The following is a 143,500-nucleotide window of genomic DNA, read 5'->3' on the forward strand; positions in this document are numbered from 1 at the left end:
CAGGCTACTTTCAGATTCTTCCCATGCAGATTTGTTTCTAACTCAGAAACTTTGTTCTTTCCTAGAGTGTGAAAACTCTTAGCTCCTGGTATGTCTGCATTTTGTGTTTCTGTCAGTGAGGAGGGCTCTCTGAAAAGACCCATTCTCTTGTTGTTACCAAAGTTAGGAGAGGAGAGACATTTCCAGCTTGTGACAAGCCTGGCTGAACTCCAGTAGAGGCACAGAGAATGTAACAAGTGAGGATCTCACTGGATCCTTGCATTTGGGTCCATGAAATTCTCCAAACTCCAGCTTTCAACAGAAAGAGCATTTGAAGCAAACACAGTTCTGGTGCTCCTACAGAGGGTCAAAGCCCCTCTTCTGCTGGCAAAGGCTTGTGTGTCCATGTCTGATAGATCTCCCTGCAGGGACAGAAGTTTCTAAACTCAGGTATTTGTTATGGTCTCTGCTTTGGCCTGGTGGAGCCCTAACTTGCACAGCATTTTCAAACACACAAAGATTAAAGAGAAGGCCAAAGTGAACGGCTGGCATCCCTTCAACATACTTCCTAGCTAGAATTTTTCTTATTTCTTGCAACAAGTTTCAGAGGGATGCACTCTTCTCTGTGGAACAAAGAGGGCACTGTGTACCCAGCTTTTGCTGTACAAAATCAGTTCAGTGAAATTGCCATTTGCTGTTTGCCTGCTCCTAAGCTGCTCAAAAGGCCTGCTGTTTCCACTACTACCACTATTTTTTTGATCCGACAACTATAACAATAAAAGACGTCAACGAGTTGTCCATAGAACACAATTCACATCTGTTTCTGAACACAGTACCTGAGAGAGAGAATTTTGCATCCACTACAGGTCTTTTCTAGTCATAACCTTGCAAAGAAAAAATCCTTATAAAATATGATTTTAAGAAGAACTTTAAGAAGCATTTCCTAAACAAACAAACAAACAAACAAACAAACAAACCAACAAAAGCTTCCCTTGCTACCTTCAGGTTGTATTAGCATTAAATTTTCTGCTTAAAAACAGTGGAGGGGAAGAGAAATAATAGTATTGCTTACTATTCATGAGTTGTTCAAGTACCCAAGGAAGTGTTGTTTAAACTAAACAAAAAGAGATTTCTTTCATTCTGTCTTCCCCCAAGCCACTACCCACAGGATAGGAATGACTGCTTGATGTTCCTACTACTGAGGAAGCAGGGGGCTGCTCTGGTGGGTGCAAGGCCTGTGAACCAGGTAGGATTTCATCAACATACAAGGGAGCTCGTCATCAGCCAAGGTTACTTCTGGCTTAAGCAGTCAGCTCAATGGACCTTCGTATTGTTAAATAATTGTAACCATAAATCCTCTGGGAGTTTGAACCATGTTGTTGTGCTCTCAGAAATGTTTTGTGAGGAATCTTTCCCCTTAGGAGTCTGCTTTAGCCAGTAATGTGAGACAGCTGTGAGTTTTCTTTGGGAGAGAGGAACTCCCAGTGGCCAGAGCCCAGGCTGTGCTCTAATCATCTCCCATGATGTTACCTTACAGCTTCTCTTCAGAACAGGTAGACAACTAAAAACCACTTTTAACTTTCTCATCAAGTTCATACTGTAGGTTTGTAATTTTGTTTCCCCATATGAAACATTGACCACAGCTGCTTTATTGCTGTTTCTGCAACTGCAGTTCCATTGGCTCCTCATTTGCATTCTCCAGATGAGATTCTGATCCAGAAAAATCAATGAAAGCTTTGACACTGACTTCTGTTGGACCTAGGCTTCAAACAGTAGCCTCTGGCTGTTGTTAAACCTGTATTTTAACCTATTCCTGATTTCAGTTTTTTTTCACAGCACTGTTCTTCCAACCACTCAGCAAGGCACATGTCTAACAGTACACCTTAGTTCCTATTTCTCTTTATATCAAGTAGATGATGTTTAGAAAATGGCTGCAGCATTCACCTTCCCTCAGCCAACTTCATACAGCTGTGGCCCATAATTTCTAAGACAAATTATCTCAAGCTGAAAGGATGTGGTTTTGTGTTAACAGGGGCAAAAATAAAGCTGTGGTTAAATGAAAAGGAAACTTTTGTGTGTTTTTTTATATTTTGGGTGCTTTTTTGTATTTTAAAATTGATTAAGCATTTGCACACAGACAACCACTGAAGTCCTAGAACTAGGCAGATTGGTCAGTATTGACCCTAACAGCCCTCTCCCAAAACAATTATACCTTAGCTCATCCCTGCTGGTAATGGTAGCTGTAAAACAAAGAATGCTCGAGGACACCTCATGGTGGTTCTCTGGGAAAGGATGTTTGGCTTAAAAGCACTACCACTGTCCCAGTCTGCATGTCTTAGGTGCTCAGAAGCTGGCAACAGTCCATCCCGCAGTGATTCTCCTGTGCCAGGTCAAGCTTTGCAATGTGTTGTTACTAGTCAGAGGTGAAGTGTATGAAATTCTGAGGCAGTCTGAACCAGTACACCACATCATCCACTCTCCTGCCCTCAATCAGTTTTCTTTCCAATGGAAAGCTGGAAGCATGGTAAGGAGGAGAGAGAAGAGAGGGCAGACAATTACACACCCAGGCTGCCTCCTGACAAACAAGCAACATGTGACTGCAGTGCACATCTGGGCCTCCAAGCTGGAAAACAGCCCCAGGCCTCACAGTTCAGATGCACCTCTATGCCTCACAAGTTGTTTTAAGCAGGAAATTGCCCTGTGGCTGGCTATGAAGCCCAAATAAACTGGCTGTGAGAGACCCACAGCATCCTTCATGGGCATACCGCTGTGCTGCACTGACAAACTCACAGGGGGGACTTGGGCATGTGGTTTCTCTTACTGTCATAAGGGAACTTTCCTTGGCTCAGATCTGCAATGACCTCCAGACCTTGCTGGACAAGGTCACTCTGCTGCAGGAAATTCTGAGGTAGAGGCGGCTAGAAGCAAAGGCAAATGTAACAGTGCAGGAAAGCAAGCTGGTACTTGTTATTGTGACACCATTTGTAATCCCATATAGGCTAAAAGCTGGGAGGAGCATTCATTCTGCAAGGTGCCTAACAAACCCAGAGTGACCCTCCACCCCTGCAGTTGTAAGCTGGCCTCAGGTAAAGGAAAACCTCCAAAGCTGCAGCATTTACTTGTTCACTTTTTGTTTTTTGTGATGAATTGTTTAAAGATCAAAGAACTGGAAAATACATGAAACCAAGAAAGATGGGAGTCTGAAAAAAATGTGGCTGAGGTCTACAAATTATGATTTTATAGAGTAGATCAGATTTTGGCAGAGATGGAGACAATGACAAACAAATCAAGACAAGAAGGAGAGAGGTAGGAAATACATTTTAGGGATCAGGACTCTGGATCAGGTTATTAAGAAGAGTCTTCATGCATACCCATGAAACCAAAGATTGCATTCTCTCTCTTTAGACTAAATAGAAGTCTCTATGCAGACAAGATGGAAAATTTACTCCTACCAGAGCTCTCTCAATAAATAAATGTCAATAAAGGTTCAGTTGTTAAAATGATTTTCCAATGCAGAGGACAAAATACTTTTTGCACGGTGGTCTGTTACTTCTTTCAGTGACAACCCTATCATCCCAGTTGCAAATTATTACTTATCTTTTCAATGATAGCTGTGTTAGAAGCACATATCCATTTAATATTTGGAATTCTTCATATAAAATTCCTTTATGAATGGGAAATGTGTATTTAAGATTACTAAACTAATAGAGACAAATTCTGCCCTTTGCAAATTTGATGTAAAGTCCTAATATAGATTTACACTTGTAGTTAAATCAGAGTAAATGAGAACAAACTTTGGCCTCATGATATCCAGCACAGTGGTAGAAACATAACACAAGAAAGGGTTCCTTTCTAACTGCTTGCAGGATTTAAGACAGATAAATAATAATAAGCCTCTGTTTCTGAAAGGAGGTATTCAGTCTACCCAAAGCACCATCCAAGTCATTAAAGGATTCCCAGGTGCCAGCATTTGGAAAGGGTATTATCTATTCAAACAGTTTAGGCAGAGGTCTCTGCTGCTCTGTCTCCTGGGTCTTCTCAGATTTCCTCAATCTCACCCCAGAGCTGGGTTGAGGCAGGAAAGAAAAGCTGGAAATTTCAGAGAAGTAACATTTTCTTCTGAATTAAGACAGAATATATTTTCCAGTCTTGCAGTAAAAATGAGGAAATCCCTCATTTGTTAGTGCAGCTGCAAGGCTGCCTGGGTGAGGGCCACATACTGCATGTGGATGAACAGGTTCTGCAGCAGATGCTGTGCAAAGAACCCTCTTTTCCTCCCCTTTTTTGACATAATTTACCTGGCTCACCTCTATTACTGGGAATAGAAACCACATACAAATGTCAGCACAATGCAGCTAGGTTTTTAAAACAAAGTAATTCAGCAGCAGGTGGAAGAGTGAATTCACTCAAAGGCAAAAGGCTTGCTGAGGAGATGGCTAAGATTTGCTGACAAGAGTCAGTGCCCCAAAGATGGGGATGCAAACACCTCTCTGGATGTTTGATGCTTGGAGGCCACAGACAATTATCTGAAGCTGCACACGCTGCCTGAGCTGCTCTCTGGCTCCTGAACATTTTTAAAGGTTAAAAGACCTAAGGAGCTGCCTTAGACTGAGTAGAATTTTCATACTGGGAGGTATTTTCCGAGGGAAAAAAACAAAACAAAACCTGTTGAGAATAGCCATCACTATAGAAACTCACACTGAGAAAAGTCCAGTGGTCTCTGACTATCTGGCAAAGAGAGACACACAGATGTCTCCAACAGAAATAAGCTCTGCCTGGATAAAAACCAAGCTTACTACAAGAAGAATATTTTCTGGAAACCTTATCTTTAATTAATGAGATCTGCCCTGTCAGTTGTTCTGGTCTCAGAGCTCCTCTGCATGTACTGTCTTACTTTTGGTCTGGGCACTCAGGTGCTAGGCCAGAAACACCTGTCCCATCATCAGCTTGCCACATGCATCAGGCATCACCCAGTCTGTGCTGCTTTTTTGTTTAAACATTTTAGAGAGATTCTGCTTGGAGCCACATGAAAGCTTCAGACTTGTTGAGCTCTCTTCCAAGGACAAGTTGATTAAACCTTGTTACACCGAGACTGTGATTACTGCTGGCTGCTGATTCATTCCACTCTGTGATATGTAGTCTTGGTCAGAACTCTGAAAAGCCTAAATCATTCAGGTCCCTGCATTATAAAGCATGCTCTTCTACCATTTTGCTGTAGCAACTGCAGCCTGTAGAGGTGATTGTCAGTCCTAAAAATTGAATTTATAAAGACCAGGGACTGTTCTCAGAAAGTTCCTTCTAGGGAATCGTTAAAACAATTTAAAAATCTTTCATGCACTGCCCATCCTTGTAGGGTGTCTGAAAAACCCTGTATTATTTATTTGTGAATATGTTAAATCCTAATGCGAAGACACTAAAATGACGGGCTGGATGACACCCATACCAATGTGGGTAACACCTATACCAATGCCTGGAGCCTAACCACAGTCAGAACTACACTGACATAGCAACTTCTCCCTGTGCTGTTTTGTCTTTCCCAGGATTCCTCAACAGCATCTTCCTCCTCAGGCTGTCAGCAGTCCAACTGGCAGCATGGTGTGTGCAAAGTCACAGTGCTATAACTCACCCCTCCGGGTACCTGAAAAACAACCCAGACAGACATGTGTGTTCAGCTGTCAGCTAGAAGTATCACAGCAACTCGATGATGCCCAGGCAGGATGATGTAATCAGCACATTGGTATTTCTTACCCCAGTAAACTCTACCTGCGCCCTCTGCCAAGAGCAGTCAGTATGATAGATGCTATTAGGGGAGTGATGAAAAGCATGAAAGAAACCTTAAAGACATAGAAAATTTCATGTCACAAAATGACAAAGCTCCTTGGCTCTTATTCTTGTCTTTTCCTGAGTAAGGCAGGATAACCACTTTTTTTGGGCATATTGCCTGCACAGGATTATGCCAAAGAGAATCTCCAGAGAAGGCTTGTGACAGTCATCCTGCAGATCTTCTCTGTATCTCAGCACAGCTGTTCCCATCCTGACCTACTAGCCCAATTTCTTGCTGAGTTGTTACCGAGAGTGCTACTGCAGGCATTTCAGAAATGGAGGAGTCCAGCTCCAGTTTGGAGTGCAAACGCTGCACTTTCACCCCTTCCTCTCTGTGTCTCCCCATGACTGCACACAGCTAGCTCAGGTCCCACTAATGGAGAAAATGGCATTGGTCCTGGACAAGCCAAAAGACCCACAACCTTTTCCTTTGAACAGTGTGTAGTCAAGGTATTTCCAGCAGTTTTCCATAGTTAGTACAATCTCCAAGACAGAGGAAAGTATCTGTACTATATCAGGTAGGGACACTCCTGATCCCTTCTCTTTCTGTTAAACTATCACTTGGCTCTAGTTCCTTACTTTTTAAGCTCAGCATAGCTCAAGGCTTCACTCTGCAGTTCTTGAAGTTTGTTCAGCTGTTTGTCATCCAGAGTCTCCTCCCCTTCTGACAAGCAGCCATCTATCTTTACTTCCTTATTGAGAAAAACCCCATACTTTCCTCTCTTGCTTACTATCTTTTACTATCCTTAGCAGTAATGACTTACAAGCAGGATAATTATTCAAGGCTGCAATGTTTATGAAGTCACAGACAGTCTGAACTTTTGAGATTATTTGAAAGAAAACCCGATTTTATATTCAACACACCTGGGAGGAATAACCCTTATCCATTTTTTGCTGCATAGAACCAACTGCAGCTTTGTCCCCACTACACAAAAAAAGTGGGTGATGGATAGCACTATAACCTGTGATCAGAGTCTGCCCAGTGGATGCCCAGACAGTGCAATAGTTGTTCTGCAAGAATATTTTGAGGACAGCCTCATTAATTTGTACCAGCAGAAATGGAAGTGTTGTGGAATGATAGCTGTTTATCTTTCCTTGGAGATGAAGTAGGAAAAAACTTTCCTACTAAAAAACGTAGGAAGAAGAGGTCACTTCACTACATCACTAAAACTGTTTTCAAATGTTTTATGAAGGTGTGCAAGCATCCAGGAACCATTCTGCACACAGCAGCAACTCACAGATGCTCAGTTCTGTAAGCTTTGCTACCTTACCTGAGGTGAGTGGAAGGGAGCCTGAGACAGATTTCTCCCCCAACAGGACGCCAGCTCTAAAGGGTGGAACTGGGAGAAGCTGAAGCTGTTTGGCACACAGGTATGTGCATATTCTGTGCAAAGGTAGGAGAACTCAGACCGCTGCTGGGAGCTGCTGGACTGTGGCACCTTTCCTTGCTGAAGCAGGTGTCTCAGAAATCCACCTAGCCAGCTGCCTGGTGCCTCTCTTCCCTCCTGTCTGCCCACTGCTGAGCAGCTCCTTGTTTGAGCCTGGGATGGCAAGGAATGGGAGAAACTGCTTTCGAACAGTTTAATAACAGTGATGGTAACCTTTGACCTTACTGAATAGCAGCGCTTTTGACCTTTCATTTGTTAAATAATGTAACCACTTACTTCCCGATCCTTATCAGTGCGTAGTAATTGGGGTCAAGACAAAGGGGAGCAGAGTTATCCACAAGACTTTACTGAACCAGGAAGAATTTCCTTAAGCTATAGATATTCCTTTCGATAATCTTCAGTCAGGGCAGGCAAAGACTAGAGACTAGGTGGCTTAGAAGATCCCTAACAGGCTAAAGAGCCTCTCAGCTGTTAGCATCTGGTTTGAATCCAGCTGTGGTTTACAGTGTAAGGAATTCATTATGATCTTGGGTTGTCTCTCTGGCTCATGTGAAATGAGTTTGGCTTGCAGTTCTGCTATTTACTGGTCCATCGTAGCCCTAACATAAAATACTAACACACACTTCTAAAAGAAATCAGCGATTAAATGAGTCTACAAAGCCTGAAAACTCCTATTCCATTGAGCAAATCAGGCACAGGTAGGAGGCAGCGGTCTGTGGTTACTCCTGTGTGTCCTGCCTGATTCGTGCCTATGAGAAGGTGGTTAATCTTCAGGAATCTGAGTTGCCTTTTGTACAGGGTAAGTAAAGCTAATGGGTCAGCTTGTGTGCTGTACAGCCCATTAAACATCTCACCTGACAAAAAATCAGGTGACAACTGTTACAGGCAGCAGTCCCAGGATCAGTGTTTTCCTTAGAAGTGAACAGGAAATGGATGAAAAAGAAAGAATATATGACTTTAAAATGGATTTAAATGTAAGTGCATGCACATATATATTTATATAACACACACATATAAAAGCTTAAATTTCCTGAAGACGTCAAATAGAAATTCTGTTTGTCTAAGCAGCTGCACAATCTCATTACTTATTTATTGTAGTTTGTATTAAGCCAGATAGTAAGATTTTTAGGACAGGAGCTGTTTTCCGGATTTTTGTCTGTGATTCAGCAAAATGAGCTGCCAAAGAGCAATACAAATGCTGTAATTTATAAATAAGCCATTTATTTATATAGGTACATGAGCTAGATAAGATTGCATAATCATGGAATGTTAAGGGATTGGAATGGACCTTAAAGATCATCTAATCCCAATACCTCCCACTAAACCACGCTGCTCAAGGCCTTACCCAGCCTGGCTTTGAACACTGCCAGGGCTGGGGCTTCCAAAGCTCCCCCTGTTCCAGTGTCTCACCATGCTCACGGCAAAGAATTTTTTCCTAATATCTAACCTAAATTTCCTCTCTTTCAGTTTCTACCCATCACTCCTTGTCCTATCACTATGGTTCTGGATTAAGAGTTCCTTTCTGGCTTCCCTGCCGGTATTGGAAGGTCGCTATGAGGTCTCCATAAAACCTTCTCCAAGCTGAGGAGTCCCAACTTTCTCAGCCTGCGTGCCTGACTTTCTCAGAAGTCCCCCTTTCTTCATCGGGGAGCTGCTTCAGTCCTCTAACTAATTTCATGGCCCTCCTCAGGATCTGCAAGAGTGACATTGTAAGAAGTGAGCTTCAAGAGGGTTTTCCCCCCCCCCCACTTTTATCCATATAAGAAACAAAGCAAACCAAGCCCGTTGTGGTATCCCGCTGAAGGACCAACGCGATCGTACGCCCGCCTGCGTTTTGGACTTGGCTTTGGATTTAGGCCCCTTGAAACTGAGGAGCGCAGGCAGACACCCATAACCACATCCTCCTAGGGCTGCCGCTCTCCGTGTCAGGCTGTCTGTGTCCCGGGCGGGGTGAGCCGAGCCTGGCACGGCCGGCACCGCCCGCCCCGTCCCTCGCTGCAGCGGCGGAAGCGCGGGGGGACCCCGGGCGGGCGGGCCGCGGTCTCCCGGCAACAGCGGGGACGCCGAGCGCCATGGAGGCGCAGTCGCTGCCCGCGGCCCTGGCGCTGGTGGCCGGCGGCGGCGCGGGGCTCAGCCCGGAGCGGCGGGCGGCTCTGGGCGCCTCGCTGCCGCTGGTGCAGCGCGACTACCGCTTCGAGCGGGTCTGGTTCTGGGGCTGCATCCAGGGCGTGCGCGGCGCCTACTACATCGCCGAGGGGCTGGGCCCCGACCGCGCCGCGGCCCGCAGCCGCCTGTACAGGTGCGGGGGCTTCCCGGGGAGCAGGGAGCGGCCGGGCCGCTCTGCGGCTGTGGGATCGGGGGGTGCTGTCCGGCTGTCGGGGGGAGCCTCGCTGTGCCCTCAGGGGCTTGGCGAAGCTGCTTCGAGCCCTGCTCTTTAACGGGCTCGGGCCTGAGTCGTGCATGTCGTTGGCAGCTTGAACTGCTTGGACTGGAGCCTCCTGACGCCAGCCACCAAGGAGATGCTTGCGCTGGCTGAGCAGGTGAAGGGCCGCTTTCAGGGGGATCCTTCTTTTGAGTACAGCTTGTCTGAGATAAACGCAGAAGCTGCTGCAAGACTGATGGAAAGTGGTAAGGAGGTAAATACAGCAAAACGCTTTCGAACTCTGTTCACTACATTTGCGCCCGTCACACTGGACAGGTAGTGGCTTCTCCTCTTTGGGAAGGAGCGGCATGAGCATGTGGTCAGGCAAAAGATACATAATTTCTTCTTGGTTAGAGCACGGTGCTTATAACACCAAGGTTGCTGTTTCAAGCACTCTATGGGCTGTTTACCTAAGAGTTGGATTTGATGATCCTTATGGGTCCCTTCCAGCTCAGAATGTTCTGTAACTCTGTCTGTAATCCTCACTGTCGTTGCAACAATAGCTTCTTGACTGGACTCTTACTTCATTTTTTGCTGTCAGGCCTCAGAAATATTAAATATTCCTTCTGTTTTATTATGCACAGCTGGTACAGATCCTCACTGTGGTTTCTGGAGCTTTAATAGTAAGTGCAGGTAGCGTTCTTTATAAATGAACAGACAAGGGGAATTGAGAGGAAGGAAAGAATAGATGAAGGGATAGATACTTAGATATCTGGTGGGTCTAAACTGTCTGCTCCTAGCCATGTTTTTTGTCATTTTTTAGGAGAGAAATGTCTTTTGAGGTCCTCTTAGTGCCATTGGACTCCAAGATGATAAGTCCCTTGTGTCACCTCAAGTTTATTGTCAGAAATGAAAACAAGGAAAGCCTTGCATTTAAAGTATCCCTATTTTTCTTTAAAGCCTGTGATGAAGGAGGAGGCCCGCCTCATAGCTACAGTTGAACAGATAGACAGAGAAGTTGGTATCGTTCCCCGAGGGGCATTTGTGAAGACTCCTCTTGGGTCTGTGCATGAAAACAGACACTTTGAAGGTAAATTCTAATTGTCTTTATCAGGATCAACTGTACTTTGATCATAAAGGCTGTAAATTAAGATTACTTTCTCTAACTGATGTTTTGTTTTCAGCTGTTCTTTTTTTCCCCTGGATAAGATGAATAGGGAAGAGAGAATCCACTGCCACTGATGTTCAGGTGCATTATTCAACTGTGAAAGGTGGTAAAAGAGTCAGTAATAGTTCTGAGTCATTAAGCTGAGTCATTCGTCTGTATAAAATGTAGTTTATGTCTGTGTTTAGCAATCATGGATGTAGTGAATTGTCCATTTAGATATAGGATATGACCAAATGGGCACAGAAAGTTGCCCTCAAGTGGGTACCCACTGGTCATCTGGGACTGCAGTCAGAATGGTCTGCAATGCACAGCACTGGGGAGTGCTGACACCTGTTTCTGACAAGCCTTCTGTCGAGTCTACTGGAGAAAGATTGTGGTTCTGTCCTAGATTGTGTTTCTAGGCTGTGGGCAATAGAGAAGCGAGGTTATACTCAACAGTATAACTCGAATGTTACCCTAGTTCATTCGTGTATGTATTAATGTTCACCAATGGCTTCTTGCAGGTCTGTCTTTGGTGGAGGCAAAAAAGTTAAGTTCCTATTTCCATTTCACCGAGCCTGTTAGCCTGAAGAATAAAACCCTGCTGGAAAAGGCTGACCTGGACCCATCAACGGACTTTCTAGATTCTCTGGAGCATGATATCCCACGAGGTAAGGATATAAGGCAGCAAGATCAACAGATGCAATTAAAGGGAAGGCAATAGGGAAGTTTGAGTAGCCTTGGAAACACTGAGAGGATTGGTGTGGGTTACTGTAGAGGTGGTGTGAGAAGCTTCGGTGAATCTGTAAAGGAACTTTATCCTTTACTAAATATTGTAGTTACTTCCTGTTTTATGCAATTCTAAATTGATGCTTACAGTGGAAAGATGTAAGTGTACCACCGTTGTCACATCCTCACTACAGGTCTGACTACACTCTGCCTCAGTGCCATGTTCCCTCCTGACTTCTGTAAAGCCTGTGACAACTGGTGACCCTATTGGGAGAGATAACTCCACCAGTGATAGAGGGAATTTATGTGGTTTGAAGTATTTCACACCTCTTGTTCCACTCAGTGTTTCTCTTCTTTATCTAAATGGGCTGTCATTAACACCAAGCTGATATCTAGGAGAGGCTGAATTCAAATGTTCCTTTGATAAACTGTGTTGGAATAGTCTGTTCTCTGGCAGGATTATACACCATGAAAGGAGAAAAAAAATACAGGCATACCAGATTGTATCTTCAGTTTACATCTCTGCTGTTCTGCTGGACAACTGCAAATATATTTAAAGTTTCTTCCAGGGATCCCTCTGGCAGGATGTTTCTCTGAAGAGATGGGAGTGACTTGTTACTTGTTTCTATCTGGGTTTTTTTTGTGGTTTTTTTTTTTCTGATTTGCTGCAATTTTTTCGATTGAACCAAGTGTTTTCATGTCCTCTGTCTAGGGATAGTCTAGGGAAACAATTCAAACTCAGATTTGTTATTTTAGTCCAGTCCAGGAGTAGTAGGATAGGATACTAGGTGACCTGTGCCAGATGGAATTGAGGGGATGGACAGTGATTTGCCAGTGTTGTAAACAGCCTTAAAGATTCTCTCTCTCTCCCTTCCTCTCTCTTCTTACCCCTTCCTTCCAGTCTTCCATCTGGCAAAAAAAAAAAAAACCAAAAAAAAACCAAAAAAACTGAGAATGTGAGCTCCTGCCTGAATTCTCAACATTTTTGACAGAACATAAACCACTAAAATCTAAACCACTCTTCAACTTACTGGGAGTGTCCTTATGCAGTCATTTTCCAGAGGTGAGTCTGGAGAGACTGCACATTTTTACATACACACTCATTGACATGGCCCTTTTGACTTAAAGCAGAATTGCAAGAGGGATTAGATCCTAGATATCTCCTAAGAAAATTTTAGCTGCAGTTTTGTATGGTAGTTTGGGTTTTGCTACTGTTTGTCTTCCCGCTGTTCTCCCCCTTTATTCCTCCCTCCCTCGTGGTAGGGAGACACACCATGTGTTAGACATGAAGATGGTGGTTTTGTTAAAAGTCTTCAAATCAAATTTGACTTGTAGTTGCATTTTACCTGTTGGCAGATAGAAAGGGGGGCTCAGGTTTGCCACTCAACTGTGTCATGATTGTATTCCTCTGGCAGCCTGATGTCTTTGTAAGCATGAACCTTTACCCCTTTCCCAGGTGGATGTTGCTGTTAGTGTAGATGTCAGTGTCCTTTAAAAAGTTGCCTCTGAAAGACTACCTGAGCTAAAATGCAGCTGAGTGCTTCTTAATGGAAGAGAAGATTCATCATGGTGCCTATGCAGCTCTGCTTGCTCTGTCCTGAATTTGGGGATGAGGTGGAGGAGGTAAGACAATAATTGGGTACAGGATCAGCAAGGTGTGTAGCCTCTCTAATTGCATTCTATCACATGCAGATAGTAGTTCTGACATTAAAGGAAGATCAACCCAGCCTCCTTTAACAAGCACTCAGGTTGCCTAAAAGTACTCGTTGCTTGTGAAAATATGGGGGAAAAAAGCCAGGACAGACTCAGGCTTTCTGCTGATTTTATCAGCATGGCTTTGCCAGAGTCACTCCTGATTGTGAGATACTCAAGCTCTGGTTCTCAGATTACCTTCCTGGAACTCTAACATGTTGGTCCTGACAGAGCAGAAGTAGACAGTGCTTTTTTTCTATTTACTGACATGTTGTTCATAGCTCTGGCAAATTCCCTCATTTTGACCTGAAGTTTTTCTTGCCTTTCCTGGTTAGATCCTGTCTTGAACAGTTATTGTCAGAGCAGAAGTAGGAATTCTTAAATTTATTGCATCTGTAATTGTGACTGAAGCTAGAATTCTCTCTTTTCTCAATAAATACATAAGAAGTGATGTAGGGGTAAGTGACACTGGAGTGAAGCTCCCAGCCTGCATTGGCTAAATTCCCCTAGCATCTTAAAAGACCTAAAGAACAGAACTGAGAGATTAAGGACTGGTTTTAACCTGTCTAAAAGTAACAACTCTATTGGAATAGTTTTCTCTATTAATTGGAGACTTAGCATCTGTGATGGCTGTCAAGGGGGTAACTGTCATAAGATATATGGTGTGTCATTATAGGAGAGCAGAGGTGTCTTAGAGAATGGAAAGTTGGAGGCAGAGAGAACATTTTATATGACAGCTGAGAGGTGGGAAGAAAGGAAGTTAAAACTGGGTTGAATAAAGGCAACAATGGTAAAAGCAGAGTTTAGTGCAAAATTGGAAAACCTGGAGTTTTGTAACAAAACTGACTGCCATTCTTATCTCTACCAGTGATATCTGTGCTGTTTGCAGGTTCCAGATTCTGTGTGTCTATCAGGTTATCTGTGCACTTTGAAAGTTCAGAACATGTTTCTGCTCCTCCTTTAATCATTCTGTCTGTTTTTTTCTTGGTGTCTCAGCTCCCACAGACAAATGGCTGACTTAGCTTTTTTTTAAAAAAATGCATTTTTTAAAATGATTCTAGAGAAAAATGGGAAATGAGAACTTTGTCTCGACAGCATGAACATGGAGGGGTTGTGATAGAGATCTTCTGTCACCAAAGTATCAGATCATGTAATGCTTCATCATAATCCAAATGGCCAGCTGGCCAGAACATTGCATGCTGGGATCTGTAGGTTTTGCTGGCCATATGTCTGCATTAAAGATAAGCTTGTTTGCTCTAGTCTAAGCAGACAATCTGCTCAACTTTATGCACAATTAGATGTGGCCTTTCAGCTGCTGGCACATCGCCAGCGTTGTCCTTTCTGCTGCATGGAGTTTGGAACCCTGGACATAGTATTTCAGGAACTAGGGCTGTGGCAGTTTTACATCTGCTTGTAGATAATGGAATGGCAAAGCAAATAGTAATAATTCCTAGCATGCCTACAGCATTTTCACTTGATGACTTAATGTTGAGAAGATATGAAATAAAACAGATACTTTTCAGGCATTGATAATGATGGGGGAAAGTGAAAATGGAGGGAGAAGGTTGATTTTACTGTGACCCTGGTATCAGATCAGACTATGCCCTGTTCTGCAAGGATAAAGAAAGGGGATGAGTGAAAGCCTGAGATACTAGTGTATAATGGAAAGCTTGGAAGGAAGTGAGACAAGGGATAGAGAATTCAGTTCCTTGGCACTTTCAAACTGTAATTCAGAAAAGCAATAACTTGACTCTGAGGGTTTGTTACAGATTACTGACTCAGATCACTTTGATATGGAGATAAGGGACACCGACAGAGCACTGCTAAAAACTGATGTAGGCAGGAAGGTATGTCTAGATAGGAAAAGATATGAGTGGAATTAGGATTTATATGAGAAGACTTTCTTCAAAGTCATGACCCCAAATTAGTAAATAGCTGCCTTTGACTGAAAACCTACCACAGTTCAGTAGATTAAGAGTAGAAATTAGAATAAAAAAAGACATATAAATAGAAATGCAGAAGGTTTGGAATGATTGATATAAATTGGAATTTATAATTAGTAGAGAATGACAAAGGGAGCTAGAATCACTGGCTGTCATGGAGTAGTCCGTGACAATGGTGAGGCAGATTTTTTTAAACTAGATTGAGAAGAAAAGAAAGCACAGTAAAGGTACTGGAAACTGTCACTAAATGGTGATGGTAAAAAGGCTGATAAGCATGTGGAAGACCTCAATTTTTTTCCTGGTTTCTTTTTGGAAAGAGTATGGACTTGCATCAAGCAAAGACAATAAAATACTGTTTCAGACAGTTTTCAGACTATTTGCTAAGGGAGGGTAGAAGTTAAACAATACTTACTGTCAATCAAAAACATTAAAATGGCAGAGTCAGATAAGTTACTTCTAAAATCATTATCTCAGGAGACTTGTGGCATAATAATCTTTAATAAATCCCAGCATTGCAGAATTATTCCCCTAAATTTTATCCTCCTTAGCAGTTGTGATTGAGAATTCACTGAATGGGTGTGTTTCTGGCAGAGGTCAGAAAGGGACCAGTACCAATATTGATATTCTTCAATTTATTTACAAATTATCTAAAAGTAAAGGGCTGGTGGAGAAGCAAATAATGACAAGGGCAGGACAGATACAGAGATCTGGAAAACTGGGCTTACTTAAATACAGTCCATTTTGATGTACCTACCTGCAAAGTAACATGAGGAAAGTAAGGACTCTAAGTCAGACTTTGAGAATTGTATTCTAGAAACTGTGGCTCTGAAAGGAAATCCAGGCACAACCCACTGAAAATCAGCTCCCAGGCTGATCCTGAGACTTAAAAGGATAACTTGATCTGCAGATACATAAACAAGGGTATAGAAGCTAGGAACAGGGGGGTGATTTTACTTTTGCACATACTGTTAGTGGAATCATAACTGGATTACTGCACATTGCAAATCTGGAGAATTGCAGGAAAAAAGTCACAAAATGATTCAAGAGCTGGTGAGAGACATAAACAGTTTGATCTGTTTATCTTAAGGAAAACCCGTGAGAATGGCTGTATTACACTGTGTAAATACTCCGTGGAATTTAAGTATTAGGTACTGAAGATCTATTTATTGTAGCAGAGAAAGTCATAACAGGAATCAGCAGCTAAAACTTATAGCCAGAACTAAAATGAACAATGCAATACAATTTCTAAGAGTGAAAAGATTACCAGTTAGCAATGGACGATCCTATGTCTCCTGGTATCTTAGCATCATGCTGGATGTCTTCCTGGGAACTGTGTTTCAGTCAAACGTAAATACACGTTGATAGTCCCTGACATCTGTAAGTGACTTCAGTTTCATGGGCAGTGGTATGTAGGAGTCCAGACCCGTGGTCTGCCTGGCCATAAACTTGATGACAGCCATGGAGAGTGATGTTCAGCTTGGACTTGTTCATTGTCAGTGACACAAAGGTGACAATGGGTTCCAAGTGCAAGTCAGCTCATTTCAGCTGGCATTGCTTTCTGAACTATGATATGTGAGGACCCAAAAGAGGACTGAGGAGATTCCTGACTGATTGCCATTGTGGATCATTATTACTGGGAGAGATTTTATAGCATCAGTCCAGATGGGTATACAGCGGCAGGGTAAATCAGTGAGTCTTGTCTACTTGCATTTTCAGGATGAAGGTATGGTAGAGGAAGTGCCTAGACAGAAGATCGTTTTACCAGAAGCTCCTTTACCTGTGGAGGAGGTGACAGCCATTTGGATTGTAACTCTACTTCTTCACCCGAAAGTGCAGTGGTTTTGGAGTACTCCTTACACAGCATTACAAAGGGATTTGTGGCCATTTCTTTGGCTGAAAACTTTGAGCACGAGCTATTCTGTAAGCTTGTTGAACAGTAGCCTCGGTTAGAGCACTAACCTCCTGTCATCTGAGGTTCATTAGCACGGTCTTTATCGGTTTAGCAGAAGCTGTTGCTTAATGGGTCTGTGAAGCTGGAGGGGCTGCATTTCTAAGTGGGAGATAGTTTCCGCGGCTGCTCTCGAGGGCCATTTTGGTAGCCCCATCATGGCTGTCGCAAAAGTCAGGGTGCAGGAAGGAAGAAGGCCAGGAGGCACGACCCTGCTTTATTTCCATACATTAACACAGCTAATTAACTTGGTTTCGATCCCACTCCCCCCTCCCTCCAAGGCGATTAATCCCCTATCAGCCTCGGTCTCCAGCCATTTGAAGAGTCTGCGGAGGTATTTACAGCCCCCAGCCAGCCACCAGAGGCGAAGGCCCTTTATCAGGGCTCTAAGACAAATGGCTGCCTATCTCCCTAGTGGCCTTGCAAAATCCAGCAAAGTGCTATGCTGTGCTGGCCACCTACTTTCATCCAGCCTCCCTTCTCCACTAACATTTCACAGATGTGACCTGAGCCCTCCCCTTTCATTGCTTAACAATAAGCAGCACCTCCCCAGCTCTGTGAAAGCGGAGAGCAAGAGCACTTTACTCCTTAGCCTGCCAAGAGCCACGCGGGGACAAGGCTTTTCAAGCTGTCTCACTGAAATCCAAACTAAAAGACTCATAATAAATGAGAGGGCAGTACTCCATGTTCACAAGGACAGAAAGAGGTAGCGAAAATGAAGACTGAAATACCTAGCATGGCTCACAGCTATCCTCATTCCTCGTTAGGAGATGTGATCCTAGGCTTGGTGAATGTGTGAAACTGAGCTACAGAATCCCACAGTTACCTGACATTAATACAAGTAGTTTTGACAAACAAGCTTTAGAATACAGTGTTAGCAAGTGAGAAAACCAGATGAGTGTGCATCAGAACAGGAGGATTTCTGACCTGAAAATCGAACCCAGTAGCTGGCTTAATGGGCTGTTAGTAAAAGCATTGGTACCTGAATTTCTCTGTTCAAACTGAAGTCAGCCATCCCCAGAAATAATTCCAGGATGACTCTAGCTGCTGCTTTCCAGCAGGGTGCACTATGGCGCCAGCATTTTCATTGCTGAGCATAGAAAAAGAAACCATGGAAAAGTAAAATGAGAAAGAAAATCACCAAGAGCAGCATCAAATCAAGGAAAAGGTATGTCCTGAGTTTCCAGACTGTGTCTGGAACTGGCCTCCTGAACTGTAGGTATAGAGGATGTATTCTCTCCCTTTCAAACTTAGCCAGTTTCTGGAATGGTCACTAGGCTTTCCAATGGCTTTCTCAGCATCCGTAGAGATCACATGCATATGAATGGACATACACAATATATAAGCATGTCCCCTACAGTCTTCAAAATTAGGGTCACTCTTAATTTTTGGCAGTGGTGTTTAGAGGCTGTTAAGGCCATTCCTGCAGTGACCCAAGAAAGTTGCCTGGAAGCAAGACAAGATGCTGTCTCTCCTACAAGCTGGGATGCTGCCAGCTTAGGAGTTCAAGATCAGACTGGAACCTCTCATGTGGCAGCATGGTAGGAGGACTCCCAAGCCAGCTAGTATTAGACCTTCTGACTGGCTGATCATGGTCTGCTTTGATTACTGGAAAGGAACCTGTTTTCCTTGGGCTTTGTGTCTATGGGTAATAAAGCAGTGTATTCACTGCTTTTGGGTCCTGGGTCTGTATCACCTCAGGGTATTGTTTAGTTAGACCTTGGATGAGTTTATACTGGAACAGGGCTGCTCAGCAACTGAGAGCTGTGGTGGAGTCCTTCATCCTACACACTGCTGTAGGGAAAGAATGAGGACAGCAGCAGAGTCTTCATAACAATTTTCCAGGGTTGAAAAGGATTTTATTTAAAGGATTTTTTCCCCCTCAGTGAAAGAAATAATGACCCAGCCTGTCTCCATTTAAGCTCCTGGTTCCTTGGACATAAAGAGTTGATGAACTTCTTGCTGAAATGATGAGAAATGCTGGTAAAGCCTTATAGAACCAGAAGCTGCAGGTTTGTCTTCACATCAGTCAGCCTTGGCCTTTTTCTCTAGGGAATGATGAAAAATTGCTTGTGGGGAAATCCTAGGACAGTTTGTATGTCACTGAAGTCAGAACGAGGTCAGCATTTGCTGGAGTGTTCTATTTCTGAAGGGGCTCCAAGGAGCAGCAGCTCCTGCCTGTGCAGTCATTGGCATTGATGCCAGCCCTGCATATAGCTTTGTTTTGCTGTTTGCTGCCCATTTGGCCACAGAGCTTTTGAAAGGAGGAAGCCAATTGCATTATTTTATTTTATTGTACAAAAATACCATATGGATTGAAATTCTGCATGCTGAAGGGGTGTGTGGCAGTGTGTAAAGGGAAGAGGACAAGGGACAATTCATCTTTGCGTATATTTGTACAGCAGTTACACTGAGCAGAAGTAGCTAGGCTATCTCAGGCATTAAAAGATGCTTAGCCTTGAGTGTTCGGAATTAGCACTGCACTGTGCTGTGTGGAAATGCTCAGTGTGACACTATTCTCAGAAACTGGTAAAACTCTTTGGGTAATTTGGTCCAGAATTCATATCTAGTTTAGTACGAAAACATCAACAGTTTATAATCCGTGCCATCTGTTCCTCATTCCAAGGTCCTTTAACTAGCCTTGCTAATTTGATGATGAGGTAAGAACTACAACTCGGGGACTGACAGGGCTTGTGGACTTGCCCCTCCTGCAGGAGAGCAAACTGGATGTGCTCTAAGCATTTGGTGGGTTTTGAATCCCAGCATCAACTCCTTTGTGTTTTCTCAGAATTCAGAGATCAATGTGAGGTTCTTTGCCCCTAATCCAGCCCCTGTTCATCATTATCACCTCCTCAAAGTGGCCAGTGCTTTGTTACCAGGAGAGGAAAAATCTTACAAGGTGGCCATAATCTCCTCTGAGAGTCAGACAGATATTCTCCCGTGGGTAAGAAAGTGACAGTGACCAAAAGCTCTAGGGGAAGCAGGCTAGAACAAAGCTGCCCATTGCATCCTTTCATCAAACTGTTAATCTTTCTTTCAAAGACATCACATTTGTTTTGTGACAAAAGCCCCAAAGAAGCTGAATTGAGCCTGAAATCCTGTAGCAAGATTTAGAGGAAGCGTCTTTCATTCAGAGCAGGGAGGGGCAAAAGACTCCTTTTTCTTCCTACCAACCAATGGGCTCAGAGAAACCCACGAAGGTGACGGATTAATGCAGGGGCTCCCCAGGTAGATGCTACGTGACTCCTGGCACGCTCCAAAAACGTTTCCACAGCGACCAGCTGAACAAGAAATATGGAGTGTGATGAGATCCAGCATAAACTTGTGCTTTGGAAGGAGGTGATTTGCCAGTCTGATAGATTTCTAAATTTACTACAGAAAACCCAAGATTCAGTGACCCGTACTGTAGTTGTCAGAATACAAATAGCATGGATTTTAATCAGTTTTTCCTACTCTGTACAAGTTTTGATTGCATATGGTCTTGCTGTTTCTTCTAGTGCACAGCCCTACTCCAGGTTTTTATTCTAATGCTTTCTGTGCAGTCTGTATCTTTGTCTTAATTAGAATATCTTTGTTTTGTTTTGTTTTGTTTTATCAGGTGGATTTAGGACTAAAGGGCAAACTAACAGGGCTCGAAGGGAGGCTCTAATTTGATGTGTATTACTTCAGTGCTAGCTTTTTCAGTTCTTCCCATCCTCTGGTGTTCATTTATTTCTGTGTATTGTCCCTTCTTTTGTGTTGGCATTGCTGGCTGTTCAGATTCCAGCTGGAAAAATAATGTTATTTCTGTCTAGCATATTTTTCAGTTCAACCCCAACCTGACTCACTAAGCAGTAAATAAACACTTTTGTGGTCTCTGTGATGGAAGAATGATGAGGGCAGGAATAAGGGTTTGAGGGCAGAGGCTGCTTCAGTTCGATTAAGCAGTAGAGTTGTCAGATGTCTAAGTATGGCCCGAATTTAATTTTTATTTGGAGGTACCTGAATACCATATATCTGGGACAGCACTGCAATCCCTGAGTCTTCCTTGTCAGCAGGACCAGGTTCTTCATGTGTAAATAAAAGACCTGGGCCTGTCAAAATAATTTCAACTGCAGAGGCATCCCCAGTGGGAGAGGATGATGGAGAGGAAAAACATCTAAAGTATGACCATTTTACTTTGGGGTTTGGGCATGGTGGTATTTGTGCGTCAAGGACATGGCAGGCATTAGGACCATGCAAGAGCTGCTTGGCAGCATCTGACTGTAAGCTGTGCTTTCCTGGCTCTGGAGGCTTTTAAAAATAGTACTCAACCTGCAACCAGTCTGTGTTTTTATTTAATTATTATTAAATAGTTATATGGGGAATTGGAAATATTGACAACAGTGTTAACATATGGGGTGCAGGTGGTGTGTCAAGCAAATGGAAGAGATTTAGTTTGCAGCCAGTAAGTGGCACGAAGGAGTTTGGGCTCCACATAGGACTGTTTGGATGTGTCCTTATGGCTGGTAGGCTGTGTGTGAAATGTCTGTGTGGCACAATTTATTGAGAGCCAAAGCACGGTGACCTTTCCTTACAGCTGCTCTGGTTTGCAATTTGTCTTTGTTCCCTACAGACAACAAATTAGAAGTAGGAAGCTCTTCCCAGTGTAGGATTTTCTGTTGGAGGGAAATGGAAGCCAAATCCCAGGGGTGTAGTGAAGCTTTGTCAGCTCTAAGTGCTTGGGGTCATGCAGCCAAGCAGCGGCTGCTTTTGCAGAGGAAGATGGTTATGTTGCCCCTCTCTGGGTGTTAATATTTGTCCTGTAACTCCATACTTGACTCTCACTCAGGGCTAACTGCAGCATAGATGTTGTAACCTGCTCTTATGGCAGCATAATGTGTTAATGGTAAGTGCAACCACACTGTGGCTGCTTTTCCCTTGAGACATTTCCTCCTTTGAAGAGGAATTGATAATGTCACTTTTATGACCCTCTGTGAGCTTTTGCGATGTGGAGCCTCTCTATCAGGCTGTCTAGCTCTTAAAGCTGTTTCTTCTCAAGCTTGCACTGAAATGAGGCATTGCTGAATCCCCTCCAAAGCAGCAGTGTTATGAGAGGTCATACTGCAAGTGGACCAGTTACAGCAGGAAAGTTCTTCTGCAAACAGCCCTCTTAAAAGGGTTTTGTTTAAAAGCTCATGTCTCACGCACCCTATTGCTTCTGTGGATTACAAGATTCAGCCCATAGCTGAGGCAGACATGAGGGATGAGACAGGGATTTCTATTGGCGACTGCAAAGGAAGAAGAAGCTGAGAAGGAGGTTGACTTTTGAAATTCAGCCCTGGTGTTCTGGCAGCTGTTGAAGGGCCATAAAAAAGGCAGTGGTTTAACACTGGGTGAGCATCAGGATCTTCAAAGCACTTTCTTGTTTGGGAAAGATGTAAGGAACTCCTCAGAATTCCTGCCTGTGTTTGGAGGGGTGGAGGCTGCAGCCTGATCCAAAGAGGGAATAGGAAGCTCCAGATCTTCATCCAGCGGATACTTTTCCCATGCTCTTTCCTCCCACACAGCAGCTCCCTCCCTTCCCTTCTGGAGCAGCAACAGGCAATAGTTTCAGCACAGACAGTGCTTTGCTTTCTTAGATTTGCTGGGTACAGCTTAAATATTAGCTTGCTCTTTTAAGAAATGTATTTTGAACTTTGGGAACCTCAACAGAACAGTGTTACTGGTAGGGATCTCTTGTGGGAGAGCACTGACCAGCTTCTCAGTGAGCTTTCCATGATGAGTGAAGTTAACTCTGCTGCCTTATGTAGAGACAGCACACACCGAGATGCAAGTTAAAATCAGTATTTAAGTCCAGGAAATCCAACCTTAACTTGCTGTCTCCTGGTTCTAGTTGTATTCCCTCCAATGCAAATAATAGGATTTTAAAATATTTTTTCTTGACAACTTTTATCTAGGAATCTTGGTGTACCTTACAGACTGATGCTTCGAGCTTCCCAGTCTCTCAGTAAAGAGACATTGTCTGGCACAGGGACTGCCATGGAATATTCTCATGGAATATTGTGATGGAAAGGATTTGGACCCAGCAACTCACTTCTACATTTTTATAGTAATACAGACCTGAAGCTATCTATGCAATGGTTTTACCCCAAAAGCCATCTATAATAGCACAGAAGTTTAAAAAACAAAAGAGAGAAAAAGAAAAAAAAACAGATGAAAGCAGCATTTCATTTTCATAGTTGTCATTCCTTTTTATATTGCATTATTAAATGCATTTCTAAGATTTTTCTCTTAAGGAAGCAAAGGTGGCATATTAATTTTAAGCTATTATTGCATAATGTTCATTAGTTACTGTTTAAAGTACTTCTAGTGCAATTTGCAACACCAATATTTCAAAATCCTACAAGAAAAGTGAGCCTTCCAAAAAAAAAAGCATATTTTTTGAATATTGTGAGATTTGAGCTGTGATAGAACACAAGCATCCTGTATCTTTCAGAGAGAGCAACTTTCTCCATGTCTCACAAGTTCAAATTTTGTTTTATGTACCATTTCCTCAAATACTGCTGATGTGGTGAGGTATGGGGAAAAGAAGAAGTAATGAGATAACAGGTTCTATTTTTTTCACTTTATGAAAAAGTCCAAAGAACCCAGAGAGGTTCCAGAACTTTAAGGTAATCTCTTCTTAGAAGAGACACCAGCACTGTGCATCAAATGCAGTTTGTGAATGGGCTTTGTGTGTTGCAAAAGTCCAGTCTGGAAAAGTATATTGAAAAAATCACCTTTGATGATTAGGTTAGAAAAATGTCTCTAGTGATACAGTTAGTAGAAGGTGGAAGGTGGCAGTGCTGCTACTCTTTGGCTCTGCAGAATAAAGAGCAGCTCTAGGATTAATCATCATTCTGGCTGAAAACAGGATGCCAGTGAAAATGACATTACAGTTCCAGACAGCTTCTTGTAATTTTTTCCTGTTCTCAACCTGTGTTGTGCTGGTCCAGATGGGATTGCCCTTATGTAGCCTGCTTTTTTTTGTTCAGGCCCTCATTTCACACGAAGGCTTATGCAGCATCAGCAAAACTTTACTGTTCATATTTGTATAGAACTACATGCAGAATGAAGGGCCAGAGAATAGCTGGAAATTGTAACAATAATTAATATTCACCAAAGGTCTCACATATATGAAATGACAAATTCAAGCCCTTTGAGAGTTGGCAGCTTGGACAGATGATAGGGAAATGTAGAAACTGCACATCACAGCCTTCAGTGATGTAGCATGAAAGTGATTGGGGCCATCGTCAGTTATATCTGTCCATTTCTGTCAGGTGTGCAGGTGCATGGGAAGTTCTTTTCTTCAGTGGAGTTAACTGCTGGTGAATACTCTGCTGATATTGATAAGCTTGTGTGTTGCTGGGCAAATGTTCTGAGGAGATCATGGATCCATGTACTCTGTTGTCCCAGAGCACAGATATGGGGATTTAATTATCTTGAACTTGATTTACTCTGCCTCCTCTGTGAATTTATCCAACAAATAGTTCCTAAGAGCATTAAAAACTCTGTTTCCCCTCTTACATTTCTCAGTTGTCATGATCCAGGCATTTCTTTTTGTTCTGTGTAAATGGTTTGAGGCAGAGGGTTCATCTGTGTAGGTGAACATATATAAACAAGCTGTCACATGTACCCTGGTTGTTAGATGCTTCCAGTATGTTGGGAGGCATTAACTAATTAGATAATCCCTAAAGGTTTTCACCACCCAGCAAGGCAAGGCATAGTCCTACACTTGACACACTTGCGTCTCAGAGGACTGGTCCTAAATCAAAGACAAGAGAGTTCCTCATTATCTTTTTGTCAGAGAAACTTTACAAGAAGTTTATGGCGTGTAGTCATCCCCTTCCCCACAGACTAGTGTGTAAAGCTGCAGCAAATACCACCAGTATTTGGAGGAAAGACTTGTAGATCGTTTCTACAAATTCAAGCTGAAGAGCCATATGCTGGGAGCAGTCATTCAAAGGAGAAGTTGAGATTTACTTGTCACTATTACATTCAGACCTGTTTGCCTGCCCTTGTTGATCAACACTCCTATGCATGGTCATGCTACTGTCCTTAGCAAATGCTGAAAACTTTTAGAGACAAAGTTCAAGAAACTGAAAGCTTGTTCTTTGGCAGCAAGTGGCTGTAGTGCTTCAGTCATTGGATGATTTACCTTGTAGTGGTGTTCCTCATCTGGGTTTCCATGAGATCCAAGTGGTGAAATTTCTTAAGAACACGCAGATTTGTAATCCCAGTGGGTGAACCATAATATAGGCATTTTTACTCTAGTTATGAAAGATCCAGTCCAGTTTGTGTCCATGAGTGGCACTGAAGAGACCGGATGAGAGATTGGGATTGCCTTGTATGTGAAACCACTGCTTGTGAAGATATTAGCTCATGTTGTACCTAGGACTTGTGTAAAAAATGTCACAGTGCAAGGGAAGGTGAAAAGATGGCACACAACTGTATTGACTGTCCAATATTAAGTAGTGCTCTGCTTTACTGCAACCAGAGTTACTTGTCTTTAGTGGAAATGTGGAGGAGAATGAGTCAAAAGGAAGTTCTCCAAAGCCGAAATCTCCTGAAAAGGACAGTGAATGTCTGTTTTGTATTTCTGTCCAGCAGCTCACCAGCCTGTCAGAAAGAAGGTAGGTATTCTTGCTGTTCACTGAGTTACACATTTGCACATGAGTGAAGAGGGTACTTTGAAAGGTAACAGATCAGAGATGACACAAGACTTCCATATAATAAACATACGGAACTTGCAACTGAAGGAGACAGAGGAAAGAGTGGTATCCAAGAAACTTCTGAGAAGTACAAAAATACAAAGTGAAGAGTTAGGTAACAGGTGAGCAGCACAACTCACAACACCTGGTTTTACAGGATTTTGAATTGTACTGTTCCTTTCTTATTCTGCAGCCACCACACAAACATTTCCCCTCAACTTCCCTCCTTTCCTCAGCTATTGTAGTTTGCCATGAACTGCACACGAGAGAATATTGTGAGGGAGCATGCAAGAGCCCAAGGCTGAACAAACACGCATAGCCCAGCTAGCTGCTGCCTGGTGGCTGCCAGGCAGGCCTGACAGCCTGTGCTTCCTTGCAGCTGCTGGCAGACCAAAGCTCCAGGAGCTGAAGTCAGCCCTTGGGCCACATCCCAGGGAGACCTGCTGTAGGAACCTGGGGTGTTAAAGCCCTTCAGCCCTTTGTGGGATGTGACTAAAATTGGCCAAGAGTCACAAGTGAGTGGGAGCAGGAGGACAGGCAGCTGACAGCAATCACAGAAGCCCTTCCCCAGGCTAACCGTGACATGAGTAAGCATGAATCATAGCATAAATTGATGAGCTTAAAGTTAATGAGCCTAAAATTATCTACAAAGATGAATACTGCCTAAATGGCCCAACACATTATGAGCTTTCTGCTTATTCTGGAATTGGCAGTTTTTGGCTTTGGATACAGATAGGCTGACTGCTTGACTCTAGGCCAGTGGTAGCCTGACAGTTCCAATCAATTTTTTTTTAGATTTGGGCCTGCTCCTTTTTTTTTTAGATGGAGATTGAACAGGAACCTTCTTCCCTACATTGTAGTTTATAGGCATTACTGACTTGGTGCTGAAGATGGTATTTTCTTCTCCTGGCAGCTCCTTGCCCTCTGGCACTGAATCCAAGCTGATACTTCAGCCCCCTCCCTCTGGCACAATTCCCAAGCTGTCATGTCAGATGCAAAATAAATACTCAGAGGCTCTGAGCTCCTTGCATCCAGACGAAACTGCATTTTCACACTGGCTCTGAACCTCTTCTGTGGAGCCAAAACAAAATTAATGTGGAAACTAATCCCTTTGCCCCTACCACGCATATCCTCTTCAATGGTGGAGCCAAGAAAGACTGAAGAGAATTAACCTTTTCCATAAATTTCTCAGATAGGAAATACCCTACTTTCAATTTTCTTTTTTTTTTCCCCAGTTGCTCCATCAGAGAAACCAGTCTTCCCTGAAGGAGGAAAGCACCTTCTTTCTATTCCCACTACTAATGCTAGTTTATTTTAAGGACAAATTTCATACCTATGCAGGATTGCTACAGCTCATCTTGGCTCTCTGTAGCTATTAGCTACATCAAGTAGGTGGCAGAGCTTGTTGGAGTAACTGCTGCCCACTCAGAAACAGCCAAGAATAGCTGCAGCCTCTCCTGGGGATCAGCTATACCAGTCTGTAGCTTGAGGGTCCCTTCCTGTGACGCATAGGACATTACCACCATAGCCATGGGAATATGCTGCTATGTGAACTCAGACAGATATCTGGAAACAAGGGCAGCCTGCAGTGCTGAACTGACAAAAGGAAAACAGGGCATCGAGGTTTATGTTCTCCCCGACTTGCCTCCTTTTAGGTGTCACGAACTCCAGCACAGCCTTGCACCCTGTTAATTGGTCAGGCAGAACCCATGGCATCCCTTCTCTCAGCTTAGGATAATTTGCTGCAGGAACACTGCCTCTTTCTCTTTTCCAGTGATTCATTTGCACATCTTCTCACACAGGCTCCTGGAGTATCCAGCTGGAGAAGGGAGGCACTGTGGTGGTGCTGCGGAGCCTGCTGTGGCTGGGACTGACATTCTACCATGTCCCAATGACCAAGCAGTTCGGCTACGTCTACTTTGGCACTGGTGAGAAGAATCTTGATCTGCCTTTCATGCTGTGACTCTTCTGTCTGTTCTTTTCAAGAACTAGAAAAGGTCTAGATTTTATATTTAGGAAATTTTGTTTACTGCTTGTTCTAATAAAAATGTGAAACCTCTGCAATTTGAGCAGGATTCTTTTGTGCTTGGATGCTGGCCCTGATTCTTCTCCTAGGACTTCATTGTATGCAATCCTCCCCCAACTCCAGACTGAATTCAGAGAATCACAGAATACTCTGATTTGGAAGGGACCCACAAGGCTTGTCGAGTCCAGCTCTTAAATGAGTGGGGATTGAACACAACCTTGGCATTATTAGCACCAAGTTCTCCCTGTAATGTGTCACTGTGGGTCCTTTAGATAGTAATAAATGGCATTTTATTCCGTGATGCGCAAGCTCTAGGTCAGAAATCAAACCTAGGCCATCTGTCTGATTACAAAAGCACCTTGCTTACACAAGAACTAATTTGGAAACATGAATGATACCTGCTGTCACCTATGAATGACAAAAGCAGAGGGAGTCAGAGTAAAAAGCTGATGTATGTACTGCAAGAGATCTGTACTAAACTCTGAACTCTAGAAAGGCATATTGAAGAGAGTATTTTGCATTTCGGATGTTAAGATTTCACCAAAATTAAAGGGGTCTTTCCATCTTATGTCATGAAACTGTAAGGAAAAAATAGCTGTGCGCATCACCTGGTCTTGAAAAGTGTGCTTATTTAGGTTCATCTCAAGACAATGGTTTAATCCAGTGACTTTTCCATTAGCAAAGCTCACTGAGAAGAGCTACCTGGGCTAGAAGACAGAGTAATTTCTGTATGTATAAGAATAAAGGAAAATATTTTCCTTTCTGAAGGGCTGTAGCTTTCAAAGCTTTATAAAACAAACAGTCAGCCAGAGATTTTATCTCAGTATGGTAATGAAGTCTTGGCTCTGTCTCCCAAAGCAAAAGGTCTTGGCCAGCTCAAGGGGCTGAATCTGGGTCTTTCATTTCACAACATAAGACTAAAAAGAACCATTTACATCTAATGTAATTTCCTGGATAACACAGATTTATCCTTACCTTTTTTTTCCTGTCCATGCTGATGGTATTAGCAGATGATTCCAATAAAAGCAATACAAGGTTAAGTGGCATGGTATTCCTTAAAAATTCTGTATTGATTTGCAGCCCACAGACAAATACCAAAGAAATGAAGCCAAAACAGTAATGACCATGATAAATTTAATGAACCTTTCATACCAGGCCCATAATTAGCAGTGGTCAGTAGGTGGAAGATCTGTATGTGTATTACACAAGGGAGAGAAACGGTGGGACATTTTAGTTCCAAGTTAGACAATCAGTTCCAAACTATCACAGTAAGCAACCATATGATTGACAAGGAAGATTTATGAAAAATTTATTTGCCAGGGGAAAAAAAAAAGAAACAGGCAGTCATCAAGGATGTCCACATTGTGTATTTGCCAGATTCAGGAGTGAAGCATAAGCCAAGAATTCTTAAGGGGACATTAAGACACACACCTGTTTGCCAATGCCACAGGTGTTCTGCTGAAAATTAGGGGTAGTACAGATGATAATAAAAAATCATTTCAGGAGTCATTAACAATTTCTGTTACTGCTGAGAAAATACAGTGCTGCAGAGAAATTCTTCTTCCACCTGTGTCACAGGTACAAAAGCCCAAATGAGGCAAATCTGAGTTGAAACACACGTTAATGGGGAAACACCACTCACTGCTGGGAAGAGAAGGAAGCATCCTTTTCCAAACCCTTTTGTGGAACATAAAGAAACAAAAGCCTACAGATCCTTTCTGGCTTTGAGGTAGAAGTCACTGCCCCTTGCTTTTGTCAAATTATCCAGCACACTGAACTTTGCTTTGATGGCTTTTGTATTTTCCTAGAGGAAAAGATCACAGATGGACACAATATAGAGTACTAAAGGCAATTCTGGAGTAAGAAACTTGGGAGATACTGACAAACTTGGAAAAAAAACCCAGCAGAACAGTGGAAAATGTGCTTACTGACTATGCTAGTTCTGGCCACTAGTGGTTTAAACAGAGAGGCTTTTGTGTATATTTGACGTTATCCTTCAGCAAAGGGTGTCCAACTGCATAGGGCTTTTTGCACCACTTAGGGCCCCTCTTCCAAATGGGCTTTGCAGATCTGATAGGCCAGCGGGTCAGGTACCTGTCAAAAAAACACAAACACATTTCAGTTTGAGACTGATCCCTGAGAAACTTCCAACTGAAGCAGAAGCAAGGCACTATAGCCTTTACTTCCCTAACATGCCTCTTTATAAAAGGAATAACTGTGAGTAGAGCTCCCTCAATTCAGAAGGGATCACTAGAAAGGAGTTTTAGTTTGTTTTTGAATTTCTAAGCTCATGTCTCTACCGAACACTGGCACCTGCTTGACTTCCAGTTTCACAAAACAAATCAGGTGTAGTCTCTAGGCTGCTGGCAAGTTGTCCACCTGCAGCTAAACTGGAGTGCCAAATCCGTTCATTGCAGCTAAGTCCAAGAATGAATGCATCCAGCCTCTAGGGGAAGTGTTATTTCAACAGCTGGTCTCAATAAGGTAAACTAATTACAAAGGCTAAATTCTGTGAGAAAGCTTCTAAAAATGAATACATTTACTTTGGGGGAATAATTAGTTATTACTTCTGCACGCAATGGGTTTCTAACTCAGTCTTGTATTTCTATATGTCCAAATTTGCTCTAGTGTTCTCTAGAACACTGTACAATACTGTTGCAGCTTGCTAGTGCAGGAAGTCAGCACCTACAGTGTAAGAGGTATTAAAATGGAATTATCATCACAACTGCAATCCTCTGTGATGAGCAGTGTCTGGCAAATATTCTTTGCTTTTTACCATTTGAAGTTTTAGACTTGGCTTTGCAAACAGGCAGGGGATTTCAGATCCAGAATCAGTTACTGGAAATCTTACCCTGTGGCTGGGTGGCCTGGAGTTTTGTTAGGATTTAAATCTTTTGCTACCAGTAGAGAGGGAATAGAGGTCCTTAGAGAAAGAGGAGTCTTTTCAGACAATAAAGATCCAAAGTAAAACCTTAGCATAATCTGCACAAACAATGCTCCAACAAATTAGAATTTGGAAGAGACTGATAAACTTTGTCCAGTGATGTTTGCATGCCTCTGTTGAGTAATCCCATGATCTTAATGTAACCTCAATCACTCATCCTCCCCACAAAGAGCTTTGTTACCTTTTATTTGCATCGTGCAAATTTGAGATATTAAGAACTTTGGACAGAGATGATGTAATACATTTGTTTGAAGGCATTTGGCACATTTCTGAGAACTACAAAAGAAACCTGCTATGCCAGGCAGCTACAGACTGCATAACAGCAGTTTAGCACTTTTCTTCCTCAGTATGCCCTAACAGCACAAACTGAAAAATGAATCACATGTGGAGCTTTCCACCTCTGAAACCAAGCCACTTTCAAAATACTTTGCTTTCAGGAGTTTGTGACATAAAACACCTACGAGCACCAGCAGGAGGGGTCTGGGTGACAACATAGCAAGATCCAGCCACTTGTTTTCCTACACATTTATTAAACTCATCCCTTGTGACCTGTAATGCTATGCTAGTGCATTAGTGGATTCCCTTACATAACAGCATGGGGCAGGAAGTAAGAGAGACTTTCCTGTCTCTAATCTCACATGCAAGGGGAGTTCAGAGAGACCAAATGCCGGCCTCCAGTTTGGAATCTGGCAAAGGACCATTGCAAGGCAGCTCTTTTGGGAGAAGCTGTAAGGGTATGAGATGAGCACATGGGCTAGGTCTTCCTTTTCATATTTCACTCACTGCAAGGGGGGGTGCCATAGCAAAAATTTTGGTATTGCAAGACTACACTTACAGAAAAGGAGGGGAAAAAAAATCCCAAACTGTTTTAATGCATCAACATGCCAAGTGCAATTCTGGTCACGTGTCCACACAATTACGGGAAAGTGCTCCTGTGATAATAAATGATCTCACTGGGAGAGAAGTGAATGTGTGAATGTCAGATACACATCAATGTTGTATGCAGGTTTAGACAGACAGTGGCTTTTTAAGAAATCCCTCTGTTTCTGTGTGGGGGCTGGAAGTGCACACCCCAATTCTGCATAGGAAGGAGGATTTAGTAATGGCCTGATTTTAAAGCTTTTGTTATTTCTCTTTTGAGCAGGTCTAATCCAGCCCTCTGGTCCAGGCTTTTGGCTTCCTTTGGGGACTGCAGGCTGGGGCTTTTCATTGTTAGCTGAAACAGACATTTGGACGCTTTCCCTTCCTGGAGCACATTTGCTTTTAGGGCTTTTAATACTTGCTTTGTCCCAAACTCAAACTTGTCCTATTTTGTTTGCTGCCTCTTTTTTTTTTTTTTTTTTTTTTTTTTTTTACCTTGATTCAGCAGTGCAAAAGCCTGATTCCTGGGAGCAGTCAGTCTACAGAGTTCCTTCTCCTCTCTGACTAAACTCAATTTCCTACAGATTTCACAGATCTGGGCTTGTTTTTTTTTTTTTTTTCCTGTGAGTAAAAACAATCCACAAAACTCACACAGGACACAGGAGAACTTCAAAGCCCAGCACACAGGACTTTCCTGCAAACTCTGCCATCCATGTAAGGTAGGGTACATGCTTTTCTAGCCAAGTCTCCCTACTTATCATTGTATCTAACAAGGCTTTCCTTGGGGAGTTTTTATAATCATCTACAAACACACACTGGCAGAGTGTTTGAATTTTCTCAAGTAGTTGAAGGTTGTCAAGACAGACCCTTCAGGTGGAAGCGAAATGCGGCTGGTCTGCAGTGTCCTACCCTGACACTTCAGAGCTCCCACTCTTGTCAAGGGGGACAGAACTGCCAGTCTTGGGAACTGTGACTCCCCTAGGGGCTCTGCCTGCTCCCTTGAGTATGGTGGGGTCCTGAGCAAGAACAAGAATTCCTAGACTCCAAGTGCACAAATGAGTAGTTTGGATAAAGTGTGATGGGAACCCTGGTGGGATTTCCCTGATGGGAAAAGGCAAGATACAATCAGGATGGAAACAACTGAGGTTGATTCACCTGCAGCCATTGTAATAGCCTAAAATCTCTGTAGCATGTGGAAGTCAGCTTTCATAGATTCTATTCAGTGGGCAGACCTTCCCACTTGGAGGCTGCCACTTTAGACCTAAGAGTAGGCACAAGGCTTCCAGGTGCAGGGTAAGGGAAATGGGAAAACCACATACACAGCTCAAGCAAAGACCATATTGGTACAGTTCAAGCCTGAACTTCTGAACCCTCACTGAATTTTTTCAATATGGCTTTTGTCTGGATTAAGAGCAGAAGGCAGAGGACTACAGACTGCAGGAAGCACTCGATCAAAGTGCTGGCAAGACTGCCTCCTCCCTGCCACATCCCTTCCCAGGACACCTCTTGGCTTTGCTCACCTGCAGCCGCTCTGGCTCTTGACTTTTGAATACACATGCTATGCACAGCACAGTTTCCATGCAGATGAGAGGAACCACATGCTGCTGGAGAGAAATCCTGATGTCAGGGAAACCAGATTCTGCTCCCAGGGACAAGAGATGTCCACAGAGCCTGAGAACTTTGTAATTCATGAGGAATTTGTAGGGAGCCTGTCTCCTGCTTAACACAGAGAAACTCCTCCAGTTCAGGTGATGGAGGAAGGATTGACTTGGGTACTATCTGTGCCAAGTTATGCTCTTCCAGTAGGAAGCTGGAAATGGAGTGGAAACTGAGGACTCAAAATCAAGTACTCCATAATCTTACAGCACCTCTTGCTGACAGACCCCAGAGCCAGGGAACCTGTGATATCGCCTAGTCCTTTTGGATAGGGAACAACTTCCCAGAGTTGTGTTTTAACCAATACTTTGGACCTGCCAGAAGAACATGAGTGCTATATTCATATTAAAAGAGCATCTAGATGCTGTCTTGAATTCAGTGACTGTTCTGGATAGACTGTTAGTCCACATTTTCCATGAGAAACCTCCATCCTGAAAAGAAAACTGCTGAGCTATTCAGGTTTCCATTACTGAAAGGAAGAAGTCTGACCTACAGCTGAGCTTGACTGTTTCCCAAGTGGTTCTGGTGTGTGGTAGCCTGCACACACATGAGTCTGGAGTATGGGAACAGTTTGTCACCCTACACAATGTTGGTGAAATCGCTTAGAACCTCAGCCTCATAGGCTAGTGAAAATATTTTGTTGCTGCAGCACTTAACTGGAACATGCCAGGCTGGAGCATGAACAAATGGAGAAATAACAGCAGGAAGTTTCGAAAGGGAGAATACAGGCTGAGTATGAAGGAACAATCCTTGGCTGCAAGACAAATTTACTTGTGAAATGGTCCCCTGTATAGAGTGAAAGCCCCAGACTGGGCCAGACATGAGGAAAATGAACTGAAGGGAGTAATTCTGCATTGACAGGGTAAACTTCATTTGTTTTCAATGTCCAGCTTCTGCAGAAAAATGATACATAAGAGAAGGTGAGGACATGAGACTCAAGAGTTCATGGATGACATATGTTACTCCTATGGCCATTCCTTCAAAAGAAGCATAGCTAGTAAAGCAGTTAATTGGTAACATTCATGAGCTATCACTATCAAAAACAAATCAGGCAGAAAGAAAAAAGGCAAAGAACTGAAGTCCAAGAAATGAGAAATACCACGGCAAGTCTCACCTGGACAGTGTCCCAACTGCAGGGGAGAGAAGAGGGAGATATGGAATGCTCCCCAGTTGAATTCTGACCACAACATGTTCTTATACATCTCCTCAGGACTACAAAGCTTAGCATTTCACTTCCATGTTATGCCTTCTTTTGCAGTTCCCAATCTCCTCCTCTGTGTTACATTACATCATAGATGAATGTTCCATACTATGCTAGAAAGCTGTATAATCAAGTACAAGGCAGGATTTGCAGGTCAGATGTTCTCAAAGCGTTCTGCTCTTCTTGAATTCCAGTACTGGAAACAGGAAAAGGAGATGGAGTAGGTAGAGGAAAGCCAGCTGCCAAATGACCCAGTGCAAAGCAAGGAAATCCTCTCCTTGCAGAGAAATTTGGGGCATGTAGAAGGGAATGTCCAAAGTTTGTACAATTGAGATAGTACAACCAGTTCAGAAAACAGAGCAGGAATTCTGGTTTTTGGAAAACATCATTGAGTAAGTACCAGAAGAGCACCTTCTTGAGAGGCAGAGGGGTTCTGCATGATAAATCCACACTTCATAGCACTAAATCAGTGGCATGTCAGCACCCCTGACCCTTGTTAAAACAAGGCAGTTTGCTGATAGTTCCATATGGTGGCATGATACCTTTTAATCCCAGCTAGGTGCTAGCCAGTGCATGCCAGACTCTTTGGATTCGAAGCAGGCTCACTTTAATCACGGTGACAGTGACATGGGCCAAACATTCTGGCCAAGACAGCCACAACTGCAGTAAAAAAAATAGCTGAGGAACAGCTTTTTTTTTAGTGCTTTGAAAAATATACATTAATGCAGCTCCTTTATATACTTCCTTAGTACCTTTGCCCAGGATCTGTAGCATTCCTCCCGTGCAGCTGGCCTGTACATTGTCTAAGGGACAATCCATTTTTCATCAGGCTCATTTGTCCCTCTTTCGGCAACCAATGAAGCTGCCCTCAAAAATACTGACACAGCCTTGGAGGAAGAAGCCTGGCCACACAGAGCAACAACCAGAACTTTGCCACAGAGGAAAAAAATGAAAGGGATCGCTCATCCAAATGAAGTAATCTGCCAGATTTCAGCCAGGCTGGGGTTGCTGCTCTGAGTCTATACACAGTAATTCAACGCTCAGGTCAGTATCATGGTAGAGGCACTGGGCTGTGACTCCCACTTCACAATGAGGTGATGAATTCTCTTCAGTCTCAGGTAGTGTGTGTGGAATCAGTCCCTAAGGCTATCTTAGGCTTTTGTCCTGTCATTCTACAGCTGATGGTGTAGTATGTCAAGAGCTCTACCATGAGTAAAACATTCTTCAGCTCAGTGTAAGATGGCAGGCAGTTCCCAGACACTACAAATTCCCACAGAAGTGTGTGAGGTAACATCTGGAGTAGACAATCACTTCTCAGAAGCCCTTCCTTTACAAAACTGAAAACTTTCTCCATTCAGAGTATAGAGACATACAACAGATTGCTTACCTTAACTGTGTTTCTGTCTAGGAAAAGCTTTAACAAGGGGCCCAAACATATTATGAGGCATCTCATTTTCTCACTGTTGATATTGCCAGGGATGTAGCAGCAGTGCAGAAAGGCACAGCTACCTCTCATCTGAGCAGAGTGGTAAAGATGGCTAGAACAGCCAATACAGTGATCTCAAAAAGAGATGAAGCACGAAGATTTGGAAAATACATCACTTAACTGTGTAATGCACTGCCTGCTATAATAGGCTCTCTTTAGGTCCTGTTGATCCCTTCTTGAACTGTCACTTAAAAATCCAGTATACATAAGCACAGTGAAGGAACAAGCTAGGTCAGGTGAATAGCCCTGATATTACACGTTTAGAGGATGACCCAGACACGTTCTGATGGCATTGAACAAGGCAGCTTGTTCCACTCCAAAGTTCAAGCCCACTTCTGCCCCTTTTCTCCCGTCAGCTTACTTGCATTTGGCAGCACCACAGGTTGAGTGCTTCCCAAGTTACTGCAGACTTACAGGAAGCTTTGGAAACAAGTACAGAGGCAAAGTCAAGGTAAGCTTGGACAAGTCATTTATGTGGGAAACTTCTGATAAGACCTCTGGCTTTATTCCCAAAATAAGTACCGGCTAAATCACTCCAGTCATTCAGCATGTGGGTGCACTTCAGGGTAGAGGAAGGAAGCAATTTGTAACTCCTGCCTTATGTCATGCTAGCTACTGCTCCAGAGAGCAACGAGGGAAGTACAGGTTGGGGTCCACACAGTCAAAATTCATACAGAATGGCCAATATTTTGCAAGGCTTCAACACACAGTTTTCCCTTTCCAGCAGGCTGAGAAGACAGTATCATGAGGGACCAGGAGAACACTCCTGAACTACTCTTACACTTTGTCCTAGCTCTTGGGACTCATTTGTACAGTGTCAGCCCCACCACCAAAACTTTCAATCCCATTTCTTGATCCTATTCTCTTGTCTCCACTCAGAACCCAAAGTTTGCCTGCTTCAATGCTAGTCCATATGTTCTGAAAACAGCTCTGCTGTCTTTTTCTAAATTGCTTCCACTGGGCCTACTATATTCCCTCTTTGGGAAGAGAAAAACAAGGGTAGTGTAGGGAGGGGCAAGCAATGCAGTAGTCTCCCATTTAATTAATTTAGAGGCGTAGCACCCCATACTTGCATGTGGAATGTATCCGGAGGTAGGCATCCTTTGTTCTTACTAAAGGTCTATAGAACAATTTGTAAGAGTCAGGGCATCAGATCTGGAGTTCTGGTGTGATTCCAGCAAGATACTGCATTTACCATTTCCAGTCTCAACCTGCTACTCAGGGTCACAATGCGAATCCTGACAAGATAATGTGCTCCACCCCACAGCTGCCAGATAAGACACATACTAAAGAATCCTCAAGACTTGTAAGACACAAGGAAGAAGTTATTACAGTTGAAGTATCTCATGACTACAGGGCTGCATGAAATGTAGAGTTGTCTGATTTGACCCTCACTGATACCCATTATGCAGCCTGCCAGCATTTCCAAGAGCTTCTCTCAAATCTCCAAATCAAGCCTCAAATCTGACTGTAGAGCCAGACCTGAAATGCAGGAGTCTCCAGCCATCCTCAGCCTTGCAGCCTAAGCTCTCCCAGCAACAGCCCCATGGCCTTTGGTAACCCCACGGTTTGCTAATGCGAGGTTCATACACTGCTCTGACATCCCCATGGAAACAGAGTGTGAGGTTATAAACAGGGGATTAGCACCTCCAAGTGCCCAGCACAGAGCAGGAGGTGGCTGCAGGCTTTCCCTTCGCCCATCAAAGGCTGGGGAGGGGGAAGAGACTCAAGTTGCATAGGAAGGGCAGGCAGAGGGCAAATCGCTGACTGGAGGAAAATGGGATGGGGCAGAAGGTAAGGGCCTGTGATGGGCCCCTGCTGGCTGCTCAGCACCCCCCACCCTCACTGCTGGTATCACTGCCAGGGCACCCTCCTGCTGTTGGGGGCTAAAAAGGCTAAGACAGAATGCACTGCTCAGCCTGGAGAAAAGATGGTTCAGTAAGGTCTTACCAATGTTCCTAAGTACCTGAAGGGAGAGTGTAAAGAAGGAGGGGTGGGCTGTCCCCAGTCACTGGTGCCCAGTGACAGGACAAGAGGCAATGGGCACAAATTAAAAAAGAAATTCTGTCTGAATATAAGAGAACGCTGTCTTGTATGAGGCTGGTTCTCTGGAACAAGCTGCCCTCAGAAGAATCTGGGGAAGGTCTATCCTTGGATATACTCAAAACCTGGCTGGACATAGTTCTGAGTAAGTGGCTCTAGGTGACTCTACTTAAGTGGGGAGCTTGAACTAGATAATCTTCAGAGACCTCTTCCAACCTCAGCTACTCTGTGGTGCTGTGATTCCCATCTGTGGCATTCTCCTGTGACTGCCCTACTGATTCTAAGTGATGAGGAGGTGAGCACAGCTGAGAAAGGGCAGGCAGACTCTAACATGTGTGGCAGTTTTAATCTTGTTTGAATAAATGGTTTATATGAGATACGACTTGTCCTTAAAAGACTGCCAAGAGAATATCATGACAGATCTTCTCCAAAATGCTGAGTACTCTTTATGAATCCTGCTGCCTAAGTCATTTCTCACCCAGTAGCACTTCACTACTTTTCACTTTCCAATTTATTCCTGAAAAAGAGAAACTTGGAAAGACAAGACTGTTCACCTGTTCAGCTTGGGTTTCTTGGGAATATGCCCTTCAGGAAGTGGAGGCCTGTGGTTTGGCAACAAACCTGAAACAGAAAAAGATGTGAGATATTTTGCAGTGTCTCTTTGCTTCTATTGCATTCACAAGTCACATTACACCTCATAAGCCAAGCAAACTGGGTCACTACTGGGACAGCACAACAAAACCTCAAGTGCAGTAGAAATGGGATTTTATCTTCAGTCACTGCTGAACCTGCATCCCAGCCAGAGAAGCTGGGAAGTTGTGCTGGATATAGGGAGGAAATACGCACCAAAGACACTGTCACTGGGGCTCATCACAAAGGCTTTTGAAGAGGACAGGGGGACCTGTGTCCAATCAGATTCCATCTCCAGGATGGAAAATCTGACTATTAAAATTCTCAGTCCATGTAACATGGATACAACTCAGGTACCAGACATAAAGACCAGCACAATATTCTTGACTGCGTCAACCTGGGTCCCACTCCCAGGGAAAAGTAAAAAAGTCATCATATGGCAGATGGTAGAGCTGCATGTTACTAATGGATTAGGTCAAGCTTAGATAAATCAAGTAATTTCAGAAGTAGGTGTTTAATCATTATTTACTGGAGACTGAGCCGCTTCCCAGATCTTTCTGCAATGACAGTCTCATCTATGGGGATAAATGCTGTCAAGGACACAGAGAAAGCAGAACAAGTGGACTCTGTTCCATCACCCTGTCCCAGCATTTGGACTGTAATGAGTTTGCTGGGTGACTGGACAATGACATCTCACTGAACTACACCAATTGGGCAGGAGACCCCTCTCAAGGGGTTCAATAGGTACCCTACAGTCAGGGGTTGTCTCTGGCAGAGCTATGTACCTGCACGGTGAGCCATCTGCACACAGACAGCAACCTTCTTGTGCTCCTCCAAGCAGAGGCCTGTGACTCTTCGTGGCAGCATCCCTCCATCTGAACGGATAAACTGACTCAGCAGCAAGACATCCTGAGGAAGAGAGAAGAGCAAAACCATCAGTACCCCAGCTACCTCCACTGCTGTGACTGCAGGTGTTGTGCTGAGCCTTGCGTTGTGTACAGAACTCAAAACAATGTAAAACAAAACAATTATTCCTTCCTACGCATTTTGTCTGCAGCTTGACAACAAGTGGGTTTTTCTTGTTGTCACTGCCTGCCAGTTTAGCTCAGTAAGGTCACTCAGATGGTTTGAGTCTTCCCCTGACTTCACTAGTGTAAACACATGATGTCAGCTGCAATCCCCGCTCCTTCACTGTTTCACTACTTGCTCCAAGATTCTTGCTAAGATAATGTGTCTTAGGTACTCAGGCAGAGTTACACAAGACCTACAGATGGATATTGTTTACACAACTTGAAATGCCATCACAGCTGCTGTCCTGAAGTTCACAGATATGTTAGATCACCTCTGACCCCCTCCTTGTTCCTCAGAGGAGGACTGTTCTCTGCTATCTACTCCTCAAACTTTTATCTAGTTTCCCATGGTGGAGCTTCCCTCAGGTCTCTCTGGAAGGGTGGAGAGCAGGGAAATGGTCCAAGATCTTGCATGAGGAAGCTTTACGTAAGAAAAGAATATGTGCTGATGAGTAAGGACTAATAGGATAAATTGCTGCACTCAGTCCTTCCTGTGTGTGCATTAGATAGGGCTGTGACAGTCATGGTGGATGAAAGGAGCACTTGAAGCATGCTGAGGACTTGTCTGTGATTCAAGAATCATTTAGACTACACTGCTGTTGACCTTTACAATTAAAAACTCTAGAAATGTAAAGCAGGCCTCTTAATAAAAACAAAATTAAAGGGATCTCTAGGATCAGATAGTATCACAGGGCTGGAATGACAAATTTTTAAACACAGCAGCAACAGCTGTTGCACCAGTGTCTCATTAACTGTACACAGTACAACAGCCCAGGACTAAGATCCATGCTCTCCATTTCCACACAAAACACCAGTGCAAAGGTACCCCTCAGGCCAATATAAGCAGGCACCCTTGACATTCTGACATCAGCATAAGTTGGCCCAAAGAGCCTCTAGAGACTTGGCACTTATCTTTTCCCCTTCTGCTGAAAGACTTGTTGCTGGTTTAGAGTTTACTTCTCCATTACTCTTCTAAGTATGTTCCTAGCTGAGGCAGCAGGACCATGCAGAGGCTGCCTGCAGGCTGCAGGGACGAGCATTTGGACAGAGCAGGTTCAAACGAGGCATGGCAGAATTTTGCACCCCCCGGCCAGGGCAAAAGCAAGAACAAAGAGTATTTGTTGCTTTTCATGTTGGGTGACCCTGACTGCCTGTTCACAGACCTGCTCCTAACCCCCATCCTTGCTGTTTTACAAAGAGCTCCCTGGAGCATTCCTACCTTCATTTACTGGTCCTGCAAAAGTAAATAATCATGCATGAATATAAAGTGAGTATTCAGAAATCTAGCTAACTAGGAATTATTCACCCACCCCCACTGCACAAGACCAGTTCAAGCTGTCTAGGGGACTGCTGGAATTTAGGACACCCTTCTGGTAATGACAGATTCTGGCAGATGCTGTCATAGAATTGTAGAATGGTTTGGGTCGGAAGGGACCTTAAAGACCATTGAGTGCATCCTTTCCCTTGCCCTGCTGGCCACCCTCTGTTTGATGCAGCTCAGATAGAATTGGGTTTCTGGCCTGTGCATGCACATTGCCGGGTCATGTCCAGCCTCTCATCCACCAGCAAGTCCTTCTCCTCAGGGCTGCTCTCCATCTGTTAATCCCCAGCCTGTCTTGATACCGGGGGCTGCGCTGACCCAGGTGCAGAACCTTGCACTTGCTGTTGTTAAACTGCATGGAATTCCCACAGCCCCACTTCTTGAACTTGTCCAGGTTCACTCGGATGGCATCCTGCCCTTAAGGTGTGTCATCTGCAAACCTGACAAAGGTGCACTCAATCCCTTTGCCTATGTCATTAACGAAGGTACTAAATAGAACTGGTCCCCAGTAAGGACCCCTGAGGTACACCACTTCTCACTGATGTCTATCAGACTCTGAGCAGTTGACTGCTACTCTCTGGATGTGACTATCCAAACCAACTCCTCATGCATCTAACAGTCCAGCCGTTGAGTCTATCTCTCTCCAATTTAGAAAGAAAGATATTGTGGGGACCATGTCAAAGGCTTTACAGAAGTCCAGATAAATGACATCTGAAGCCTTCCCTTGTCCACTGATAGAGTCACTCCATCACCAAAGGCTACTGGGTTGGTCAGGCAGGACTTGCCCTTGGTGAATCTTCTCTGTCATCCATGTGCTGTAGCACAGCTTCTAGGAGGATGTTCCATCATCTTCCTAGGCACAGAGGTGAGGCTGATAGGTCAGCAGTTCACAGGTTCCTACTTTCTAACCTTTTTAAAAATTGATTCCATTTTAAAAAATTGTGGTTACAAGTGTTATGGACAAAATGTTGAGGGGTTTTATTTGTTTGGGGGTTTTGTAGTTTGTCTTTGCCCTTCCCACTCTCCAACCCCACCCCAATCAATACCATCCTCACTAATATCATCACGACATGCAACTTCTCTCTTCCCATAACTGGCTTTCTTTCTACATTCACTTGTCTATAGTCAACATGTTCAGACTGATTTTCATATCCAGCTCCTTTGAAAACATGGCATGTCATGTAGGCCCACTGACATTTAGACACTGACTTTAATGTCTCACTGATACGAAATGACTTATGAGGCACCCTACAGATGCTGCATCCAAAGAAGGAGAAAATCCCAGCTGAGCAACTAGCAGCACATTCTTGGGAGGCCATCGATGGTTAAAAGAGAAGCAGAGTGTCCTTTAGCCAAGCTAAAACATGGCCCTGCCAAGGAGAACAGCAACCAAGGGACCAGATGGTGCCAGCTGCACTGGGTAGAAACTGATGGAGGCCAGCCAGACAGTCCAAAGGCACTGACTTTTTACCACTCCTGAAATACACTGGATTGGATTCAGGAAACCAGAGCAAGGCTCCATCCCCCTTTTTCCTCTTCTTTACTTGCCTGGATCTTCAAATCACCCACAGCTCCCTTTGCCATTTAGCACATACCACTTCCCTCAGTGAAAAAAGGGCTGTTCAACTCCAAGTGACTAGAAAGATAAAAACGTGCATGACTTTGCTACTAGCCTGCCGCATTACTCTGTGGAGGCGAGGACAAAGAGAGCTGATGGCAAGTTTGAGGTGGTTTCAGCCTCTACAGCCATGAAAGCCTAAGTAGGCCACACACTCCTGTGAAGGGTGTGTGTGTGGTCCAAGTGATTTCTCATATTACCACCACACCTCATGGAGTTACAGGCTTGTTATCAAATGTTTCCATGCAAAGGGGGGTGGTGGGAAGCAAACGGAGATAATATTTTGTTTTCTCCTGTGGGGGAAAAAAAACACAAAACAACAAAATCTGTCCTCTGTTATCATCTCTGACCAACAGTGTCACCAACTGACCAACACCCTGGTGTGGCAGTCATTTTTTGACTGAAATCATCAGTCATGTCCCAGCTGCTACAGCTCCAAATTACACTCATGCTGCTTGGCTTAAAATGCTGCACACTTGACCAAAGGTTTGTCCATTTCTGAAGATTCCCCACAGTTTACAGGCCAGGTGCCTCTCCCAGAGTATTCACACAGATGTATCTTACCACTGGGAGAAAGCAGACAGGTACAGCCAACTTCATGGGGCAGCTGTGGAGGGAAGTGAACAAGTACGTGGAGCAGTCAAATTAAAAAATATGTCTGGCAAGTTCTCATGGTGCCGTCATGTTCTATGAAATTCACATTTTGTGCTAGTGGACAGCCAAGCCTGTAACTGTGGATTTGCTTTAATCACTGGACAGCTCCCATGAGGCTGGACCCAGATTCCCACCCCTGTAATCTGCAGCATTTGATGAAAACAACTTGGAGTGAATTAATCTAGGGCTAATAGGCAAAGCTTGCAGCTCGGTTTCCCCTAACTGTTGCCAAAGCAAGATGACATATTTACTGCCTACTCAAACTAATGATGTTTGAAGTGGATAAGGGGGGGAAACGAAAAACAAGTTTAGCCTCCACTACTAAAAGGGCTGGACAAATTTGCTAGATGGAGCACTATACACCACACATTCTTGTGAATAGATGGTAACCAAAATGTAGAGGCACCTGCATTTTAATATCTGCAGACACTTTGAAAAGCAGGATTCTTGACTGAGACGTGATTCATTAAAACTTTCATTTACCACAGGAACGGTTCTCTCTGTGCAGCCAAATTACTACTGGGCTGTATCAGACAAGTCTGCCAGTCATTATTTCCTGTTTTACAAGAATCTAGTTTTTCTTTTCTCCCTTACTCCTAGGGAGCTGTACACCATTCTCCACACATTTTGCAAACATAGTTGCAGATTTCAATCCAGTTGCATCCATACAATGACCAAAATAATTTTTTTATCTCCAATGGATACGAAAAAAAATTAACTGAGATCTCAGTTTCACAGACAGACAGACACATGGAGACCACAAACTGTGGGAATTTATATCTTAAGCTCTGTTACCCTGAGCCACAGCAGAGGATCAGGATTGAACTGGCAAAGACAACTGCAGCCCTCTGCACCACAGCTGAGGCAGGTTGGAATCATGACCTGCTAGTGTTCACAATGCCTGTTCAGTTGATTAATGACTCTGGAGACACTGGTCCCCCAGTTCTCTGACAGCCAGAGTAACTCATTATGCCACTACTTTAGACTGTGCTAGTTGCACATGACAAAAGGAAAGTCCTGTGAGGTCATATTACTCAACTCCCTCAGGGGCTAATTCAACACTTCCCTTTTCATAGTGCCTCATTCAGCCCAATTACAAGCGTCCCAAGCAAAAAAGCTCACACTTTCCCTTCTGTGCAACCGACTGATCTCAGCTTATCAATCTCAAAGGAACCACCATCTATTCCAACCTCTCACCAAACTTAGTTTATAGGTTATGCTGTATGAACTAGGCTGTATCTTCAACAAAAATAGCTGCTCCCAATTTACACAATTTAGGACAATTAACCATCAGTAAGAAAACTGTCCCACTGTTTTAACTGACCACAGAGTTAAATGCCTGCACTTTGGTACTTAAGCATCTCAAGATTCTGCTACTCATCATGGCTACAGCAAAGAATTAAATAGCAGAGAGAGCTTTAGTGTAGAAAATGGAGATTTTTATTCACCTTAACATTCAAAATCCTGAAAATTTGTAGCTGATACAAAGCATTCAAAAAACATAAAGGACTTACACAACCAGAGAAGTGGTCTACTCCAGAACTTGAACTTCTCCTAGTTCTCATTGGCCCAACAGAGGGAAACTTCTTAATATGAGGTAAGAAACTTCTACAATTCCAAAATACCGGTTCACACTGCTCTCTTTAGCTTTTTGTCCAGAGGGAGTATTGGATATATCCACATCAGATGCATATGCATTCAAAATCTATGGGACAGCTGAAATGGACATGTTCCTAGATTGTCTCTCAGCACCACAATTTCTTAGAAATTATCTCAGCAATGATTCTCAAGACTGGCTGCAGAATCTCTCTTCACATTTAGTTTTCTCTTGCCTCCTTACTGAACAGCAGAAATCAAGATCTAAGAATCAAAGTGAAGCGTAGAAGAAAACTCGCAACTTAGTTCATTCTACAAACACATGTAAAACTCATGTTTCACACTGTCTGTTGTGACCAATTTCAAATTCTAGAACTAAGACTCTACAGAACCACACTAAAACTTCTTTGGTTCTTGATGGATTATCTCTCCAGATACTCAGTGGAGTTTTCTGCCATACACGGCAGCAGGAACTGAGTCTATGTAAGTCTATATATAAATTTCCAAGATGTAATCTAGTGCCATAACTTATTTCATCCCTGAACATCAGTTTATAGTTTCTCAAGGGTTGTTAATGTGTGACTCATGGAATGCTTTCTGTAAATCTCTAGAATTACCGAGTTTAATGATGCTGTTTACTTCTTGCATTTAGAAGTCACATAAAGTGATACAAACCCTTAAAAAGTATTTTCCAAAGTAAGTAACTAGTTGGTTTTGATCACTACACAATTCAGCAATCATGAAAAAGAAATGCAAAGAGGCAACACAAAACAGACATGATCTGGGTTTGTAGTACTTTACAAACCTTAATGGTATTTGTCATTTCACCTAATTTACCATAATCTGCAAATTCATTGTATTTCCAGGTTTCCCATGTTGTTGAGAAATCCCGACAGAAAACACTAAGTATTCCCCTGCTCCCAACTTATTTCACTGCTTAATATTGCACCCAGCCTGAGCAAGGATCACTGACAAGACTAGATTCTAGATGCCTCCATTTCTGCAATACAGGCTTTGAAAGACATTAAACATTATTTTATTTACACCTCACATCTGTTGTTTCACCTGCCTGGAGTAGCTGCAAGTATTTTGTCTGGTACTATAGACATACTCATATTCTCCAAAATTAATGAGTCTTAATTATTCCTATCCAACAGGTTATTTGCTGTTACTCCTAGCTGATACCTTTTCTTTGGAATTTGCAATGTTTTATTTACCAGCATCATTCTCCTTCCTCTCTTATCTACTTAGTATGTCACTTGCAGTTTTCAAACCATTTGGAGATGCCTTAGGATTTTTTTTTTTCATGCTTTAAAAAATCCTGTGAGTGAAGCAATGTATTTATTAGCTAATTCCTTCAAGACCTTGAGGTAACATGCAATCCAGGCCTGCTGGTCTGTACCTAATTCAATGCTTAAGTTATTTCTGTATTTTTTTCCCGTCTTATTTTACATTTGCAGATTGCCATCAATATACAGATATTAAAACTTAATTTTTCCTTTGCATGTGTGCACTAGGACTACACACGAGCAGCTCGGTCATTTTGCAACCAATGTGGCTTTCAGTCCCCTTCTCTTCTCATTAATGGACTTTCTCACAAACATTTCTTTTTCTCCAATGTATTTGTATTGCCCTCTCTAATCCTATTGACATTAGCTTATTCTGAGTTTTCTGTTGCCTTATCTTAGTAACAGCATGTTCCTGTCTGGTTTTCTTCTTTTCTAATTCCAGTGCTGGGTTTTGAGCATGCTATGGGGATCAGTCCTTTTGTAAACTCTGTGTTTGAATGACCTCTTGTAAAGTTACATCCTGCATCTGCCATATCACGCTTCTTATTCTGAAGTGTTCGTGACTGTCATGCTTTTGTTTTAAAGCACTACAGGATTTCCTTCCCATATTCTAGGTTTAGCGTCAGTTATCCCCACATTAGTTAATAAACATCTCATTAGCATTTCCTGCAAAATGCTTGAATAAAACCTGTTTTCTCTCTTGCAAGTTAAGTAAACATGTATGCTCTCCTTCATACTCATGAAGAGTTTTAAAAGCTGTATGAAACAGTTCTTAGCTTAGTGGACAATGACAAATGAAAAATCATAGTGCTTGAAGTCATATAATTGACCTAGTCAAGTCTTCTGGACTCTCTGGAGTTAGGCCTGTATCCACTGACCAAATGCTACATTCCAGTTTTATTCTCTGGGAAGTGCAATGGTGAAAGGTAGCTGGGCACAGAAGAACTATACGGCCTTTTCACATCAGGTGGCCATGGGAGTAATTCCAAATCTCCCATTTAATAAAAGCTCATCCTTTTTCCCAGGAACACCATCAGCCAAGGCAAACAACTACTGTATAGGAGGCTCTTGCTGCACCCAAAAGAAGCAGAGCTGGAGTCAAGTACCTTTACTACACCCAGGAAAAGATGAGGGGGCAGGTAGTAGGGTAGGTAGGTAGGAGAGCAATTCTTGTCTAGGGATGAGGACTGGGGGAACTTCTTCGTTAAACTTACCACATAATCGTACTTATGCTTCAGGTTCCAGCGACAGATGGGACACTGGCCAGAGGGGTTTGGAGGAGGTGGTGCTTCAGCCTCCTCTATAATTCTCCCTTCAATCTAGGAAATAATTCAAAGCATGTAATGATCAGGCACACCTTACAGTTCTACCCACACCTGTGACTTGAGGAATACTTTTCATCAAGTCCATAGTACATTGACCAGTTCTGTGTGGATGTAAGAGGAAGAGTATCTGCATCATTCAACTCACTTTTATATAGATACAACAAGCCCTTTGGCATGCTTATGCCACAGACTGTGGGGAGAAGGACAAATTCAAACGGCGCAGAAAACCCCTTGGCAAATTATTGTGCATGTTTTTTTAAATGTAAACTAGTTAACAGTCAGTATGAAGTTCTCATTTTCACCTGAATTCCATTTATTGCAGTACTCTTTTGAAACACCGTGCCTTGAAAGCGTAGAGGCCCTTTAGCCAAAAGCTTTAAAGTAACTTTCTTTATTTTTCTGGGAATACGAGAATGTCACAGAATAGCAGATGCATGTTATAGTTGAAAACATGCAGGGGGCTTGCTGGATTATAAATCACCAGCAGGGAAAACTCTGAGCAAAATTTAAATAGAAGAAAGGATAGTTGGGAAATGTTTATGTGATTTATTTTATAATACCTATATTTTATCCAGTTTAATTCTCTGAACAATTCTTTTACGAGATTATAAAATTATCTTTTCTACATCACTATAAAGTGGTGAGATCTAATAATCAAATTTCTCACAAGCAACATGTGTAAAGGAAAAACTTGACAAATTTGTTTCCTAATCACAGATGTGTTAGAAATGCAAAGTATCTATATCTGCATTTGTCATTTTTTTTCTTTTTTGAGGACTTACTAATAGAAGCAAGAGCTATCTCAAATTGTACCTGAATAAGCAGAAGGGACAATAAAACTAAGCTATTTTTTTCTCCAAGATATTTTGGAGTTTCTTCTGCTCAAATTAAGATTAAAAGAAGATTATGAACACCAACTGTCAGCCTCAAAGAGTGCAAGCACCAGAGTTTGAAATGAAAACCTGGGTGGAATGCAAGGTTACTTTTAAGAAACCATCAGGTTCTTTGCCTGAAAGCCTGGGAAGAGAAAAGCATGACCTTTCCTATAAGTGAGCATAGGAAGCTGGAATCCAGCTGAACTCACAGAACTATTTCATATGCCAGATTTCTGCCTTTCTGATAATAAAATGGAAACAGGTACATTTCCTGTAGTTTAAGCATCTCAGTACCTCAGACAGAATTGTCAATTTTTAAGTAAGATTCCTCTCCCCAGAAGTACAACAGCCAGTTTGACAAAAACAAATACTTAACTATGAATATAAGATGTAGGCCTGTATCTCATTTTCTACTAATCAGTAAAGTTATTTTCAGGGAAGCTGGTATATCTGGTTTTGATTCTTGCCAGTCTGGCTTCAGACTGTACTGTGACTGTAATTCCATCTTAGAAATAAATATTCAGAATGCTGTCAACATCAATTTTTCTTGAGATAAATTTCAGTGTACAAGTTTTGTCAATTATTTTCCAGCTGCTGAAGATTTCTCTACTGTCAATCCACTCAGTCGTTATTTTTCCGTTAAACAACTAAGAGGGAGTGTAGGGGCTCCACATTCTCAGTATGCTGATGAAATCTGTATTTTTCTGGGATTTATTAATTGGTCCACATCAAACACTTCCTTCAATACTGATTAAAAACGAGGACACAGAAAGATGAGCAGAGAAAGATGGATTCAGGGAAGACCAACGTAAAATTGGCAGGATAAATGCAGTGATATGCAAAGGATACACTGAGAAACATATCAGCCCTTTGTTTTGTCAATTTACACCATTTTTGACAAAATTTTCCTCATCTAGGGGCATTGATGGATTCCCCACTGATGCTAGGATATTACACAGCAAATATATCTAGATCTCTGGGAAAAGTTATTTTCATAAAGGGCTTTGCTAATTTTACACTTACTTTTTCTACTTCAAGCTTCAGTTAATGTTTTGGACTTTTGAGAATATAATTTACATCCCTTTTGAAATTGACTGAGTGGAAAATACAGCAATCCACTGAGTGTGTTTTATTGGTGTGCACTTTCCCCTCTTATTTTGGTTAAACCAACTTCAGGTCACACTTGCAAGCTCTTCTCTTCAGGTTTCTGGGCAAAGATTAGTAGTTTGGCACTTGGAGGCAAGAAATAGATGCTTTCCATCATACCTACTGTCACACCTTAAACTTATTTTTTATTGACAGTCTTATGACATAAAATACATGGCAGTTTGCAAGATATTTATAGATAGGTAATTTCAAATAGAGTATAAGTTATCTGCTTCACACAGGTTTGTTTCAGACATGACAATGCCCACTAACACAAATACAACAAAATGCATATTTCTGACAAAAATAGTTAAGAGTTTCAAAGGTATGAGCAAGCAGGTTTTTGTCTCTTTCATCAGCAAGCAAAACAGTCCATCTCCTTATTATTTACGTATATACAGATTAACATTTAAGTGCACTCTCTTCTAGCTATTCCCAAATTCCTCCTTCATTCTCCTCATCATATATATATATACATACATCTGTGTTATCTCTCTGTCTCTCTCTGACCAAGGCATACAGTGCTACTGCTATATGCAATGTGAGCAGAATAATGCAATCTCCTTTCCCCTTCAGTAATTTCAGCACATCTAATAAATGACAATTGTCTTGATAAAAGTACAACAGGTTAGATGGTGCTAACTAGGCAAAATTCTATTCCTTCCTGTCTTAAACTGCAGCTAAGAAGATGCTCTTCTTTATCAGTTACTTCAAAACTTCTGTTTCCTTTCCAGGAGCAGTTTTCCTTTAGTACTTAAGGTCTTCCTTTAAGAAAACCCTTTTTACTTAAAATTATATTTAACCACATGTGTTACAAGATGGAAGCTTTGTATCACCTGAAGTCAGTATGGCACCCACTGTGGTTAACAAACATAACACAGTTCAAAGGCATGACACGTGTGTGGCATGCAGACCGTATGGACACGTCCTGCAATGCCGCACGGCACTGCCAGTAACAAAGCCACTGGCAATTCCCCCTTGTGCCTGTCCACACTCAAGAAGATGCCAGATGGCTCCAGTTTAGGAAACGAAGCTGTCTTAAGAACGGCCTCTAGAGTTTTAGATCCTGAACCCCCTGGTCAGGGTTTCCGACTTTCCCGGGGCTGCGGCGAGGGCTTTGTTGCTCATGAGTGGCTCTGACTGGAGACACTTGTCACCAGCAACAGGGTGACGATCCTATCCTTCAGCAGCCAAACCCTCCACTGCTTACCTGCACTCTCAACAAACTCCTACCTTGGCTCTGCCTTCACACCCTGAGGGGTCTTTCAAGTAGACAAGCGCCCCCTTTTTCCCTTTACTTGTTGGGGAGTAGGGCACGGACACACACATAGCTGAAGGAGGGAGAAGCTACGGCGAAGGCAACTACCAAGGAAAAGGGGTGCAGGGACTTACTGTGGTCGTGTTGCCTTCAGTCACCTCCACGACTGCAAAAGAAAAACGAGACGGGAAGCCAAAATGAGACCCGTGCAGCCTGAAAGAAGTAGCATTTTGGGGGAGGGGGGCAGTGGACGAATTACAGTGACCGCAACCATCTCTCCGAGACAGCGGAGAGGCAACGGGGCGCGGGGCCGTGCGGAGCCCCCTCCGGACTCACCCTGGCGGAGGGCTCGGGCCGGCGGCGCGGCCCAGCTGTTCCCCAGGATCCCGGAGAAGATCCGCCGCAGCGTCCCGCGCAGCAGGCTGGGCGCCGCCATCTTGCCGGGGCCGGCGCTGCCGTCCCGCCTCTTCCGCCGGCGGGGAACGGGGGGGTGGGGGGGGGCGGTGCTGCCGCCGCCATTTCGGGGCGCGTCCTCCCCTGCCCCTCGCCCGAGGGCCAGAGCGGGGGGGAGGCGGCTCTTCTCCGCGGGGTGGTGGTTCTCACTGTTTTCGTTTAAGTTTATTGTGGTTAGTACTTGGCTTGGGTTTTCCTAGTTTTTTTTTGTTGGTTGGTTGGTTTATTTGGGGGTTTGGGATTTTTGGCGGTCGTTATCATCTTGGGATCACAGCATCACCAGTTCATCTCGGTTGGAAAAGACCTCTGAGGTCATCGAGTCCAACCCGTGACTGAACACCACCACCATGGGAACTGGACAGTGGCGCTGAGTGCCACATGCAGTCTTTCCTTCAACACCTCCAGGGATGGTGACTCCAGCACTGCTCCGGTGGTACATTCCAGTGTCGAATCACTCTTTTTCTAGAGGAATTCCTCCAGCTGTCCAACCTGAGCCTCCCCTGCCCCAGCCTGAGACTGTGTCCTCTTGTCCCAGCACTGGTTGCAGGGAGAAGAGGCTAATCCTGGCCTGCTCCTTTGGGGAGTTGTAGAGTGATAAGGTCTCCCCTGAGCCTCGTCCAGCCTAAGCACCCTCGGCCTCCGTCAGCCGTTCCTTATAGGACTTGTGCTCCAGACCCTTCCCCAGCTCTGTGTCCCTTCTCTGGGCACTCCAGCACCTCCATGTCCTCGCAGTGTGGGGACATTGACACAGCACTCAAGGTGTGGTGGCTTCACCTGTGCTGAGTACAGGGGGACAATCCCTGCCCTGGTCCTGCTGGCCACACTATTGCTGATCCAGGCCAGGATGCCGTCGGCCTCCTTGGCCACCTGGGCACAGGCTGGCTCATGTTTAGGAGGATGGAGGTAAACCTAGAGGTAGTGATGCCTTTATGCTGTGGAAGCCCGAGCTACACTCCTGCCACAGCTCCTAAATCTAGCTCTCCAGTGAGGGAAGGCTGAGATGTGGTTTTGCTTCAACTATATGGATCCTCTGTTTGGATGGGCTCTGGAGTGCCTCCCACATCAAGAGAGGTTTCAGGCCAGCTGTGGTATTCAGGGAAGGGATTTGTTTCAAATCACTATTATCAAATCCGTACGTTCCAGGGATCCTGAGTTTCCTGCCTGTTCCTGCAGCACTTTGTGCCTTTCAGCCGGTGACAGTTTGAAGCAGTGTGTTGCCAGGCTGTAACTCTTGCAAACAGTGTAGTTTAAACACTTTCCATTTTTTTTTAATATCACATCCCCTCAACAGTTTAAAGGCTGCTGAGAGATTACTTTTCCCATCATCTTTCTTAGCATAGCTCATTGCTTGACTTCTTACACCTGCCTTTAGTGGAAGGTAGCCTAGAGATGCGTGCTCAGACCCGCATAGTCCCCTGGGGTTTCAGATACCAACAATTTGTCTTAGATGGTAATGCTGCATCTTTGTGAGTTGAACTTTGAGTTGAACTGTACTTGAGAGCAAAGGTCATTCATGGAGTTTCTCCAAGTGCTTGTTTGTTTTCTGTCATTTCAACTCTTTAAAAAAAATTCAGAAAGTGAAAACTAACAGAGTAAATTAAAATCACTTGTGAATCATGGACACTGATGGGCATTCATGTTATTCTGTTCCATCACTGGTCAACGGTGCTCATCCAAGACATTCTGTATGTTTTTATGAGTTTGTATCTAAAATGTGGTGCAAAATGTAAACTGCAACATAAATGTAAAATTTATTTAAAACATAATTTGATCTCCCTGTCCCAGGAGGTCCCTCCACTGCCTTCCTCTTGTGTGTTACACTTGCTTCATGTTACAGTCTACTTTGCAAATCTCTGTGGCAGATCTAAGCCCTCAACTCTGGGACTTTCCGAAGAAGTGGGAATGAAGGCAGGGCTTCTGTCCAGACTCTTGTGCTTTATGCCGAGCAGTGAAAGCAGGGCCATCCTATTTATTCAGAGAACAAATTGAGTAAGAATGCTTGCCGGAAGAGACCTCCTCCTCCTCTCTCACCGCTTTATGCTATATAATGATTTCTAGAAGCAGGGTGATTTTCAACTTGTCCAAAAGCTTAATCATAAGAGCCAAACAAAATATTTACTGCCATCCAGTCTGGGAATTATTTCTTTATGAGGAGAAAGAACATTACTGGGCACAGTGGTGAAGTCACAATATTATGAGTTGGTTGTTGTTTTTTTTTTCTTTATAAAGTGAGTTTTATCCTGGGGGAAGAAACAGCCTTACAGAAGAGTTTATTCAATGACTTAAATGCAATTTATTCTGCTGGCTTTGTTGCCTCTTGTGATTGGGAAAACTTAAGGGATGGCTTTCTTTATGGGATGGAACTCAACGGTTGATAAGTGCGGTGCTTGCTCACCATAGTAAAGTTGTGTAGACAGAGGATTAGTGGCTGTTCAAAAATTTCTACATGTCATGGGACTTTTGAAGCAGATGCTTAAACAGCAGTGTGGCTTTTGTCAGACAGAAAGAGACCAGTGACATGGTGATAGTTCAAATGCACTAAGTACTCCACTTGCTTGCCTCACCTTCAAACAAATGCTGTCTCTAAAGTTAAGTGACAAATAATTTAATGCAAAGAAGAAAGACTGTTGCATTCTTAAAAACTTGCATGCTTGGGTTGAGCCATTTGTCTTTTCTCCTGAGTTTTTTTTTGTCTTGTGAGTATTTCTGCAACTTTAGCAGTGCACACCATCAAGTCCCAAGGAGAAAAACAAAGCATTTGCCAATTTGAGTTGAAGCCCATAATTTACTTCCAAATTTGGAAATTTGACATATTTCTGATTTCTTGCAGATAATTTTTGAATGTGTTTATTTCATCAAGCACTTGTGTTCAGGGAGGAAGAAATATAGCCCTGAATATTATGTCCCTGTACATGAGAGAGAAGAAAGTGATTTTCTTTCTGTAAGCTGGTTCAGCTGTGGTCTGTGATTTGTCAGCACTGTGGTGGGTCATCCAGTTTAGAGAGAACTGGATGTTTCCAAGGAGCAGAACAGGATGTCACTGGCCATTGAAGAATTAGTCCTTCTCCTTTTGAGTAAAAATTAAACCTGTGCTCCCAAATGTGGATCTGGTCAGGAGCAAGGAAGTACCATATTTTAGTTGAGAAACTTAGGCCCTAACTGCTCATGGCCTCCAGAGATTTTATGGGACTGTTCTCAAAGAAATTGTATTCTCTTGTTTGAACTGCTTTGGGATTACACATTGTAGATGTTCTGTAAGGCTTCATTTTTCTTTTCATACTAATTTGTGTTATAATCTCATCTGAAAATGGACTGTGTTTTGCTGTTTTTCTTGTAATGTATTAGTGTATCTGTTTCCATCTACAAAGAAACTTCTCTGGTCCTGTGAGCCTTTTCTGGTCTGCTGGATGTTAATGGATGACTTGTATATTTGCTCCAGAGCTTACCCATGCAAATAGCTTCTGAAGGCTGAAGTTGTTCCAACCAAACATGATTAAAAGTCATAGGAATCAAGATGGAAAAAGCTATTAGGTCAAGTAGTTCCCACACGCACCCCCAGGACCAGAGCAGGTTTGTTTCCAATGGTACATTCTTGGTGCTTTCCAGAAGGGGTCAGTGCAGGTCAGCGCTCACTTTGCATCCAACAGCCCTTCCCCCTGCTAGAAAAAATAGGAAACCTGAATCTGGTTACAAGTAGGTTGCAAAATGTCTAGAATTTATGTTAAAGTCTATCATTTGATGCTGGGTGATCAGAAGCAGAAGGAATGTGTTCAAATCCAACAACTGATCATCCAAGATTTCAAATGAGGTAACTAAGTAAACTCTTCAAAACTACTTTTTAGATATGTGCATACATTAGATGTTACGGATCCTAAGAACTGTTCTGGGGATGCTAGGCTGTAATGAGAGGGACACAGATTCACAGGTTTATCCTGTTGGGTCGTCCATACTTAGAAAGCCCGTATTACTGTAATATTTCATAGTTACATAAAAAAAAGCTTGGATAATTCAAAATTCTGATCGTAAAAGACAAATGTAACAAAAACTCCCTTAAGCCTAAAAAAGGGAAGAGAATAACAATCATCCTGCACCACATTACAGTTCATCCTACTCAACCACTGAGATACAGGAATGTCCTTGAAGATTGTCCAGTGTCACGAGTCCTTTAGGGCATGGAGGCTCCTGCAGGGTTCATCACATGTGAATCAGCTGTCTGGTCAAGTGTGGCTACGTCTTGTCAGCAGGAAAGGCTGGCCCTTTCCACACCACAGTACTTGTACCCCAAATGCCTGTGTCTGTAAAGAAGTGACAGCTAGCTTCTCAAAGTGGAGGAGAATGACATTGGGACAAAATTAATAGCTGGAAGTGTGAAGGGAGATGAAGAGGTGGCTGGAGATGGTAAGAAGGAAATGCTGCAAAGAGAGCAGAGAGAGATGGCACTGAGATAGAAGAACGAATGACTCACTTGAATATAACTTGTTTATATTTTTAAGGTTTTCTTATTTTCCCAGTGGATATGGCTATTTTTCAAAGTAAAATAACCAAGGAATAATTTCATTACATTTCCATCCAAGATTTTACACTAAGTGTAAACAAGAAAAATCCAGTGGGAAAATTAATCCAACTTCCTTTTGCGAGAGCATTTCAGTTCTGTTTTTCCCCCCACCACACTCCTTATACATTTTCGCTGCTACTGTTCTTGTACTCAGTATCTGTGACACTGCTGACACCAGCTAAAATACCTTAGTGATGGCATTTATTAGAGGGACAAGGCTTTAGGATCACTCAAAATCACTTCTGATATAGAAGTGGTAAGTTTTGAGCTTCTCAGTGTTTAAAAAATGGTGATGACTTTTGATGCTTTGGAAGTGTTCCATATGGGCAAGTCAAAATGATGGAAAACAACTGAACCACTTGCACTGGATTTGATCTCTGGCAATTAATATTTGGGCTGCATGGGAGAATCATAAGGAACAAAAGCTCTGTAACAACACCATAGCAATCAGACCGGCAAGCTTCCAAAGCTTTAATTTTTCCAGATGTTAAGTGCCTTGATTTTCCAACCCAGGTGAAGGAGGGACTTCAGAAAAACAGGCAATAAAAAACCATTACATTTGTAAGGGTTGGCTGGCATAAGGACCACAGCATTGCTGAGCATTCAGATACCAGTGTTCTGAAACACAAGCAGTCTTAATTTGCATTAAATGAAATCAGAGGCTTTATCTGAGACATTAATCAAGATACGTTTTATAAGTTTTAAAATACATTCATATGGTTTTATAATAAAAATATTGCTTCTTCAGATGTTTCCAGGCTGCACTGTAACAAATGCTGCATCTGCCTTCTACAACAGACATGCCTGTAAATGGCCAGGGTGAGCAGGAAAAGACCGGAGTCCTCTGGTTCATTCACATCAGGAGAGCCCTGGGGTGATCTTTCACTGGGGGGTCATGGAAGCCTGAAGCCAGTTGTTGGTGTCAGTGTTATGTGCTGTTGGCTGCAGTATGTAGAGCCTTGACTCAGTTTCTCCCTTGTTGCCACCAAAGCTTGAGATTTATTGGAGAGGCCTTGGGACAACATACTTTGTGAAAAGAGTGGGGACTGTGTCACAAGGATGAACTTTTCAATCCTATTCTTGCTCATCTTCCCATATTTCACTCCATGAGACTGGAATCGGGGAAGCCCGTGCTGTGCTCTGATGTTGGACCATGATGGGACGTGATGGGGAGATCTCCAGCAGGGTTTTACTCTTATGGCTCCTCCAGCCAGATGGCTTCAATCTACTGACCAATTCTCTGTGCTTTGTGTGAGGTCTGTATGCAATTTAAATGGAGCCTGTTCTCAGCTAGTTTTGCCTTTTCTTTGCCCCCCTCCCCCACATGCACGTATATTCCCAACTGACCCCTTTCATGCTTCCCTTTTTCTTTAGCCATTCGGGGAAATTATGCTGGCACCATATTACAAATATATCATCTGGATTTGTCTCAAAGTCCTTTACTTTCAGAGACTTTCAGTCATCTAACTCCTCCAAATATTTCTGAGAAGAGTGCTCACTTAGCCAACTGTGCTGTTGATGTAGTTCTCAGAGTGGTATTTCTTTGTGATGCTGTTGCTTTCCAGCTGAATAGAAATTTTAAAACATGGCACTTCTTGTACAGACCTATATGTGGTACCACTCTGAGTCTCAGCCAATTTGTCTAATCCACAGAGAACTGTTATCTGAGCATTGATTTATCTTTGCATTCTACAAATCTGGAAAGAATGTATTTGCTTTCTAGGTTTTTATCTTTTTTTTTTTTTCATTTTTAAAAAATTTTCCAGTGTTGTTCAGCATAAAAAGCCTCAAATATCATAACAAATCAAAGCAGGGAATGCTCTTCTCAATGCGTTTTTATCACTTAGCATCAAAATTGCACTTAGTAAACAATAGGAGACCATCTTATTAGACAGTCTTCTTAAGAGAAGACAATAGAAGAGTGATAACAGTGCAAGACACTAGGACATCTCTGTTTGTTTTGTTTCACTCATCACCAAGCTTGCTTCCTGGACTAGCATGCTGGAAAAAAGGTTAGATGATCTGAAGTGATTATTAGTGGTCCATTAAAATCAGTTTTACTTCATCCCTAACTGTATGTGCTTTTGGCTTTGCAATCTGTAGCATTACATTTTTGGTGAATTCTTTACTTTTATTAATCATCAACCTGGAAGAGACCTGGAGGCTGCTGGAAAACTGCAGTGATGTTCTCCTTGCCACCAGGTGAAAACACTGTATGATCTTGCATTTCACTTTGTCATCCAGGGTGGATGCCTGACCTGTTTAGAGACAGATAAGGGAAAAGAGAATTTCCAAAAGAGTACTTCTATGACACTTTCCAAATCTCCTGGTACATTGGACTGTAGGATCTACATAGGTCATGTTGTGCAGCTCAAAGAGCTGTTCCAGTGATAAGGATTCCCAAAGTGTATTGCAGTGTGATGCTTTTCATTTAATGTCTGTCTGTTTTTAGGAAGGATATTCTGTGCCTGTTTGTGTAAGTGATAATGACAACCAATTCCCATTTTGACATCCAATACATAGAAATAAAATCTCCTCCTGGCCCCAAAGATACTTGTTTCTGGTACCCTGCAGATCTAGTATGTAAACAAGGACTCTGTGTGTGTGTGTGTGTGTCTATTTTTCCCCAAACAACAAAACAAAACTATTAACTGTAATCTCACTGAGTGCATCAGAGAAGAATATGAGTTTGGCATGCAAGAAGAAAGCTGAGGCAGTACTCAGCAAAGATGAAAGTGAGACACTGATGGCCATAGTTTAATTGGGTTTTCATGAAACATGATGTTCTTCACAATTTGGCTAGCGCTTGATAGTTTCTTTTTATGAGTCTGGCAAGAAAATCAAACTTCAAACCATTTCCTTTGCAATTGAATAAACGAACCAGAGAGATATTCAGAAGAGCACTAGGACTCTTTGTCTCTTGTATTAAGAAGAAGCAATTCAGCAGCAAGGAAACAAGAGCCTCCTGCAAACATACAAGCACAGTTTAGCAGTAAATCAGTTCAGCTGCAGTCCTTACCACGTGATATTCTGTAGCTGCCACTGAGGGCAATTCTGCTCATCTCCAGACAAGATAGTGATTTGAGTTAGTATTTATTTCCGTTTTTGCAGATGTGCTGTCCAGTGATGGATGGGGTGTATTAACCTTCTACTTTTTCACACCTGGTCCACACCTGTTTGGGATCTCATTCTCTGTCCTACTGGACAGCAGCTCTTGAACTTTGTTGGATCCTGGATCTCAGGCCAGCTGAGGGTGGTGAACAGCTTTTAAACTCTTGGCCAGAGGCATTTTTGTTTTTAGAGTCAGAGAGGTTGGTAGGTTTTGTTTTGTTCTTGACTGAATATTCATTCTCATGACAAAAACATTTCACAATAAGCTGTTTCCATTTGACAGCTCTTTGGCAGTACATGTGTGAAATAAGTTGGGTTTCTTGTAGTCCAAAGTCCTAGTGAGCAAGAATATCCTTTTCTCTAAAAGACCTTGGACTTTCATTGCACTCATTTACTGTTTAATCAAAAAAGTTGTGAACTAAATGTTACTCAGAGTCTAAACTCACCAGGGAGCGTAGAAGTCAATTCTCCAGCACACTGTGAAGAATCTTGCCTTGCCTGTGCAGCTCCTTTTGAGTTAAGAAGGGGACTTTGGTCTCCAGGGCTGTGGATTCAATAGCATGAAATTCAATACCAAAATTTTCAAACAAAAAACAAATGGTATTGTTTTGAATCCTTTTATAGCATGTTTTTTTCATTTGCACTGCGTGAGCTTTAAATATTACTATGTGAGCACTAGCCAAATTTAGGTTGATCAAGACTGGAGAGGAGTTCAGCAAGACCCAGCTAAATTTACTGAAGAGGAGGCTCCATGGCAAATGAAGTTCCCTGTAAAATGCCAGGAGACAGCGCATGATTTGAGGGAAAACTCATTTATTCAAACATCTTGAATTGTTCTAATTTAATTCTATTAGTTTAGAAGAAGACCTGAGTAGCACTACTCAGTGCACTTATAGTATTACTGTTTACTTGGTTGGGCAGTGTGTGAATGGCAAGTATGTGGAGAATCATTGTAGTTATTGACAACATAATTGAAAGCCAGAAAAAATACAATGTTTCAGGCTTTTAAGCTAATGTCAGTTCAGATTTAGATTGTAGACAGTCTACTAAGTGGATTTTAAACCCTCCCCTCTCTATTCTGGTAGCTTTCTCAGCAGGTAAAATACTGAACTATGGAGACCTTGGGATTGATACAGCAAAGCGACTCACATGTTCCATATCTGCTGATTTCTATCTGTATGGGCTGAAGAAGGTGGTGAATTGGGACTGAGGTGCATGGAAGGAGCTGTGCTGTGAATGAGGGGACAGGAACAGTTGGGATGTCATGAGCGAAGGCCAAGGCATGCAGCAGAGATGGGTTGTGGGATCATAGAGCTGAGCTGTGATTAATTTCTGAGTAGACCACCATGTCACTGTCACACTGGCTGTTGATCTAGACTCAAAGACAGCTACTGGGAAATATGTCATGGTCCCAGGGCTGGAACAGTAGAGTGAGCTGTAGGTCAGCAGAGCTTCTTGTGGTGACACCAAGGAAGAACAGAGAGAAGAGGGGAGTTGCCAATCAGGATAATATATCAGGTTAATATAGCTCAGTATTTGGACTAACTGGTTAGTGCTGAGGTGCTTTCTTCTTTCTTGGATACCATTATGTGTCGGTTTTTCCAGTTTTTTTTTTTTTTTCCTTTAAGAATCTGAATCCCCTTGAGCAGCAGGTGATCTTCACTATAATGTAGAGGAATAAGCTTGGGAAAGTTTTGTTAAAAGAGAGTGGGTTATAAAAACAAGCATCTCTGCATGGCTTGAACCTGTCAGCGTGACACTGCCAACACTGCAGCTGGAGGGGAACACGACAGGCTCCACAGCCCTGAAACAGAGCAGCCCACACAGCCTGCAAATGTTATGGGCCCGATGTGGGTGTGGGGGAGGTGTGCCTGCTTTGCCAGGTGGGCTGTGCATGGAAGTCAGATGCTTAAGTAGGTGTAGCCTCTAATTAAAGCAATAATTTTGAATCACAATTCTGCCAAGAGTTTGAGAGGGGTGAGATAAGTGCCTGAAAGTCCTGTTGGGCTCATCTCCAAAGAACAGGGTGCTTTTGAGTGTCTGTTTTTGGCCTAATCTTTTGGCCCCTTGCTAGATGAAAGAACTGTTCATAATGATAGTTCTTGCTGCAAGTAGCTGCCGAATGCAGTTGTGCTGGTGTCCAGGCCTGGGACAATCAAATAAAGCTAGAAAGAAAGTGGCCAGGGGCTGGGAACATCTGTGGCACGGGTTGCTGGTCTGCCCAGGATGTCTTGGTGTCCAGCTCAGAGACAGTAGACTTAGAACAGGGGTTGCTGTAAACATTTTCATCCAGACAAATTGACTCTGTTTGTTCCTGTTGGCTTTGCTCTTTCCTCCTCTGTGTTCCAGAAAGGGAGAATTTACCCTCTTCAAATGCAAGGCTTACACACAATTTTCCTGGAGCTCAGTCAGTCAGCCAAATCAGCAGGAGCTTTTTGGAAATTACAGGAGCCAACTGAGGTCAGTTTTGATCTGGTGGAAGCTTTACTAAACCAGTATTGGTTAGGAGTCACTTTCATGAGACCAAATCAGCAGGAACTGCAGAAACTGGCCAAAAAGGTGTAATTCCTGGTGAGGAGCTCTTGGATGAAAATCACCTCCTAGATGAAGGAGTCAGGGCTGTGCTGAGTTATTTGCTGCTAGGAGGGTCTTTGTTCTTGACCAGCTGAGCTAGACTAGTCTCTTCAAGATTTTTTTTTCAAATTTCCTCGTTGTATACTAAGACCCTTTCCAAACAGGCAGCCTTGGCCCTACAACTGTTGTGTAAGGAGCATCAGCAGTTACTATTGCTTTGTGGGTGCCCAGAGGCCATGCTCTGCATTCTCTGCTCCCAGCTGCTGTCTCAATCCCACTGTGTGGTCCTCACTCCAGCTGTGTGGAGGCTTCTCTAATCTTCAGAGATACTGCAGGAAACTATTTGCTCTGACTGTCCTCAGAGCTGTCCATTTGGAGAAGAGGTGTCATAGCCTAGCAGGACATGCCAATGTAGGTAGTGCTATCCTGTGGAATATTCAGCAAGCCATGTCTCTAGCCTTGCAGCGCCATGTGTGAGCATGCCCTGGGGTCTGTTGGTTGAAGTAGCTCATCCTTTCTCCCAGGATTATTTTGTCTTCTGTTTTCTGGATTGTTACATTCTGACCATGGTGCAAATTTTCTGGGGGTGCTCCAAATTTTGTGTCCTGCTTCTCATGTCTCATCTAATCCATGTTCTTAGGTGACTAGCTGAGCACACAGACCACCTGGCCTCTGCTTTGCTACAGACTTTCTATGTGACCTTGAAAAGTCATGAGGTGATTTTTCCAACATGTTTTTCTTGTGAGCAATTAAGGGACACATTTTTAGATGCCGAAGTCAAACTCCAAGAAAACAGCAAGAGTAAACTTTTGCATGCTGGCCATTCATGAAGTAGGGAGTACCTTCAAAAGTGTGTTTTTAGTGGAGGAATAATAAGCTAATTACTGTATGATCAGGAGCATAACAACATTGGCGGAGCCCCCTAGGGGGAATATTGTCTGCGTGTCTAGAAGCTGGACTGGGCATTATTTACTGCCTTATTTTCCCAGCCTTGGGCCATTTTCTTGTTTATTCAGTGACAAAAATGAGGGCAGTATAGGGTTGCATCAGTTTGAAGACATGTACATGAGAGGTTTTGCTGGCAGAGTTACATCAGCAGCCCTCTTTGGCTAAATGAGCTTTGCAGTGTGGGACAAGCCTTAGTCTTTTGAGTTCCTCAGGGATTTAAATGTAATTGGGACATAATTGTGCCTCTCTCCTGTAGGTCTGTGAAGATGAACACATTAAAATTAAAAGTTACACAAGCTGTAGCTGAAGGGACCACTGAAAAACTTTGATAGATATAGTATCATTCAACCAAGACTTCATAAAATGTACAATTCATAAGATGACTTGAAACATGTGCAGTTATAAGCAGAAGTCCAAACAGGCAGAAGGTAGAAAGGTAGATCAGTTCAAACATTTCCCTAATTATAAATATCCTTTGCAATTCTACTAAGACATTTGTGTTTATATACAAGGAAGGAAAATGTAAAACGGAAGAGCATGAAGGCAATCTGTTTACTTCTAGCTACTCACCTGGTTTACACAGTGTTTTGGTTGTTGGTGCTCAGTCTTGTCTTTCAAACAGTAAAATCATTGAATTGGGGATTATCAAGGGGCAAGTGTGGATAATGCCACTTTACTGCAAATTTGAGGCTTTTCATCTAATCTTTATTAGTCTCTGCTCCAGGGCTAGTAGTTCTGAGACTTAGTAAGCAATTATGTTTCTTCCAAAATAACTTTGTGAAATGGATCCAGCTTTATGCTTGAAAGCTACTGCTGGGGGAAGTTCTGTGACCTGATCCATTCCTCCATGGACTAGACTCTTATAGGAGCTTTTTCCAGCATGGCCTGAAAAAGCAGCTCTTTCTCTTGGCCTGAAAACTGATGGTCCAATTGGGTTACCACTTTGGGCTTCAGGGAAAGGCCCTGATCCCACTGGTTAAAAAAAACCAAAAAACCAAACAACCATTCCTTGTGGCTGCTTCCTAAAATCAACATTTCACATCAGTGCATTCTTGGCCTTTATATTTTCAAAGCTTTTTTTTTTTTCCCCCAGATACTTGGGAACAGGAGGTTCAGAATGTTTGGTGATGCAAGAGCAGGGTGATGCCAGGGACTTTATTGCTGTCAGCATAAACATCCTTGATGTATAAGCTGCTGCCAAATTAAGTTCTTAGAAAGCCATGCAAAGAGCATCTAGAAAATCAACGAAGGTGTAACATGCAAATGAGCCACCTTCCTTTTTGTAGCTCACAAAACAAAACCTTCTGCAAGGTGGTTTGGGTATTTTAGGGAGTGGTAAGTGAACCACACCTCTTCTTGCAAATTCTTCTCACTGACCCACTACTAGGCCTTAATTCTGCCAAGCAAAAGTCTTTTATAGTTCAAAGTCAACAGGCAAGTGTTGTCTGTTCTCTGTAGGGACAACATGTATCTGAGCGATCTAAAAATATCATTCAGTGTTGAGAACAAGAAAATCTGTGTTCGTTATAGGGACCTAAGTTACACAGAGTAAGTGAAATACAAAAAATTAATTTGGCACAATAATTAATTGCTGATAGTATGTGAGGACAATTTTCAGGAAAGACCAGTTTTCATTCTTGGTTTCCTGAACTGATACAGTGGAACTGTCTGTCCACTTACCTGCCTACCTCTGCTGGACATGTGTGAGATTATGGTGAAGAATACAGACCTGGGTTAGATTCTGAGTTAGATTCTTTGCATATCAGCTATGCCATGCACAGACAGCTTGGGGAGATCAGGAAGCCAAATGCAACTTTCTTGTCATGGGGGGCAATCAGTGACTGAGTATGCTATGGGAAGTTCTCTCTTATACTACTGATGGTTAAACTCCATGGACTCTTATTCTGATGAAGAATCATGTAATAAAACATTACCTGTGAAGACTTCTTCCCTGTTAAAGCATCTCTTCATTGTCCCTTTACACTCAGAGTGTAAATACACATTGAATTATGCAGAATGGCAGGGATGAAAAAGTCTGATGTGTGGTATGTGGTTTCCAGGCCATTTATCCCAACCCACAAGTCCTTCCATCCCACCTCACTCCCTATGTTTTATAAATGGCAGGGAGGAACTGGACTGTAGCTTACCAGTCATGTTACTTTTTGTTGTTTTTTATTATTAGTATACATTGTACACTGAATTGTGACATAAACTGCAAATGCTCTGTAAAGGGCTTTTTTGCCCTTCAATACAAAGATTTCAGTCTGTGCCCCAGTACAGCTCTGCTTCTCTCTTTTAATGGGAGGCCTCAACACGGGGAAACACATCCTAAGAAAGCAGAACAACAGGGTGGGAATTAGTCAGATGCAGTGGAGAGTGGCTCGATACTAATGGCCAAATAGGCTCTGACAGCCTCACACCAATGAGCCACTCTCTTCTATGGGGAGTTTACGAGGCCTTGGCTTGTGTGGCCACCTCCACTTATGAATTAAAATCAAAACCAGATTGATGCCCCCCTCCCAACAGCAGCTGCCTGGTTTTTTGCATAAATCATGCTCCCCAGCCCCTCTCCAGGGGAGCTCCATAAAATAAATGGATTCATTACATGCGGATTTCCTTTTCCTTCTTCTCTGGAGAAACAAAGAGCCTATTAGACACAATATGGAAATGCACATATGCATGCACACACGTGCAGACAACATGAAAATGTGCACGTGCACATGCAGTGTAGAAGCTCCCTTCCATCTCCCTACACGGGCAGTGCCATAAAATACATGGACAAAACCCCTTCTCCTTTATGTGCACAGCTCTGCCGAACACACAAGCCTGTATTCATTCATTCAGATCTGCAACTTAAATTCTAAACTAACAAGGACAGGAAAGCCCAGGGCAAGTTGCCTCCTCCCAAAAGGTGAAGGACTGCAAGTAAGCTGAGTGGGGGTTGCTTCCTTTTGCCAAAGCCTCTCCCAGTGCCCAGAGCTGTGTTTTTACCAAGAGCATAAGGGCCCCGTCCTTTGCAGAACAAGGCTTGCAACAGGCTGCACTCATTGGATTTTGTAACCACAGAAGCTGGGAGGCTGCCAGCTCTCTCTCCAGCTGAAATAGAGGAGGATGCTTTGTGGCTGAGAAAGGGAGAGGGATGAAGGTAAGGAAATGGCTGGGAGTCCTTCATTCCTCTCTTCTCCAGGTGGCGGCAATACTGGCACAGAAAAGAGCTGGAAAACACACCTTTCCTGGAAAGCTGTGCCTGTGTGCAGCAGCCACAGATGCAAATCTCGCACACCTGCATACCGGGCTGAGGCAGGCACTGGAAACCCCTTGCTGAGCAGGTTACACGAAGTTAGGAGATGCGTACATACATCTTCAAGATGCCTCTGTAAGATGCTGGCCCCAGGACAAGACTGTAGTATGTGGGCATGTTCACACTGTATGCTAAACCTAGGTCAGAGCCTGAGCTTGATCATTTATTTGTTTCCCATGCAAATTGTGAATGCCCTAACCCTCAGGTCCAACTCAATCTTCAGTCAGAAAGCCTTTGGGGTTCCAAAAGCCCATCCCCAAAAGCATGCTGTGCTGTAGAAACAAGAACCAAATTACAACAGCAGTGGAAAACTGGTCATAACCTTTACCAGCTCATGGCTACCTCTGCTAACCTGACAGGGAAGCCAGGAATGGAGAAGAGGAGGAACAGGAGAGCTGCTTTTGCTGCCTGGCCAGGGAATGCTGTACCCTGAGACGAGGGAGAGGGACACAGCTTAGTTGGAGGCAGACACAACAGTAACGTTTGCTGGGACAAAGCTCAGGGCCATACTAAGGACATCCTACTAGTGCCTGAGCTGGACTGAGTTTTGATGTTCAAGGGAACATCAGTCTCCTCCTTTAATCCAGTATCCATACTGCTGTGGAGCACTTTTTAGCCTTTTAGCCTTTTTAGGAAGTAGCGGTGTAAATTTAGAATGGCAAATGGCATAGCAGCAGGCTGGAGGCAAGAGAGACCCATTCAAAATCCAGGGCTGGGGAGAGCAATGTTGCCAGCAGAAGGAGTTCAGATACACGATTCAAGGCATGAATCTCTCAAATCATAAATGTCTCAGTAATGTAAGGAGATACTGGTGTTTTTCTCAGGCCTTCAGTATTGTGCTTTTGGGTTACTGTAGGGCTCCATTGCTAGCTTTTCCTGGCAGCTATGAGGAGTGGGAACTTTTCCTCATATGATGCAAGTTTTTACATTTTTGAGTGAGTCTGAGAGCTGGAGTTTTAAGAAAAAGAGTGACTTCAACAAGATGTCTGATGAAATCTAGAAAGTCAGCAGCATGGGGGGAGACAGACCCTGAAGAGAAGGGCTTCTGAAGAGTTGCTGAGCTGCCCTGCAACTGAGAAAAGCTGGAAAGAACTGAGATATGAGGGAGCTTACAGCAGTTTACATTGCCTTAAGTTCAGTATTCTAAGCCCCAAGGGTTCAGATATTTTAAGCTGGACCACAAAAATTTGTGATAACTGTAAAATCATGAGCTTTTGTAAAAGAAGAAACAACATGTTATCTCTTTGTCTCAGTTTCTGAGCCTTAGAGTTGCCTTTAAGTAGCATTTTTCAGTTTTTACCCTCAATGAAGACTACGAGAAACTTCTCTTGTGTAGAAAACATGTTGCATTAGTATCACAATTTTTGGTTTTCCCCACATACAAGCAGATTAGAAACTTGTCTTATGCAGATAATGTGTTTCTCACCTTATCATCTATCATCAGGTTCTGGAGCTCTAAGGAAAAACAGGAACAGTATAATGAGATCCACAATCCATCACAGACACTGGCAGTGCTACTTCAAATGGCTTCACTTCCCTGGTATCTGCAAGGATTTTGTATATGCAAATATGGAGATTGCAATCTTGACCCTGGAAGCACTGGAACCTTGAAATGGTCAACTGAGTGAGCCCCTAAATCCATTTATTCCCAGATCCTGTCACTGATTATCTGATGCTTTCTCTGATGCCTTTTCCAGATGCTTCAGGGGAAAGTGCAAGAACTTTGCAGTAGGCAGATGTAGCAGTAGGCAGATGTAACATAATCTGTTCAACACTTAACATCACTTTCTGGTTACTCTCAGTTAGAGATGGGACTGGGACCAGGAGGATAAATTTTAACATATTCTACAAAAGTGTTGCTAGCTATCATTATTGTGTTGGGTTTTTTTTTCTCACTCACATCTTTGTCCAATCTTTTTGTAAGATTTGCTAAATTCTTGTCTTCCACATCTCCTTGTGTTTGGGATGGATTAATCCAGATGAGTGAAGGAAATTAGTTGCTTTGATGAAGTTTAGACTGGCCCCTTCATCTAACTGAATATCTGTTTGCCTTTGTGTGTCCAAAGACAGCAGCAACACCCAGCTGCCTTTCTCTGCAAGTATTTTGTATACTTTCATCAGGATGCCTTCTGGTTGCAAGAATAAATGGTGCTGGGGATTTGTGCCAGGGAATCTCTTTGCTCAAGTGTCTTATCTGCTTTCTTTTACAGACCCTGCTTTTCCTCAGTTTTTCTCTCTTTACATGCATTACCCTAAAACTGAGCACTCGGGTTGGACTGAGACAGCCTCTGATGTTTCCTGCTGGGACCTTTTGCATCAGCATCTGTTCCTTCTTAGTCTGTAAACTCTGAGGCAGGGATGAGCTGTGTATGTGTCACTGCCTGCAAAACCACGATTTTCACTGGAGCCACTCTGTTCTACTGCAGTGTGACAGCAATTAGTAACAATTCATACCGAAATAAACCCTGCTCTGCTGTTCACAGGGTTCAGCTGGGAGTTCCTTCTTCCATACCTGGTGTCCAGCCTTGGTGGTGAGGCTCATCCCTGGAGTACAAGGAAGCTAGTCTCTTGGAAGGGATGCAGGATGCTCCTGATTCTTCTTGGGAAAGCAGAGGGCATGCTATTCTCTCTAGAAACTATCCTTCCTCTCGTCTCCCTTCTTGGCCCTTTATCTCTGAGATTTGTCAAATAGGGTCAAAGGCTCAGAGATGTGACACAGACTGAATATTCAAGTGAGTGAAGAGAGAGAATAGAGGCAGGGGATCAATCCATGACCCTTCTCTGACAGTCACCCTTCTTTCTTACACTTGGGAGGCACTTGCTGCTGTTTCTGGAACCAATACCTCCCTTGTGAATGGAAAATCCAGCTGGAGATGTGCCTGTGATATCTGACACTTGTAATTCATGGTATGTTGGTCGGTTCTGCAAATTGGATTGGGAGCACAAACATCCCCTCATGACTTGCCAGCCACGTGTGGAATTCAGCAGTCACACCGTGTGTGGGCTCCTTGGAGAGGAGAAAGCTTTCCAAGCACCAGTGGACTGTGATGAGGGTGCTAGGTGGGAGGGGTGATGACTTCCCAGTTTGCGTCTGAGCAAAAAGGCAGGTAAGGATTGATACCTGCAGATTTACTCAGGCCCAGGAACTGGTGAGGGTTTTGAGGTGAGGGGCTGAGCAGCTAGCAAGGGAGACAATCTGATGGAAGGAGTGAAGATTTTGTCTGTGCTTATGTGGGCTTTTTTTTCTTCCTTCTCCCTGCAGTCTGCCTCCAGGATCTGGAACTGCAACTGCCACCACAGAGTTCAACCTGGGCTTCTTCTAGGAGAATAACCTGTGGCTTTGATCAACCATAGCCATGTGTCTCCACTCCTGCCTGCTCCCTGAGCATGGAATTCAGCTGTTCAGACAAGTGGCAGCTTGGCTGGAGGGGGACATGGGCCCTGCTACTGTGACAGCCCTGCCAGAGCCAGCACTTGCTCTCAGGGCAAAGAGAAAGATGCTGGCCAGCCCAATTGCCTCTGGTGCAATGGGTGTTCAGCTTCAGTATATAAACTCTGCTGCCCACAAGTCCTCACATAGGAGGAAAGGGCCAAAGTAGCCTTGGAGACATCAATGGCCTGGTTCTTAAGGGAGACTGGGATGGTTTGTAGGGGTGGGACAGATTACCAAGGCAGCTGAAGGGGACCGTGCTGCTTCTGCCAGCCTCTGTCTTCTATCCTTAGCCTACTGAAGGCAGCAGAAAGCTCTTCTTGTGTGTATGCCATGTCCTGGCAAATTCCCCGTGTGTAGTCACTCCTCCCTTAGCAGCTGGGGCGTACAGCAATAAAATCTGTCTGCGTTTCAGGCAGTGCTGTTTTCAGCTTCATCTATTCCCTGTCCCAGCTGGTGATCCCTGGAGAAGAAGGATATAGTAATGATGGGAGGATAATAAATATTCAGGCTGTTTACAGTCTATGAAGATCTTTCCCGCCCTTCACATCCATCATGTACACTATGCCATGGGTTAGCCGATCTCAGGAATGCACATTGGAAACCACCCTGGGTTGTGTTCTTTGGGCTGCAGTGATACTCGGGTGTTACTCAAATTGTTGAAGGCCTGAAACCTCAAAGTTTAGAGCTCTTGCTGGCTTCTGGATGGGCTCACTGGCCCTGCCCACATCCAGACACAAAGCCACGTCTATCCTCTGGTTTGCAGACAGGATGTTTTTCTCCTAGTAGTTTGAAGGTAGACTCAGGTCTGGCAGCCTACACAGCCTGTTAAAAAGCAGCCTTATAAAATATGAGCTAGGAAGCAAAACTCAGTGCCGTAAGAGAAAGAGGAGGAAACCACCAATTAGGAACAGCTCCCAAGGGGATGTTTGCTTAGGAGCCAAGAGGCACTCTGCCAACAGGGCTTTTGGAACGGCATGGGGCTAGCTGGGGAGGGCAGAGCCAGGGGTACCTGCCTTGCACAAAGCTGTACTGCACTCAGGAGAGCTGGTCCTGCAGCCCAGGAGCTACTGCCCCTGAAGCAAAGCAGCAGGCAAGGACTAGCACCCAGGAGTGGGGAGGAAGAGCAGGAGGAACACCAGGAAGGTACAACCCTCCTTAGCCTATGGCAACCAGCTAGCAATGAGGAATTCCTCCTGGCAGAAAGCAGCTTTGCCAAGGTGCATCTGGGAGCAGCTTTCAAAGCTCTCCTGATAGCCAAGCTTCCCACACAATGGCAAACACATGCCTGACCACAGGGTGCCTGCAGGCAGGCAGAGGCTCTGTGGCACTGCAGAGAGGTCCCTTCATGAAAAATAAACACACAGCTGATGTCCTGCTCCAGCGGTGGCCTCTTATACCACCAGGTATAGGTTTGTAGAGAAAAAGGACATGAGGTCTAAGCTTTGTCATCAGTGCATCCTTCTGGTGGTTTGGTAGATGCCGAGCAATTATTGTTTATATCTTGGCCCCCGGGGCTGTGGTGGCTGTGGGAGTCAGGGTTATTGTCTGTTGGTGGTGTCAGGGCATGGTTGGCACTGGGGGCTGCACTCGTGTTGAGACACCAAGGGCTGAACAACCAGGATGTGGCTTGTGGACCATGTGCTTTCTGATGGAGAGGAGTGGGTGTGCAGTGTGGCTTTATTTAGTCCAGTCTACCTTGTTCTTCAGTTTTTGTGGAGATGACAGCTGATTACCAGCTTAGGAGCCTAGGGCAATCGGGTCTGGCAGATAATGAAGTAAACTACTTGTTTGGGGTTGCTCAGTACTGCCTACAGGGCCTGTCCATGGCCCATGAGGAGAAGGACCTCCAGTGGGAAGTTTGAAACACCTGAAATCCTATCTGATTTGTGGGGTGCCAGTGGAAGCCTTTTAGAAGATCTAGGTCCTATTGTTTTCCCAGCAATGAAGTGGGTCATTAACTGGCTTCCCAACAGTTTTTAGTATCTCTGGTCACCACTTGCTACCCTGTAGGTGTTCAGCACTTTGCTTCAACTTTTTCACAACTGGTTATGTGCTTTGGGAGCAGCTCAGCTGCCCTTACCAATCTGCTGAGTGAAAGGATACATGAGCTGGGCTTCAGGTCAGACCTGCCAGGCACAGGTCACTGCAGTGGCCACCCAGAGCACTGTGGACAACATGGCACAAAGTATTTTGACGATGCTGTATAAGAGCTGCTTAAATATTTGCTTGTACTGAAGCAGGGACTGAGATCTCAGTCTTTAGCATCCCAGACATTTTTACCATCCTGCAAGTTTCTGTGTAGAAGTGGTCTCCCTCCTCCCAAGGTGCTGTTTCATGTTATGTAAGGGATTCACTATTCATTAGGTTAGGGATTTGAGTACAAGCCTCATCCTGGCAGAGGAACCACAGAAGTGTAATCAATCAGTCTCTGGTCCATTTGATGCAGACTGTGAATCTGGGTCTCCTGCATCCTTCTTGCAGACCTAACCTTGACCCATGTGATCTGTCAGCCTTGATACATTTCCACAAAGCTGTTTATTTCCAGTAAATTGATATTTTTTTCAATTAAAAAACTGGCAAGAAAACTTGCTGAGAAATATCAGGTAAGATCCAGTCCAGACTTGTCAGTCTCCCACACAGAAAAAAAATCTGTACCAGAAATCATCTTGGACCAGATGAATCTCATAGAGCAAAAATGCACTGCAAAGTTACTTAGTAAGCCTTTTTGCCTACTAGTACGTGCAAGTGAAATAAAAAAATCCAACAAAATGGATCTTTAGTTTGACACATCAGGCAACAGAAATCAGGCTGTGTAAGATTTTCTGCCTGACTACCCTTATCTAATATAAATAGCACTGTGAAAAGGGAAACGAGAAGTGAATATAATTTAGAAATATGTCTTCTGAGTCACTGCAGAGTGAACAGGAAGTCCCAATGATTCAAGATTTGGCACTTTCCCTTGCTGAACCCAATGGCACATCCTAGTACTAGGAGAAACTAGGGTGTAGGAAGTGCAATCTTTTGGCTGAGATAAGAGGTCTGTGATCTTCCTCTTCATCAGTAATGAATCCAGTGGTATTTTTCATAAGAAAATAAAGCCCTGGTTATAGTATCCTGACTGACACTGTGTGTGTAAATCTTCTTCATCATCTCACTTTCCAAAATGTCATGAAATCTCTCCTCATTTCAAGCATATCTTGCTCTGTGATAATGTGCACATACATCAGTTTGTTAGTCTATTGAAGGAGCTAGTTATTTTGCTATTTTGCATCATTAGAACAAATTTTGTTTATCTTCTTTATTTTGTTGCTTATAGCTTTCATTTTTCTTTGTTTTTGAAGTGTTGAGATGCAGAGCCACTCTCACTGGCTATTTGTGGACAGCACCATTGTTTGGTATGTGCATTTTGCTCCAGATAAAGCCAAATCTGCACTCATTTTAACTTGCTTTTGGAAAGCAGAATTACTGGGAGAAAGATTCTTGTGGCCTCTTGTCTGCTTAATGGATTCTGTGGACCAATGTGGGATGTGACAATGTTAATTTATAATGGTAACCCTTATTCTTTCTCTGCTTTTCATTTTTTTTTGAGCAGTGCTCTGCTATTGTGCTTATCCAGCTGTCTCTCCTCCTGTCTCTTTTGCCTTCTCCTCCTTTCTCTTTCTTCTCTGCCCATCCCACTTGCCCACTGTCCAGGTACCTTTGGGGAAGCACAGATGTGTGTACATCTAAAATCCTGCTGTGAGTTGTTGGTAGTGTTCCAGCAGTGCTGAAAACCTTATATTTCATAGCCAACTTAACAAAAAGGATAGGCTCTGCATGGATGGCTCATTTCACTTCCCTTTGCCTATAGCAGAAACAGCTGAAGAATTTCCAGTCAGTTGCTCCTTTAGCCAGGATGTCTTGCTGTAAGTGTGTTGAAATTTCATATGTAGCAGTAGTCACAGTTATTGCACTGGTGAGCTAAAGAGGGCACTTGAGGCTTTTGACCAGCAAAGATGGACTCCTGAGGAAGGACTAACATGTGGAAACCATGCTGACCATCCCCAGGCTGCTGGCTGGTCTGGGCCTCATCCCCACTGCCTCTGCCAAGCCCGCCCATAGCAATGATGTCAGTGAGTCGCTCTGTGGGATTCTGGAGAGCAGTGAAATGCACCCAGTGAAGTCAGTGATGACATTTCCAGTCCTGGGGGTTACACGACCATGGGTTGCCCCTGTGCATGTTCTGTTGGATGCAGATCTGGCAGCAGGATCCCTCAGGTCCTTGAATACAGCTCGTTATATTTGGGAACAGAGCCAAGGGGGAATGAAGGAGACTTCAACTGGTGTCAATCCCAGCTGCATCTCTGCTTAGCAACACAGGTTTTTGTAAATACATTGTCTGTGGCTTTGCAACCTCTGTTTGTTTTTTTGCTGCGAGAACAGACCCATGTGGGAGCTGAGGTCACCCCTAGGACCACTGGCACCCTGTGGCCAAGAAAGTTTTGGAAATACTAAATCTATCAGCCAGTGAGCACTAGCAGCCTTCTCCCAGGTGCTGCTTCTCATGACCAAAGAGCAGTGATTGCCATGGGTCCTGCAGCAAGAAGGGCAGCAAGGCTCTGCTTATCTTCCTAAGCGGCCACCCAGTGTCTGGCTGAATCTGCTGCAATGTGTAAATGCCAAATGGAGGAGAATTTAAGATCAGACAAATATTTGAGGAGAAAAAACCTGCATATTAGAGGCAATGTTACTGTACTTTCAGCTTGAACCAAAGACTCTTCCTCCATCCTTCTGAGGTGCTCAGCCTCAAATCCTACTGGCATCAAGCTGGCATATCTCCATGTTTTGAAGGGGTCATGTGTATGGACAAAGTTAGTGCCGCTTTTTTATTTATCCCTAGAAGCCTCCACAGCCCCTGCTGCATTCAGTGGGTGGAACAAAAACTCTTCCAAACACTAATGCCAAACAACCAGAGCAGGACTCCAGAGCTTCCCTTCCAGAAATTAGGATATAAATTGGCCTAATAGATGAAGCAGGCCCCTGGAAGGCAGGACTGCTCAAATCATGTTCTAGCAGCAGGAGAGGTTGAGGTTAGGTGGCCAGGAGAGGGGATGAGAAGCCAGGATTCCGAGGCTGTAGCTTTACCCTCAATGGAGAGTCTTTTTCTGATTGTGGTGGCAGAGAGCTTGGGTTGGGACTGATCAGTATTATGGACAAGCCACCCAAAATCTTTGTTTGCCTTTGATTCTTGTCTGGGTTCATTCAACTTTCGTCTGATGCCAGATCCGGTCCTACTCCTTTTCCTTTGAAATGGTTTTCCGTTACTGGTATAAAGGAGAAAAAAATGACTCAATCGTCTCGCTGAATAAACAGTTCCCACTCCATCCTCTGAAAACAAAAGCTGAAGATTGATTTTCCTCAGGACCCACAGCAGATGAATCAGAAGGCTGGGCTTTTCGTGTGTATGTCTGAGTGGGCTGACAAGAACAAGAGCCAAATAGGTACAGCAGAAATGGCATCAGAAGGTGGCACCTCTGTGCACTGGGAAAGCTCTGTATGCTCAATGTGAACACAGCTGAGGAGGAGGGACACTTCCAGCTCCTGGCCTCCAGATAGTTCAGCTGTTGAGTCAGATGAGTCTGGGGCTTTACAAAACAGCGAGGGGGTAAGAGTGAGCAAAAATCCAAGAGCATGAGTGTGCAAGAAAGATGTTTCACCTCTGGCAGCAGGCCAAAGGAGCGGTCACTGCAGCCCTTGGAGACACGCTTGCACTCACAGATGCTGGCTTGTACACATGTGTTCTCACTCACACACACTGCCACTAACAGCACAGGGAGGCTGCTCCTATAGCCAGCCCTGCTTCACACTGGTCCCTGTTAATGACCAACATCTGGTGAGGTAGCTGAGAGACAGCTGGGGCCTGGCGAGCCCTCTGGCTGGGAGGGGTGAAGGGGAGGGCTGAAGGCTAGGCTTGGGTAGGCTTCACTCCTGTGAAAGCAGCCTGCAAACACTCACTTTTGCTTCTTCTGTGGAGAGCAGAGGTTGAGCAGCTCTCTACTTTTGTGTTTTGTGTGTTCAAGAGCTGCTGAAAGACAGTAATGTGAAAATCCCAAACCAAAGGTCCCTAGCTGTGCCAAGCCATAATAGCCAGGGCAAGTTTTGCCAGCCCAGCCTTATTTTGCCTTGTTTTAGCTTTGATGCACAGCATAGGAGCACAGATATCCTCAAAATATCCTGTTAGCAAGGATGAAAGGATTTTTCAAAATGAATGTGGTCTGTTTATAGATTTGGGTTTCTCTGACCTTACTGTTGGCAAAACTGGAAGGAGGCAGCATCCATCCCATTTCCCTGCAGCAGCCCTCCGCACCAAAAAAAAGTGTTGTTTTGGCAGCCAGGGAGGATCATTCACTGGTGGGTGATGGTGATACGTAAAGGGTGTGTGGGTTTGCCCTGCTGCTGCCTGTCCTATGCCTTGTGTGCTTCCCAAGGTCTGACATTAACTGAGGTGGAGTAGACAATGCGCTGGTAGGGAAATATGGGAAAACTTTGCATTTTTTAAACTACAGCCATTCTTCATCTAGAAGGATTCCCCTTGCCAAACTGGGCGGTAGCCCCTCCCTGCTCCTTAACAGCTGCACCCCATCTCACCCTGGGAATTTATCTGCAGGGGCCCAGTCTGCTCATACCTTGTCCAGTCTGGAGAATCCCAATCCTCCCCACCAGAACTCCTGGCAGCAGAAACCCTCCCCCGTGTGTCAGCCTGCCTGAGCATGGACTGCAGCTACCCTGAGACAGCACTTAGCAAACATACCAAAGACTTTCTGGGCATCAGAGAGGTGATATTATCCAGCTCTGCTGTTATCATTGCCTCCTCCTTGGGAGTACAGGAGGGCTGTCAGAGGTAGGGAAGAGAAAGATGGAGGGTATGGAAAGGAAAAGGAAAGAGAAAAGGTCTTTTATGAGCAAATTTTGGAGGATTTCATATCTGCCTGTTCAGCATGGGACTCCTGAGGAATGAGGCCTCATTTCCTGTAGCTGAGCATGAGCTGGATGCACCCACTGGAAAATGCCCTGCCTGACATGCCACTGAGCTGAGGATCTGGGGAGAATGATGGGGGCAGTCAGAGCTGGGAGTGGTGCACCATGGGGACATGCACCACAGGGTGTGCTGCTGGGCCTTGGGAGCTGAGCCTCACCTGCATCCTTCCCCCTCTCATCATCTCACCAACATCCATGCTGCCTGTAAGTCACTGGTTGGTAAGGACTACAATGAACATCAGAGTATCTTTTGTCCCAGGAATGTCCTTGAACTGGAGGTCTCCCCAGCCTGGGGTCAGCAAGGCCAAATTATGCCCTCAATCTCTGGCTTCCAGGTTGTGTGTGGGACCACAGAGGAAGGCTGAGGTTAGAGTTTGGCCACAGATCTAATTACTCCCCCAGATGTGTGTACACATGTCACAACATCACCAGACACAATCTGCACGTCCCCAGTTGCTCACCAGTGAGTCACGACAGACTGGAAAAATACAATCCCACTCTGATGCTGTGACAGATCTGTGAGTGCTCTCTAGTAATACGTGAGGAGTGTATGTGAGCAGCCAGTCAAGACAGTCAGCATCTGACGTAGCTGGCTTGAAGAGTGGGATGTTTACTGTACGGCTGTGTTGAGTTCAACGGGGAATGACTCAGGGCAGACCTCCAAGATATGCTTGAGGCTTTTTGGGGATGATGGTCATCAAGTTCTGAGGACACTGGCTTGACCTCCCTCCTCTTCCCTTCAAGCCCATCACACAAATGTTGGGCAATCAAAGCCCTAAATCACAGGTATTGAGGAAACAAGGGATGTCCTGTTTTATCATGAGACATTTCTGCTAAGAGGGAAGGAATTCATCCTGGTGCGTGTTTGGGGAGAAGGACTTTCTGGAGTTTGACCTGTCTGGGGCACCATGATGGGCTCATGAGTGAGTTGATGATCAGGGAAAAAGCAATGTCTCTCCCTCCTCACTGGGTACTCCTATGTAGTGGCATCCAGACACAAAGTCCTGCCATGGGAATGGGATTCTCCACAGAGGACCAGCCAGCTCCTGTCTCAAAGGCTGAGAGGGGGCAGCAGCTCCTTGCTCAGAGTTGGAGGAACAGCCCATACAGCACACATAGACTGGCAATTCCTCTCACCTCAAGTGGCCCTGGATGCTGCCAGTGCTGCCAGTTGTGCACAGCTGGGTTGCAGATATGCTGCTGTAGGACACACCTACAACATGTCCCTGTCTTTGCTGGTGGGATCAGAAGAGAGCCCACAGTGATCTGAAGTGCAGGTGAGAAACTGAATATTCCTAGGCTCTGTGGCCTTTCCTTCAAAGGCCCATCTGTGGAAGGCACCAGTGCTGACCCAGACATGGGATCAGCAGGAGTGTTCTTTAAGACTTTACATGTTACCCCTTTGTACTTGCATGTTTAAGAGCTTAAGACTTGGACAGGAAGGGGAAGATGGTCTGGTCTCCTGATATGTTGAACTTGGAGAACTAGAGAGGCAGAGCCTCTACGTGGTGAAGGGATGGATCCCAGCCATGATCAGCTGGTGGGAAGCCCCTTCTGTAGCCTGTGGCATGTATATGGAGTAGTTAGGAGGTTGCAGGGTGTTGCTGGGCTGTAGTGCTGTGACTGAGGTTGCTGTACCACTGTTCTCTCCCCTTGACCTTCCCAGGCAGAGGAGACAAGCTAACACTTGAGTGAACAGAAAGGGAAGGGAGCTAGGTGGACATTCTGACAAATGCTTGGTGGCACTGAGCTGCCACGCAGTTGGAGCAATGAAGAGGAGTTTGGTGCTGCTCTGTGTCCCATTGAGATGGACCATTGTAAATGGACCATGTAAAATGCCTCTCTTCCTCAAGATCATGACACCTCATCTTGAGGGGCTGCGGAGTTTGGTGGCTGTATAAGCCACCAGCAAGAATAAGCTCCTGAATGAGACCCAGATAGCTGCTGATAGGTATCCAGGGACTGACCTGACTAGTGTGCTTTGTCCTGTGATATCCAGGTCTGTCCCAAGCATCTGGACTCTGACAGTGCTAAGGGAGAAAAGAAGAACCTGGGAAATGGGGGAGAGGGGAAAAAAGGTGGCAGGAGGCAGGGAGGTCTTAGCTAATGTGGCATGGGGGTGAACTGATAGCATCATGGATTATCCCTTAGCAAAAGGGATAGCTTGCAATGCTGAAATGTCTTCCACCCACCATGTGCTTCAGGCTCAGAGCCAGAGGATGTGCTAGGACTGTTGCCTGCACCATGGATGAGTGTCCAGGTGTGTGACTGGGTAGGGTTGGATCAAGTTGCTGTGACAGAGCAGTTAGTTTAATGCTCTCTCCACTGGTGACTGCAGAGTCAAGGTGGCGTGTCAGGCTCTGGCAGCTTTGGTGAGACCACTTGTGAGGGCAGGGGGCTGTGTTTAACCCTGAACGCGGCCAAGCGTGCTAGGAGGTTGAAGTCTGTGGAGACCGCCCCATTTCCAACTCTGAATCTGACTGCGGTTTTCTGCCAGCATGAATAGGTCTGTGTCCGCACGGGGAGGAAGGAGGAGGGAGCTACATGATGTTATTCCTTACTCCTCCTAAGCGAAGGACGAGACAGGCAGAGGTTTCCCCCGCGTCTGTGACGCTGGCTCGTTCCCCAGCCCGGGGCTGACGCCGGGCTGGCCAGGCTGCCCTGGGTCGCAGGGTGTCCGCACGCTGCTCCCGAGGCACGCAGCGGACTCAGCTGTGAGCCCGCACGCCTCCACCAGCGCTCGCACGCCCGCTGTCCCCGCGGCCACCTGCCTCTGAATCACAGCGCTCGGGTCCCGGCCCGGAGAGAGGGACGGAGCAGGGGGAGTTCCCAGCGCCCGGCTCGAGGGTTTGCGTGCGGAGAAGCCTCCCTGCAGGCAGCTGGAAATCGTCTCCAAAGACGCATTCCTGGACAAGCCAGGGCTGAGAATGTCGCTGAGTGGGTGGAAGTCCCTGAGGACTTTGTTGTGTTTTGTCGGTTCCGTCCCTGCAGTGAGCGCAAGGGACAGAAGGCGCTGGCCTTGCTGCACCCCGTGGTGCGGCGTGTTTTTGTCCAGCGCATCCCTACATTTCCTGCCGTTCACGGTTATCTCCAAAGCCATCTCCCTCCACAGAATGGACAGGTCCTGACACAGTTACCTGGCTGAGTGGGGGCATTAAAAAACCCTGGGTTACTGGGGGTGTGTGGGGCTGTGACACCCTGGCAGGGACGAGTGGAACCCTTCTGATGGGGGGGTCTGCTTGTCTGGTTGCTCTCGATGTGGGCTGCAGGATAGCAGAGTGAGTGCAGGATGGCTTTGCTTGCTGTTCCTGCACAAGGATGATCCTTCCTCGGCCTCCTGCCACTCCTTCCAGTGCTGCGCACTCTTTTCCTGAGTTTCCTGAGGGAGAAACTGCTTTCACGTTTCCTGTGCTTCCATAGCATGTGGGAGATACTAGCTTGCAGATAAGATATCGTGTCAGCAGGGACCTGAGAATCTGAATGTGATTCTCTGATTTGAGTGGAGGGTGCCCACTACATCCCCTGAGCTGCTTCTCACTAACTGGCTGTAGGAGGAAAGAATATTTTAGCATTAGCCAGGCAGGGATGCCAAACAAGCAGCCAGCAAAAGCACAAATATTTGGCTACCCCAACACATCTGTTTAGAAGCAGCTCAACCCCAATGTTAAACAAAATGGGGAAGAAAATACATTAATTGAAGCCATGTCCTTAGGAACACAATCCCTTGGTGGGGGCCCAGCAATGGCAGCCTCGTTGGGAGAGCACATGTCATACAGCCAAGACAATCAGCCTGGCTCTGTTGTGAGCCCCTTGTGCTGCTTTTGGGCACCCTACAGAAGCTGAGGGAAGCTGTACCTGGCTGTGTGAACCCTGAACTGTGTGAACTCATGGCACTCTTGCAGGAGTACATTCTCTGGCAGCATCACACCTCCTCATTGCCCTCCCCACAGCAGCATCCTATTTCTTGGGAAGGACTCAATGTCAGGGGTTAGCTGCTCCTGTTCTGCTTCATCGTTTGAGGGAAAGAGCCAACCCTGGGAGATCCTAAAAAAAGATCAGCTGTTTTCCCAGCAGCCCCTCACTTCGTGTGTGGGACTTGGATTTTTAGATTGGGAACAGCTGATCCAAAGTCTGTTGACAAATCCATGAAGAGTCAGTGAAGCTTAGACACTACTCTCCTGATAACCTCCTTTGGTTGACCTCAGACCTTGTTAATCTCCCAGAGACAAGCCTACAAAAAGAGTTTAAGATGGGAAATTGGTGTGTGGAATGAACAAGGGAGATTCCCAAGTTTCTCGTCTGCTTCTCCAGTGAGCTCTGCAGCCCTTCCTGAGCTCAGTGGTGTTGCAAGTACCCAGGATGTTTAGACTGAACTCACAGGTGAGGAATGCCTGCACTGTTGCTGTGGACAACCCCACTGATAGACCACTGCCAGCATGGTGTCTGCTATGTTACCCCAGTGCCTTACGTGTCCCACAGCACTGGTGTCCTTCTCCCCACCTCCTTCTTTACAGCGGAGGCAGCGCAACCCATTCCAGTTTGGCATACGCAGGTCTGTGGGAACTGCTGGAGGGAGGCCAGCACCCCCAGACTACTGCAGTAGGGGGCTCTCCTCCCTCTCACAGCAGAACAAAACTCATGAGCTCAGGGATCACTGGGGTCTGGAAAGGAGGCTGGAGAAGCCCAACATACAGAAATAGGGATAGGGAAGGAATGAGTTGCCCCATAGGCCATGGGATGCCCATACTGCAGCACTCAGCATTGGGTGAAGTCCTGAGGGACAGGCCCTGGCTTCCCAGCTGGACTGTCCTAAAGATCCATTGTGAATCCCCTTAGGTGGTGATGCTTGGTGGTGTCATTAGGTCTGTCCAATTGTCAGATAGGGTTGACATTCCCATGGACTCCCTTTCCATTCTGGAATTGGCTATGCTCTGACATGGAGAAAGGCAATGGTTAACAGCTGTACCATCATTATTCTTACACAACCTCCTCCGTAGTATGCAGCCAGCCTCTGGGATGTAATAAGTACTAATGTCGTCCTGGGCAGAGGCATTGGGGGCAGGGAGTGCCTCAGAGGAAACCCTTGGCTCGTGTCAATCAGCACAACTTTTTATTTTACAGATCACGCTGCAGAGCACTTCCAAGTATGAACAAACCTAAATGAAGACAGCTGGCAGAGGCTCTTGTCATCTAATTCCTTCCAGATGTGTGGTCATATGCTGCAGTTTCTGACTAATGACATCCCAGAGGAAAGCCCTGGGGATGCGGCAGCAATGGGGCGGGCGAGGGGCATGCCAGGAACCTGTTGGTGGGCCGGCAGCACTGACTCCCCAGGAGCTGCTGCCTGGAGACTCTGGGGAGGGGAGGGGCCCTCTGCTCTTCTTCCCCTTGAGATCAGCAGGGCTCAATGGGTAGCACAGCGCTGCCTCTGCCATGCTTGAGCACCCAGGCAGCTCTCCAAAGGTGGGTAAAGCTACATAATCCAAGAGCTGTATCCAGCAGAGGTAGCCACTTTATGGTATGGAAGCAAAAAAGCCCTCACTTGGTAAGGTTGTGCTGGAGCAAATTAGTGATGTTTTCTGATAATGAGTTGAGGTTGAAACATTTATGCTTCTTCCTGCTTGCAAGCCCATTCAGATCTCCCTGCGGGATGCCTCTGTCTGCCATAGAGATGTCTGAGAAATCAGTCTGGGTGGGAAGATTTGTAAATCCTGCCACGTCCCTCTGAAATAGCTGCCCTTCACATTCCCATTTTATGTTCATGCACAGCCTGGATTATATTAAAGCTGTGCACAGTCTCCAGTGGGTTTAGTTTCCTCATCCCCCTGCGGGGGAGACAGTGCTACTTTGATGGTCTGGGGTTTAGGAGATGCTCAGTGGTTTGGAGATGGGTCAGGAACTGTGGGGGATGAACTCTTCTGACCACAGGTGGGAGATCACGTCCTCCTAGACTACTGCCTCCTTCACACTGTCTTTCAGAAACTGCAGCCCACCTGGGGTCAGGCTTGCTGCTCAGGAAGAGGAGTAATTTTGTGTCTACCCATGGTCCTTGTTCTCCCCTCTTCCTCTCCGCACCTTTGCAATTAACCTCTGAACTCCAGCTAATCCCAGGATTAGCACGTCATGGGCTATTGGTTGTGTCTTCTCCCACCCTTTCTGTGTCCCGACATCCCTGACAAACTTGCAGGGGGGTCCGGAAAGCCAGGTTGCCCCTGAGAACGGAGGAGGTTTATAATGAATGCATGATGTCAGGAGCCTGAAGGGTGGTGAGAGATAATCCGGGAGTCACCTGTGACTGATAATGATCTCCTGAAGCCTGGGACCTGGGTGGAGGGGCACAAAGAGCCTGAGGGGCTGTGGCAGCCTCTTCAGACTCCCTTCTTTGGCCTCTGCTGCCAGGCAGAGTAGTCTGCAGAGGAAAGGAACATCCTGATGGGCTTTCAGTGAAGGTGTAAACATCTCCTCTGGCTGCAGGCAGAGGAATAGCTTGTGGCTTTTGGTGTAGCATCTCTTCCAGGACTTACTTTTGCATGTGTTTTCCCTTGTGAGGGTGTCCTTGGACAAAGGAGAATTTGCTACTGGGTTTTATTCAATATCAGTGCTTCAGATGCACTCCAGGTCTGTGGGTGAGCTTTCTTGTCCCTTCTCAGCTCTCCCCTTCCTTGCCTATGCCTCCCCGGGGGCCCTTCACAGTTCCCAGATGACTGATTTTCAAGGAGAGCCCCAGAGAGATTCTCATTTTACCTAACAGAGGCACTAAAGTGTTCTCTAATACTTCTCCCTCAAGATGAAAACTCCCAGCCGTGATGAAGGATTAGGCAGTACAGTCAATTTAGCCATGAGAACTGCTTTTTATGTCCAAGACATCCAGCTGTGTAATGGACCACACAGTGGAAATAACAGAAGTAGAAATGGACTCATGCTGGGGTTGGCCCAAAGGAAAACAGAGACTTCAGGGGAAAGCCTCATAGATACAGTGGTCAAAACATACTGAAGGGACCTTTGTACCTGTTTCCCTTATCTGAGGAGTTTGTCTCAGGTTTTTAGTGCCTGTTAACTCCCTTGCCCCAAGTGCCTATGCTGTCTCCTTCTCCTGAATTCCATGAGTTTCTCCAGGACCCTGGGCCAGGGGAGAAGGGTGAGCCCAGTTGCTGGAGCAATTCCTTGCCACACTGGCAAGGTGCTGGGGGCTGAGTCTGGTGGATGCTGCCTGGAGGGGAGAAAACTTCTGGAAAGGCACCCGGATTTGCATCAGTGTGAGCTGCAGGCTTCCTTTCTCCCTGGAGCAGAGGTGCAGCACTACTCCTGCTTAGTCCTCTCCTGCTTCCACTGTGCCCCAAGGCCAAAAGGGAGGGGATCTTCTCCCTGTAGGCTGCCTGGGGAACAAAGAGGTCGGCATGAGCTGGCAGTTTGTTTGCACCTCTTGTTTCATGCTGGGACTGAGGGCAGGTGTAGACATGCTCAAGAGGAAATGGGCAATAAGCTCATGTCCCTGTTGTACCATATGCTATGTGTGTACAAAATGTTTGGTTTCCTATTGAGGCCATCCAGAGATAGTTGGGACAGGAGATTCTTAGTCCATGGGACCTTATACCCAGGAAGGGCCTTCCTGTTTGAATGGGTTTCAGTCATGCTTTGACTCCCAGTTGGAGAATGGACTAGGGGGAAATCGGTGGTACTTTCCCATCTTCTCACTCTTCTTAGCAGTGGTGATGGTGGAATACCAAGGAGGGAATTTAGGAAATACAAATAGAAAGTGCAAGTACCTCTGAAGACAGCCAACCCTGCCCCATCTGATTTCTGTGATATCAAGGAGAGTGCACCCCAGGTGTGCACCCTAAGCCTCTGAGCAATACTTTGTTTGTAAACACTTGTTAAAACAAACATTTAAAAATGAAAGACTTTTGAGATGATCTTGGTCTTGCCACATCACCAGGTTCTGGAAGAGCTCTGGCTGCCACAGAGAAGGACTTGGGTAAGCCTCAGGCATGCCACCAGGGATTCCCTGGCTTCAGAGGGGAAAACTTCTGGGAAGAAGCACCACCAGCTTCTGTGAAATGCTTTCATTCATTGCTGTCCAGGCGGGAACTGATCTTGGCAGAAAGTGGCGAGGGGATGTGTTTCATTCCCAGCAGGGGTTGGTTTTGATCAGGAATGATCAGGCGCTGGACCTCAGCACAACTGATAACTGAGACCTGCTGTCCTGGGTGCAGCTTGGCCCTGAGGAGGCTTGCCTGTGTTTGCATTGGGAAAGGCTTCCCATGTTTCCAGCAACTCACAGTTGAACAGTTTCCAAGGCAGCTTACTTTTTTCTCTCTTTATCGCCATTATTATTTTTTAATAAAGTTCTCTGATTAGCTTCTGAGGCTTCGTGGTAAAGAGGCCTCAGGATTAATTTCCTCTCCTTGGCTACTCACAGTGGTTTCCAAGCCAGCTCAGCACTGCTGCGAAGTGAGACTAAGCATGGTGGCTCCCAGTAGGCTGAGAGGAAGCCTGGGGTATTGACTCTGTCCTGATGCCACACTGCTCTTTGGGAAGTACCAGATGGACCATGGGGTGAGGGAGAGCAACAACACAGGAGTGGAGTGTGGTGTGGGCAGTGCTGGTGTGGGATATCCACCCAAGTTCATCTCCTTGACTTCATTCTCCTCTGCATCTGCTGTAGGGCATTTCTCCACTCCCCAGAAAGCACTGTTTATTAATATAAATTGTGCTATTAGTAGCAATAATTAAAACATCAGCAGTAATACCAATGCACAGTGTTTGTTGCTATTTGCAGAACTGAGGGCAGAAGGAACCAAGTCTGCATAGAGAGAAGACACTTCAGGTACCATCAGCTTCTCTCTTTTTACCAACTTCTCTGTCTTTTCCCCCTCTCCAAAGCCAAGAAAAAGCCTTTCCTGCTCTCCTTTAAATGCTGGGGCTCCAGAAGGCCAGAGGTGTGGGGCCCCACAGGGAAGGCAGGTGGATTGTGGAAGCCCAAGCTGTGTTGCACTTGAATCCTGGCTTGGAAAACACCACAGTTTCAAACAGAGCTGATCTGGGAGAGCACTTCTAGCATATCCCTGGGATAGGAGGACACTGCAGGACGACAGGACAAGTTCAAGGCTCATTTCCCCAGAGTGCAAACTGAGCGTGGTGGAAGCAGTGGCATGAATGGATCAGAGAAGTGGAGAGGCATGAGGAGAAGAAGTTTTGGGTTCCTTACTGAGAAGTCTGAGCCAACCTCACCCATAGCCACTGGCAGACAGAGAGGACATCCTGGTTTAGGGTGAGCAACAGACAAGGAATGGAAAGGTCAGGCTTGCCCGTGGCCTCACTGCCCTATTGGAGCAAGCAGAGCATCCCTGCTGACATTTTCCTCTGCAGAGTGGTGAGGCAGAGGCACAGACAGGAAGGGAACATACCTTTACTGGAAAATATCATGTATTAGGGTCAAGTGCTGTAGTGACTGGGCTTCCCAGAGAGAAGGCCACCGGTACCTGGAAGCACCAGAGGGCTCTTGTGTTTATGAATTTAAGTGATCAGCAAGCTCTTTGCAAGCCTGAACTGTACGCAAGCTGCTCTGGCCACCTGTTCTCTACTGGCTGTTAATTATCACTAGTTCACTTGTCTGCAGCCTGAAGGCTCCTACATACTCCTGATGACTGGGAGTGTGTGTGTGGAGGATGGAGATGCTTACATCCTCATTCACCTTTTTCCTCTCTTCCTCTTCCTTCCCTACTGGGGTCCTTTACTCTTTGGCTGTGTTTCTTGCTTACTGCAGCACCTCACCTCCCTGCCCAGCTTTGGTCTTAGGGTGGCCTGAGGGAAAGTCCATCCATTGCCAGCATATACTGCTCTGCTTGCCTTTATTTCCTTCAGACCTTCTCTCCCAAGCTGACATGCTGAAGATAATATATCTCTCCCTCACTTTGCCTCGCTTGCCTTTCCCCTTTACTACATGTGTTTCTCTGTCTCTCCATCCCTGTGATTGAAACTTGGCAGGAAATTCAGATATGTTCAGTCATTAAAGTGACTAAGGAAAGGCCAGATCACAGCCTGAAGCAACAGAGGGAGTGAAAATGGGCTCTCAGCTGATCCCCAGCGTTTCCACATCAGCTGGGAATGAGCTCCCTCCTCCCTGTGCTAGCAACAGCCCCTGGCTGACCCCAGGAAACTGGCAATGCTTGCCTACCTGAGTAGGAAGTGGAATCTGCTGGGGCAACTTCCTTGATCCTCCTTGCCCTGACTTTTGGGTTGGAAGATGAACAAGTGCTTTGGGCAGTGTCTGGGAAAGGGGATAAATGGGAATCTGCATCTGGGAGTTCAGGGGTAAATCCCTTGAGCTGTGCTCTGGAACCAGTGTGCTGGTGTTGGACAGCAGTGCTTGAGTCTGTGTGTGCGTTGCTGCTGTGTTTGTGTGTGCCTGTTCACACAGTGGGATGCTGCTGAGGCCAAGCTGTGTGTACTCATTGGGTGTGCTTTCCGTGTGCAGAGGTTTTGTCTTTTTTTGCTGCTCCGTCATTCTCCATCTCTGTGCTGTATGGCCATATCTGACCTCCAAAATGACAGGACAAGAGGTAAAACAGGGAGTAATTTGTTGTAACAAGTGCATGGCCTCAAAGAAGGGAGCACTGTGGCCTTCCTAGTAGCTTGAAAAGCAAATAAGGGTAGTGCAATACTGGAATAAATGTTGCAGGGAGAAGTAGAGAGGCTCTGGTGTGTAACAGCTTTCAGTTTCAGGTGAATGGGGCACAGGCTGAAATTCAGAGGCCAAACTCCAGGAATATAAAAGGGGTGATTGTGCAACCCTTGAAACCAGCGAATAATTAAATGCAGAACACAAGAAATATTTTTAATGACCAAGAAGAGCATTAGCCAACTGCTTTATGAAGTGCCCCAGGTGGTGCTCTTTAGCCACTGGAGCCAGGATCTGGAGAGGCTTTGGCCAGGATCAGGTTCTCAGGACTGAGTGCCCAGCTGTGGCAATGGTAGATAGCTGGACGCATGGAGTCAGGAGAAACCCCAGAGAGAGCAAGGGGTGCTGTGGGGAGCAGAGGTTATATTTTTCTGGATTTGGTGGTCTGTGACCCTGCTACTGTTTTCCACTTGGGCTGGGAGGCAGGACACCATGATAGATGAGAGCTCCTGTTTCCGTTTGGCAAGAAGCAGGATAACAATCAGTGATGACGTCCAGCATGGCAAAAGAGCGGTTTGTGGTAGCTGGCTGGACCATGCCTTCTTCAGATTCACTTCACTTGGTGCAGCTCTGGTGGCATTCTTATGGCATGGAGTCACTGGATCTGGATGCAAAACAGCTCTGGGCAAGGCTGGGCTTTGATGTATTGTGGCTTTGTTCTTGCAGTTTCCCCAAGAGACCTCTTTCAGGCAGCATCCCAGCATCTCCATGGAACAGTGCGAATGCCAGACATCATTAGGTCTAGAGCAGATGTAAGGAGAAGCCACAGCTCTTCCCAGCTAAAACTGTCTTGTTGTGGGCTTGGTGGGAGTGAGGTGATATGAGCAACCTGTCTAGAGGTCTTTGGGAGCTCCTGCCTGGATAAGGCAGATCTTGGGAATGACAGGAACTGGCAATCTTCATAAGCCATCCTGCTCCCTTTTTGTCTAAACACATGGACACTGGCCAGACCATATGAGGTTGGCTTGTCAATACTCATGGTGTAAAAGTGCCTTGTGGGCTCTGTTAAGAGATCTCTCATGTCCCTCACGTGGGATCTTGGTCAGCTTCAGCTTGCTCATGGAGTTCAGCTTACCACCAGCACACATTAAGGGAAACCAAACTGGAGCACTAGCTGAGATGGCCCTTGGAAGTCACTGTCTGCCGAGCGGAAAGGAGCTTTATGAGCATTACTGGAAGCTGCTGTGGCTGAGTTACCAGAAATAAACCACTTCATTTTGGGGCCAAGTGCTCTCAGACCTCTGCATTTCCCATTCTGGTAGCTGGGCCACCTTCCTAGTGCTTTTGCTCCTCAGCAGGGACATCTTCTGTAAATGCCACCCACTACTCTTGCTGATTTGGGTGGGTGGCAGTGAGGCAGTGAGGAAGGAAGACAAAGGTGGGTGCCTTGCCGAAGGCTCCTGTTAACATGGATTTTTTTCTTTTTTTTCCCGTCTTTTCTGGGAAATGGGTTTTAAAAGAAGTAGCAATAATAGCTCTGTTTCATTCACAGGCAATTGCAGGCCTGGGGGGCAGGAGGCAGCTGGAAAGAGATGCTCTACCCACAGTCCAGGGGCAGAGGATGTGCCCTTGCAGAGGCACAGATGCCTCAAGAGACTTTGCATACATGGGGGTGGCAGGATAAGTGGCCCTTAGCCAACGCATCCCTGATATTCTCCTGCCTGTCTTTGATTTTAAATAAACTTCAAACATGACGCACAAGCTACGTGTTAACCTGCTCCCTATCAGGAAGCATGGGGGCTGATGCCTACACAGCCCTCAGCAGATGAGATCTTTTTCCCATCACCCCAGGAAAAGGGGGCAGGGACCTATCAGCCTTGAGTCCTGGAGGGGAGACTGAGACAAGGAGGGATTTGTCTGCTGCATGCAGAGGACGCAGACCTGAGCCCAGTGCTTTAATCCCAAATTCATGTTTTCTCTTCTCTGGGAATACCCGGTGAAAAGGCAAAAGCTGAGAACAACAGGGATGTGCAAAGACTCTGTGTGGCTCAGGGCTAAAGTTGTAACTGGTACCACCTCTGTGTTAGGATGGAGCATCATCTGGCGATTCAGGTCTCCTGATAATTTCCTTTGCTGAGTCTTTGAGCTTTGCAAAGACAAAGAGCCTGCCAGCAGATCTTCTTGACCAGTGCTGGGAGTTGCCTTCTCCACCAGGATCCTTCTACAAGAATTTTTTTGGTTTAAAGAGTGTGGCAAGAGCCCTCTGTGGCTGAGGCTGTTGCCATTTTAGCAGCATGTACTCCCTGCTGCACTGTGAACAGCCAGCCCTGTCTGCAGCATGGCCAGTTCACCAAATCCACCAACTTGGCCAATATCCTAAAACCAGATAACACAGGTGATTTCCAGGCAGTGCCTGGTTTTCTGCCCTGGAGCCAGGGAAAAAGAATGTGGGTGGCTCTGCATGCTGAGACTATCTATGCCATGGTTGTAGTTATCCCTTCTCAGTCGATTTCCACCCTTGCTGGTGGTTGGGAACCAGCAGACACCCTTCCCTGTGGTCCCATGTGGCCTGATCTAATGGATGCATGGGGCAATAATCCTACATTGAGGCAGTGTCCAGCTCTGGAGTGGGTGATGTTGGAGGGTATTACTATGACCTGTTGTGTCTCATGCTTGGCATAACGTCTGGTACACAATGGTACTGCTTTACACATGGTACTGCCTTTTCCCATCATGTCACCCTGTGGAGCTGGGATTGCAGGCCGCAGCCCGAAGTCTGCCAGACCACATTCTCTGGCACAGGACCTGCTTCTTCTTATATCCCCTCTATCCCAAAGCCCTCAGAGGCATCTGAGGAGCATGTAACTTTGTAAACTGTTCCTGCTCTTTGCTATCCCCTAGCTTTTTCCTTATGATATGACTAGCAGTATCTTCAGTGCACGATCAAAACACTGGTTTTCTCCATTGCCTGGAAAAGGCAGTCCTTGCCACATGGTGGGAATGTTTATGGATGTCAGGATGGAGGTGGACTTATTCCCATAGAGCAAGAGAATTGCCCTGCAAAGAGGAATTTCCCTACCCTTGATCCGGTAGAAGGCGTCAGATGTTTTACCTACAACCCAAAATACCCTGAGACAGACCCAGTTCACTCAGAAGAGGACGTAGCAACTTGTTGAAGGGGCACAATCCACTTAAAAATATACTTCTCTCACACAGTTATTTCCATCCCCTTGCTGAGCTGTGAAGTTCCCAAGAGCAGAGGAAAACGCTCACGCTCGGCTTCTGGCTGGGTCGTGTGGTGTGTGTCAGCACTTTGGGTGCAATCAGTTTTCCTTTGGTCAGTGAGTTTCTTCCGTTGTTTGGGTGGGCCTTGCACAAGCTTTGGGGAGAGCAAAAGCTTTTTTAGAAAGTGGAATATATGACTGTGAAACCACAAGAGTGTTGGAGGGTCTCAGGCGTGGGTAGGAGAGCCTAAATGACTCCTGGATTTCAGGATGTTAGTCACCGTCACTATCACTTTCCTGGCCTACTACTCTCAGCTACCCACCTTTTGTCAGCATCCTAATTCTTCATGAATCATGTAGGATTTTGGGAAGACCATTCTTTCCTCACCATCTGTACAATTCATAGTGCCTCATGGTTGCTACTGTGACATAAAAAAATTGTTAGTAAAATAACCGCAACACACTCATTTTGGAAACATACGAGAATTCAAATTGACAGTTTCCCTCTATACTTAGGAGTAAAACCGCAGGTCCTGGAAAAGCTCCAGCTAGTATGAGGCTTAGCACGCAGAAGTATCCAGGAATATTTGAGATATGATACAGGGAAAAATTTTCCTACTGTCAGGCTGGTTAATGAAGGGGCAAACAATCTAAGGGTACAATGGGAGATCCTTCCTGTGATGTTTTCAGAGGGGCTTAGACAAGTATCTCTCAGATAGTGCTGGTAATATCTGAGGGTCCCTTTCATGCCTATACTTTTAGAGTCTCTTCTCCTTTCTCTCCTGGAAGACAAAGTCCTGTTCAGTATCTCTGGTTTTAGACTTGGGAGCTCTGTGGTGGCTTTGGAGCTCTCTGATGAGTTAAGCTGAGTCTAAGGAAGGGATTGCATTTATCCATGGCCATCCTCTGTGAGGGGTGTACCATGTCAGTGACTGAAGGGGCTCCTGGGGGAGGGCTGCAGAACATGAAACAGCAGAGCAAGGTAAAAGTGAGAAAAATATTGCTGGATTTGTGGTGCCATTGTATGCTCCAGGAGTTCTTGGAAGAGCTCCCTGGCAGAGGCAGGAGCTGTCCCAAATAGCTAAGGACAATATCAGTCCCAAGAGCCGTGTCTCTGGCATGGAAAGGCAACAAGCCCCATTACACCTGGTTATGATGGAAAAGACACTGGACTGATTTCACATGCTTGTGCATCCCATTACTTGGGTGGGTGTATCCAACATCTTACCAGGAATCTGGGGTGAAAGAATCTGTTCTGGCATCCCAGACACCACCATGCTTCCAGAAGAAAAATCACCTACTTAATGTTATTTCTTTTTGTTAATTTAAGATGTTTGGGGAAGGCAGTATCATGTACAGTACAAAAGCAAAGAGGGTTAGTCCTTCACAGAATGCCTGGGTAAGCATCAGGATACAGTGAGTGCTAAAAACCTGTGATTCCTGTGACAATGATTAATCAGACACAAGGAATAACAGTCCCTCAAGGATTCCTAGTTATGAAAGCAGTCTTTATCTCAAGAAGTCCTGAGCTACAATCAGCCTGGAAGAGCATACAGAGGCAATATCATCGTTGGCCTGCTCTTCTCTTCTTCTCCCTCAGGCATCTATCAGCCAACATTGGAGACAGAGCACTTGGCTATATTGATGCTCACTTTGACTCAGCACAGCTGTGCTCATTCCTTATGTGTGGAGCCATAGGGAGGCTGCTGTTGGATATAGAGTTTTGACCATGACTCTCCCTGTCACATCAGATCATAAATATTTTGCAAGGGAAAGCTTTACAGAGCCAAAATGTCACCCTCTTCCCTTTTCCCTGTGAAAAAGTATACTGCTTCACATTCCCAGGCTGTTGATCAGTGCTAATCAACATCACTGGTCACTGATGCCATGGTGTGTGCCTTGTCTGCTGTCCCTGAGGGCGTCCAGACATGGAGTTTCATGGGGCTGGGTGAGATCTAGTCCTTTTGTGCAACTATGTTTAGACCCTATCTCCACACTCACAGTGGGAAATGTGCCAAGAGAGGGGTGGCCTCTGGGAGGTCAGATGGCTCTTTGGCTTATCTTTAGCTAAGCACTGCATGATCTGTGCCTTGCAAATTCCCCTGGGAAGAAACTGCACAGAGCCCTGTGGTGGGGAAAGGAGTGGGAGAGTGCATGCACAGGGCTGTGGGAAATCTTTGGGGTGCTGTGAGGCAGCTGGTATTCACACCTTGTGAGGGATGAGGGGACTGCTGAAGTGAGGTCCACGTTGCTTTGAGATTTGGTGAGAGGCACAGCTGATGCCAGCCCCTGGGCACTGCCATGTAAAATCCAGGTGGCATAGGAAGATGTCTCCCACCTTGGTGCTGCTGTATGTGCCGAGGCTGAGGAGCTTTCTAGAGAAGTCTGTCCGGGAGACGTGGGGCTTGGTGTGGAGGCAGGTGCAATCCCTTGGTCTGGGATTCTGCCTTGGAGAGACCCTCCTGAGCAGTGGCTCATGTCCTGCGCACAGGGTGCTGTGTCTGCTGGCAGAGAGTCCCTGTCTAGGACTCTTGGAGGAACCTCTGCTTGTGGGAAAACTGGCCAGACTCCTCCTGCTCCTTGCCTCCCCTTTGCCTGGTACTCTCCTTTGGGATCTGTGGCTGACACAGAGGATTTTTTGTTATGCTGCTTTCCTTTTTCCTCTCTGAAGGGCAGAAAAGGCCAGGATGGAGACGAGCAGCTCCGCTTTCACACCAGAAGAGATCTCTGGTTAACAGGGAAGAGAGAGCCAGGTGCCAGCGGGTGAGGCACAGCCATGGGCCCTGCCCCGAGCAGGAAGCCGGGACTCCCCCTGCCATATTTGCACAGGGCTGAGGGCTGCCCCCATGCCCCCTGTTCCCAATCCCGTACCCCCGTGACCCGCTCCCACCAAAAGGCTGCCCCCCCCGGCCCCGGCAGGGCTCTCCACACAACGGAGGGGCTGTGTGACCTGCCTGCTCCCAACTTGGTTGCTATAGGAAAGGGAAGAGGCTGGAGAGAATGTGTGGGGCCTATTCACACCCCCAGCCCCGATTCACGGTGCCCCTGAGGTAATGTTTGCCCGGCTCGCCGTGATCTTGCCTGATAAAGGGGCCTCCTAAAAGCCGGGGGGGACACACCAGACCAAAGAGTCTGGGAGAAATATTTGCCTTGAATGCCGGTAACATGTGGAAATGGGGAGGTTGAGTGGGGAGGGGGGGATGATAAGAAAGGACCCTTTGAAAAAGAGGGAGGTAGGGAAAAATGCATGCCTGGCTGGCCCCACAGGCTTGCTGCCTCTGCAGAGTGCAGCCATCCATGGGAATATTTGGGTTCCTCTTCACCGCAGCCTGATGGTGATGTTGCACAGGTAGACGTGTGTGAACACTTACACTGATGCTGTGACCTGTATCCAGGGTTTTCTCCTGACATCGGAGATCCAAAGGAGGCATCGGCTCTGCAGCAGCAGCAGGGGTTATACGTGTTTCCAAAACCTATCTTTTTTTCTTTCTGTTCAGCTATCTTATCCTGAATGCTCTCATGATTCAAATTTTTACTGTTAGTATAATATTTCTGCTTTTGTTCAGTCAGAATGTCCTGTGGGCCCATCTTTCTGTAGGTTGTAATGGTTTTGTTTCAGAAAAGCCCTTTGGCTGCATGTGAAACCTGGGAAACAAAACCAAAATTCCCATTGCCTAAAAACAAGCAAAACAAAACTCCAGTGATCCTGTAAATGTTTCCCTGTGCAGATTAAGAACAGGAATTTTGTTACAGGGCAGGTAGTGACCACCTCTTAAATTGTCATAGCTGATGCCAGCAAATTGTCCTGTTTGTATACTTGATATTCTTGAGTGGCCTGATCAAAGCAATGAGATGAGTATGTCACTGCTGTCGGGATACTTTTTGGTGAAGATTGCATTCAAAATGCATTTTCAACATTGCTGATGAAGCTCAGAGGTTTCCCTTCTGGGATGGTGTTATCTCTGCTCCAAAGGAGGTGTGAGGAGGGTGGTGGGAACTTCTGGACCCTGAAGCCCAGAGAAGCAAACCAGTCTGGAGGAAGGTTCATGGCAACGGACTGGTCAAACCATTCGTTCAGAGGACTGTTTAAATCAGTTGTAGTTGCTTGGCCAGGATACTCAGTATCAGTGGGCATGGCTGGGTGGAAAGCTCTTCCCAGTGTGTCACTGGGGTCAAAAGGAAACAAAAACGGGAGTGGGGTGGAAGAGGAGAAAAAAAAGAAAAAAACAGCAAATATTATAGTGGCATTTTCTCATGGGAAGGGAATATAGTCTCCAGCTCTGGTAAAAAAGAAACAGAGGGGGTTGGGACACTGCTACTGAGAAAGGCTGGGAGCCTGGGAAAAGCACTTCTATGAGAGAAGGAAAAGATGAGGGTGATCTAGGATAAGAAATGTTGTCGTTGGCTTTGACTAGAGGGAGAGCAGGTCTGTTCCTCCTTTTAAGTGGCAGCTATCATTGTAAGAGGAAAACAGACTCCAAACAGACCATGAATATTGTTTATAAAAACCTCTGCTTATACTGAGAAAAGGACACCTAGAATTGGGTTTCTCAGCCTTTTACTATTGCAAGGAGTAAGCCCTCACTTGGGAAAAAGAGAAAAAAAAAAGAAGCCCTTCTGTGCGAGGGAAAAATAAAAGGACCATCAAAATGTTTGACTGATGATTTTGGGAAGAGAAATGCTGTTCAGAGAGGTGACTTTTGGCCCTCTAAGGACAGCACTGGGGGAGAGCAGAAAGAAGCAACATTGCTTTTATTTGTGATTAAATAGTACTTTGGTGGTCTCTCCCCCCCAGCACCCAGCAGCCTTTCTGCAGATGGCAGCCCACTGGCTGGGGAACACTGTCTCTCCAGCACTGGGGATACACAGCACAGCAAACAGGGAATTTGGGAATTACTGCAAGCTTTATATTTCATTTCAGCAGCTTGACTAGGGTCTTGCCATTGGGTCAATTGCTGTTAATCCTGTATTTGTATTTAGCAGATACACCTCTTGCTCTGTTTTCTGGAATTCCCCTGGAGAAAGCTCTCATGGGTGATGGAGGCTGCATCTCAGAGTTTAACTTTCATTTATCTGCAGAAGGAACAAGACTTATAATACTTCTGCCGTTGCTTAAGCTTAAAGTCTCCCCTGCCCCCTATCTTAGATTAATTTCATATCCATCAAAGGATGTTTTTACTTTTGGATGAAAGTTTTTCTGTAAAACCTGTCTTGCAAGTGGCCTGGTGAGGTTGAGCACAGTTTCTGAGCCCTCTGAGAGCTCCCATGACTAGTGTGGATTAAAGGAACTAGGTCAGATTTCTAAACTATAGCATACATGATGCTGCTGTTCCAGCTGGACTGTCTATAAAAGCTGGGAAAGAAAATCAGAGTCCTGGAAAGGTTTTCTTGGATGTGCACTTCCCAGAACTCCCCCTAAAAGTCATCCAACTGTGCAGGCAGGAGTGGAAAAGCTTCAAAAGGTTTTTCCTAAATCAACCCAGCCAGATGAAATCCACAGGAAAGCGTGTGAGAAATCTGCTCATGAGATGACAGATAATGCAAGAAAAAAATGGAAGAAAAAGCGTTTTTCTACATGATGTGACTCCCAGCATTATTTAATGTGAACTAGTCCATAAATAATTGTGTTCTTCCTTCAGCCGTAAGTACAGGTAATACTTTATCACCCGTTGCAAAGCAGGTCTCTCTGGGGTGGGACAGAAAGCTGTCCATGTGTACTGCAGAATGGTTTGGGATGTACAAGGAAAAATAACTTTGTAGCCCATTAAGACTCCCTCAGGGAACCCGAGAGGCAGAACAGGGCATGCTGTGGTCCTAGGTGGCCAATCTCTGCTGACCAAGCAGAGGGACTATGCTGTCCATCTCATGAATTTTTTGATCTCTGGCTTCTGTGAAAAGGGTGCTGGCCACTCAAGCCAGTTTGGAGCCTGGCCAAAAAACATCCTAGTTCTGTGGCAAGTGCTCTGGGATCAGACCACACGTGATGAGTACCTCAGATTTGTGCTGCACTGGGAAGAGACTATTGTCATGACCCCTGCTGCGCCCTGGGAAAGTCACTTGGCCATGGCTCAGAGGAAGGAGAAAGCTGCCTTTCTCTAGATCCAGGATTTCCTTCTTCCCCCTTCCCCTCTCTCATGTGCTGCACCACATCTTACCCCACTCCTGGCACGCCAGGGTCAAAAAGCAACATGGAAACACTGTGTGGGTTGCCAGCATTCCAGTGCCAGCAAGGAGGCTGGTGCACAGCAGTGTCATCCCCAGTGAGAGAGGTGGCCTTGCTTCTGTCCTACAGTGCCACTGCTGCTGCATGGCGCCGGGACCGGGCAGCCCTGGCATGGACCGAGCACAGCTGAGCAGACTTCCCCAGTGTGGGAAATTTCTAAAGAAGCAGCTTCCTTTAAACCACATTTTAATTTAACTAGTCTAAATATACCTCGGTTTCAACACACACACTTAAAAATAACTTCCAGAAATATTTATACAGACATCGAAAGGAACTTTCCAACTTCGGGGATTCAGCCTGCAGCCCACGGCAGATCCCGCAACTGCCTTCCTGCTCAGTGACTCTTCACTTGTTATTAAGGCTCTTGTTTTGGGAGTGTTTGAGTCTCTTTTTCCTTAAGTTATCTTGCTTCACTCCACCCTGCCTCAGGGACTAAGAGAGTTTTGCTTCAGTGAGGTCAAGGCTGATATTGCAGGATAGTTTTTCTCGAGGTCACAATCATCATAACTCTCTCTATGGTACAAGCTTTGTTTCAGGCCTGGAAAATTCAGCTCCCCATGTGGCGGGGCACAGCACATATTTGGGAACTCCCTCTGTCATCACCTTGCACCTCTCTATGCTCTTCACTAATTTTTCTGTCTCAGTTCATGTATTGCTTGGAGAAGATCTTAGCTTTTGGCAACTGTATGTCAGCCTTGCACACTGGGCTTAAAGATGGTTTTGGAATCTTCTAGGTGGTTTTGCAACCCATATGCGATAAGTAAGGGTAAGGGTAATAACAAAACCTTCTGCCTAGTGGTTTTCACCATCATTTATTCAGTGCTGTCAATATTTTCTTCAGTGACACTGTTAGTTATCTGGAGGTGTACCAATCACTTGCCCTTGTCTGTGTGGACAATCCCCTTTGCTAAAGAAAGGCTAGGCTCTTACTAAAGCATCACAATTAGGTCAAGTCCACAAGTCCACACTATACATCATATGGGAGAGAAGAAGTCTGATGGGTTGGGACAAAGGTTGTGTGATAAGGATGTGTTGTGTCATTTGTCTGCATGTCTTGGCTTTTCGAAAGACATCCCCATAGCACAGGAATGTCTTATGGGGGTTTTAAATGTCTCAGTTTTCATTTCACCAGGTTTTATTTTTAGATCACGATACAGTGTTTGTTCAGCACATATTGCGGCATTGGTAAGAATCTGTCTTGTGTTTATCAGGAACAAACAGCCCAGAGGAAGGTGTGCTTGCTATGATGAAGAGTATTTGGATTACAAGAGAGGTCAGATGACTGCAAAACTCTGAAGCTGCATGACCATTCAGTCTTGTTTGGTGCAGCAGGAGAAATTGATTTTGAAATGTTTAATTACTGAAAATGTTCTGCTACAGTAAACATTTGTGTATGTTTATGATGAGGTAACTTGCATAGGAAAAAGCACAAACCAAAACTAGTTCTGCAGTAACTTTTACACTTAATAAAATATAACTTGAATAACTTGTGACACTTTAATGTGTCACTACCAATAAGTCTCTGGTTTTTGTTTTCAGAGTGAGGTTTGGCACCCTAATGGTTTGTTAATGATTTTGCCTGTCTCTCCCTCCATATTTCTTTTTATACATAAAGGTTGGAGAGGGGTTTGTGATCAGCGTTTCTCATCAAACTGTAGTCTTAAACTTCATACAAGGCAGTGGGAACAGACTCTAAGTCACCAATTAAATGCAACTAGCTCTGAAATGTCACACAACAACCATTTAAAACAGTCCAAACTGCAGGCTTGGATTAAGATCCAGCATTCCTAAAAACACAGGATTAAACTTAAAGCTCAGATTTCCTTTAAAACAGAAAGCTTCCTGCTCTCTGCCTGCATAGACAAGATCAAACCCCTGATCTAAAGAAAAGCAAAGCAACACCTCCTTCTGGGGTCCCTAAACCCCAAGGGTGCAGTTCAGAGCTGCAGTTTGCCTGCAAAAATGGGCAGAGGTTTCTGTCCCCTGCACTGAGGCTGACTGTGCCTTCAGTTGTGCTACTGCTGTCATCTGCAAGCTGGATCACAGAGAGGATTGCAAAGGGGCACAAAACTTGCTTTAATTTTAGAAGCTTCTCTCTTTTTTTTAGCGCAAACCATTTCAATGAATGAGCTGTCTCTGTGGTCATATATATTGATGTAGTGGCACCACAGGGGATGAGGGACAAGAGGAAGGACAAGTTGCTGTGCAGGGTCAGGAGTACAAGGCTAGGGCAGGAGCTTCCTAAGCAGCTTTGCTGCTGAGGAGAATTTGTCATCAATATGCCTCTGAGAAGGCAGAACATTGCAGCATGGATTCAGGAACAAACAGCCAGGCTTAGGAAAGGCCAGAAACTTTAAAATCAGCTTTATTTTTGGAGAAAAATGGATCAAGACTCCAGACTCTGAGATAGCAGCTCTGAAGGGAGCGAGCTGTTCTGCTCACATCATTGGGTCCTTTCCAAGGCTGACCTGTAGCAGACCCAAGCAGGCACATGTCATGGCCTCTCATGGTCACAGTCACTCGGGGCATCATTTACATCCTCCACAAGAGGGGCCCTTGCACAGCACAGGCCTTCTGATGGCCACACTAGTAGCAGGATGGGGGAGGCCTGTGGTGGGAACCCATGAACCACCTGTCCACTTGGAGCAGGACACTCATGGAGCCTGCTGTCTCAATGTGGCACTCCCTCACCACACATGGTTTTCTGAGGATATCACAGCTTAAAGTTGGCATGCCCAGGGACCAGAGAAGAATGTTGTCATGAGGATTAGGGGGCAATTTTCTATCCAGAGGTGTCAAGAGTGTTGCATTATGTTTACATCAGGAGTGAGAGCAAAGACATAGCTGGAGGCAGTGATCCCCAGGGACTGCAGTGTAGCAGCTCTGGGGAGCCTTGCTGCAGGGATACCAGCTCCCATCACACTCTGGTGAGACAAGGCCAACCAGTGCACCAATTTCAGACCAAGCCAGCAGAGGTCATAGTAGGTCCAACAAATTCTCGATGCCCTTGTCCAGCTCAGTCTGCCCTCACAGTTCACTACTGACTGACTGGTGTTAAACCCTTGTCCTACTCAACAGCCTGAGCAAACCTGACAAAGCCAGGTTGCAGCTGCAGAGCACCTTCCTGGAAGGAGTAAATAGCTGCTGGAGACTTGGGCTGTGGCTTGGTTGTAACTCTCTTCCTCAGTGCGTGCTCCTGTTGCAGCTAGTGTATAATATCTTGGTGTTAAAATAAGTCATGAGGGTGTGGACGTGTTTTCCTCCTGTCATTGCACAGAGGAAAATCACAAGACGTGCCAGCCTGTCAGGTTCCTTTATCTTCCTAGACCTCTCACCTTCATCCTCCCTGTGCCAAATTCATGCCCAGGCTGGAGGATGTTCAAGCTGCATGAAGGGATCTGGTCTGCAGGGAAGTTGGGTCCTTGTCTTCTTGTGCTGCGTTGCCATCTTACCAGCAACTGCTTTAGGAAAATCTCATGAGCATCTCCTTGCCACAATCTGGGTGGATCCCTGTTGCATTGGGCTTTCCTGTGGTCTTCCACAAGAGCTGGGATGACCCCCTTGGAGATACATGTACTGCAGGGGCAGGTAGGTTTGCAGACAACCAGTCCATGTACCTGCCCACTTACAGCTCCACAAGGAAATTGCAGGCATAGCAAATGCAAGACCAAATGTGTAGTTCTATACACAGAGACACTGGGGATTTCCTTCCATGTCTAGCAACAATATCTTGGGCAGAGAAGAATCAGAAGTCAAAAATTATTTTTTTTTAAAGTGAATGTAGGAGCCATGAAGATCTGTATACTTTTGCTGATGTCAAGATGTCAAGATCTGCACAGGATCAGGGTCTCATTGGCTGAGGTCTCCCACAGGCTGCTGGACCACACACCAGGGCACCTTTCTTGCCAAAGACTTTCTTGGCGCAATGCCTTGGTGGCTTCATAACCCACCATGGCTATGATGTGTGGCATTGCCCGGTGGCCACAAATGCCCACGTTCTGCCATGGAAAGCATCAGATGGCTGTGGCTGGGTGAGCTGGGCAAACGAAGCCTGGTAGCTGATTCCTGTAGGTCTCTGCCACTGGAGGGGGACAGAGCACCTCGCTGCAGAGGTAGGTGCCCCTACACCCCTCCCAGAAGAGATCCTCCCATGCTGTAGGGTTTTCATCCAGTTCATTCTGGTGGATGGGCCACTGCTTGCAATGCCGCGCCCTGGAGTGGGTCATCGCGGGATTGCGCTTTTAGCAGAGGAGGGGCGCCGTTTGGCAAGAAGGCAGCATTTCACACAATAGCAGTGAATCCACTGAGCACTGCCGAGCCTGCCACCATGGGTGGCCCAGCACATCCAGGGAGGGGTGTTGATCAGGGGCTCTCTGGAGATAAACGCAAGCTTCCCTTTGAACTTCAAGCATGATCCTGGTGGTCTGTGATTTCCAACTGCTTTCTTGTCACCTTTGGCCCTTGAAGAGCCACTCACAGTCTTTCCCAATAGTCCATGGCTTGAATTGCTAGAGAGGGGCAGTGCTGGTGCAGTGCCCTATCCTCAGCTGATCTGCAGATGCATTCCGCAGATCCTGGTGGTGATGCCTAGAGCAGCAGCTACATTGGCTGGGTTCAGTGCTGGCCTGGGCTGACCGAGGCCACCTGCAAGAGGTGCCACACTGATACATCATGGTGAGGTGGGTCGTGGGCTCTGAAATGGCAGATTTTGCCTGGCGGAGCATCCCGTGGAGCAGTGCCTGTAGAGGGTCTCACCAAAAAGACAAGGTCTCAGCTTTGGTCAAGTGGAGGCCACCTGGGCAGCTCATGCCTTGCTCACCTACTTGGGCTCTTGTGCTGCTGTTGTGCCAAATACCACAAAGAACTGGGTGGCAACTCCCCCTGCACATTTTTGGAGGGTGTGGTGCTCTGGGAGAGGCTTTCCCACACTGGGGTATCCTGAGGAGCAGACACCTCTCTCCTGACCAGCTTGCTGCGGCTGATGAGACCTGATCGATGAATGAAGATGGCATGCTGCCATCAGGCTGCATTGTGCAATAGCGTGTGATGCAACTGAACTTTACATAACCTGATGCAACACTTAGAGCAGGAGTTTAAAGCTGCAGGTCCTGGGTCATTACTGCATGGTGGATGTACCTCCCTGGTGTATACATGCATGAGGTCACCCAGTGTGTGGACAGTAGCACTGCTCCAGGCAGCTCCAGCTTTATTTACCCTTGGGTTTGAAATTACTTTAACCTACCAACGAACCAACCAACCAACCATGGCTCATTGAGGATGACTAGACCAAGGGTAGAGGCAAGATCCACATTTATTGCAGACAGTAACTGTGGAAATGTCATCCATGGAGCTCAACTTGTGCCCTCCAATCCTATCTGTGACTCATCCAGCCCAAAGCATCCACACTCCTGCCCTTCAGCCTTTGCTGGTCCAACTCTGGACCCCAGCTCTGCCTGTGTATTGCAGCCTCCCAATGCCTGTGATAGCACAGTCCTCCTCTGCAGGCCCTTTCCCCCAGATGCTCCTGAACAGCTTCCTCTTTTCATGTGAAATCATGGTTTTGAGCTCCATGCTGTGTTAGACAGGTTGCCTTGGACTATGTAGAGCTGATGGTTAGCCTGGTACTTTTGGAAAGGTGGCAATATTCCTCTCCTGAGGCAGGACACCAACGCTCTACAAGACATGTACGATAATGTAAGATGATTGTCTTCAATAAAATTGCTTTAAACCTGGCTTTTACTATTGTCCATACTGAGCTTCAGGCCAAAGTAATTTCTCATATTTTCTTTGACATTTATCATATTTAAGCTAAAAACAGAGAGGAGTTGCTGGCCTGTTGTTTTCTGTACAGCAATGAGAGTTTGCAGCTGTCCTGAGCTCTGTCGTGTGCGTGATGCGTGAGCAAGGCAGGGGCAGCGGGAACATGTCAGAGAAGAAGGACAAGCCCCACCAAATAAGCAGTATTTACTTTCCTCCTTTCCTCTCTGAAACAGGAATTTTGCAATGCCCCTCAGTGCTGTAGCATCAGACCAGCCTAGGTAGGATAGCTGCATTAGCTTCCTTGGGCTTTTCTGTTCTCTCTTTCTGTCCTCCCAGCCAGCAACTCCTTCTGAAACCAGACTGGGAGGGGACAAGCTGATTGACATCTCGCCCTTTCTGATGTGACTCTGCACCTGTGACTCATTGACATCTCAGTACCTTTCCAGCCATGCTGTTGTGCTTGTAGCCAGTGCTTGGGTGCCTGGCAAAACTTCTTTCTTTTCAGTGTTTTTTTGCCAGCCCCAATGATGTAACAACCCAGGTGAATTGCCACAGCCCTGCCAGAATGTGCTGTGGTACCAGAAGGAAGGTGTGAAACACCTCCAAGGCCTGCCTGACATGTCTAATGCATGTGTTCAAGCTTTAAGGAAATGCATGATTGGGGTCTTGGTGTACATCTGATGCACTATCCCTCCAGTTCTCTCTTTCCTCTAAGATACATGGGCTCTCTTTCTCTGCTCCTAATTGTGCCCTCCACAACTGATTAACATCAGACATTTTCTTGCCTGGCCATGATCAGAGACAGTGCCTGCAGAGTAAACAAGCTTCACAAGTCACATCTGCCTCTGCCTGTCACCTGTAGTTCCAGAAGAGATCCCCCATGGCACAGGGAGGAATTACAGGGCATTCACTCATAGCCATCCTGTCAGATAATTGCTGCATTTGCAGTGGATTACAGGAAGGCTGAGTTCCCACGACTGCTGCATGGTGCTGGTCTCTTTGCTTCAGCTTCCCTATCAGCAAAGTGGGAACCATGGACTGAAAAACAAAGGCAGCACATTGTCCCTTAAGGAGAAGAGAGAAGAAAAGAGGTCAAAGGCCTGAAGCTGTGAGCAGAGACGTGTGTTGGCAATGGTGTGAGCTATTTGTGTGGTGTGGTGAGGCCTTGACACCACTGACCAGGTACATACAACAACCTGGGTGTTTGAACTCCACCCTCTGAGGATTCACTGGTATGAGAGCAGCACCTGACATGGAGATCACCAGGTGCCCAAGATCAGTTCACAGATATTCTGGGAGGATATGTAATCAAAGCTGTTCTTTACATCCCTAAACTAAACAGCCTCCAGGAAGCAAATAAAGGGTTAAGAAGACAGGCCAAAATGCTAAAGGAGAAAGCAATATTTACTCCATACTCATGGCCAAGTTGTAGTGGGAGAGACTGCTATGTATACTCAGTAAGCGCTGATCCGTGACCGTGTGGCTCTTTGTATTATGTCTAAGAAGGAAAGAAAAACAAGAAATGGTGACCAGAGTGGGATTATAATCCAGGAATACAGTGGCTGCTAAAAAGCTAAAGAGGAAGCCACAGAACAGTGGCTTCTGTTAAACCAGTGGGTGAAATGGTTGCCTAGATGATGGAAGTTGTCCCAAATCCTCTCTCCATAAGGGCATTTATGATGGCATTGTCTTTAATCTCCTGAAAAATGTAATTATAAAAAACTAAAAAGGAAAATTAAACAATTTCTAAGTATGGGGGTGGGGGAAAGGAGGATGTTTAAGGAAATTACTAGTGTATTGCCAGTTTGGAGAGAGTTTAAATACTGTGTCAAGGGAGCAGTTAGTGTGTGGTATGTAAAATGAAGCAATAGAAAAACGGTTATTAACTGAGGCTGATTTGGCCTTAAAATGTGCTCTAGGAACTGCTGTGTCAAAGGATACTGCTACTCCAGAAGACAGGGAGTTGCAACAGCATCAAACTGCCTAAAACAAAACTTTTATTGTTCCCCATTTGGGGGACAGTCTTCCCTTTGAGGTGAAAGTCCTTCAGGAGAGTCAGTACTGAAAAAATTCATGAGAGAAAGCTTTGTTGAAAGAAAAACATGATTATAATTCCACTGTGCTTCTGAGAACCCATCTGCAGGACAATCTGTGTAGAGGCAAAATGACAACATGGGCAAGACCAGGGATCCTCTCCCTCTATAGAGGGAAGATGTCAGTGAGGAGGACAAATGGGATTTTCCATTTTTTGGTGGTTCCCTAGTTTGCCGTGAACAAAGATGGATATTCTTTGCCTACGTTCGACTAAGCAAAAGTTATCAAACCTGTGGGAGTGCTGGCTGATGGCAAAAATCCCTTGTGAATAACACACACAAGGTTTTATTCCAGCAAAACGGTCCAACACTAGGATAGTTTCCACACCCATGTTCTGATGGAGGGTCTTGGCCCTGCTATTGCAAAACATGTTTAACTTTCAGAGCAATGCAGGCGGGGATTATTGGAAATGAAAAGGGGTGTCTAGAGAGGTACTGGTGAGGCTGCAGAGCAAATGAGGGAAAAGTGATTTTTTCAGAGTCTTGGCCATATTCTGTGGGTCTTGTAGATGATATTCATAAATCACAGTAATGCATGAGACTATCCTCAAGGCACTTCAACTACAAGATATGTCACAATTATCTTCCTTTCTGGGGACAGGCAGTTATTACCAATGGGTCTTGCCCAACACATCAACACTATTACACTCCCTAAATAGACCAGTGCACAAAGGACAGAAGTAATGTTGATCCACATGATGTGCCAAGGCTCCAGATGAAGCAAACAACTTTGCATTAACAGAAAATGAAACTGCAGCACATCGCCATGTGCCTGAAACACTGATGCTGAAAGCCAGACATCAGGGTAAAATACTCAAAAGAGCCACACTTGGGGCTCGCTGGCATCTGTCTGCAATGCTGTGCTCACACCCGAGAAAAGACCCACGGGTCATCTTGGGAGGTCAGCGGTTTAACCACAGCTTATCTCAAGAGGAAACAATTTACTCTGTTTGCAAATGCCGAACACTGGCTTCAGTGTTAGCAGGAGCAGCCTGGTTAGGAAGAAAGGTTTTCTGGGGTACTTCCTGCTTGGGTGGTGTGGTAGGAATACCTAGTGACTGGTACCACAAGCACCTGGAGAGTGACAGGTATCTTAATGCAATGTGAAAGAGAGAACAAACCAAGTCAACGGAGACATCTGATGAAAGGATGAGGAGATGGGCTTAGCACACAGTCTCTTTGAGCCTTCTTGGCTGGAAAGAGAGTACTGAAATACACGTCCAGGTTGCCTAACGTGTGGCACCAGAGCACTTACTGTAATAAATCTCAGGTCTGCTGTACTCCAAGAATTACATGATGGCCCTCTGGGAATGATAGCTAAGAACGCCCTGGCTTGAAATTTGGTTCAGTGGCCAGACACTGATACACAAATAGGAGGAATGGCAAAACAATGTCAAGGGTATTAATAAAGCTAGTTGGGAAATTTTCCATCAGAATAATTCTCGGATGGAAAATGCCGTTTTCACTAACTCAGCTGTTTCTGTAACAAAATTGCAAATTTCCAAACGCAAGTATCCTTGGCTCTTTTTTTTGCAAGAAGAAAGTAAAATTGCCATGAGCATTGTAGGCAGAGTAACATAAATTGTTTTTCTGCGCAGCTCTCAGACACTCAGCCTTCCCCTCAGGTCCAGAAATCAGAGATTAAGCTGAGCAGTTAGAGATGCAAGAAGTCTGGGAGATGGGAAGTCACACCTCTAAGTTTTTGACTGCTCACCTGCTCCAGAAAGCAAATATATCCCTACCATATGGACAGCCAGGAGGCCAGAAGTTTTCATTCTGGTTCTTGTAAATCTTAATTTTTGTGGAATTCTAATGAAGACAGGATTTTTGATTTTTCAATTTAGTATTTTCCTTAAACACAAACTCAGCTACTCTTGTTTTCTTTCTTGCTGGAATGGATTTCTATTTCCCAGCCAACTCTGGGTATCAGCAAACACTACACTTGCTTATATATTCTCCTTTGTATTCTCAGGAATGGCCAGCTGCTCTAGGAAAGCAAACTTAGAAATGGGCCATTTATGGGACATATGTTTTTGATTGCAGGAAATGCGCCTCATAAATGGCCCGAAGTGCTGCATATGAAGGCTACTAATTTAACACAGACTGGGAAAGTGTTAAGATTAGTATTTTCACGGACAGGAATTCCTACTTGCATTGTAAGTGATGAAGGGTCACTTTTTTGATGTTCAGAAAAGTTCTGTGCTTTTATCTTGCAAAATAGTATCAGCCCTGTCACATAAGCTCCTTGCCATCCTGCCTTAAGAGGAGCAGTGGGAAGATTTGTTCAAACATCCGATTCAGTGATCCAAACCAGAAGTCTGGATAAAGTGAACTCACAATAAAAAATATTAATTCTCTTTTGGCCTGGAAAGAACATGTTAATACAGATCTGAACTACAGTCATCCATGGTCTTGGAACACAGATTTTTCTTGCTAGGACTTGCTAGCACCTGATTTCCTGGGAGGGCATTTGTTTGAAAAGTGATAGGATCAAATGGCCCCATATAGTCATGCATGAGTCTGCTGCCTTCAGATTGGAAAAAAAAAATCTGTACAAGAGGTAACAGTGAAAACTCAGAGATATTTTAAGCAAATTATTTGATGACCTCTATTTTATTAGGTGGAACTGGCATTGGGAGCTTTGGAATTAATCAGAAAAATGGAGTGCTTGAATTGGGCCCTCTTATCAAAAATAATAATTGTCTGCTTTAAGGAAATGTTTGTGGTTCCGGATGCTGAAGTAGGTCAGCTGGCAATCATTCAGGTAGCAACAGCGGGGACATGAAAAACCTTGGAAAGACTGAGACCATTTTTAACATAGATATCTGATTTAAGGCTTCTATAGTTGGAAACATTGGTTGGTATCTCCTGGTGCTTCAGTTTCCTGATTGGTAAGGTAGAAATGCCTTTTTTGCAAGGATGTAACATTTAACTGGTTCTTGTCATGAAGGACATTGGAGTTCTCTGGAATTCCCAATGGAGGTGTTATGTGTTGAAGCTAAATGTTTACTTCATGCTTGGTCTGCCGTACTTGTGTATTGGTTCATGTTGACATTGTGCTTTCCTCTGGAGCACCTAGGCAGTCAGAATTCAAGAAGGAATGATTATACATGTTGTTCCAGCAGGACATGTAGAAAAGGCCTAATGATTTGGTGCTCCTCTGCAGAGCTTGGTAGCAGGGTCAGCTTCCCCAGTGCTGTTCCTATGTCCTCGTGGCAACATTTGTCCTGCTTTATGTCATTGTTTCAGAACTCCCAGAACCTCTGTCTTTTGCTGTAATTTGGGATGTTTCTTTCAGCAGCTGGCCATAGTATGATGGTAATGACCTTCAAAAAGTATCCCAAAGAAGTGTACTGGAGCTTTGCTTTTTCTCGCTGAATTTCAGTTTTCCTTGTCCTCCTGCAGAGCTCACAGTCTTGCTTCCCTTGGTCTGAGCTGCAGGAAAGCTTTTATCCATCAAGGCCAACCAATCCTTCATCTGCCTCTCACCTCACTGAGCTTTCACCTTTTGCAAGTTCCCCATCAGACCCAACTGTGGATAGATTAATCACATTTCTATCAGATAAAGATCAGCAGAGGCATCACAGATGAGGTTGGGCGTGACTTCCTGGTGCAGGGTCAGCTAGTGTATGATCTCACCTCACACTCCAAAACATACCACTCTCCATCAGCTTCCTTGCTTTTGTTATCAGAAAGTAGTAGGACAGTGCTGGGTTAATGGTTGGACTTGGTGACCTTTAAGGTATTTTTCAACCTGAGTGATTCTATGATTCTGTGAATTCTGGTGGTGTGTCACGGAACTGAGTAAGTATAGCTGCTCCTGCCCATGGAAGAGGGTCCCAGGGTATCCAAGGAAGGATCATTTATACGTGCTCAGAGAGCCCTGAGGACTTTGGTACAAGTACCTGTCACATCCATGGGAATTTACTTGCGTAAGTGTGGAGTGATACACTTGTATGTATTTCTGAGTCATGTCCTGTCAATACTTCCTGCAGCAATTACATCTGTGGGTTAGAGAAATTAAAAAAAAAAAAAAATCAGTGAAAATGGAGCAAATGGAGCTTCATAGAAATCTCAAGGACCAAGATCTTAAAATAATAAAAGTTCAACAAGTGGTCTTAATACAATACACGCATCAAATGGATGAACCTCTCACCCTTCTCCATGGTTCTTCTACATCTTAACTAGAAAAGCACAGGCACTTTGAGGAGCTCCAGCCCTTTCCCTGGTATGTGCTATAGGGCATTCTCTATCTATGGAAAAAGCAAACTGTCTTACTTTTTGTCCCTCTTCCCATTCCTCATGATCTTGATCTTACATGGGGATGGCAGCTGATGCTTAAGACTTAGGACAGCTGCATAATTCATTGGCAGGATTGCTGAATTTATGTAGGGGATCAGATATCAGAATAACAGGGTTCTGGACTGGAGGGATTAAGCTCACAATATTGAGTTTTGGATGTTCCAGTTGGTGATACTGCCAAAAGGGACATGAAAAGTGATCTCATTTCAGTTTGGTGCAGTGCACTAATTCCAGGGAATATATACAATTCTGCTAAATTAATCCCTATCTCAAGTTGCCCATATAAACCCACAAACAAACTTATTTCCTCTTTTAATTCATTTAGAAAGAATGCTGAAAGTACATTCAGAATGTTTTTGGGTTGTTTTTTCCCCCTGTGATTCACAAGTTATCAGCTTCTGCTAGATGTATGATGTTGTGGGTATCACGGTGGTTTTAGTGGCACACAGAAACACCTCCAAGCCCTGCCTGACATGTCTAATGCATGTGCTCAAGCTTTAAGGAAATGCAAGACTGTGGGTCAGGAAAGTGTTTCCATCCAAATCAGATTGTCTGGAACAATGTTTTAACCTTTTGTAATGCACATATAGTCTGCTGCCCTTAGCCAGAAGGAAAAGTTCCTGTGAACTACAGAAGAGAAAAATGACACATTTAATTACGCGAGTGATGGAGAAGATGGAGAAGAAGTCCTTGACCTCTTGGGATCAGCTTGTAGTTGCCTGACCTGGGACTGATGGCCGTGGTGGTCCTAACCAATCTAGTAGTATTGTAGATGACAAATAACTGCTTGCCTCTTCCCTGCCTGGTGTTTAAAGGATGCCTTGTTCTTTGCCTTCAAAGTTACCTGCATTGTGTGCAAACATATTGATCCCTCCACTATACAGAAATTCAAATATAACAGAAGCTCGGTATAGAGCAGCATGCCAGTCCCCTCCAGAAACAACACTTCTGGGTTTTGCACTTTGTGTCTCATCTACTATGGGACACGGTCCCACCCCTGGGGCTGTGACAGGTCAGGGGAAATGATAAGATCCCACATTCTAGGAGGGGACTCTTCACGTGTCGGTCACTGCTAACCCTGCAGCAGCACAACCAACATGATGTTGCCCTCTGCAAGGTGAAGGGTTTCCCTTCTGGGAAATGTTTCAGAAAGCAGCAGTGTTTCTGCCATGGCAGGCAGAGCTCCTCCCAGGCCTCTCGCTAAAACAAGCCATTGTCCGTGTGCCTATGAATCACCCCAAGCACACTCAGAAGCACAAAGGTGTTGTGTCATGTGAATTGAGGGGTGCAAGGAAGAAACCAGGGTAGTTTCAGGGACTGGCTGTGCAAGTGGTCAGGGGCAAGAGAGCTACTTATGGAGGGCTGGTCTCTGCAGAGGTCTGTATCAGTGAGTGGACCAGGTACATGGGGCATGCACTGAGGGTTTCAGCAGTAATCCTCACCACAGGCCAGCATGCTGCAGCATTCCCCTCTGCTCCCTGTGGAGGAAGTGGGAAGGATGGTTGGGCAGGATCCACACAGCTGCCTCATGCCTTCTTCAGTTTGTTTCTGCACTCCCACTGCTAGCTTTGTGCTGCTCCTTGAAGAAGTATCTTTACAGCTAAGTCACCCAGTGACCCCTAAGCTTGTGCATTAGCTGCAGCTTTTTGTGATGTGAAGCTGCTTCTGGGAGCCTTCACTTGAAGGACCTCATGCTCCTTTGTTTCCTGTGTCAGAGAAACCTTGATTATTTGAGCAATGGCTTGTGGCTGGGATGGCTGCTGGTATGAATTAGAAAACCCTCCCCCTCTGTCTGTGAAGCTCTAGATTGTGCCCCTGCTCACAGCACATTTTATGGATGGGGCTTGTTTGCCTTTTAATATAATAAAAATCCCCACTGTCTGCTTCCATGCAGGTTTATACAGCAGTTACTTCAAGACCGAAGCTCTTGGTAACTGTGCTAGGTGAAAATACAACTCATGTAGGGTTTGCCTGCTTCTTAGGTGATGCTAGCCAAATCCAAACTAGGATGAAGGCAGAAATTTTCAGTGGTGGAGGCAACTCTTTGCTGGAGCACTCTGTTGTGGGTGATGGTGGATTCTGTTTCTGGATGTCTTTGGATTGAAACTGGATGACCTTCTGGAAGGTATGCCTTGCTAGATGCAAATACTTGGGATCAGTAAGGGAAGAACTGAGATTCCATTTCAAAGCTAGCTTTACACATGAAATGCCAATCTGTTTTGAACACACAAATGCCTGAACACACAAATCTGGGCTTTGACTTCTATCTAAATACAACAGCATGCAGTGCTGTGGAGAGAGCTACCCTTTGCTCGGGCTCAGAACTGGTGACCATGCAGCAGCTGCTCAGACAGAAGTGATTTGCTCCTGCCAAGGGTGAGCATTCATACTGGCTGCTGTGGGGACACAGCCAGCCTGGGGTACAGCTGAGCTGAAGTTCGTTGTGTGGCTAAGAGCTGAGGTTGGCTGCATCTGCCTGTACCAGTAACCCCACTAAACAGGCTACTGCCATATTCTCCCAGGCTCTTCCTTAATTCTCTTTTGAAGCCCAGGTCTATAAGGAGATGTGGCTCTCTGTGAAGGGATTCCCATACAATACCAGCTCTGACAGCTGGGCAACAGCTGGTTGCAGATGATTGCCAGCGTTAATAAAGGAGGCTATGTGATGGATTCCCTTCTGTAGGGGTTACTAAACAAACAGAGCTTGAGGAAACCTGGCCTTCTCCAGGAGCAAATGCAGCACAAAAACTCTTCTTGTTCTGACAGACCAGCAGCAGGTCCTTCTCCACTGTGATTTGCAGATAATCCCATGCACAACAGCTTCAGAAACTGATCTGGTGAGAGCAGCTCCTCTCTGCTTCCCTCACCAGCCTGCCAGTTGTAAGGGAAACATACATGTTGAAGAGGAGGATGATTCCTTTGGGGCTTCCTAAATGATTTTGCAGTGCCCTTGGGAGAACATGGGAAAACTGTGGCAAAGCTCCCATACATTATATACTTGTTGGCAGAGGATGTAGGGGATGGGAAAGATTGCCCACGCCTCTCAGGATGGCCCCAGATACATGGTGATGTCTTAAAAGAATCATGGGAGGGGCAACAGGCCACAGTTTTCACTTTTCTGCATCTGTGGGCAGTGCAGTCCTCATATTGACTTCCAGCAGGCCCCTGTGTTCATGAGGAGAATGTTTCTCATCTCCCTGGCACCAAGATCTTCCTTGAACAGGCAGTTCCCACTGCTGTGGGGTCTGACAGACAGCCTCCCAAAATGCACCAGATAACCTCTCTTGAAAGGCAGGCCCCTTCTTGGCAGCTGCTTCATATGTGCCACTGTGCTACAGAGTCTTGTGGGCAAATTTAAGGGTACTGAGTACTGCAAGAGGGAGGATATTCTATGGTCTGCCTTTTACACCCCCATTTCTCCACTCTTCCTGGTTTCCCTCCTCTTTGCTCTGGGTTTCCCTGATCCCTCACAGCCTGTTTTCCCTTCCCTCACCAGGGCTGTGGAGGCTGGAGGCTGGAGCTGGGCAGGGGGTTAAGAGGCAGATGGGAGTTGGTGGCTTCACTCTGCCGGGGTGAGGGAGGGCAAGTCACTGACCTCCCAGCAGGAGTGACACAGGAAACCTATAATTACATGCTTGTGACAGCAATGCTGGATCTTGTTAATCACGCTGCTGCCATGTCAGAGATGCTGCCTCTTGGGATTAAGGAAAACAAGCAAGCTCAAGCAGCACTGGCAGCAGTGGTGACTCTGTCCAGTGATTACCCAGCACCTCCCAGTGCAGTCCCCCACAGCACTGGCTATCCCAGCTGTGGGGAGAGTGTGATGGGAGCCTAAGGCTCAGCAAACAAGCTTGTCCCAGTAAAGCCTAATGGATCCATCACTTGCAGTGGCAGATTGGAGCCATCTCCCTTTTTCAGCAGCTCTCTAAACATGACACCTTCACCTCCCCTTGGAAGTCACCACACTTCTTTCCCCTCTGTGCTTTGTAGGAGTAGGCTGAGGCACAAAGGAGGTTTACACAAAGCCCTGCAGGGAGTCAGTGGTAAAAGTGGGCTTTAAGTGCAGCAATGTTGCTTCCACACCATGTTTCCTCAAGCCTTGCTCTGCTGCTTTTACGCTGCCTCTCAGCCCTTCTTCTCCACTTTGGAGTGAAGCCCTGGTATTCTGGCCTGCAGTAACTCTGTCCACTATGCTGGATACTTTTTTTTTTTTCTTGAGCACTTTCCTGTCCTCATGAAGTGACTTCATGTCAGATCCCATCCCCATCTATTGGAAAAAGTCTTGGCAAACTTAGCAAAAAAAGTCAGGGAATACAAGGTTTGGGCTAATTCCCTCCTCCTGGATAAAGGCCTCTGGCTGGGGCAGCCATAATGGCAGTCCCAAGGTGGAGAAGACACTATTGCCTTACTGAGCTTTACCAGGTTGTGTCATAGTGGACAAACCCATCCCACGTCCTTGTGGGGTCCACTGTGCCCCAATAGCCAGAGTCCAGAAAAGGCCATTGACACAGGACAGAACTTGCCTCAGGCCAGCATGAGAAACAGAGGGTCTGGGACTTGGGGGAAACAGGTCCTTGGTGCATCCCCAGAGAACGAGGGGAGCAAGCCTCAGACTGGGGGCTCCAGGCTTCAGCCAGCCCCTAACCCAGTGTACAGCTGAGAAGATCAAGAGACAGAAAGATTGCTCACTGCAAATCCTTTTGAAGTCTGTTTCAACTGTTTTGCTGGGAACTTGCTGGCCTGCATGCCAGAGGGGATGCTAAGCCAGGAAGCCAGGAGGAGCAGGGGTATGTGTCTTCTATGGGGCCTTGGGCTCTGAAAAACCACCCACTTGCTCCAGGGCCCACTGCTGCCTGAGTGCCCCAAACCCAGCAACAGATGATGATGCTGGGAGGTGTGAAAACATCAAGAATGGTGAAACCCCTCTGCTGGAGCCCTGCAGGCCAACTGAGAGAGGACATGGCTCCAGCTCTGACCCTCTGTGGCTGTGGGTTGCAGGATGGCTTGCCGCTGGCTCTGCCTTTACATAAACACACTTTGCTTCTCTTGACTTTTCTCTTAATGAATTCCTCCTCTACCGGCTGTTGTTTTTGGCCTCCAGCTGATACTGTGGTTTTCCTTCTCCACACATGATAAAAACACTCCTCACGGACTGCTTCCTCCAGGTGATGGACACCTGTAGCTGGCCTCCTGTCCCCATATGGATCAGGGTTAGTGACGCCAGGACACTAAGTCATCACCACACTGCAGACTTGCTTTCTGGACTCTTCATAACACAACACGTGTGGTGGTATGAAAGGGGTATGCATAAAGGAGCCAGTACTCCCTGAAGCAGAGAGGGACATTGGGGATGCAGGAGAGGGAAGTGAGATGGAGGCACTAGGCTTGCTGTGGGGCTGGACCCTTCCCAAGAAGAATGGGCCACAGAGCTGGAGCAGTACTGCAGCCCCACTTCATATTCCACCAAGGCAGAGTTGACCAGAGAGCAGTCACCCTGCCTACTGGCTCTTAAAATTTCCAGCTTGAAGTGCACAACAAATTGATAAAGTAAAAATATCAGTAAAGAAAAATATTTGTATTTAACAGCCCTTCCCCTCCTTCCCCACTTCCAACCACTTACCCTTAAAATTCCTCTTGGGACACAACTCTAAACTTTTCTCTGAAACCACCAAGACTGCCTTTCTTTTCTAGGCAAGTCCTGAAAATTTTCTTCCTTCAGTTAAAGCATAGAAAACCCACATTATCACAAAACCTATCCTAACTTGTGTGCCTCTGCCCCCTGACCACTCTCTTCTCCCTGTTGCACAGGGCAGGCCCCTCTTCAGATCTGTCCTTCCCAGCTGGTATCTGTCCATGCTCCTGAGGCCAGTGCTCTCAAATCCTGGCCCGGCACTGTCTGGCTGTTGACCTCCCCTAGTGCTGCCCACAGCACCCAGTCTCCCTAGCCCATCTCCCCAGACTGTGCTTTTTATCCTCCCTCCTTTTCCATGAAAATGTAAAACATGCAATCCTGCTCCCTCTTCTCTCTGTGCTTTCCTCTCCTACAACTCAGCACCCTTTCTCTTTCTTTCAGTGGGTTTCCTGTAAAAGCAGGTTTTGCAGACTCAGAGCAGATGCAGCAGAAATGCTCGTGTACAAAGGAGCAGCATTGATGGCTGCTAAATGGTATCACCCTTGAGGGATTCCTCTGGGATGGAGCAAAGCAGACATAAGGTATAGCTTCTATTCCTGAAGGCACAGAGTAATTTTCCTGACTGGGTGACACTAAACACCTTGTTTAAAAATAGAGGGAGGAACCTGAATGAACAGGCACAGGGGATGTGAGGTAACACAGTAAAACTCCACTGTGCCAGACACTGGGCACAGACAAAGGGCCACACCTGTGGTTTCACTAAACCATCTCACCTGATCTGGCACTCATGGTTAGTGACTGAGGATGGCAAATTCCAGTCTTGCAAATCCTACCAGGAATCCCTTCCTGCACATGTCAGCAGTGACCTTTGATCTGCCTGTGGACAGTGGCCAGGGCTCCCTGGCAGTCCCTGCTTCCCCTCATACCCAACAACCCCCCATGCTGCAGAAGGGCTGTGACAACCTATTGGTATGGGGTCTTCTGCAAGAGGAGCTTGGGCTTGGCATTGACCTTGTCCCATTTATCTGAGTTATGTAAGATCTTCCCGTATGGGTTGCTGGCTACGTGACACCTAACTATTTAGGCCAATGTAGTCTGTGACAAATGTGACAGTCCGTTTGGGGGAGGGAAGTGGGTAGGCTGGCTTGCGCTGTCTCAGGCGGGAAGGGAAACAGCTGGACGCCGTGAAGCAGGGTCACTCCTCAGCTGACACAAATTTCCCTGTCCTGCTGCCTGTGGGAGATGCCCAGTTTCAGCTGAGCTCAGCAGTTCTGCACCCAGGGCCTCTTTTCAGAGCAAGAGCTACACTAATAAATCACCATGTTCCTTTTTGACCATCCTGTTCAGGGCAGGAGGGGAGAGAAGATGAGAGCGTAACTCAGAGATATGGGTTCTTTGCCTCTTCTTTGTGGGTTCTGAGTTGGGCTGATATTTCCTTTTTGATCATTCAAAACTCCAGTTCTTGCTGGAGCTTCAGTTTGCATTTAGGCCAAAAGAACCAGTACAAAAAGCAGGAGCTGCTCCCTGGGCTCTGGGATACAAATCCCTGGTAGCTTTGGAGGAATGAGCTTGGGACGGAGTTTGCAGCAGATGGGAAACTGTAGGATATGGTTAGCACTGGGCTTGTTGGAATAAGAGCAGTATGAGGAGCTTGCAGGCACAGGGAGCTGTAGATCACAGTAGTGCTGCTGCTGGCTTGCCTTCAGAAACTGGTACTAGACTTCATCTATGTCCTTTTTGCCTGTCTGCTCCATCAGGGAGGCATTCGTCCCCGTTCTGGGCACTGTCATGGAAAAACATTCCCAGACAAGGCAGGGGGTCTTGTGCCTCTCCCTGTGTTATGCTGAGGGTGCTTTGTGTGTGATTGTTCAATACTTCCAGCAATGCAGGCGTGACTTCCACCCAGAATGTCCTGGATCCTTGTGATTATGCTGTACTCAAAATTATGAGGTGCCGTCAGACTTCCAATTTCCATTCAAGGTGCAAAGTACTCCTTCTCTCCCCGTCATAAAGAAGCAGCAAAAATATTTGTTTGAGGAAGAGGAACGGAGAAACCACCCCTGACAACAGATATGAGTTGGCAACAAACTGAACCCTTTACAGATGCCTTCAAATAGCCATGGCTGTGGTCTGACATTGTTCCTGCCACCACTCTGCTTCATGACCATGGGCGTATTGTTCTGCCAAGGGTCACAGCTTTGACCCCCAGTGCTGGGAGGAAGCCAGGGTGTGTGAAGTGCCATGTCTCTGCTACCGACCTGGGGAGCACTTTGGGGGGTGCAGGCAGCTTTCTGATAAGCACAGACGCTGTGATAGCAGTAGATGGGATGGCATCTAGGAGTCCACATGTATTTTTAAGTGGTACCATAGATCTGGCTGGTTTTGTCACTTCCCATAAAGCACTATCTTCTGGATGCACCTCATCCAAGACATTGCTGTCTTTATCGAACATTGAGGGTCTCTGGCTTTTTTGGCTACTGGTGGGCAAACAGTCTTGCACTCCCCTGTCCTGGCTATGCTTCAGTGTGCCTGTTACAGTGCATCTGCAAGTCCAGTGCATGTGGGACCACTGACCAGATCTCACAGAACCACACAGAATTTTTAATGTTGGAAGGGATTATCCAATCCAACCGTGGCAAGGTCACCAAGAGCAGGTTGCACAGGAATAATTTCAGGTGGGTTTTGAATGTCTTCAGAGAGGGAGACCCCACAACTTTCCTGAGCAGCCTGTCCCAGCCTGCCACCTTCAGTGGAAAGTTCTTCCTCATGCTGAGATGGAACTTTTTGTGTTTTAGTTTACGGCTCCTCATCCTGTTCCTGGGCACCACTGAAGAGAGTCTGGCACCATCCTCTTGGCACCCCAATCTGAGAGGTTTAAATGCATTCATGAGATCATTCACAGGCCCAGCTCCTGCAGTGTCTCCTCACAGGAGATGCTCCAGATCCCACATTGTCTCTCTGGCCTCCATTGGACCCTCTCCAGTAGCTCCTTGTCTTTCTTGTGCTGAGGAACCCAGAACTGGACACAGTATTCCAGAGGTGGCCTCACCAGGGCTGAGTGGAGGGGCAGGATCACCTCTCTTGCCCTGCTGGCCCCACTGCTCCTGATGCACCCAGGACACCACTGGCCCTCCTGGCCATAAGGGCACTGCTGGCTCATGGACAGCTTGTCACCCACCAGGACTCCAGGTCCTTCTCTGCAGAGCTGCTCTCCAGCAGGTCATTCCCCAGTCTGGGCAGGCACTTGGGGTTATTCCTCCCCAGGTGCACGACCCTGCACTTGCCCTCAAAACCTCACCAGGTTTCTCTCTGGCCAATTCTCCAGCCTGTTGAGGTCCTGCTGAGTGGCAGCAGAGCCTTCAGGTGTATCAGCCACTCCCTCAGATTCTGGTCACTGCACAGAACATCATCCTGAGCACAAGAAGTTCAGCCCGAATGGGCTAGAAGAGCTCACATCACTGTGAGGTGTTGGCAGATGTTCCTCCTGCTTGGGATTTTTCTATAAAGGGAGCTTGCTGCACTTGAAGATTTTCTGTTCCATAACTTGGTATCAGATTGGAGCTAGGTCTTCAATGTCACTCTTTCTCCTTACCATCCCTGAGACAGCCCTTTACCCTTTACCGAGACATCATTTTTGGTTAAGACAGGACCATGTCAGCCTTTCTGTTTTTAAATGGTGAAGTGGTCAGGGGAAGCCTATAAGAAATAGGAGACATGATACTGTAAGAAGCTAATTTGTTAACATAACTTGAATTTTCATCGAAGTTGCCTTTTTTTATACCTTGAAGCCTTCGATCTTCAAGGCTGCCTGTCAAACACCTTACATCAGGATGAAATTCTTGATTTGGAATTTGCCTCTGGACAGAATAACAACCACTCCCAAATACCACTTGCTCTGATTACACTCTCTGTAGCAGTGACAATGGTATTAAAGCTCTGTACACGGCCTCTCACCTGTATTTCCCTGCAAGGATGTGCATGCCTCCTTCCTTGCTTTCCCTCTGGACTGTGCCCCCCCTATAGCAATCCCTGGAAATTTTTTTTTGCCTCTCCTGGACTTGCTGCTTGTAGGAGATGAGGAAGGAGCCTCTAGGCACCCCATGATCAGGGCAGGCTGGGGCTTGCTGGCAGCACTTAAGCAGGATCTCCTCGATCATCCAATTCATCTAGGCCACAACTATATGCTGTTATTAGGTGATTATGTTTCACTATCTTCACTGTGTAATTGTTCATATGCTCATAAACAATGTAAATAGCCTCTAATGAGTTGGTAAGTTAATCGTTCAGTAATGACCTTGAATGTCACGAACTGTCTGCACAGAAAAGCAGCTACTTTAAAGTATCTTTTTTTTCTTTTTCTGTGTTGAAAACCAGCTAAGATCTTTGTCCCTTCCTTTTCCTAACACTCTCTGGGCTATTCTGCTCATAAGCCACTTGGTTTGAGTGGATTTACTCATCAATAAATCCAGCAAATTTGGCTGCCCTATTTCACACTCTTGATATTTATTTTAAAAAAGCAAAACCAAAACAGAAAAAACACCAAACAAAACATGTAGCATATTATCTTCTTTTTTCTTATTTTAAAATTTTATTTTAGTGTCAATAGTCATTAATGGATCCTTGGCCCTATTCTTCTTTGACTTTGCTATTTTTGAAAGTGTTTTTCAGGACAAATATTTAGGCCAAAGTCTTGCTTAGGCAGGAGCTGCTCTGCATGTAACAGCAAGGATTTCAAAAGGGCTGTGACAGAAAAAATCCCAAAATCCATTGGTTCCCCCCCAACACACACATATTTCTTGCACTTTTAAAAATAAATTTCCAGCCCAAAGAGTCACCAATAAAAGCTTGGAAGTAGGAAGTCTAAATGCTTAAAGGCTCTGTTGCAGACATAAAAGCTATAGCTTACCATGTTGTATTTAATTTTTTTAAACAAAGCTCATGATTTTGTTTTAGTCTGATCTGTGAGCATGGGTGCCTGGAATTGTCATTACTGTGTTAGAATGATACTTTACTGTATTTCTGTTCTGTTTTTTAATCATGGAAGCTTCCTTTTGTGGCTGACATCCCAGACCCCTCCACCAGCTTCCCTCCCAGCACTGCCCGTGTCCTTGGCTTCTGGCATTTCCTCTTGTAATATTGGAAAAGGAGCATCTGAGCACTTCTCAGAGCTTCAGCTTCCAGTCATAGACATGCTATCACTTCTGTGTAAAATAGACTGTGCCATTCTTTTCCAGATACATTTACGAATTGCTGATACACATCCTTGTATTTTTGGACATGTTTGTGTATTTCTGGAGTGAGACTGTCATGGTAGATAACCAGAGGAAAGCAGTTGTGTTTGGGAACAACTCCCAAAGCTTTCTAATTAGCTCTCAGTCTATGTTGGGACAAAGCCACAATATTTCAGCTATTCTGGCAGAGTATGTTGTGTCAAATTTCCATTTTTTATGTGTGAAGTGTGCTTTTCAGACTGAAACCTACATTTTTCAGAGCTGAAATATGAGGGGCGCATGCTAGTGTTTCTATCCAGGGAGAGATGCCCAGATTGAAGTCTCTGCCCAATCTCATTTTGAGCAAAATATCTAGCCATGATCATGCACAACCATCTATGGGGTGAAGCCTGATCCAAGCTGAGGTGTTCCCTCTGGCACTGACTGCTGGGAGTCTGCTTCTTCTTTCTGCCCCCACCATGCAAAAAATGTATGTTCACAGGGGAGGAACAGCTGTGCTATGTCACACCAAGGGTTTTTGGAGCCCAGCAGCCTGTCTCCAGCAGTGGCTGATAACACATGCAAAGAGCATTAATTGAAGGCAAATGTATAGCGATACATCTCCCAAATGTTCCCCCATGTCCCACAGTTTGTAATTTGGGGGACTTTCTGAGGCAGACCTAGTATCTTTGTTGTATTTTTTGTTCTCTTTCCACACTTTTTTTTTTTTGCTGATTTTAAACCCTGTGAACTTGTAGTATCCACAGCATCCTGTGACAAGGACTTCCACAGTGTCACTACCTATTGTGTAAACAGATACATCCTACTGTGTGCTTTGCTTGCAGCTTTCATTTTATGTCCCTGGTACTTGTAATGTTCTTTTACAATTTCCGTGGATGAATTTTCACCGAGGCCTTTCCTGTCATGCTTTTGGTTGCAAATAAATACACCTTAGGGTGTATTCTCACCCTAAGGAATGGAAGAATTCCATGTGTCTGTCCTCAGCAGGCAGAGGCGTGAGTATGTCTCTTTTATGTGCCTTCTAGGCTGTTTCACAAAAGTCTGTAAGCAAAGATGCAGCTGTAAGAGGTTGTTTGGTTTGTTTTGTTTTTTCGTGATGAATGTGACTAAAAATGTTTGGAGCCTCTACACCTGCCGCCGTAGTTCTCTATTTCTGCATGTTGGCTTGCATGTATCTCATTCAGGCAGGAGACTCTGGAAAAAAACTATTCTCAGTAGGTGGCATTTTGCATTAAGACACCTTCTGCAAACAAAGCCTCTCCAGACACAGGCCCTGAGATTGCAATGGATGTATCTAGGACAGCACACACATACATGTTTAACTTTAATCGACACATGCTTAAGTGCCTTTTGAAAAGAACTTTGCTCCACATTTGTTGTTAGATATCTGTGAAAGGAACAACAATCCAACTTCTGAGTTCCTACTCTACATTCCTTTCCTTGGGCAGAAAAGCCAGCATGTATACTGCTTTTGGGTGTCTTCCACATGGCCACTGACACCTAAGGCAAGAGTTGCTGGGATGATAACCAGTTTTATTAGCTGTTTTATATAAGCAACAGGCACCCTGTGTGTGGTGTCATGTCTTGCCTGAGCTGCTCTACACTCATCCAGATGCTGGCCTTCTCCAGCAGGACTTCATAGTATCCCCCCAAAATATGCTCCTTGTCAGTCCCAAAAGGCACTCCATGTTGCTGCAGGAAGATGGTTGTAGCTCCGCGTGCGCATGTCATCGCACTGGGACGTGCCGCGGGTGGTGTGTTTTGGCAGCAGAGGACCAGAGCCGTTCCTAGAATGCCAGTGATGCCTTGCTGTGGGGTGCTTGGCCCTACCTGGTGCTGTTTGCATAATAGAAACTGTCTGTCTGTTATCACATCGGAGATACGAAGCTGTGATTATGAAAGTTGCAATAATGCGCAGCGTCCACACTCAGGTGCGTTAGGCACACGGCATTTGTTCGCGTTCCTGTGCTGGGGGACACACAGCACTTACGAAATTCTAGTGCACTGCTCCATGAGATACTCTGCCAGGGAGTGAATCGTGCCTGCTTGTGCCTTGTGTCTGGAGCTCTGCAAAGCTGCAATGCAGTGCAGGCTGGCACATCTTGCTGCTTTGGGCTCTTATAAAGGTATATAATAAATATAATGCATGGGGTACTGTTTTCCATAGCATCTCACACACAGAGACATCCATGCCTGTGTCTCATCATGGCACTGACCTACCCTGCATCCATCACTAACGCGCTTCTTGTGACTCAGGCAAGTGAAAGGTTATTCACAGCTTAATGCCTACCAGTGTTCCCAGCAGATTAATTCCCTTGCAGAATTTTCCACTCCTTATGTGAAGCAGTTAAAATGGAAAGGGAGAGATGGCAGCACTGTCTGGGACAAGCAGCCAGCACAGCTCACTGATTTTGGAGTGTGCTGAGAGGTAAGGAGCCAACCAGAGCTGATTTTTCCCATTGCTTCTTGCTGTGGATGTTTTCCATCTGCTGCGGGGGGTGAGCTGCAGATAAGTGGGACTTTGGCAAGGGATAGGGCAGGAAGTGTGTATTGCACAGAGGACTTGACTAAGCGAAGGGGTTTGGAGTTGGCAGCTAGGGCCAGCTTGGTGAGATCTTGGCTGAGTTTCTGGTTCCACATGGACCTGAGGAGTCATGCCTGCAATCAAGTGAGTAACATTCCCAATCATGTGTCTGGTAACACTGGTCACGTTGTTAAGCAGTCCATGAGTTTATGATCGACTGTTTGTCATCTCAAGTGATACATTTATGTCTTGCCCACAGATGAACTCTCAGAAGTTCATTATTTGCAAATCCCCAGTGCTTCATAATCAAAGTAAATGTCATTTTCTTGGCACATGTTGATCACCTCACTTATGGTCTTGGGTGTTTAATATCATGTATCTCATCTCACCTCTTGTTGCTGGCCTTGGAGGATGAGCCTCACATTTGGAAGGAGGTATCTTCTGGAAACAAGGTTTCCCACAAAAAGCTAGCATTTTCACCTGTTATTCTTGCAGAGTTTCCCACAGTAAAATCCTTGGCTGGGGCGGTGTGGGGAGGTGAGCATGCACAGTTGTCAGAGCACAGCCAAAGTGAATTCCAACTTCCATTCAAGCAGAAACCTTCAAAGTATTTGGGCCTTTCTAAAAAGGAGTATTAAATTCTTCCTTATTAAATCAGTAACACAAGAGAATGCCTTATGTGTTCTCCACAGGGATTCAGCCTCTTCTTGGCCTATTGTCTAAGCTTGTATCGGCGACCTTTTAAAAGAGCAGTTGAAATCCAGTCAGACACAATTAATAGATACTTTGCTTATACTTGACAGACATGCAAGGTAAGAATGAGGATGTTAGCATGCCAGCCATGCGAATGAGAATGTTGTCACGCTCAAGTATTCTTGGCCGGTTCTGGTGGTGTTCTAAACCACAGCAAACCCCCCCAAAATATTCTAATGTTTCATGAACGTTTTGAACACCTCCATCTCATGGTGGCTCCCATCCTCAGCACGACACAAGCCAAGTGGCTGATGTATGCACAAAAACTTATTCAGCAGGCAAGAGCTGTCAGGTGCTGCGTACCAACACGCAGTTGTGCCCGGAGTGAGACTTACCTGGCTGCATGAGAGGTGCTGGACATGCCTGGCTGTGTGGCATATGTCACTTATTGAGAACAGTTTCATATGTCCTGTGCACATTGCCAGTGCCAATGACCAGACCAAACACTTCCAAATATTTTCAGTTATTTCTTTAAATACATAAATTCCCACACTTTATATTGGGTTCTTTACAGATGTGAATATTATACATGTGTATATATGTGCATTCCCTTAGATATATGTTATGTACTTATTTATTATGCATCTATTACATGTTGATGTAATCTTTTTGGATTTCAGTAAAGTTTTTGATCCCATCTCTCACAGATCTTCCTGGACAAAATGTCCAGAACACAACTGGATAAACACATCATACAATGGGTGAGCTACTGGTTCACAAATTGGGCACAAAGGGTTACAGGGAATGGGCTGGCATCTGGTTGGGGAGCTGGCACTAATGGGATTCTGCAGGGCTCTATCTTAGGCCCCATGCTCTTCAACATCTTCATAAACAACTTGGACACAGGACTGGAAGGGATACTAAGGAAGTTTGCAGACAGTGCAAAACTGGGGGGAGCTGTTGACTCGCTTGAAGTCAGAGAGGTCCTGCAGAGACCTGACAAATTAGAGGGCCGGACAATCACAGAATATGTATTTCAGCAAGGGAAAGTGCTGGATTTTGCACCTGGAATGGGCAACCCTGGATGCAGGGACAGACTGGGGAATGAGATGCTGGAAAGCAGAGGCACTGCTTTCCAGAAAGGAACCTGGGGGCCCTGGTTGATAGCAAGCTGAACATGAGTCTGCAGTGCCCTTGCAGCCAGGAGGGCCAAGCATGTCCTGGGGTTCATCAGGCACAGTATCACTGGTCAGGCCAGGGTGGGGATTGTCCAGCTCTGCTCTGTGCTGATGCAGCCTCACCTTCAACACTGTGTGCAGTTTTGCATGCCACAATATAAGAAAGATACTAAACTATTAGAGAACATCCAAAGGAGGGCAATGAAGATGGTGAAGGGCCTTGAGGAGAAGCCGTATGGGGAGCAGCCAAGGTCACTTGGTCTGTACAGCCTGGAGAAAAGTGAGGGGAGACCCCATTGCAGTAACAATTTTCTCATGAGGGGAAGAGGAGGAGCAGGCACTGATCTCTGCTCTATGGTGATCAGTAACAGGACCTGTGGGAAGGGCCTGAAGCTGTGTCGGGAGAGGTTTAAGTCAGATATTAGGAAAAGGTTCTTCACCCAGAGAATGGTTGGCCAAGGAACAGACAGCACCAAGCCTCACAGAGTTCAAGAAGTATTTGGACAATACTCTGAGGCACACAGTGTGATTCTTGGGGCAGTTTTGGGCAGGGCCAGGAGCTGGTCTGTGATATTCCTTCTTAATTGGCCACTTCCAATTAAGAATATTCTTATATTATACTTCTATAACAATATAATAATATTCTTATTATTATATTAATAATTATTATAATAAGATTATACTTATTTCCTTGCATACATCTCTCCGGAAATGAAGACCTGCCAAGTCCTCATCTATTATTATGTGCTGTTAGTGTTGTACTGCCCTGTTGGTTACATTCATGGCCCCATTCTGAAAATGCTGGTCTCATCTTCACTAATATCATCCTCCTTCCTGAAGAGAAAACAGTTTAAACAAAGAAGACGGGCAAACTCCAAGAAAGAAAATACAAAAAGGAGTAGTTTCTCTAAGATAGTGTGGAAGATCCTAGAAGGAGCTAGGAATGGGATTCAGATTTCCTGGTCCTCAGGTCAGAGATTGACAAAGCTGTCTCTCCAAGTGATGCACCAAAATCTCCAGAGTTAACCTTCAACTTGGACTTGAAAAGCTGCAATAAAGGCCCTTCAAAACAAGTATTTGGCAATTTCCATAATGCTTTATTTTGGGAACATTTTGATCCTCTTGTGGGCTGCCAGCAAAGCAGATTCAAGGTGGAGTTTTTGATTCATTCAGTCATGAGAGACTGAGTAGTTTGGCTTGGTGAGGATGGGCCAGGTCTCTCTGTCTGCATGCTGGGATGACTGGGGTTAGGAGCGCTGGATGAAGGACACACTTTAACTGAAGGTCAGCACAAAAGAAGAAAGTCTGGTTTATATTCAGGTATTTTCAAAGCCCATTTTCCAAAGGAAACAATGCTTCTTTGTCTGTCCATCCTCTCTTTTTCTAGTAGCTTTGAAACATATCAGTCATCTTCAATCACATCTGAAAGAGCAATAGAAATTTCCAAACTATAATGTTGTGGCTGTCAGAATAGGTGAAATGATAGAAACCAGTAACTTCTGAAGGAAAGAGAGGGAGAAACCAACCAACTGTTGTCCCTTGCATGGTGTGGGACGAGAATTAATGCAGTGGGTGAGGAGAAGATGTCTGGGGATAAAGGATATCCCTTTTTCACCGGGAAACCCAGGCTTTGCTAGCTCTGTTGCTCAAAGGGGAAGTTATTTCCTTTACATGTGGGCAACGCTGAGGAATAGTGAGCTTGTCGTTTTCCATGAGCCTGAGAGTCCCAGTCTTCTGCAGGAGCCATTTCCAGTACCCAAGGCCAGCTCCAGGGTATGCTTTGTGTCCCACATATGTTCCTCCCTCCACTGTTCAATGGTGGTCTCAACCTCTCAGGACACCATTGTCAGCAGCAGCCAAAGCAGACATGACCGTGAGAGAAAGACAGCTGGGAAGACAGCAAAAGTCTACCAAGAGACTAAATGAATGATGGCCTCAACCACACAAATAATAACTGGATGTTTGAAATACCAAGTGAAAGGAAAACAGGTTGGGCAAGCTTCTGGGAGCACTTGGGTGAACCGTATGTTGCTTAGGGCATGCTGAGCACACCACACACGGTCATTAAGTAAGCACCGACCACTGGTGTGGTGGGAGAAGCCCTCAGTGCCAGGATGTTCACTTAAAGGCATCCAGGACATCCAGCCCATCTCACCACAGGAGCTCTCAGGCACCACTAAGTGAGGACACCCAAGGACTTTCTAGGCTAGAGTTACGTGACTTCATGTTTGAGCCATAGGGACTTGTCAGACTGGCCTGGCTACTATTCCATGAGAGTCTAGGAGTCTGGCTATTAATTTTAGAGACTGGGATCAGATCCATGCTTGGAAGCAGAAGCTCTCTACGATGAAGTGACTGCACCCTGGGGCTGACTTGTGTATGGTCTTTGCGCTCTTCATGTTATCTGATAGTTCACATAAAAGCCCAATTCCCCTTTAAACTCTTAAGCACCTTATAAATTATCACAGCGCTTTAATCTCTCTTTTCATGAGATAAAGGGCCTTCTAAACCCCAAACTCTAATTGAATGGCTTTGGTTGTTTTGTTTTAAGCCCCTCTCTGGAGGGAAGCCGGCCGTTATCCTGAGAAATGCCTTCCAGTGCGATCTCAGCAAGAGTAAGGTTCAGATGGGCTGTTGGGGATAGGCACAAGCAAAGACTCTGGTTGGTTTGTGCTCACAGAGGAGTGCATGGAAAAGGGATAAAACAAACAGTGGATATGGATTTATCTACCGCTACACTCCTCTACTTTTGCAGGGGCATGGAAATATTGCACAAGCCTGCTGGAGAATCAGCTATTGCTGGCCCTACTGTCCAATCTGCCCAGAGATGTTTGCACCTCTTATGAAATTGATCCATACTTACTAATTTATCTAACTGGTTTTGAACATGGTGATTCTGCCTTGACTATTCACTGTGCTCCAAAGGGACATGAACATCAGACAGGAGAGACTGACCTCAGGAAATCATTTCAGAGTTTATCCATTTGTGAGAATATCGGCACCATCCAAAGGATTCACCTCATGACAAGGGACAGAAGGATCCCATGGCTCCTACACATCCGCTCAGAGCAGCTGGTATTTCAAGCAGACTTTCACAGAGCTGCTCTTGAGTGAACTGATGCTCGGGAGCCATCTGTGGAAACAATCTGATGAATAGTTTCATAGAACAAATAGCAGAGATTGAGAGAGGGAGGACAGAGTCAGAAAAGATGTCTGAAACAGGGCAAGATGCAGCAGGACTACTGATGTGAAAGCTGAATCTGGAAATCGGAACCTCAAAATCCCCTGAAAGATGTAGCTCAGTAGCCCTTGTTGGAGAGGGCCGCAGCTTTCCTTTTGTCAGTTATCCTCTCTGGAGCTCTTCTTGGAGCAGACACCTGTGAGCTGTGCTCCCCACTCTGCAACATCTATCCAAAAGCATAATGCTTGAGAAAGGAGGCTTCAAAATATTTCCCTAGTTCCTTCCCTGGATGCAGGGTAAAAGAATCAGAGGCCTAAGTCTCAGAGTCAGGATCAGTACTACTTAGGACTAGCTCACAAACTACAGAGATGAAATAGTAAGAGCTACACAGCAACAGAGGTTCAAAATATTGTCAAACCTCTCCAGTGAGGAAGTGGTGGATTAAGGTTTTCTTTGCATCTAGGATTTAACTCTTGGGATATAAGGAGGTCAGATACTATAGAAATACCTTCATGTTGCATTTTATCTATGTGTTTTTCTGATTTAAATTTGTCTTAGGATTGCTGAACATGAATTTGTCATCTCTAGGGAAGGAAACCAGAGGTGTTTGTGACATACAATCTCGGTCATGGTAGAAATCAAAAGGTGTGTGTGAAGTGAATGAAGTTAGCATAGACCTAGCAAGTATTTTCAGGTTATGTTTGGAAACTGACTAGAAGATTCAGCAAGATTTTACAAGGCAAATGTTTATGTACTTCATAGAAAGTAACATTTCCATCAACATGCTGCACCCCACATACATTGACAGAGAGACATGCAGATGTTCTGGTGTAGGACCAGTTTGGTTTGATGCTTGAGAGTTCTGTGTGGATATACAGCACACTCACTTGGGGCAGAAACTTTTCAGCAATGGAGCTGCCAACTCTGTCAAATCTCTTCTGTGTGAGTATCGAGCTCATAACTGGATCAAAATTCAGGGATATTTCTCTTGGGGACAGCAGAGACATATTCTTGGCAGCTAGGCACTTGCTTAATTTCAAGTTCTTGCTTTAAACTGCAAATTCTCAGTTAATGAGTTGTAAGTATTGATTTTTTTTTAGCATGGACAAAAGAACCTATTTTCCTTCTGGCACTCTGAAAATGGTCAAAATCCATAAATGTGTGTGGGTCTTTCTTGCTGGGTTGTTTTCCTTTTTTTCTCCTCTTTTTCTTGTAACAGGCTAAGGCAGATGCCTGGCCTGGAAAATGTCAGCCCAAGTGGCGAAAGTGGAAAGTTACAAGCAATTGAAACCAGAACTGGGAGAGACAAGTAAAATAGGTGCTAGTTCTTACATTCTCTAGGATAGAGCAGACCAGCTCAGAGCAAGACACAATCATCACTGCTGGGTCCTGGGGAAAAGAGTAATCACTGCTCTCTCCTTGGTGAAGATCTGCTTTCTCCCGCTGCTACAACATTGCCTGCATCTCTCAGTATTCACAGTTCCTTGCATGGCCTGTAACTTCAAGACTGCTGATCCCTGCCAGGCCCTGGTGTGAACCCAGGCCTTCTTTACCATCTCGATGGAGTGCTTTTTCTTTCCTCTTCTTTACTGGGGTGAGCCTCATCCCAGAGTGGTAAGCAGGATGTTTCCCCTGGTGCTGCATAAAGCTAGCCGGCAGTTCTGGATGATGGGCTGGTTTCTTTTTGCCAATCTCATCTCATTGGGAAGGGCCAGAGATGAGGCCTGAGGGAAGCTGTGATTTATTCTGTCCACAGCTTTTATAATGAGACCATTCCCATTGTCTATGAGTGCTGGGTAGGGGAGCTCATCTGCATTGGAGGCTGTGCTTGGGCCCAGGATGAGAAGAGGGTGCATGTGTGTGCCTCTGCAGTCTTGGGCTGGTAAGAGGGCTGGGTGTTATGATCTGGGGTACAGACCAGGGGTACATTCTGGTCTTGCCAGCTCTGAGCTCTGAATAGCAGCAGTGTTTATGCATGAGATGAAATGCTGCCACCCACTTTGCTGCTGCCAGGAGGTGGAGAGTGGTGGTGGGGCTGGGGCCTCCCCAGGGATTCAGTCTGGCAGCCATGGAGAGTGCAGAAGACAGGCCATTGCCTCTGTATTTCTGGGCAAGCAGCTCCTGCGGAGCAAATCATTAAGTAACAGCTATGACTGCTGCTGACTGGTGTTGAAAAGGCTGATGTTCATGAGGAGGGAGTGATGAAGCAAGTCAGCAGAGCTACCTGCAGCTTGCAGGCAGGTGAGCATCTCTGTGCATTGTGATAAATGTGTTGCACTTGCCTTTCCACGTAAGGCAATCCAGCACCAGGATGGCCAGATGTGTATAAATCTGTGAGAGATCAGGCACTGAAATGCCAGTGGTGCTTTTTAGGGTGACAACCCCTCTCTGCATTAGCAATGTGCCACGCATACTTCTTAGCACAGCACCAGGCTTTCACCTGCAAGGTGCTCTGTCAGCAGTGCATCCATGTGCAACCCTGACTTGGGCAATGTTAGATCTGACAAGACAGAAGGCATACAAAGAGGGCCTCTGCCATTTTCTGTCCAGTTGGATCTTGCATTCCCAACTTCTTGTTTCCCCTTTGTTCTCAGTTCATGTGACACCCTGAGCTAATAATAATACCTGTGTGGCAGTGTCCAGCATGAAACAGACACGCAAGTGCTTCCTGCTGACATATACAGCAAAACCAGTATAAGGTGAAAGGGGTTTTGAATGAGAGAGCCTGCTCTCATGGATCCTGTCCAGCCCTAGGAAGCACTTCCCTTTAGGAGAGATGTTTACAGTATTGCAAGGTCCAGGGGGTTATTACTAAGTGTGGAAATGAGGAATCAGAAGTCCCAACTCGGCATGCATGTGGGTGTCCATGCAGGACACTGTGTGTGCTCCCAGGCTGTCTTTTCTCTCTGTACACCTCCTTTGATACCCAGTCCTATTTTCCCAGCTCTGCACCTCTCTCTCCCTTTGGGTACTATTGGGCATTTTTCCTTCCCCTTCCACCCTCTCATCTCCACCATGCCACCTGTGCTCTCCAGCAGCAAGAAGAAAACTTGTGTCTGTCCTTCCTGATCCTCCTGGTCCCCTCTTGGCACACAGACTCATTTCCCCCCATTGCATGCAAAACCCTGTGTCTCCCATTCCACTCCCACTGAGCACCCCTGTTTTTCTCTCCTAGCCAGTGCCACTTCCCAGGTATGCACACAGCCTTCCCTCCTCAGAGGCAATCAGAAAGTGGGCCAGAAGTCATGGATATGTTTCAAAACCACTTGGTAAATCCTGGATCCTTTGAAGTGTAGCAGGAGCTCCCAAAGAGAGTCAGGTCTTTCTATTCTCATTAGGATTATATGCTTTCAGGTCAAACTTAGCACACAGTTAGCAGGCTATCCAGAATGCTTGTCAGAGTCAGGAGTTTGGAAGAAGCAGAGTAAGACTTAAAAAAAAAAAAAAGCAAAAAAAACCCCAAAAACCAAAAGCAGCCTAGACAGCATAGCCCAGAGGCTCTGCTTTCTAACAGCTAATGTTACTGTATAGCTTGGCTCTGGCAGGTTTTGCCATCTTGCTTACCACAGGCTCCTCTTCTCGTCATGGGAGCCAAATTGGGTGAATCCAATACTATAGCTCCATTCCTTCTGGCCTGGGGTTGTCACAGTTTGCTCAGATAGTGGTTTGTAGTTTGGCACGCATGCATGAGTAGAGTCAGGGGATTTTCCTTCCTATTCTGATCCTTTTTCCTTCTGACACCTTATGCCCTCCATCATACAGATGTGGCCCTCTGCTTTCTGGTGGTGGGATCCTTGACCCTCTATGTGCTATTATAGGTTGCAAAGTGAATTAGTATGTGGAAGCCTTGCTCTTGGCTTCCACTGACCACTAAGGAAAACTGTAGTGATTGATTTCTAGCCCAGGGGGCTCAGTTGGATATTACTATAAGGGTCAAAATAATAAACTGAGACAAGGAGAACTAAAGAAGATCCCTGCTCTCTGGGGTAATCTTGGAAGAAGTCAGTCTAGATTTTGCTGTCAACCATAAGCAATTTTAGTCAGGCTGAGACAGCACACCCTGGTCTACGTGCTCATCGGCATCGATCAGCTCCATGATTTCATGTTAGGAGGCAGTTGGACACCTTGAGAAGAGCCTGGCCTTCCTAATCCGACCTGGCTTGCAGCATGGAAAAGTCCCCAGCAACTGTTCCGCTGCCGGCATACGGGAGGGGGTGCAGGCATGTGTATTTTGGAGAGGGAGAAGCATGGTGCCTCGGGGGCCGAGGAACACGTCCATGGCACAGACACCCTCCTCCTCCTCCTCCTCCTCCATGAGCAGCACCAGGAGTGTGCACGTTGTGCACGCAACCGCCAAAGCTGCCGCTGGGTGCAGGGCGGGATCACACCCAAAACTTCTCTGTTTTTGCAACACAAAGGTGGAGACAGAGCGTTAGGGAAGGGGAAGTCCTACTTGTTCTTCCCTCCCGGTGAGATGTCCTGCATCCACACCACCACTGCGTGTCTGGGGCTGCCGGCAGCGGCAGCACTGCTGGCCAGATTTTCAGCATCACTTCTCCTGCCCCTCGGGGGATGGGATTCATTATTGTCCTCACTGAGAGTCGAGTACCATTAAAAGTGCAGCTATTTCAGGCTTTGCTGGCCTTTTTTTTTTTTTCTTTTTCTTTTTTTTTTTTTTTTTTTTGTCAGTTTTACAATGAAATTGATACATGTAGAGGTAGGGGGTGTTTTTTTGAAAGCAGCATTTCTGTACTAGGAAGCATGCCCACTGAAGGATACACCAGTACTGAAATGTTATTGCTAATTCATCCCAGTCTGCCCAAGTGACAAGGGCAGCAGTTATTTAGGGCTGGGGATGTGTGCTCAGTGCTGAGAGCCCACAAGGTTCCCCTGATGTCTTACCAGCACCCAGAGACCAGTGCACAAAGTCCTTGGGAGCGCTGCAATGCAAGTGGCAGGATTTTTTGAGTGCATCCAACACATCTGAGTTTCCCACCTAGCTGAAGTGAGCTGTAAGGGCAAATTGGGGCATGAAGGGGGCAGGTAGTGCAAGCAGCTGGGGGACTGTGAGTAGGGGGCAACAGAACCTGGATGTCTGGGAAGGTGCAGGGAGGGGGCACTCCGAGCAGCTTTGCTCTTGCTGCTGGAGGTGTTGGCAGTGGTTCTGGTCCCAGCCTGTGGAAACGGGCAAAGCCCTCCTGGCAAATGAAGTCCGTGCTAAAGAGAGGCATGGATGAGCACTTGCAATCAGTAGAGATGTGTATATGAGAACTGCCAGACAAATGCAAACTTGCCCTCCTTTGTCAGGCAGTTACAGTGTATATCATCATGGTCCTTTGCAAACAAGGGTGCAGCAGGATCGTGGGCAGAGTGCTCAGATCTAAGAGTTGATGCCAAACTCGGCAGATAAGTATCTGAATGAGGAATCATCCAGTTGAGGAACCCTGCAATAGGAGAGCAGAAGAATAGGAAGGAGACAGCATGCTCTATGGATGCCTGTCCTGAAGAGCTTGCTTCCCTGTGAAGTCTGGGAGCAAAAACTTGGTGTGTTTGACACAGAAACTTTCACCAGTTTTCGACAGCACTACTTGAATATGAGGATAACATTTTCTGCTCTCTCTGCAAAGGTCACGGAGTGATGCCTCCGGCTATCAGTTCTGTGCTGTCTCTGGCTGGGACCAGGCAGGGAAGTGTGAGTAGCTGAGAGCAGCTGGGCTGGGTAAACAGAGCAGCCCAGGTTTACTCCTGGGTCTCAGCAGAGTGCAGAAGACAAGTCTTCTCCCCTTCCCACCCCTGCCTTCTTTCTCTGATGAGCAGGAGCACTGGGCATGAGCTTAAAGCCTGTGTCAGCCCTGCCTTGATCTCCATGTGCACTCCACATCTTTTGTGACTTTGTCAACACAGCCGGCCAGACGCTGTCTTTGGCGACAGAACTGCCTCCCGGGCAGCTGAGCAGAGCAGAGTGGAGGTGAGAAATTCCCTCCGGGAGAGATAAGCACAAGTCTCCTTTGTGTCCCTTTCTCTGCTTGTCTGTCCCTGCAGTTGCATGATGGGGAAATGTGGGGATGGGATGGGATGGGATGGGATGGGATGGGATGGGATGGGATGGGATGGGATGGGATGGGATGGGATGGGATGGGATGGGATGGGATGGGGTGGGATGGCAGGAAGGAAGGAAGGAAGGAAGGAAGGAAGGAAGGAAGGAAGGAAGGAAGGAAGGAAGGAAGGAAGGAAGGAAGGAAGGAAGGAAGGAAGGAAGGAAGGAAGGAAAAGAGCAGCTGAATGTGCCTCTCTCACTGTGGTGGAAGTTGCTTGGGGCTGATGAGGAATTTAGCACCTAACAGTCAGAGAGCTTTGACCCTAAGCACCAAGGCATGAAAGAACTTCAGTGCCTTGCTTTAGGCATTCACCATCTGAACTCCCCTTGCCCCGTCTTACAATGCCTGTTTTCTTTCTACTGCAAAGCTTCTCATGTGGTCAAATAGGGACAGGGAATGAGATGAGGTCTCTGGAAACACCTTTCCACAGTAGATTAATGCTGGTGGGATGGTGAGGCTCAATTTGAGGCCATTCCTTGAGAGTCTTGCTCCTTTCCTGGAACAGCCACTTCATACAGTCCAGTGCTCCTGTAAACGATCCAAGTCCTCTTTGTGACAGCACGATGGAGGCGCCAGTTGGGGAGCATGGGCTTGAGCTCCAGAACTTTCAACATTTGCAGCACTGGTTTCAGTGCTTGGACATGCTGGTCAAGAGGGCATGCAAGGACTTTCGTCAGTATGGCTTTTTAACAGCCTGAGGGAAGGAAAGTGCTGGCTGCTGGGAGCAGGGGAGCAGAATTTTAAAGGCAGCTCTCTGGGTGGGTCTAAATCTGCATTGATCCACTTTGTCACCTGGCCTGGCCTTCCACGAGCCAGTGTGACCCAGCAGCCTCCCGAGAGCACCAGCAATGAGATGAATGTGAGGTGTCCCCAGCTGAGGCAGGCAGGGTCCGGAGAGATCATTCCTCACTACCCCTGCAGATGTTACCTGCGTCACAAAGGACGTCAGCTCCAAAACTGCTGATAGGAGCAGGGATATTTCTGCATGGAGGAGTGTGCAGGGGGGAGATCTGGAAGAATATACAGACTCAGCAGCCCTTCTACCCTCAGCTCTCCACCTGGAATCCTGGGGCTGTCCACAGACATCAGGGAGCTGGTTTTACAGCACTCATTAAGTGGAGGTGGTAGAAACACAGTGGAAAAAGACAGGAGGGGATGGTGTGGGACTGTGGCCTTCCAGAATGGTGGGAGAGTGGGTGAGCTGCTTGGAGACAAGTCCACACAGAGGCAAAACCCTTCTATGTAACTGGGACTGCTGGTTTGACCCTTGAGGACCTTACCTACCTCTGAGACTTATTTGCAGCTTCTGAAATGGTTGAACCTTTCCTAGAGGACTGCATGAGGGGGACAGTATTTGTCATATTCAGTGTGAAGTTGCTAGTGACAATAGTAAAACCATACTAAGCATGGTCTCAATCCCATTTTAACTGTCTCCAAGGCCACAGTTTATATGGACTAGCCATGCAGTTAAAGACTTCTCTCCTACCAGCTAACTGATCTTCCCTGGACCCTTAGGCAATCTCTCATAGGTGTTATTTTAAATATGTAAACACAAGTGATCCCTAGTGCATGCCACCTGAGGTCACTGAAATCACAGCAAGGATGTCTTTGTGTGCTGTATCCCCTCAGGGAAATTGGTCACATTGAGATTGCCCACAATGAAAAATGCCATCTTTCTAATTCCATCAAAGGGGAATGAGCCTGGTGTTCAAGGCTTGAGCCTGATGTTCAAGATTTTGGTTTAGGTGTAGCTGCCTCTGTTTTGCAGGCAGCCACAAAGACTCCTGAGTGCTTTCTAATGAGGTCAGTTCCTTCAGGGGTGAAAGGAGACTGGGTGCCTTCCAAGCCAAGATGCTAATGGGAGTAAGCATATGGTGTATGCATGTAAATTATAACCCAGCTACGTGCTAACATGCCAGCACCTTCCTGGCCCTGTTTTCCGGAGTCTCCCTGCTGCCCCAGGGGTGAAGAGCTCCATTCATCCTGTAGGCCACCCAGCTCTCCAACTGAGAAACTCTGAATTTTTAAGTGATGGATTTAAAGCTATCGAAAGGAAGCAGGATTAGCAGGGTGAGAGACCTTTCAACCACTTATCTGTGCCTGCCCTCGATGCTGTGAATCACTGGTGCTCCCCAGGCTCTTCCCTCTGTACCCCACACAGGGAGTCCTGTCCTGCTCTGCAGAGACTATCACTGGTCTTACCTCCTCTCACCAGCCCTGGCTTCTGGTTCCCAGCCACCAACTATGGCAGGACAGCAGTGAGCCACAACACACAGAGTTTTCCTCTACACACTGGTGCTGAAGGATGCCCTGCCTCAGATTGGATTTCTCATCTCCCCTGCCTGAGAGCCCTAAAACTGGAGACTCTCATTTCTGCCCTGGAGGTCATTGTGCTGGGGGAGTAGGGGGTGCAGGAACCCAGCACACAGAGGGCTTCTCTCCCAAAGCTTCTCTCCCCTAGTCCCTTGGCCCCAGGCCCGAGTTGCTCCGGACCCTGCTGGTTGTTGGCAGTCCTGCTGAGGACCTCTGTCTTCCCCGACCCTTCCCTGACTGAACTCTGTCCCTGCACCTCTTTATCCTGCATCCCATGTTGATCCCAATTCTTTGGCCTTTTGCAAAGCCCAGCAAAGTGTCAGCTCTGCCACATGGTGGCATGTTTTTTGGAGCCTGAGCCAAGAATCAGGCCTGCAACGAGAGACTGCACTTCGTCTTCCATCACAGCATTGCTGGGGGGTGCAGATGCTCATTTGGAATATGATCTCACTGCTTGGGTGCTGAGGGAAAGAATTTTGCAGCCAGAATGGTCCCCAGCAAGACAGGTCCTCTGGGACTCGGTATGACTCCCATGGCCAAGGCTGGGAAGGGGCACCTGGTACTGGTGCACAGTGTCAGCCCGTGGCTGTTTTGCTCCCCAGGTGCAAAGCTCCCGGCTTGTTTATTTTTCATTAAGCCTCTTCATTAAGGCTGTTTCTCATGTGACAAAGGGGAGAGGGAATGAAGGTGCAAGGAGGGGGTAGTGACAGCCTGCCCAGGTTAAGGCACCAGGTCTGCCGAGGCGCAGGCTGAGCTGGAAACTCAGGCTGCAGCCCCCAGGGCTGTCCGGAGCTGGAGCTGGGGCTGGGAGCGGGAAAGAAGAGGAGACCCCTGTGCCAGACCTACTGCCCCAGAGGAGTGGGCTGGGCACCACGGGCCAGCCTGTGTGCCTGCTGGGTCTGGAGACTCCCAGTGGAGCAGGGTCTGCCTCAGTGGGGCCCTTATCTCTGCTCATATCTCTCCTGCAGCGCCCACTGTGCTGAGTGGCGCTGATAAGGGTCTGGGGGAGAGTGGGAGCCAGGAGAGCCCTGATTTATGGCCCCTCAGTCCCCCCGGTGGCTCCAGTCACTGTGGCTCCTGCCAGCTCAGCCTGCCCCATGTCTGTGGGGACAGGGCTTTCCTGGGAGAGGGTGTTTGTATTGCGGGGGGTGCTTGCACCCTCGACAAGGGTCACACTGCTTTTTAATTTCTTGCTGGAAGAGCATCTGGAAAGTGTAGCCAATTACTGAATGGAAGACTCCCTCACAAGACCATGGTATTTATGAGTTCCCCCAGCCTGTGGGGGTGCTGACCGCAATTAGAGGAAATGAGGGAGTGAAAGTTGCCTGTGGTGAACTCCAGAACAGTGGAGCTGGAGAACAACTCTCTGGCCACTGCTGTAGGGACAGTAGCTCCTGGGGCGATCTGGGAATGGGTGACAGACCTGAGGGCTGGAGGAGAAAAGACAGTAGCAGCGAGTTTGCTGCTGGGAGGAGATGAAGAAGATGGAGCAGGATGGGAACAGCATGTGGGACTGGGTGGAACAGAGATGGACGGGAGGGTGATGTGGAGAAATATAGTGTTTAGACCATGATGAACACATGGGGTGCATGAGGATTCGGCACATATCCTGACTCCTTTGTTGTGCCCAAGACCCCAGTGTGTAATCTGATATAACAGATGTTAGAATAGAAGATTTGTGCCTACATGTAACCCTCTTGGGCCCCACAGAGGGGCTTCAAAACATGCTTCAGTGTCATACACATCCTTTAAATGCTCTATGCTGATGAGGCAGCATTAAGAGGTCATCAGCCTTGTCCATTCCTGTCAATTTTTTGCCTGCATAACCCCATTAATTAAGGGAAGGAAAAGTCATCCTGTCCCTCCCGTCAATACAGTAATGCTGGCAAGAGTCTTATGACAATGGGCTGCTGTTCTGTCAGAAAATTCATCCAAAATAAGCCACCCTGGCATGTGCAGACTTTTTGCCAGCTGAAGCTGAGTCTCCATTGGGAGTGTTTTCCTTGCTGGTAATGAGAACAAGGTGCCCTGTGTGGTGACAGGTGAAGAAGCTTGTGGTCAGCAACCTGTGAGTCAAGCAGTAGAAGAGGACCAACTGGAGACCCACCTTAGTTGTCCCCTTATCCCCCCAGGTCCCATCTCCTAAGTGATCTTCTTCCTCAGGTGGCTCCCACCAAGCTTAGAGTTGGTTCCTGCTAGCCTTGCCCCATGCCTCGTGCCCTGCATTAGCTGCCAGGGTGGTTGCACTGCTTGAAGACACGCACCCATCCATGGAGCCGGCAGGCTTGTCCTCACCAGCTCTCACTGTCAGCGTGAGAGTAGCTACATGCATACAGTAATTGAAGAGATCAAGGCTGAGTGCGCCCAACAGACCGACAAAGCCAATTACCCCTCAGGAATTTCTGCTCCTCAGGCTCGGATGGTGATTACAAAACCTTTGCCATTAAAAATTAGCCAAGAGAGAAACTTGTTGCCAGAGTCTGTCAGGAATTTCCCATGCCCATCTGATACACAGAATGACCACAAAATGTGCAGTAGCTAAATCATGGATATCATCTTTTCACAGGCCTGACATTCCCCTTTACTTTAGGAGGTGGGTAGCATGTCACAGAAATGTATGGATATCTACAGGAACAGTGCATGTGTTCAAATTTGTTGGCACACCGAGCAAATAAACTGTGAAGCTGCAGTAATAGGAGGTTGTGAAACCAACAGTGATTGCACTGACAACTTCCATTTCTGGCTGTGTGCTCTGGGCCCAGCTGCAGGGTCTCAGGGTGGAGGTGGAGGAGGGATGAGTGGCTGCAATACAAGGCAGGGGGAAGGGGTCCTGCTGCTGAGATCCTGTGTCCTGGACTCCAGCAGGAAAACCATGTCCTCCCCTCACTTTGTGCAGTTGGCAAAGGGAAAGAGTGGGAAGGCTACATCTGGACCAGTACTACAAGCCTAACTGCCCTATTCCTCTTTTGGATTCATTCTGCCACCCTGGCCTCTCTGCTTAGCATGGGTGTTCACTGCAGAGTTAATGAGATTATAACTCCAGTGTTACTGGTAACTTGTGTTTTATCCACACCCACATCCCTATAAATCTAAGATACTTTTCAAGCTGGCTGGCCAGCCAAGGAGATGGGGTAGAGTGCAACCCCAAGGCTGCTGACATAACTGCTCTGCAATGCCGGTGCAGCTACCCCCTCTGCCGTGATGCCAATTTCTCCAGGAGCTCTCTTCCCTTCTCTGGGTCAAACAGACATCTGCCCTCCCAGTCCTGTAGGAAAGGGTATGTAGAGCCATGCCATTTTGGGATAAGCCCCTAAAAGCATGGAGAGGAGTCAGTAAGGCATAGATGCTCTTCTGCGAAGTGAGCTAATGGAGAGGGAGGCTGGACAGTAAACTACATGAGTTAACTCCATCATGGATGAACACTTGCTGGCATCCTAAACCCTGTGCATCCTAAAGGCTGGATCTCATAATAGAAGAACTGGGGAAAATCTCACAATATATTGCCAATCCTACTATTCTTCATTTCTTCTCCCCTCTAGAGTTTCATAGTGGAGCTAGGAAATTTTCCATAACTGTCTATTTTTTGTTTGTGGGAATTCTCTCCTATAGAAAATAACACCAGGCTGGAGTCCAGTGACATCTCACTTAGGCCCAAAGTATTCCACGTGTATTTAAAGGGAGCTAAAATCTCAGATAAGGTAGGTGTTAGTCCTTTGCACCACATGACTATCACTCTAGTATATTCCTCCTCCTTTTATTCTCTTTATACTACCTCAGTTTTGGTAGGATATTGTCCCTAAAAACCTCTTAGCAATGGCTCTGTGAAAGTTTCCCGGGAATTCACTACTCCTTGTAACTGGAACCACAGGTCACTCTTACTACTCTGCCATGCTGCTGTTGCTGTTTCTGGATCTGTGAAGGAAGGAGGAAGGATGTGATCAGGTCCCTTGGCCTTTGATTCTCCTGTCTGAGGGAATTAGTGAGAATGATTAAGCTTTTTGGAAGTTTCACACCTCTTCTCTTCCAGATCTTTTAAGCTTCACTAAAAGTCACTTCCCAAAACTGAATTTGCTGGTAAAACTCTGGCCCTGGTCCTGTGAAGAGCAGTTTATGAATGCACAGCTGAGTGAACCCAACCACATCTGGAGGGGAAGGAGGGAATGGCACCTGTGAAAAACATAGTAGAATAAGGGCTTGTGTTTGTAACCCTACATCACCTTGACAGCAGTATCTACAAATAGAAATTCCTTCTTTTTGTTGTATTGCTTCCTCTTACAGCTGCTGAAGATGAAGGATGAATGATACAGCTCCTTTACAAGATGGGAACTTCATACTCCAGATCAAGAAGAAACAATCCATTTGTTTCCTAGGCTCTGCTTCTTGTTTTTCATGTACTCCATGTCTGTGCCTTGCAGCCCTTCTGTCTACTAATTCCCATTAGGAGTTTGCAGTGATTTGTTATGATTTTTGTTTCTGCCTACCAGTGAAGAGCCCACACACCACTTCCTTTGTGTTCCAGTCAGTCTTCGGCAAATTCACAGGCTAAACTAGCTGAAGTTCTCCTGCACCTCATAGTGTAACTTTTGATGCCTGCACTTGCAGTCTCCCTGGCATGCTGCTGTTAGAAATATGCCACAGAGCAGTCTGGAAGCAGGAGGTGCTTGTTGGATTTAACAGAACAATTCTTTCATCCTACTTCTGTTAAGTCATCTTTTGTCCCTGATATCTAAGCACTTTGAGAGACCTTGTCCTGGGACTGCCTTATTTAATGGAATCTCTGTTTGATTCTGGCTTGATTTAGAGAAAGTCTGTGCAGCTCTGGCACACAAGAGCAGCATCAGATCTTGGTCTATTCCTGTCCCTCTTCCCACCCCTGTTACACCCTGGGCTTTGGAGGCTGTGGTCCTGTGTGCTAATGTGCTGGAAAGGGTCTATCCTTTGAGCACCACCTCATGAAGCCATCTGCTGCTGACCACTACTCCCTTCTCTTGATGCATGCAGGGTTGAAGTCCTCATCACTCAGCCTCATGAACTCAGTCCAGTGTGTGCTATACGAGCCCACCTGCTCCAAGCCTCACTGGTGCTGCACAGGATTGCACAATTCAGGCTTCAGGAGCTGCCGTGTGGGTGTGCCTGCACTCTACACTGGAAGAAACAGATAGTTCCTTGTAATAGCCTTTGTTTCAAGGCTCTGGGGAGATCTTAAGAGCCTGTCCCTTTCTTCTGTGAGCTGTAGTAGCTTCCTTTGCACGTCACTGGAACACACACAGTGTGTGGGAGAGGTAATGACAGTGGAAGGAGAAAGTACTCACAATATAAACAGTAAACACACTTCCACCTTTCACAGATATCAGAAGAGAGCCCAACAAATGACCCTGCAAGGAAAAGGATGTCTTCCCAGCCCCGTGTGTCTGCTAGGGGAAAGTTGCAGATGCTGCCTGCACAGACACTGTTTTCTTCAGGGCAATCTGTGAGGTGATGCTGTGAAGTGCACTGTCTCTGTGGCTGCACTTGTTTACTTCAGTGTGATGTGGCTTTTGAAATTGTAGACAGAAATGTCCAAAAGGTTTTATACTTGGCACACATCTCACAGAGCTGTGTCTTGTAAAACTCAGACTGGCCTATTTTTTTTTCCCAAATATTCAAGAAAAATATTTAGAAAAGACATTTTGCAGAAAAATTTGATTTCTGACTTTTCTGATTAATTTAGAGAGAAAACAGAAGTCCTGGAATTTCCCACAAAGCAGAATTTCTGTTTTTCCACCAGCTTGACTCAGCAAGAATATTTCCCACAGGAATTTGACCATGAGCATTCATACTAGCTAGACAGTTTGAATTTCTGAAGATGGTGAAAGCAAGTCAAAATGTATGTCATAAATCCTCATGTAGTTTCTCCATTATGCCTTCATGTGAGCAGGGAAGATCATCTCACCCCTCTCTCTATTGTCCCCTATAGGTTTCCTGGGAACACCCTATGTAAATGGGTACCAAAGCAAAGGTCTGTGGAAAGGGCCAAAGCTGATGGAGATGCTATGTGAATTGTTCCTTGTAGACAGCTTCCCCCTTTGTTTCTCTTTATGAATGAGCTCAGTTTTTACAACACAGCCTCTTGGTTGTAATTACATGGAAATTTCAGCCCTTTTTATTAGGATGGGATGACTGACCTTCAGAAATGTTTTTTCAGGTACCATTTTTGCTTGTGGGTTCACCAGTGGGGAAGGATGGGATGGAAACAGTGGAAGCTTGAGACAGACTGGGGGTAGGAGGAAGTGTTCTGGAAACAGCAGAATCACTGCTTGAGAAGCCTCATCCCAAGCCCTGTATTGAGACCCAGATGAGAAATGGTGAGACCCAACTGGAAATGGTCTGGCCTGTCCTTACCCAGATAGGGGTAAGGCGTAAGGACTGGAATAATGGAGATTCTACAATGCTTCTGTCTTTGTGTGGCTTCTTCTTTCAAAGATGCATTAGGAAAAAAAAGCCCCAAGAACCCACCTAATAAATATCTTACCTTCTCTTTATCCCCCCACCAAAACAAAACAAAAACAAAAACCAACCCAAAAACACCCCCACAAAACCTAAATCTTGGAGATCTTCCTGGTACTGCTAGCAGAGATTTGCTGAATGCAAGTGTAGCTCTTGAACTGCTGAAGTCTGTGGCCTGGAGGCAGCCGTGAGGTTAGATAGGAAGTTCTGGCTGGCCCTCTGTGGCCTTAAGGGGCTGTGAACCTCAGCTAAAACAATGTTACCCTGAATCAAGTTCAAAGTCTATGAATCCAGAATTCAAGCCTGAGCCTAGTTCAGGGGAAAGGAACAAATTCCTGGTATTTGATGACAGTGCAAGAAGTTACTCAGAAGCTTCCCTGTGTATGCATAGCAAAAGCCAAATAACTGACTGTGTTCATGTCCAAAACATTTTTTTTTTTTTAATGGAGTGATAACAGAACCTGAAGTGCGATAAATAGCTTCGAAATCTGCCTTCATCTCAGTGCTAGTGCAGGAGGGCATGACATTTGAAAAGCCTGCTGGAAACCTGAGCTTTGATTGGTGCTCTCAGGATAGCTGCTGCCTTTCCCATGGTTTCATAATGGATATGTCCCCTAAGGTTGTGTCTGGGCCTAAGCCTGCACTTAGAAGCACTGGTCCACTTGGCTTTTCTCACCATGGTGTGGTTTCAGTGACTGTGTAACCATGAGTGTACTGGTTTGCATGTGCTCTGCACTTCAGCATGTCCAAAGAAGGACAGTGAAGCTGGTGAAGGGTCTAGAAAACATGTCCTGTGAGGTTGAGAGAGCTGGGGCTGTTCTGTCTGGAGAGAAGGAGACTCGGGAGGACCTCATTATTTGCTACAACTACCTGAAAGAAGACTGCAGTGACCTGGGGATTGATCTCCTCTACCACATCCCCAGTGAAAAGATTAAAGGAAATGGCCTTATGTTGTCCCAGGAGAGGATCAGATTAGATATTAGAAAAAAAATTCACTGAAAGAGCAGTTAAGCATTGAAATAGGTTGCCCAGGGAGATGGTATAGTCAGCATCCCTGGAAGTGTTCAAGACGCGTCTGAATGTTGTGCTTGGCGATGTTGTGCTTGGGGGTATGGTTTAGGAGTGATAATGGCAGTGATGGGTTGATGGTTGGACCAGATGATCTCGAGGGTATCCTCCAGTCTTAATTATCCTGTGATTTGGTGATTCTGTGATATGGATGGGGATGGCTATATGAAGCATGACTTGGGGAGCTTTCTGGGGTTTAGACCACTTCCCAGCAGGTTCTCCTTTGAGCTGTGTGGGTGCAGAAACATTCCATCCAGGTGACCACAAACAGGTACTTTAGGTGATGGATGTGAGAAACAGTAAATCCTCAGTGGCTGTTCACACAGTGAAGTCTGTCAGATAGCAGGGAACTGATCATGGAAGTCTTATACAATTTGTAGGCTAATAGCACGGTCAGTGATTGCCTGGAGATTCATAGATTTTTGGTAGAATTTGTTGTTTTGTAATGATGGAAGAACAAAATACCTGAAGATAGCATATTGTGATCTGGCTTTTTACAAGCATTGAAATGGTACTTTATATTGCATTTTCAAATTTCAGAGCCAAAGGGTGAGGGCTTTTTTTCTTGCTTGCAAGATGACAAAAAAGCCACTGTGACTTTTAAAAAAAATTACTTCTGCATACTAATGTCTCATTTTTCTTTCAAAGGCTCAGGCAATACCAAGATGACAGCAGTGGTTCTGCTGAATGGCACAGGGAACATCAAGACCTCTTTGCTGAACTGTTTAGAGCTGCTCAGTGACAGATCTATTTCTACCTT

General features: G+C 45.6%; 2 protein-coding genes across 4 annotated transcripts; one reads left to right on the forward strand and one right to left on the reverse strand.

Moving 5' to 3' along the window:
* Nucleotides 1-9,262: 9,262 nt before the first annotated feature.
* RSPH9 (radial spoke head component 9) lies at nt 9,263-27,685 on the forward strand. 3 transcript variants are annotated; one of them, XM_062489211.1, is made up of 6 exons: nt 9,263-9,489; nt 9,664-9,826; nt 10,513-10,642; nt 11,224-11,370; nt 18,174-18,179; nt 27,525-27,685. In XM_062489211.1, exons 1-6 carry the CDS (start codon nt 9,263-9,265, stop codon nt 27,683-27,685), a joined length of 834 nt encoding a protein of 277 aa, XP_062345195.1. The 3 variants fall into 3 exon arrangements, with proteins under 3 accessions (XP_062345195.1, XP_062345194.1, XP_062345196.1); XM_062489210.1 differs by lacking the exon at nt 18,174-18,179; XM_062489212.1 differs by lacking the exon at nt 18,174-18,179 and having other exon boundaries at nt 9,664-9,818; nt 10,550-10,642.
* A 1,179-nt stretch (nt 27,686-28,864) lies between these two features.
* Nucleotides 28,865-51,157, reverse strand: MRPS18A (mitochondrial ribosomal protein S18A). The gene is made up of 6 exons (XM_062489213.1): nt 51,058-51,157; nt 50,856-50,887; nt 47,332-47,436; nt 39,355-39,478; nt 38,494-38,560; nt 28,865-29,842 (listed from the first exon to the last, which is right to left on the reverse strand). The coding sequence occupies exons 1-6, from the start codon at nt 51,155-51,157 to the stop codon at nt 29,698-29,700; spliced, it is 573 nt and encodes a 190-aa protein (XP_062345197.1). The 3' UTR covers nt 28,865-29,697.
* Nucleotides 51,158-143,500: the final 92,343 nt, after the last annotated feature.

This window comes from Cinclus cinclus, chromosome 3 (assembly GCF_963662255.1).
Source record: "Cinclus cinclus chromosome 3, bCinCin1.1, whole genome shotgun sequence".
Classification (NCBI taxonomy): Eukaryota; Metazoa; Chordata; class Aves; order Passeriformes; family Cinclidae; genus Cinclus; species Cinclus cinclus.

What these genes read in the sequence shown, in the direction of transcription:
- MRPS18A (XM_062489213.1), bottom strand. Translation starts at nt 51,157, where the DNA reads ATGGCGGCGCCCAGCCTGCTGCGCGGGACGCTGCGGCGGATCTTCTCC. An exon ending in GGCCCGAGCCCTCCGCCAGG is followed by an intron (nt 50,888 to 51,057) that starts GTGAGTCCGGAG and finishes TTTCTTTTGCAG; the next exon opens with TCGTGGAGGTGACTGAAGGC. An exon ending in CTGAAGGCAACACGACCACA is followed by an intron (nt 47,437 to 50,855) that starts GTAAGTCCCTGC and finishes ATTATTTCCTAG; the next exon opens with ATTGAAGGGAGAATTATAGA.
- RSPH9 (XM_062489211.1), top strand. Translation starts at nt 9,263, where the DNA reads ATGGAGGCGCAGTCGCTGCCCGCGGCCCTGGCGCTGGTGGCCGGCGGC. An exon ending in GCCCGCAGCCGCCTGTACAG is followed by an intron (nt 9,490 to 9,663) that starts GTGCGGGGGCTT and finishes TGTCGTTGGCAG; the next exon opens with CTTGAACTGCTTGGACTGGA. An exon ending in TGAAAACAGACACTTTGAAG is followed by an intron (nt 10,643 to 11,223) that starts GTAAATTCTAAT and finishes GGCTTCTTGCAG; the next exon opens with GTCTGTCTTTGGTGGAGGCA.